Below are 133,010 nucleotides of genomic sequence, written 5' to 3' on the forward strand. Positions count from 1 at the left end.
ACAACCTTAGTTTGTGTAATCTCTCCTCGTAATTTAACCCTTGGAGTCCAGGTATCATTCTAGTAAATCTACGCTGCAGTCCCTCCAAGGCCAATATATCCTTCCCAAGGTACGGTGCCCATAACTGAACACAGTACTCCAGGTGTGTCTAACCAGGGCTTTGTACAGCTGTAGCATAACTTCTACCCCCTTGTATTCTAGTCCTCTAGATATAAAGGCCAGCATTCCATTAGCCTTTTTGATTATTTCCTGTACCTGTCCATGACATTTTATTGATCTATGTACATGGACCCCTAAATCTCTTTGGACCTCCACTGTTTCGAGCTTTTCATCATTTAGAAAGAATTCTGATCTATTCTTTTTAGGTCCAAAGTGGCCACAAGGATATAAAGAGACCACAAGGTTGTAATTCTTTAATGCAAAAGTGAAGATAAAGAAATATGCCAAAGCTGACAAATACATGCTTAACTATCAAGACTACATTGATCTCCAGAAATTTTCTAGATGTCCAGTGCTTTTTTTCCCCCAAAAAACATCAATATAACACAATTTACAATGTTTTGTGAAAAACACCATTTAATTGGCAGTTTTGCAGCTAGATTAAACCTTTTCCTTTGGGGACTGGCATCGGGTGACCCTTTAATGGAGGTTCAAGTCTGACTGTCATTATACACAATCAGGACTCTGCATTTTGTCTCTTGGTTCTGTCATTAAGTGGCTATCCATTTAAAGTTTCGACCAGATGCTGCTCAGTCTAACAGTGAATTCATTCACAAGTGCCTTGAGAGATGTGAAGACAGGGGCCTCGATATTAACCCCCTCAAGACAGGCGGAGTGGGGGGAGGGGTCAGTTAAAACATTTTAAACGGGAAACGCATCCAATGTGTACGCGCCCGTTGCCGTTTTTATGGCAGAGGGTACAGTGTCGTGCGAATGTCCCGCCCTCGAGAGTGTATTTAAATCAGACTCCCACAGTGCAATTGGGAGTGCTTTTTACAGCACTCCTTGTGGGCCAGGAGGAGCAGGAGTGCTCCCCCGGACCCCTCAAGGAAGCCTTTGGCCTCCCATCTGCCGATCGTGGCCTCTTTCTCCCTCCTGCCGCGATGGGCGACCTGCCCCACCAAGCCACGTTCTCTAGCTCCCTCCCTCCTTATTGCTGCTCTCTTCCTCCCCCCCCCCCCACCACCCCCCTCCAAGCCCCCAACACTCGCTCCCTCCCTATCGATTGCCGCAGACCATCCCTGAAGGTCCCCGGCTGCGGCCTCCTGCCGCTGGTTTTCCCGCCCGACGGATGGCCATCCTGTCAATTTGACCGGCTGTCGGGCAGGAAACGGAAGAGAAAAATTATAAAGAGATCCCGCCGTTAAGATCGGCAGGACTTCCGTGTCCCGGGTCTCCCCCACACTACGCGGTCCCCCGCACCCTCCCCGTCTCCCCGTAAATATCGAGCCCATGGTGTCCTTAAAAATAAGTGTAACCATCAGTAGAGTGAAATATCTAGAAAACAGACGATGATGGCTTACTTGGTAAAGGCGCTGTGTAACTGAGCCACATGGACCCCCCCCCCCCACAGGAAATGTTGGTTCAGTGCCTAGTCTAAGCTGAGTGTAGCGGTAGGGGTCCCACAACGACCCTCTGCTTCTGTTCCTGCTTCTGATCTCTATCCAGTCTCGAAGTTGGGCAGTGACTGAATTGGGCTCAGCTATCATACCCTGACACAGTCGAATAGCCCGTGGCACCAACTGCCTAGACTCACATAATGAAAAATTGCAGCTTGAGCAAAGTGCTGGAGAGTGACTGATGATGTAGACCGGTACCATCGAATAATTCAGTACCTTTAGGAAAGGGGAGGAGTATATTCAAGGAGGAAAGACTATGGGCTCAATTTTCGGACCTCCAAGCCGGTGGGTTCGTGGCGGGGGGGCTCCAAAAATCGGGGATTCCCGGGGTGGTCCGGAGCCCGGCTCCAACCCGCCCACTTCCGGGTTCCCCAGTGACGCGCTGACATGCACGCGCAGCCCCCGCATGCAATTAAAGCCAGCAGGATGCCACTTAAACTAATTAAGTAGATACTTCAGGTCGTTAGCAGACCTGATTAACATGATATTTTAGGAGGGGTGGGATTTTCAACGCAACTGGGACTGATTCCCGTACTGGGGGAAACACTCCCAGTTGAAATCGACGTGTTGCAGCCATCAGCCTGTGGCAGCTGCAAAGGTCCATTTGACAGGTCGGGGGGGAGACCCTCACTCATTGCAGGAGGCCACTCTGTCACTTTGGCCTCCACCACCCTCCTCCTAACAATAAAATTCACAAACTTGCACACTTACCCCGGTGTCCAGAGACATGTACCTACCTTGCGGACCCCCTCAGATGTACATCTTCCGGATGGGGGCCGCCGTAGCTGCAGTCATGACCTCCTCGGTGGATGAACAGCATCACCATCAGGGTACGGTAGCATAGTGGTTATGTTACTGGGCTAGTAATCCAGAGGCCTGGACTAAAATCCAGAGTCATGAGTTCAAATCCCGCCACGGTAGCTGGCGAATTTAAATTCAATTAATTAAATAAAAATCTGGAATTAAAATACGAGTATCAGTAATGATGGCCATGAAACTACCGGATTGTCGTAAAAACCCATCTGGTTCACTAATATCCTTTAGGGAAGGAAGCCTGCTGCCCTTACCCGGTCTTGCCTATATGTGACTCCAGACCCACAGCAATGTGGTTGATTCTTAATTGCCCTCTGAAATGGCCTAGCAAACCACACCACCACCTTCTCGAGGGCAATTAGGGATGGGCAATAAATGCCGGCCTTGCCAGCGACGCCCACATCCCGTGAACGAATAAAAAAAAAAACAGCCTTGCCGTCCACCTCTGACACGTGGAGCTCCACAACAGAGTGCTGTGATACATCCACCTGCACAGCTGGAGGGAGGGCAAAGGCAGAGAGAGATGCGTAGCAGAGGGCACCACCCTTGCTACAGGGTCTACAGACTGAGGCTCAGCTTCCTGGACCTCTCTGAGCAGCAGTGCACACGGAGGCTCAGAGTCACTCGACATGTAGTCGTGGACATCTGCAGCATCCTTCATGCCGAGCTGCTCCCAGCTGGCTCGAGCACCATCTTCTTACCTGTCGCTGTCAAAGTCACCACTGCCCTCAAAAACTTCTCCTTCGCATCCTTCCAGGGTACCACCAGGTACATCGCCAACGCCTCTCAGTCGTCTGCACAAAAGAGCCCTGCAAATACACCTACACCCACTCTGCAGTGACACAATGGGTGGCATCAGTTGTGGGTCTTCATAGTGTCATAGTGATCCTCAGGAAAGGGCATTATTGCACAAACCAGACAAGATTCACAAAGACGTGGCAGTAGTGATGACAATATAATATGTGATGTGAGTTGATCAGAAATCAAATATAAGTAAAAACCATGACAAACCCTTATGCATCCCCTTCATGCTCACGACACGTTTGCCTTACGCTTCCTACTGCTCATATGTGATGCATGCCCTGTGGCTGCAGCACAGGTAGTGGCAGGTTGAGTGAGGCTGACTGTGAAAGAGATGCATGAGAGGGTGAGTATGAGATAGAGCCATGAGATTGTATGAGGATTGGGTTGAGTGGTAGTGGCGGGATGAGTACTGGCGAGGTGAGTAAGTGCAGGTAAGATGAGGATGAGCTTTGAATGGGTGTGAGGAGTGATGTGACAGAGTCGTGTTGGCAGTGCAGAAGGAGATGTGGGGTGGGGGCGGTGATGTGGCAGACAGAGTGTAGGGGAATGAGTAAGTGTACTCACTTCGGCTGACCTCCATTGAAGCGCCTCCTGCACTCTATAGGTGCGCGATTTGTTGGTGGTGCAGGTGACCTCCTCTGCCACCTCGAGCCAGGCCTCCGTGGTAGCAGAGGCAGGCCACTTCCTCCCGTCCGCCAGGGAGAAGATCTCTGTCCTCCCCCTCCTCCTCACCCCATCTAATGATACCTGGAGTGAGGCATCATTAAACCTGGGAGCAGCCTTCCCCTGGGCTGCTCCATGCTGTAATTTTGCCTATTTGCTGCAGCGTCAGTCAGTGGAGGACTGCCCCTTTAAATAGGGCTCCTCCAGCTGACAGCCTATAATGCGGCTGCGCAGTCCACTCGCTGCGCAGCTTTCCAGCGCGAAACCCGGAAGCACAGGTAAGTACCTTCAATTAAGCTGCGATTGCTGCAAATTCACTGGGCACGTTACCCACGCGCCCAGTCGACCCCCCGCTGCCAACCGCCTCCCTCCTAATATTGGGCCCTGTAATAGAGTGTGTACATATCGGGAGCTTTACCGTGGTATCCATTCAACTAGTACGCGGTTGTACTAGTATCAAAGCCTTGCTCTTTAACAACCCTTTGCATTCAACATTGTTTAGTCAGGATTTGATCACCTTTTCTTACTGCTAACTGAAAGAGCCCATGCACTTTTCAGAAAGTACGACAGAAGTTCAATCCTTGAAGGGTTAATGGTTTTGAAAATGGGAGTGACATCATTTCAGGGAGAGAGACAGCCGTGTATTACTTTTTGTCACAATGGTATCACGCACAAGCAATGTGATGTTGTTTTCAGGACACAATGAGGTTTTCATTATGCAAGGAGGTTTTTCGATGTGAGTAACATTGTTTTGTTGTGTATCGACAAACAACAACAGCTTGCATTTATATAGTGCCTTTAACGTAGTAAAATGTCCCAAGGCGCTTCACAGGAGCGTTATCAAACAAAATTTGACACCGGGCCACATAAGGAGATATTAGGACAGGTGACCAAAAGCTTGTTCAAAGAGGTAGGTTTTAAGGAGCATCTTAAAGGAGGAGAGGTAGCGAGGTAGAGAGGTTTAGGGAGGGAATTCCAGAATTTAGGGCCTAGGCACAGCCACCAATGATGGAGCGATTAAAATCGGGGATGCGCAAAAGGCAAGAATTGGAGGAGCGCAGAGATCTCGGAGGGTTGCAGAGATCTCAAAGGTTACAGAGATAGGGAGGGGCGAGGCCATGGAGGCATTTGAAAACAAGAATGATAATTTTAAAATCGAGGCGTTTCCAGTCTGGAACCCAATGTAGGTCAGCAAGCACAGAGAACGCCACGCCAATTTCTTTACACTACTTCTTCAGGTGTGACATTAAACCATGGCCCTGTCTGCCTGTTCAGGTTGACATTAATGACCCTAAGCCAATATACAAAGAGGAGCAGGGAGCTCCCCTGGCCAACATTGGCCAGTTGTGGCTCAACCACAACTGTCAAAACAGATAAACTGGTTCTTCATTTTATTGCAGTCCGTGGGAATTTGCTGCGTGCAAAATGGCTTCCATGACTGCATTTCAATGTAATTTATTGTATGTGAAGCAGTTTTAAACATTTCTGAGAGATGTGACATGGCATTATATAAAAAAAGAAAGGATATATCTTTAAAAAGCATTTGGATTTTCACAAGCCAGTGAATCACTCAGAAAAACATATCAGTTAAACAGAAACAGAACAGTTTGAGAGATTGTTCCATATACTATAAATGATCCACAGTGGTATTAAATGATTGATTTCACGTTCTCAACAATCACCTTCCTTATAGAAAACAGAGATCATCACAGCTGTAAGCCTGCAGCACAAATGTATGCTTCCTCCATTAAACGTGTTTCCCAAAGGCCAGGCGCAATTCTCTTCTGTGATATTAGATTAGGCATATCTGTGCAGCGAAGAAGAAAAAGCTGCAAACCAAAAAATATCACTGGATGATAAACACCAAACCAAAGATTTTTTTTCTCAAATGGGTACGTTGTAAACATCCTGTCAGAGACTATGGGACCTCACACATGGTGGGACTTCAGCATGTTCAGTAATGAGAACATGATTAAAATTCTCTTCCAAAAGACTGAACTCTTTAATAATGTATGATTGTTTGTACCATGCAGATGCACGAAGGCATGGACTGAACGCATGCTGTCGCACAATTGTCAAACAAAGAATTGTGGAATTGTACAAAGCAGCACCACAACATCATGCGCCTTTTGCTAACCCTTAGCTAACTATCCCCTGACTTGTAAATAAATGATATAATTTATTGTTTAGTATCAGACTGATTGGCGATGATTGCATTAGCCATTTCTTCATTAAACCAGATGCTTTCTAAGATAGCGTGACTTAAAATAGCTCAAATCAGGTCTGCCTCATCCCAGGCACCCACTAATGTTTGGGAGGGCCTCCATTGTACTTTCTTTGTTGCCCTTTCCCTTCCCCCGGGATATTCAGCTTGGGAGGGCTTCCATTATATCCTTTCTTTCTTGCCCTGTCCAGATATTCTGGCTAGCCTTCTCAACAGAATGGTGGGCAACAGCCTAATCTGTTGCCAGAAAAACAGTATTGGTATCAATGGAATCAAAGGTAGTGACAGAAATGTGTTGTTTTGTGAAAATTGTGTATTTTAATACTCTTTCTTTTTTTTTAAAAAGTGAACTTTAGCGTATAAAACGTATAGCGGTTTCACATTTCTATCTCATTGTAGCTGAGGTATCGTAGGTTGGCTACATGTTTTCCAAATTGTGTTGTATTTCAAACATAATTACAGAACCACAGCACAGTGACAGCCTGACACAATCTACATGAGTTCCTCTCACTAAAATGCTCCAGCTATTTCATAACCAATCGCACTGACATGGGGGACAAAGGTGTCGCCTTTCCTTTTCAATGGCAATCAAACTTTAAAAGAACACAGACTGCCCCAAACCCCCCCTACCGCACCCCCATCAAACCCCCCTCCCTCTCTGTTTGCTGCCTCCCACACTGGCTTGCACAGGTTTTCCAAAATTGCATTTATAATTATACATTTATTATAGGCATTTGTCATAGTTCACTGTTTTGGGTGCTGAGCAATTACTTTGCAGGGTCATGCAATCTGGTGGCGGGGGGAGGGCTAATCATCGACTGATTCTTTAAAATTAGTCGATCGACTAGTCTTTTGGCTCTGTCAAGCGGAACATGGCTGTTTGTGTTCACACAGCATCTGAACATTGTGGAAGCTAGTCCCTAGTCAGATTCTGTGCATGGCAGGCATTAGTCAGTAGGTTTTCTGGCTTGCTGTATAATGCCAGATGTCACATAAATTCCAGGATTGCTTGTCATTTCTTAGATTTATAGACAAATGGTTGCAAAACCTTAACTAACAAAACAGTGGTTTCCCCTACACAGACTGTAGTAATGTTTTGGTTGGCCCCATTAAAACTATCGGACAAGAACATCAACAGTATAGAGCCTGTGTCTTCCAAATGTTGCTATGTTAAAGGAAGATTGTCACTGTGAAGAATCATGCTACTTGATGCCACACACAAGCAATAAAGTGGTGATTTCACAAAGCAATGATGCTGTTTGCTGCGAATTAAGTTCACTAAGTTCACGTTGGTGTCACAGCATTTTAAGCACTTTGGGATGTTTTACTACATTAAGGGCGCTATATAAATGCAGGTAGTTGTAGTAGGTAGATTGAGGTGTGGAAGACCATGTGATCCATCTTAACTCACTCATCCGTAAGGCATCCAACTATTCCTTAAACAATTCCAGGTTACCGAGGAGTCCATTCATGCGCTGATCTCGACCCATTAGCAACCTTGGAGATGGCTAAGACGTGATAGACAGAAATAAAGGGAAAGGAAACCAAAGGTGCAGACAGGAATTTGTGGAGAGGTGATGGAGCATCCCAGCACGCAATACGCTGTTTAAAGTTGAGGTAGTTTTGCAAAGAATGCACCATGGCACAACTCCATAGGTCAGTATTGCAGAATGCTGGAAAGAAGTGGAGGTGGAGGCAAGCTTGAGCCTGCAGCTGACTGGTACTGTCACTGGCTGTGCCAGCTCTATAGTACATCCTTACAGCAGGTGGCACAGCTCTGTATCTGGCTCTCTGCTGGCCTGGACCTTGTGTAAAACAATTCCCCTACAGTCATTGCCAGGAAGCTGGGACAATGCCCACGTATAAGGTTGGTGGCATCTTGGTGGGTTCAGCCTTTGTTGGTTGCTGATCACTCTGGCATGCACTTTCTTTCATGCAGTATCACTGAAACATGAAGTACTGGGATTGGGGTGCTTCTGAAGAACCATCCAGCACAGCGGTTAGTCAGATCCTCAAATGCATCTGTACCATTGGGCCTGCTATTATAACCTAACTTGGAGCCTACTCATGCACTAAACCTCTGGCCATAGATGAGAGTATGAAAGTGTCAGCACAGAACACCTCTGGGTCAGCCTCACCTGCTTGGTATCTTCTCGCTGGTCTTCCTCTTCCTCCTCCTAAAAGCCCACGTATCTGGGCACTCCCATTGAGAAATCTAATGGAGGGTCTAGTAGGGGGGGGGAAAGATGATCAATTACCCCAAAGGCTCGTGAAAGCCTAAGTGGCAGAATGAAAGAAAATAAGGAAAACCACTGCTGAAATGGTCACTGCTGAAATCATCATACTTTACTCTTTAAATAAACGGCCTGCAGCTGATTGTCTAGCGGCCCTGGATGACCATTATATATGGGCCTGATTTCAAAGTGACGCTGTACCAGGATAGAAGGTAGGGGAGGTGACACTCCCACGACAGTCGCCTGTCGCAAGCAGGAGCTTCCTGCGCCGGTCTCCAGGCCAAGCTGAAATGCACCAATATGCAAATGTGTCACATGTTCCACCGGTTACACCCTGTGAACTGGCACAGCTTCAAATGAGATAGTTTAAGATAATTGGCAAAAGAACCAGAGGGCAGTTGAGGAGACTTTTTTTTAAATCACAGCGAGTGAGTTGTTATGATATGAAATGCACTGCCTGGAGCAGATTCAATAGTAACCTTCCAAAGGGAATTGGATATATACTTGAAAAGGAAACATTTGCAGGGAAATGATGAAAGAGCAGGGGAGTGGGACTAATTGGATAGCTCTTTCCAAGAGCCGGCACAGGTACGATGGGCCGAATGGCCTCCTTCTGTGCTGTATGATTCTATGAGACAGGGTGCACAACTTCAGGCTCACGGGTTACACGTCCAACATCACAGTCTGGTAATTATTAAGTCCCATCATGTATCCTGTGTGTAATCCTTTTACACGTATGTGTTCCTTCCATAAAGACGAAAAATACTTGAAAAGGCAGAGTCACCAAATTGTGATATTTTCAGGCATGCTCAGATTCTCTCTAACCTTTGGAAATGAAGTGTTGTTGCATGCTTGATCATGTCCCATTAAAGTGATATGCACTGCATGTAGAATTTCTCAAAAATCAACTGTACATTATTACTCAACAAATTTGCAGTAACCACATCACAGTTGTTAATTCTCTAGTGTCATATATCAATGTCATTGAGTTCCACTAGCAGTCAGACAGGTCCAAAATATGAATAAAAACGCTCCACAAAATTACAATGACACATTCAGAATTTTAATTCCTCTATAGTGTAACAGCCATTTTTCAATCAACATTCGCATTTTGTGTATTTTCCTACCATTATGTTGTTTCCAATCTAATGAATCATTGAGCTCCAAGGCACATGCTTTTGCCATGTTACTGTGAACCCTTAGCTTCACCCTGTGCCAAAATAGTCACTGGTGTAACAGACCAGGCTGTGGCTGTGGCTCAGTTGGTTGCACTCACACCTCTGAGTCAGAAGGTTGTGGGTTCATAACCCCACTCCAGGGGCTTGAGTACATAATCTAAGCTCACACTTCAGTACAGTAGTGAGGGAGGTGCTGCACTATCTGTCAGAGGTGCTGTCCTTTCAGATGAGATGTTAAAACGAGGCCCTGTCTGCCCTCTCAGGTGGACATAAAAGATCCCACGACATGATTTCAAGGAAGAGCAGGGGAGTTCTCCCTGGTGTCCTGGCCAATATTTATCCTTCAACCAACATCACTGAAAAAACAGGTTATCTGGTCATTATCACATTGCTGTTTGTGGGATCTTGCTGTGTGCAAATTGGCTGCCACGCTTCCTACATTACAACAGTGACTACATTTCAAAAAAGTACTTCATTGGCTGCAAAGAGCTTTGGGACGTCCTGAGGTCATGAAAGGTTCCAAATAGATGCAAGTCTTTCTTTCTTTTACTGCACATGTCAATAGAAGCACAGCTAGTGATTCATTATTGGCTATATAATCGATATAAGGGAGTAGTGGGAGTCACTTCAAGGTTCAACATAAATTGGGAGATTGAGCCCCTCAATTAGATTGTGAACATTCCCAGACGAGGCACCTGAGATCTGAGGAGAGGCTGGAGAAACCAATAATATTTACCTTAGAGTAGAGGAGGCTTGGAGTGATCATATAGAAGTCTTTAAGATGCTAAAGTGTATAAACAAGATAGGTATCAATTGGGCCAAAAGTCCACAGATCATCTGGCACAGTCCCGCTGCCTCAAACAAGGTCAATGGCACAGGAGGGAGTGGGCACTTCGAACACCAGGAGTTCCTGCATCTCCAGCCTCTTCACTGGGCAGATTATTGGTGACACGTATGCTGGTTGAGGCCAGGCGTACCAGGAGACCAAATGACAGAAGTGGGGACCACATTGGAGTTTAGGACTGGATTGTGGCCTGAACCCCTGACAAACTTTTAAAGAAAATTTTGGTCCCTTTACAAAGGGGATCAAGGGGGCACTACTGTCTTCCTTCTGGGCAGAGGGGTTGGTACCTGCTGCTCCCGCCGCCCCTCCCACCTCACATCATGCTGACTATGCTGCATTATGGGGCCTCCTGCAATGGACAAGCACCCCCGATGTGCCCCTAGTCATTGATATGGAAAGGAGGGACCTTTCCTGACCCCTCATAATCCATCAGTGTCAGCGGTGGAGGTTTCTAGCAGGAAAGGAGAAGAGGGGCAGAGATGGTAAATGGGAGAAAATAGAAGAAATGCACTTCTAGTGAGATTGGGGTGGTTGTTATTTATTCTTCACTTGTACTTCACTGTGTTTTGGAGGAATTAGGTTCTCTCCTCTCTCTGACTGATATGAATGCAATCAAAAAACAAGTGAAGGTTGGTCTGTCATAACTGTTACAGCCATGCTAGGTTCTGAAATGATGCATTGCAAATAAACCACTGATACTAAGACCTCACGTGTGCAATAGTATAAATTACTGAGCTCTTGGACAAAGGTAGGCGAGAAGTGGCCAGAGAGCGTTTTCAAAATCTTAATGTCTTCGCAACGACAATGGAAGAGCATTTCTTTGGTGTTATTACAATGCTGTTAACATGTTTGAATCACTGTGCCGTTCTGATCCTTAGGGTGTTTATGTTATCACTAGAAAAGCTGGGAGTCAGTGGATAAAATGTTCAATGCGACGTGATAGCGAACTGTACAAACCTGGGAAGTTTCAGGCCCGAATCCTGATCTGTGCTGAGTTAGCTGCATTCAGCCAAGAGGGTGATGAAGGTGGGAATGCTATCATTGGCTTCTCTGTCTTGGGGCTAGGGAGCAGAGCGAACCTCTGTTTCCTTTGATTAATTCTTTTACCTTAGTGGTGTTTGCAAGCTATCTCACTCCATTTACTGTTAAGTTAACCAAGGTTCATTTCTAGTTGTTAAAGTGTTTCATTTGCCTGATTCCATCTAATGCTCCATCAGATGGTTTAATTTAACTACATTGTAAATCTACATTATTAAAGGCCATAAATCACAAGTCACCACATGGTGATAAAAGTACATAATCACCCCATGGTTACTGCCTGAATAGGCTAACCAGCCACGTAAAGGACTATCCCACGTAGACAGTGTAACCACATTGTTTTGAAACTTTGAGGATTATGTAATTTGGATTTTAAGACCAATTCATTGCTTGATGTAAAACCAGTAAGACCTCTTTTCTTCAACATAAGCAAAACAGATGTGTCTGTGCCTCACCCTGGCCCAAAACCGCATACAGCTTTCACATGTCTCAGTCTTTACCTTAATTATTCTGCTATGGCTTCAGATCTGTAAACTCAATTCAGGTGCAACATTTTTACAATGGCTGCAAACCACTTCCTCCATTATGATGGTAAAGGCAATACAAATTGTCTCTGTGCCCTAGGCTAAGGAGAGAAGGGGGGGGGGGACGGCGGGGGGGGGGGTGAGGGGGGGTTAGAGAAATCAAGCAAGGGTTCCTATGTCTGATTGTTATCCACCAACCCATGCTGGAAAGTGCATGTGTGTGAATGCCAGGTGGAAACCTCAATAGGGCTTTTCCACACCATTCACCTGAGGAAGAAGGAAGCCTCCGAAAGCTTGTGGAATTTAAAATAAATTTGTTGGACTATAACTTGGTGTACAATTGTCAACCCCAGTCCATCACCGGCATCTCCACATCAATAGGGCTTAGCTGTGATGCCCCCCTATGTAGAATAGCTTGCCAACAGTTCATATATGAGTAGCCGTCAATTGAGGACGATGCCGGAGAGCAGCCGGTGCCTCTTGCACCAAATCCAAATAGAATTCTGGAGAACAATGAAAATTGGGGGAAAAGGAAGTAATTATCCTGATCCATGAAACATTCGATGGTTCCGAACATTTATGTGGTTCTTCACAAGCAATGCAGACACACACATGTACTGGTGTGAGAAGCTGAGGAAATGTGAATGATATAAAGTCTAAGAAACACTTTTGAATGCAGAACCAATACTTCAATCTGTTGGGCCATCCTTAATTCTCCACTATTGAGCGCATACTTTTACGTTACTGCTGCTCAGTCAGACCTTCAAAATAATAACGAAAGTCTCCTATTCAGTGGAAAATGTGGACTTTTTCCTTTTGATTAAAAATGACTCCGTTTTCACCTCAGACTGTGCACAGTGGCTTGTGGCTGTAGCCTGTCCGACATGGGTAGCTTTAATCAAACGATGAAAGTTCAGGAGCGAATTCAAATGGGAGATTACTATTTAGAACTCAGCGTTAGTAACGTAAAACACCAAAAGAACGGGACACAGCTCCAGGCACACTCCTAATTTCAGGCACAGCCTGTCTGTCACTTGCCCAGATTGCAGCCAACCCACACCCTAACCCTTCCACACCTTCTTGCCCTCAAGTCCTCACGGTTGAAAGGAGCCTGGGTCCAAATGATGAATGAGCCCCTCCTGGCACCTCACTGACTTTCCCAAAGCCTACAGCGACCATACATTGGCCAAATTTAGTGCCCAACAAGCCCTCTGCCCTATCCAGCCCCTGTCAAGGAATGACCTCGGCCAAAAGTACAGAACGGTATCTATCTGATAGTAAAATGTTACCTGTAATACCCCATGTATTCTGTATTGACACATGACGTGAGAATGGAGGTAGACTTTGTACAACTCAATAAAATATGAATAAATGTGTAGATCATTTTTACAGATGTTACAAGATGGAGAATGTACACATACTGACAGCTGGAAAGCAGCTTCTATACTCAAAAGGATCATTGATCTCCTACTTAAAGAGAATTTGCTTTTAGCTGTTACAACATACCCTCTGAGTAGAACAGTATAATTTTTATTACAATAATAGCTTCAATAAGGAATAACTTCAAGGCACATATATAAAAAAACAATCAAGCCAAAACATTTAAAGTATGTAAAGCTTTAGCAAGATTGTTTTGATGTCTACTCCCACCGTGGTTACAAGATTTACTGGACTCATAATTGCCAACGATCCTCAAATGAAGAGAGCATGTTCCGCCTCAGATCTTCTTTTATTACATTTTCTTTTTATGGGCTTTTGCCTCCACACAGGTGGGGGCCAGATCCTGAAACAAATCTGGAATCACTTTTCCTTTTCCTCCTTATTTCCCTTCATTGTTGTTTTCAGTTATTTTTTTGCTCCCCCCTTTTTTAGGAGTCTGTGCCTGATGCATAGTTTACTGGTTGAACAGGCAGGCAGCCACCAACAGTGGTAAACACTGCAAATCTGAAATAAAAACGGAAAATACTGGAAACACACACCACACCCGTCAGCATCTATAAACAGCGACAACAACTTGTATTTTGTAGCGACTTTAAAGTAGCAAAATGTCCCAAGGTGCTGCGCAGGAGCATTATAAGACAAAATAGCTCTGGTTAGACCCCATCTGGAGTACTGCATTCAGTTCTGGGCACCGCACCACAGGAAGGATGTATTGGCCTCAGAACGGGCGCAGCGCAGATTCATCACAATGATACCGGGGCTAAAATGGTTAGAAAAGGTTACATAGACTAGGTTTGTGTTTTTTTTAATCGTTCATGGGAGGTGGGCGTCACTGGCAAGGCCAGCATTTATTGCCCATCCCTAATTGCCCTTGAGAAGGTGGTGGTGAGCCGCCTTCTTGAACCGCTGCAGTCCGTGTGGTGACGGTTCTCCCACAGTGCTGTTAGGAAGGGAGTTCCAGGATTTTGACCCAGCGACAATGAAGGAACGGCGATATATTTCCAAGTCGGGATGGTGTGTGACTTGGAGGGGAACGTGCAGGTGGTGTTGTTCCCATGCGCCTGCTGCCCTTGTCCTTCTAGGTGGTAGAGGTCGCGGGTTTGGGAGGTGCTGTCGAAGAAGCCTTGGCGAGTTGCTGCAGTGCATCCTGTGGATGGTACACACTGCAGCCACAGTGCGCCGGTGGTGAAGGGAGTGAATGTTTAGGGTGGTGGATGGGGTGCCCATCAAGCGGGCTGCTTTGTCCTGGATGGTGTCGAGTGTTTTGAATGTTGGAGCTGCACTCATCCAGACAAGTGGAAAGTATTCCATCACACTCCTGACTTGTGCCTTGTAGATGGTGGAAAGGCTTTGGGGAGTCAGGAGGTGAGTCACTTGCCGCAGAATACCCAGCCTCTGACCTGCTCTTCTAGCCACAATATTTATGTGGCTGGTCCAGTTAAGTTTCTGGTCAATGGTGACCCCAAGGGTGTTGATGGTGGGGGATTTGGCAATGGTAAAACCGTTGAATGTCATGGGGTGGTGGTTAGACTCTCTCTTGTTGGAGATGGTCATTGCCTGGTACTTGTTCCCTTGAATATCAAAGATTATGGGGTGATCTAATTGAGGTGTTTTAGATGATTAAAGGATTTGATAGGATAGATAGAGAAAAATTATTTTGTCTGATGACAGAGTTCAGAAAAGGGGGGCATTAGCTTAAAATTAGAGCTAGGCCATTCATCAGAAAGCACTTCTTCACACAAAGGGTAGTGGAAACCTAGAACTCTCTTCCCCCAAAAAGGTGCTGAGGCAGTGGGTCAATTGAAAATTTCAACACTGAGATTGATAGATTTTTGTTAGGCAAGGGTATTAAAGGTTACGGAGCCATGGCGGGTAGATGGAGTTAACACACAGATCAGCCATGATCTAATTGAATGGCGAAACAGGCTCGAGGGGCTGAATGGCCTACTCCTGTTCCTATGTTCCTAAAATTTGGACACTGAGCCAAAGAAGGCAATATTAGGACTGGTGACCAAAAGTTTGGTCAAAGAGATAGATTTTAAGGAGCATCTTAAAAAAGGAGAGGGAGGTTGAGCGGCGGAGAGGTTTAGGGAGGGAATTCCAGCGCTTAGGGCCTAGGCAGCTGAAGGCACAGCTGCCAATGGTGGGACAAAGGAAATTGGGGATGCACAGAGGCCAGAATTGAAGAAACGCAGAGATCTGGGAGGGTTGTAGGGCTAGAGGAGATTACAGAGATAGGAAGGGGCGAGGTCATGGAAGGATTTGAACACAAGGATAAGGATTTTAAATTCGAGGGGTTGCTGGGCCGAGAGCCAGTGTAGGTCGGCGAGCACAGATGTGAATGGGGCTTGGTGCGAAAAAAGGAAGGTCATCATTTCCAGTGTAGAACCTTCATCAAAGCCCTGCCGATGGTACTTTTTGTAACTAACCGCTAGGAGGTGACTCACCACTCAACTTAATTGTACTCCAACAGCTAACGCTAGCAAGCTTAGAGTATGGGGAATCACTCCCCGTCACAGAATAGTGATTTAGCCACACACAATGCCATTGACCTAGCCTGTTTGTGATCACTTTCTCATCAATACTCCTCATTCCAGTCGTTACTTGGGCTGTGACCTTACTTTAAAAATTAATTATCGCTTAGAATGTCAGTAGGTCCATGGCAATGACTGTCTCCCTGGACTAACTGATTTTGTATGTCTTTTAGCTGACATGCTATGATGCTGAATCAAACCCTACTATTACAGCAATAAAGCTACTCCAATGTCAGGAGTAGCATCATTACAGAGGAACATAGGAGCAGGAGTAGGCCATTCAGCCCTTCAAGCCTGTTCCGCCATTCAATTAGATCATGGATGATCTGTACCTTGACTCTATTTATCCACCTTAGCTCCACATCCCTTGATTACCTTGCCTAGCAAAAATATATATCTATCTCAGTCTTGAAAGCTCCGATGATCTTAGCATCTGCAGCCTTTTGGGGCAGAGAATTCTAGATTTCTAACACCCTTTGTGTGACAAAGTCCTTCCTGATTTCCCTCCTATATGGCCTAGCTCTAAATTTAAGATTATGTCCTCTCGTTCTTGATTCCCCCATCAGAGGAAATAATTTCTCTGTATCTACCTTATCAAATACTTTTCTCATTTTAAATTCCTCAATCAGATCACCCCTCAATCTTCTACACTCAATATTACTGTAATATTAAACCAGAGATACAAAAATAAACATCTAAAACACAATTTAAGCACTTTGATTCTGCTACTCTATTGTCTCTTTCTCTCTTTCCTATTTTTATCTTTAATCGTACATTTCACCACTTAATGTAACCTAGAATCATAGAATCATAGAAGTTTACAACATGGAAACAGGCCCTTCGGCCCAACATGTCCATGTCGCCCAGTTTATACCACTAAGCTAGTCCCAATTGCCTGCACTTGGCCCATATCCCTCTATACCCATCTTACCCATGTAACTGTCCAATTGCTTTTTAAAAGACAAAATTGTACCCGCCTCTACTACTGCCTCTGGCAGCTCGTTCCAGACACTCACCACCCTTTGAGTGAAAAAATTGCCCCTCTTGACCCTTTTGTATCTCTCCCCTCTCACCTTAAATCTATGTCCCCTCGTTATAGACTCCCCCACCTTTGGGAAAAGATTTTGACTATCTACCTTATCTATGCCCCTCATTATTTTATAGACTTCTATAAGATCACCCCTAAACCTCCTACTCTCCAGGGAAAAAAGTCTCAGTCTATCCAACCTCTCCCTATAAGTCAAACCATCAAGTCCCGGTAGCATCCTAGCAAATCTTTTCTGCACTCTTTCTAGTTTAATAATATCCTTTCTATAATAGGGTGACCAGAACTGTACACAGTATTCCAAGTGTGGCCTTACTAATGTCTTGTACAACTTCAACAAGACATCCCAACTCCTGTATTCAATGTTCTGACCAATGAAACCAAGCATGCTGAATGCCTTCTTCACCACCCTATCCACCTGTGACTCCACTTTCAAGGAGCTATGAACCTGTACTCCTAGATCTCTTTGTTCTATAACTCTCCCCAACGCCCTACCATTAACGGAGTAGGTCCTGGCCCGATTCGATCTACCAAAATGCATCACCTCACATTTATCTAAATTAAACTCCATCTGCCATTCATCGGCCCACTGGCCCAATTTATCAAGATCCCGTTGCAATCCTAGATAACCTTCTTCACTGTCCACAATGCCACCAATCTTGGTGTCATCTGCAAACTTACTAACCATGCCTCCTAAATTCTCATCCAAATCATTAATATAAATAACAAATAACAGCGGACCCAGCACCGATCCCTGAGGCACACCGCTGGTCACAGGCCTCCAGTTTGAAAAACCCTCTACACCCACCCTCTGTCTTCTGTCGTCAATCCAATTTTGTATCCAATTGGCTACCTCACCTTGGATCCCGTGAGATTTAACCTTATGTAACAACCTACCATGCGGTACCTTGTCAAAGGCTTTGCTAAAGTCCATGTAGACCACGTCTACTGCACAGCCCTCATCTATCTTCTTGGTTACCCCTTCAAAAAACTCAATCAAATTCGTGAGACATGATTTTCCCCTCACAAATGCTGACTGTTCCTAATCAGTCCCTGCCTCTCCAAATGCCTGTAGATCCTGTCTCTCAGAATACCCTCTAACAACTTACCCACCACAGATGTCAGGCTCACCGGTCTGTAGTTCCCAGGCTTTTCCCTGCTGCCCTTCTTAAACTAAGGCACAACATTTGCTACCCTCCAATCTTCAGGCACCTCACCTGTAGTTGTCGATGATTCAAATATCTCTGCTAGGGGACCCGCAATTTCCTCCCTAACCTCCCATAACGTCCTGGGATACATTTCATCAGGTCCCGGAGATTTATCTACCTTGATGCGCGTTAAGACTTCCAGCACCTCCCTCTCTGTAATATGTACACTCCTCAAGACATCACTATTTATTTCCCCAAGTTCCCTAACATCCATGCCTTTCTCAACCGTAAATACCGATGTGAAATGTTCATTTAGGATCTCACCCATCTCTTGTGGTTCCGCACATAGATGACCTTGTTGATCCTTAAGAGGCCCTACTCTCTCCCTAGTTACTCTTTTGCCCTTTATGTATTTGTAGCAGCTCCTTGGATTCACCAAAGCAATCTCATGTCCCCTTTTTTCCCATTCTGATTTCTCTCTTAACTCTACTCCGGCAATCTCTATACTCTTCAACGGATCCACTTGATTCCAAATCTAATCTATATTTTTTCATACCGTATTTCTCTTAAAAAAACTATCGTTAAAACTCTACTTACCTTGTTTCCTCTTTCTTTTGACGCTCACTGTTCATTTTGGAAGGTGAGAGCAACTTTTGTTGAAAAGAAAACAAGGAAGATAAATTTAATTTAAAAGTGAATGGAGGGAAAAGCGCAGGCCCACGAATTGTGTTCACGCCCGAGTTCCTGAAATCTGCTTCCAAAGTGTGAAACTTTGCCCCCGGGATCAGATGAGATGAAAATTTATCCCGGAATTTTCTATCGGCTAAAAACTGTTCTTTAAATTCTGAATGAAGATCAAAAGAGTGATGAGTGAGTGACTCCGTCAATCCTTAACATATTTTTACATGCTACATACTTGTTGGCAGTCCACAGAGGAATTTCATGCCTGGATGAGTAAGCTCAGCAATAGCACACTAAGGGTTAACGCTTTATTCTGATGTGGCCACATATTTCTTGTAGTCAGTGAGTCTCCAGAGTTAAATAAATACAGCATCAGGCATTGGAAATTATTCCTGCAGTTCCCAGATCATATATATATACCACATATATATATATATATATATATATATGTGGTATTTATTGTTACAGGTTGTGAAGAGACACATGTTCCAGTAGGTAGTCACCTTATGGTTATTGCAAACAGGAAATGGGTTACACATTTTTTTTACTGAAAAAAAACAACCCAAATGTTGCTTTAATTCCCCTACAATATTTTCCATCATACATAAAATCGTAAAATGTGCCATAAAACACTACAGAATTAGCCTGCTCATACCATAGCCGAGTTAACAAGCAGCTTCTCGTGGGCCCATTACTGAATTCACCCCAATCTGGTTCTACTGACCTTGTGCGGTATAGCCATGAACAAACAGTAGGTCCCATCCATGTACAACAGCAGTTTATTTTCAGGCATGATATTGCCCAACAAGGAAGGAGGCATTGCTGGACTTCGTTCTGGAGAATGAGGCGGGCCAAGTGGAGCAAGTGTCAGTGGGGGAACACTTAGGGAACAGCGATCACAGTATCATAAGGTTTAGAATAGCTATGGAAAAGGACATGGACCACTCTAAAGTAAAAATACTCAATTGGAGGAGGGCCAATTTCAGTGGGATGAGAACAGATCTGACCCAGGTAAATTGGAATCAAAGTTTGGCAGGCAAAACTGTAATTGAACAATGGGCAGCCTTTAAGGAGGAGATGGTTCAGGTACAGTGTAGGTACATTCCCATGAGGGAGAAAGGTAGGGCAATTAAAGCCAGAGCTCCCTGGATGACGAGATAGAGAGTAAGATGAAGCATAAGAAAGGGGCGTATGACCGATGTCAGGTTGATGACAGAAGTGAGAACCAGTTCAGAGGGGAAGTGAAAATGGAAACAAGAGGGGCAAAGAGAAAACATGAGAATAGACTGGTGGCAAACATAAAAGGGAATCCAAAAGTCTTCTATAGGCATGTAAAGAGTAAACAGGTAGTATGAGGAGGGGTAGGGCCGTTGAGAGACCAAAAAGGAGATCTACTCATGGAGGAAGAGGGCATGGCTGAGGTACCAAATGAATACTTTGCAACTGTCTTTACCAAGGAAGAAGATGCTGCCAGAGTCTCAGTAAAGGAAGATGTAGTTGACATACAAGATGGGCTAAAAATTGATAAAGAGGAGATACAAGAAAGGATAGCTGTACTTAAAGTAGATAAGTCAAAAAAGGGTGTAAGGATAAACCCAGCAACAACAGGCCAGTCAGTTTAACCTCAGTGGTGGGGAAACTTAGAAACGATAATCCAGGACAGAATTAACAGTCACTTGGACACGTGTGGATTGATTAGGGAAAGCCAGCAAGGATTTGTTAAAGGCAAATCATGTTTAACTAACCTGATAGAGTTTTTTGATGAGGTAACAGAAAGAGTTGATGAGGGCGATGCAGTTGATGTGGTGTATATGGACTTTGAAAAGGCGTTTGATAAAGTGCTGCATAATAGGCTTGTCATCAAGATTGAAGCCCATGGAATAAAGGGGGCAGTAGCAGCATGGATATAAAATTGGCTAAGTAACAGAAAGTAGAGAGTAGTGGTGAACAGTTGTTTTTCGGACTGGAGGGAGGCAGACAGTGGTGTTCCCCAGGGGTTGGTACTAGGACCACTGCTTTTTTTGATATATATTAATGACTTGGATTTGGGTGTACAGGGCACAATTTCCAAATTTGCAGATGACACAAAACTTGGAAGTGAGGAGGATAGTGATAGACTTCAAGAGGATATAGACAGGCTGGTGAAATGGACAGCCACGTGGCAGATGAAATTTAACGCAGAAAAATGCGAAGTGATACATTTCAGTGGGAAGAACGAGGAGAGGCAATATAAACTAGAGGGCACAACTCTAAAAGGGGTACAGGAACAGCAGAGATCTGGGGGCATCTGCACACAAATCATTGAAGGCGGCAGGGCAGGTTGAGAAAGCGGTTAAGAAAGCATAAAGGATCCTGAGATTTATAAATAGAGGCATAGAGTGCAAAAGTACGGAAGTCATGATGAACCTTTATAAAACACTGGTTTGACCACAGCTGGAGTATTGTGTCCAGTTCTGGCACCGCACTTTAGGAAGGATGTGAAGGCCTTAGAGAGGGTGCAGAAGAGATTTACTAAAATGATTCCATGGATGAGGGACTTTAGTTACGTGGAAAGACTGGAGAAGCTGGGGTTGTTCTCCTTGGAACAGAGAAGATTGAGAGGAGATTTGATAGAGGTATTTAAAACCATGAAGGATCTAGACAGAGTAGATAGAGAGAGATTGTTCCCATTGGCCGAAGGGTCAAGAACCAGAGGACATAGATTTAAGGTGATTGGCAAATGAACCAAAGGTGACATGAGGAAAAACTTTTTTACACAGCGAGTGGTTAGGATCTGGAATGCACTGCCCGAGGGAGTGATGGAGGCAGATTCAATCATGGCCTTCAAAAGGGAACTGGATAAGTAGTTGAAAGGGAAAAATTTGCAGGGCTATGGGGAAAGGATGAGGGAATGGGACTAGCTGGATTGCTCTTGCATAGAGCCGGCATGGACTTGACAGGTCGAATGGTCTCCTTCCGTGCTGTGACCTTTCTATGATTCTATTCTATGATTATAGTAGATGACATTAGAGAGATAAATGATTCAAATACTGGACAAATAAAATGTCACCATCTTAAGTTGGCACAGTAATTGGAATCCAAACTATCCGCTATGGTTCAAAACCCATTTCATTTAGGGTCACTTTACAACCACACTGTTGTTGCAGATATTTCTGTCATCAAGGATTTTGGGGCAAAATTTTAACTTCGATTGAGAAGGGAGCGGGGCGAGGGGGGTGGCGGGGGGAAGATTTTCAGGTGTGAAATCCAGAAGGTAAATTGGTGGGTTGCAATCACGACCTTACTGAGGCCAATAAATTTTACATCCGGGCTTCGCGCCCAGCAGCCGGCTTGAGTGACAGTCTGGCAGGCAGGAAGGCCTGTGGCAGCAGGCCACAGCCAGGGATTGGAGGGAGGGAGGGAGGTATCATGGGCCGGGGAGGAGATTGAAGGGCCAGAAAGGAGATGGGGGGCTAGGGGGGGAGAGCGGGGACCAGGCAGGAGATCAGGTGGCTGGGGAGGAGATCGGGGGGCCAGGGAGGAGATCGGGGGGGGTGGTGAGGGAGGAGTTAGGGGGGCCAGGGAGGGGATCGGGGGCCAGGAAGGAAATCCGGGGGCTAGGGAGGAGATTGGAGGGTGAGGGAGGAGATCGGGGGGCCGGGAAAGAGATTGGGGGCCGGGGAGGAGATCGGACGGACAGGAAGGAGATCAGGGGGTGAGGGAGGAGATTGGGGAACCAGGGAGGAGATCGGGGGGCTGGGGAGGACATCGGGGTGCAAGGGAGGAGATCAGGGAGGTGAGGGAGGAGATCGGGGGGCCAGGGAGGAGATTGGGGGCCCGGGGAGGAGATCGGGGGGGGCGGGAAGCAGATCGGGGGCTGGGAAAGAGATTGGGGGCCGGGGAGGAGATCGGATGGACAGGGAGGAGATCGGGGGGCCACGGAGGAGATCAGGGGCTGGGGAGGAGATCGAGGGACCCGGAAGAAAGTCGGGGGCCAGGGAGAAGATCGGGGGCTGGGGAGGAGATTAGGGGCTGGGAAGAAGGTCAGGGGGCCAGGGAGGAGATCGGGGGGCTGGGGAGGAGATTGGATGGGCCGGGACTTGGAGACCGGAGGTCACTGGAAATCGGGTGAAGAGTCGGAGGTAGGTGAGGGCCCACCATTGGCGGGGGTCGACGGGGGGGAGGGAAGCGGCCAATCGCAGGGTTCCTGTCAGCCAGGTGAGCTTGTTGGGCCTGGATGAAGCACTCCTGCTCCTCCGGGCCCACAAACGGTGCAATAAAGGTTCACCTCATGAATCCGACTCTCCTCGCCTGCTTTCATGAATGTGAATCGGAAACGATGGGAAACCCGAACAGGTAAATTTTAATTTACCAAAATGCAAAATATTAAGTCCCTCAAGTGTCTCAATGAGGTACTTTGCCCTTTTAAGTATTGGTCGGCTGGTTTTAAATGGGGGCGGGACTTCCTGGGTCTGTTGTGCACACACATAGAAATCTGCCTGGGTCATACCTAGAAGTGGAAGAGTTGGAGCCGGGAACCTCCCACCTGATCTTGGGGGTTAAAATGTACTCCCCACGGCTTGTATCCACCCACCCATATGGAAAGAGCTCCAGCTGTTATACCTGTAATATATTTTATATCTTGTTCCTTATTTTCTCTCCCTTTTAAGTTAATCCCTGTATCCAGACCAACCTTGCCAGTATAAAGATGAAATATCTAACCTATCCTGAGAGTATGTCCATCAATTCTGCTTTCAGGTCAGCCTGCCAAGAGTTCATCTGGAGTGACATGGAGAAGGAGCCAGATTTTTTTTCATTCTTCGTGGCCGAGACTGACATACTCACTCTGTAGGAGAGAGCCAGAGGGCAAAAGTCAGAGAAGACTGCATTATTCAGACTGGAATCTAACTTCACTTTCTCAGAATGCCCCAAAGTACTTGGCAACCAATGGATCATTTTGAAGTGTAGTAAGCATTGTTATGTAGGCAAACAGGGCAGACAAATTGTGCACAGCAAGGTCCTCGACACAGCAAATGAGAAAAATGAACAGTTAATCAGTTTTGGTGGTGTTGATTGAGAATTAAATGTTGGCCATGACACCTAGAGAACTAGATGCTCTTCTTCAATTACATCCTGAACAGGCAGACAGGGCCTTAACGTCTCATCTGAAAGATAGCACCTTCGACAATGCAGCACTCCCTCAGTACTGCACCTATCAGCCTAGATTATGTGCTCAAGTCCTGGGGCTTTAAACCATGACTTTCTGATTCAGAGATGGAATGAACAAACAGTGGGAAGTATTCAAAGGAGTCAAAACCAATACATACCCTTAAAAGGCAAAGGCTCCACTTGTGTAGTTAAGAACCCATAGTCGATAAATGAGGTAAGAAACAGTATCAAGCTAAAAGGAAAGGCTTACATAATTACAAGCAAAAGTGGAAATCCAGCAGGCTGGGAGAGCTATAAAAAGGAACAAAGGGATACAAAGAAAATAATAAAAGGTGCAAAAAGGGAATGTGAAAAAAACTTGCAAGGGATATCAAAGTTAACAGCAAACATTTTAATAGATATATTGCATCGAGTTATATCGAAACTACAATACAGAAACAGGCCATTCAGCCCAACTGGTCTATGCCGGTGTTTATGCTCCACACGAGCCTCCTCCCTCCCTACTTCATCTAACCCTATCAGCATATCCTTCTATTCTTTTTTCCCGCATGTGCTTATCTAATTTCCCCTTAAATAGATCTATGCTATTTGCCTCAACTACTCCTTGTGGTAGCAAATTCCACATTCTTACCACTCTTATTAAGAGAGTGGTAAAGGGGCAATGTGGGCCCATTAAAGACAGATGCAGGTGAGACTGTAATGGTCAATAAGGATTTGTTGAATGAATACTATGTATCTGAGATAAGGTTCCATATAAAAGATTATCAAAAATGAAAGTGCACAGCATTAGAGGTAACCTTGTGACATGGGTCGGTAATTGATTGGGAGGTAGGAGACAGAGAGTAGGAATAAATGGAATATCCTCTGATTGATGGGATGTGACAAGCAGTGCTCCCCAGGAATCTGTACTGGGGTTTCAGCTTTTCACCATATATATTAATGACTCGGATGATGGAATAGAAAGTTGTAAATCAAAGTTTGCAGATGACACTAAGTTTGGAGGCACGGTAAATTGTGTAGATGCGTGCAGGAAGTTACAAAGGGAAACAGACAGACTAAGTGAGTGGAAAGTATGAGGTCATCCACTTTGGATCTGAGAAGGACAAATTGGAATATTTTCTTCATGGTGAGAGACTAGAAGCTGTAGAGGACTGAAGAGATTTAGGTGTCCATGTGCACAAATCATTAAAAGCTAGTGCACAGGTACAAAAATGAATCAGAAAAGCAAAAATGTTGGCCTTTATCTCAAGGGGGCAGGAATATAAAAATGAGGAAGTGATGCTTCAGTTGTACAGACCCCATCTGGATACCCCATATCCTTTCCATCACCAAGACCGCCTTCTTCCACCTCCGTAACATCGCCCGTCTCCGCCCCGGCCTCAGCTCATCTGCTGCTAAAACCCTCATCCATGCCTTGTTACCTCCAGACTCGACTATTCCAATGCTCTCCTAGCTGGCCTCCCACCTTGCACCCTCAAACTTGAGCTCATCCAAAATTCTGCTGCCCATATTGTAACTCGCACCAAGTCCCGTTCACCCGTCACCCTTGTGCTCGCTGGTACATTGGCTCCTGATCCAGCAATGCCTCAATTTTAAAATTCTCATCCTCGTTTTCAAATCCCTCAATGGCCTCGCCCCTCCCTATCTCTGTAACCTCCTCCAGCCCTACAACCCTCCGAGATCTCTGTACTCCTCCAATTCTGGCCTCTTGCGCATCGCCAATTTTCTTCACTCCACCATTGGCAGCTGTGCCTTCAGCTGCTCAGGCCCTAAGCTCTGGAATTCCCTCCCTAAACCTCTCTGCTTCTCTAACTCTCTCTCCTCCTTTAAGACACTTCTTAAATCCTACCTCTTTGTCCAAGCTTTTGGTCACCTGTCCTAATTTCTCCTTAGGTGTCTCGGTACCAAATTTTGTTTGATAATCGCTCCTGTGAAGCACCTTGGGACTTTTTGCTACTTTAAATGCGCTATATAAATGCAAGTTGTTGTTGTTGTTGTTGTTGTTGTTCTGAATTCAGTTTTGGGCACTGCATCTCAGGAAGGATATATTGGCCAGATTCACCAGACTAAAAGGATTAAATTATGAGGACAGGTTGCATGAACTTGGTTTGTATTCCCTTGATTTTAAAAGATTGAGGGATGATCTAATCAAGGTGTTTAAATGATAAAAGGGATTTGATACAGAGAAACTATTTCCTCTGGTGAGGAATCCAAAACAAGGGGGCATAACCTTAAAATTAGAGCTAGGTCATTCAGGACTTACACCCAAAGCATTTTTTCGCACAAAGGGTAGTGGAAATCTGGAACCCTCTCCCCCAAAAGACTGTGGATGCAGGGTCAATTGGAATTTTCAAATCAACAGGATTTTTGTTAGGTAAGGATATCAAGGGATATGGAACAAGTTAGGTAAATGGAGCTGAGATACAGATCAGCCATGATCTAATAGAATGGCAGAAGAAACTTGGGGGCTTAATGGCCTACTCCTGTTCCTGTGTTCCTATTCTGCAACTACTCCATGTGATAGCGAGTTCCACATTCTCACTACGTTCATGTAAAGAAATTCCTCCTAAATTCTTTGTTTGATCTTTTAGTGCCTATCTTATATTTATTGCCCCTTGTTCTGGACTCAACCACAAGTGGAAACAATTTCTTTACATCCACCCTACTGACCCCGTTCATTTTAAAGACCTCAATTCGATCTCCTCTTAATCTCTTTACCAGAGAAACGAGCCCCAGCCTGCTCAATCTATCCTCGTAGTTGCATCTCTTCTATTCTGGTAACATTCTTATAAATCTTTTCTGCCCTTTCTTCAGTGCGTCAATATCCTTTTTGTATTATGGAGACCAGAATTGTGCACAGTATTCCAAATATAACCATGGTTCAATATAAATTTAATATTACTTCTCTGCCCAGCCTCTGACCTGCTCAAATAGCCATAGCATTTAAGTGGCTGGTTCAGTTGAGTTTCTGGTCAATGGCAAAGCCCAGGATGTTGGTGTGTAGAATTTGGCGATGGTGATGCCACTGAATGTCAAGGAGAGGTAGTTAGATTCTCTCTTGTTGGGGGTGGTCATTGCTTGTCCCTTGTGTAGTGTGAGTGCTACTAGTCATTTGCCATTGCCTGGATGTTGTCCAGGTCTTGCTGCATGCGGGCACGGACTGCTTCATTATCTGAGGAATTGTAAATGGAGCTGAACACTGTGCAACCATCACCAAACAGCCACACTTCTGATCTTATGATGGAGGGAAGATCATTGATGAAGCAGCTGAAGATAGTCAGGCCTGCAATGCTGCCCTGAGGGCATTAAAAAAGACACTGGATTATTACTTAAAGAAAAATGTATAAAGATATGGGAGAAAGCAGGAAAATTAAACTGTGTAAAATAAGCCAGTGGACTCGGATTATATATCATCTAATGTCAGTGCAGGCAAGAAAAATTGAAGGGCCTCCTTCTGTGTGAAAATTTCTAAGCTTTTATGGTTAACCTTGTGTTCACAATTGTTATACACACAGCCTTCAAGGGCAGGAAGCTGAACAGAAAGCAGGTTCTTCACACACAGCAAAATCTGAGTGTGAGTCATTCTTTCCCCTCTCCCTGACACTGTCCTCCTGGGTCTCCTGAAGGGCAGCATTGCCAAGGTACCTGAAAGCAGTGAACCTTGCCACTATCTATAACAGGAGGTGGTGCTTATAGTGTATGAGAGACCTAAAGAGCAGGAAATGATATATAGTCAAAGTATCAAAGAACTTCAGTCAACATTTAGCAATAGATGAGTGGGATGTTGCTTTAGGCTGCACAGTGCATAATGTATTTACACAATAACAATACAGACTTAGACAAAGACACCAGCTGTAGGTTTTCTCAGGGTTTGAATCAAAATTCTAGCCACTATCAGAATCAAAAGGTAATAGTCTCATATAAGAAACCTGAAAGTTAGAGGGACAATGCCTATGGACTCAGGGATTATACATTATCTAAAAATACAATGTATATAAAGGAAATCAGGAAATATAGAGCCAAACTGAAAATATAGTTTTAAGAAAACAGATCAAATTAAAAACAGCAAATTAAAAAAATGGGAGAGAAACACAAAAGACAGTGACCTATGGACCTCCAATCCTATTGGATCTAGCTGCAGAATCTCCACAGGAACCCGTTTGTCCTCTTTTGTATATGTCCATACTCCACAGAGTTCAGCAACACTAGCCATTTGCAGATTTCTTTCAATCTGTAGAAAATAGTGACTTATATTTATACAGATTTGATCAAATTTCTTCTCTCTCCAAAGCACCCCACTGTGTTGAGATCAATACTCATTGTACCACTGCCTACTTTATTTAACTTATTCTTTCCCCAGGGCCACGAAACTCTGGAATATTTTTGCCACATTCAGTTTTCCCGTCCTTCTACCATCTACAGAATTTTAAACCCCAAGGATCGCCTAACCACTGCTTCCTGATTTATCTTGACTTCTCTCTTTACCTTTTCAACCTTGCTTGCTTCTTGTACCACATGGGCCAATTTTATGGACTCGCACTCCCTGAGGGTGACGCTCACCAGGAAGGAACACACCTTTGTAAAATCGGCCCTTATGGATCTTAACCCTTCAGGTGGATGTCTGAATTTAAAATAAACATTTTCACCAGCAAGTTTAAGGGAAAAGTGGATAAATATTTAAAGCAGGTACAGGGCTATGGTGGGTAGCTAAGGCAGTGGGAGCAGTTTTCTTGATCTAACAAAGAGCTGGCACCAACATGATAAGCCAAATGGCCTCATTCTTTGCTGTAAACTTCAATGGTTCTACAACATACACACCAAGGCTTGGAATAATTGTGATTTCAGTGGAAAATACATCACATAAATGGGGTTTCCGTCGAACTTCGACCAAAGTTGCGGCAGCCCATCGGCAGAACCCCTGAGGAAATTGCTGACATTGTTCTCTGGACTGTGCAGAATTTTCAAGGACACATAATTTGCACATGTGCGGTATCATTTCGATTCCATTACAAAGACCCGTGCCCAAACATTGTGCTAATTTTTTCCCCCACTCTGTCATTCTTTTGATGATACTCACAATAATTTTAATCACGTGCTGAAGTGGCTGTGATGCATTACTTGTCAGCCCGAAGTGAATATTTTTGTCTCTTAGCTGTAGGCAATGGGGATAAAATCAAGGTAAATTTAAATTTGATCAGCATACAATGATTGGGAAGAGAGTTTTGAAAGGATGGGACAGAGTCGATTGTAGCAGACTGTTTCCAGTAGTTGAGGGTTGAAGGCCAACAAGCTATCGATACAAGATTAAACATAAGAGATTTAGAATAGGGAGCGAGAGAAACTTCTTTAAAGAGAGTTGTCAGGCTGGGCAGTTCACTTCCAGGGTTAATGATTGAGGCAGAAACTATAGGGGTGGTTTTAACCCCACCTGTCCTGCATAAATCAGGCGGGTGGGCTGTTAAAATCCCCAGGTTACTTACCTGCCCTGGCGCGGCCAAGAGCTGACCGTTCCCGATTTTAGCCTGCTCTACTGAGCAGGTTGCAAAGACAAGGAAAAATAAAAATAAATCAAGGGGAGGAACTAACTAGATACAACATAAGTAAAAATAAAATGGTGATGGAGAAGCTAATGAGTTTAAAGGTAAACAAATCCCCAGGACCCGATGGTTCCCACCCCAGGGTATTAAAAGAAGTAGGGGAGGAAATTGTAGATGCTCTAGTCACGATCTTCCAAAATTCTCTCAATTCAGGAATTGTCCCCTTGGATTGGAAAATTGCCAATGTCACTCCACTATTTAAGAAGGGTAAGAGAGGTAAACTAGGAAATTATAGGCCTATTAGTATAACGTCAGTTGTGGGGAAGTTACTAAAATCAGTTATTAGGGACTGGGTGACTGAGCTTTTGGACAAATATGAACTAATCAGAGAGGGGTAAGTCATGTTTAACGAACCTAGTTGAATTTTTTGAGGAGGCCACTAACATGGTAGATAAGGGAGTGTCAATGGATGTTATTTATATGGACTTCCAGAAGGCATTCGATAAGGTTCCACATAAGAGATTGTTAACAAAACTGAGAACTCATGGAATTGGAGGCAACGTATTGGGCTTGGATAGGGAATTGTTTAGGAGGTAGAAGACAGAGATTAGAGATAATGGGTATGTACTCAAATTGGCAGGATGTGATTTCTGTACTGGGGCCACCGCTTTTCACTATATTTACAAATGACTTGGATGAAGGAATAGAGAGCCTAAGTTTGCTGATATTGGGGACATTGATAGATTAAGTGAATGGTTAAAACAGTGGCAATGTGGGAAGTCATCCACTTTGAACCTAAGAAAGATAAATCAGAGTATTTTCTAAATGTGTGAGAAGCTAGGAACTGTGGACGAGCAGAGAGATTTAGGGGTCCAAGTACAGAAATCACTAAAAACTAGAGGATAAATGCAAAAAATAATTAAAACGACTAATGGAATGTTGGCCTTTTTCTCAAGAGGGCTGAAATACAAAGGGGTGAAAGTTATGTTACAGCTGCACAAAGCTCTGGTGAGACCCTGTCTGAAGTAGTGCATTCAGTTCTGGGCACTGCACCTCAGGAAGGATATATTGGTCTTGGAAGGGGTGCAGCGCAGAATCTCCAGAATGATACCGGGCCCAAACGAGTTAAATTATAAGGACAGATTGCATAGATTAGGCTTGTGTTCCCTTGAATATAGGAGATTAAGCGGTGATCTAATTGAGGTGTTTAAGGTGATTAAAGGATTTGTTAGGGTAGATAGAGAGAAATTATTTCCTCTGGTGAGGGAGTCCAGAACAAGGGGACATGACCTTAAAATTAGAGCTGGGCCGTTCAGGGATGATGTCAGGAAGCAATTCTTCACACAAAGGGTAGGAAAAGTCTGGAACTCTCTCCCCAAAAAGCTGTTGAGGCTGGGGGTCAATTAAAAATTTCAAAACTGAGATTGATAGATTTTTGTTAGGCAAGGAAGGGTATTAAGGGTTACGGAACCAAGGTGGGTAGATGGAGTTAAGATACAGATTGGCCATGATATAATTGAATGGCAAAGCAGGCTTGAAGGGCTGAATGGCCTATTCCTGTTCCTATGAGTATGGCTTTTTGAACGCTAAATTTAAATAGTAGTACGTAACCCCTCCCTCCCTCCCTCCCTACAGAACAGGTGACCCAGTATTCAAACTGAGCTATCAATTTGGCTCAGTTGGTACCTCTCTTGTCCCTCAGTCAAGAAGGTCGTGGGTTCATGGCCCACTCCAGGGGCATGATTTTTACTTGGAGTTGGGAAGAGAATGGGGACGAAGGTAATCGGACACGAAACCAGGAAGTAAAGTTGGCGGGTCGGAGTCTGCGATCGCAACCTTAATTGAAGAATAAAATTGAAGGCGGGTTTCAGCCTAATTGACAGGCTGGCTGACTGTCGGGTGGGAAGGCCGCAGATTGGATTGGAGAGGAGGGAGGGAGGGAGGGAGAGACTGTGGGCATTGGAGGACATCGGTGGGGGGGGATGTGGAGGGCATCGGTGGGGACGGGAGGTGATGTGTGGAGGACATCGGAGGGGGGTCATGGAGAAGATCGCGGGCTGCGAAGTGATCAGGCCAGGAGAACACTTGGGCATCGGAGGCAGGAAGGGCGATGGGACACCAGGGTGGGGGGGTCTTGGACATCGGGGGGGGATTCTCGGATTTCGGTGGGGGAGGAGTTTGGCTGATTGCAGGGGTCCAATCACGGCAGATAGGCTTGTTCATGCCCCAATCGGTTGGGGCATGAACATGAGCAACCTGCCACTACCTCTGCTGCAGCCACAGGGGATGCACCACATAGAAGTAGTCGGATGCGAAAGGCAAAGGTTTTGTGAGCACGAAGGGGATGCACAAGGGTGTTTGATGGTTGGTCAAGATTTTTATTTATATTTGCTTTTTATTAAACTCACATTAAATATTATTATTGTCATCATTACTGCCACGTCTTGGCCATTCTTGACTGGCTTCTGTAATAAGTCCCTTTCATGAAGTTCACCATGAACGCCCACACTTGATGCCACCCATTGGGTCACTCTACAGTGGGTGTTTGTGTAGTTGCAGGACTGTTTTGTGCAGGGGGGGATGGCTGGTGTGGCCTCTGCTCTGTCCAGGTGGTGAGGACTGGACTCTTCACACTGTCTGATGTTAGGAGAACTGTTCACTTATCAGTGACTCCCTGGTCTCACGAGCAGCCAGGTGAGCCACTGTTCTGCCCATGGATTCCTATTGCTCCTCCTCCTCCTCTTCCTGTGCCTCCTACTCATCCTCCGCCTCCTGCTCCTCCTCTGCCTCATCCTCCTCCCCCTACGCCTCCTCCTCAATGTGGGTAGCAGATGTGGATGGGGCCTCCTCACGCGGCTCCCCTCTCTGTTGTGCCGTGTTGTGCAGGGCACAACACATGACTATAATGCGTCCCACTCTGTCTGGCGTGTATTGAAGTGCTCCCCCAGAACAATCAAGGCACCTGACGCGCATCTTGAGCAGCCCTGTCGCATGCTCAATTGTAGACCTGGTAACAATGTGGCTGTCGTTATATCGATGCTGTTGCTCGGTGGTGGGGTTCCTCAGAGGTGTCATGAGTCACATGTGCAGGGGGTATCCCTTGTCCCCGAGGAGCCAGCCCTTGTGGGTGTTGGGTGCGTGGAAGAAGGCGGGATGTTAGACTCCCGGAGGATGAAGGAATCGTGGCAGCTGCCAGGGTATCTGGCGCACATGTGAAGGAATCTCTTGCGATAGTCACAAAGGAGCTGAGTGTTGATGGAGTGATAGCCCTTCCTGTTGGAGGTGCTCGTATTGCTATATGGGTGCAATTGATTTCACCCTGCACCCGTGGGAAGCCAGCCACAGCGTGGAATCCCACTGCTCTCTCTGTCTGGCTGAGGTCGTCCATGGGGAAGTTGACGTAGTGCGAGGCCCTGCGAAACAAGCCGTCGGTGACCTGCCTTATGCACTTGTGTGCAGACGACTGAGAGACCCCAGCGATGTCACCGGTGGCAGCCCGGAATGATCCGGAGGCAAAGAAGTTGAGGGCAGTGGTGACATTGACAGCGACAGGTAATGAGATGCTGCTCGGCCTAGCCGCGAGCAGCTCGGCATGATGGAGGCTGCAGATGTCTGCGACTACCTGGTGACTGACTCTGAGCCTCCGTATGCACTGCTCCTCAGAGAGGTCCAGGAAGCTGAGCCTCGATCTGTTACGGGGGTGTTGCCTCCTGCGACGTCGCTCCCTCTGTTGTTGCCCTCCCTGCTCTTGTGCAGGTGCCTGTGGTGCAGCACTGTGTTGTGGAGCTCCACGTGGCGGAGGTGGACACCGTGCCTGGTGAGGCTGATGATGTTACTCGCCCTCGGATGTAGTGGTGAATGCAGCCATGGCGCCCCCCATCCTGACGGTGTGAATTTGAGGGGGTCCGCAAAGTAGGTATATGTGTTTGCACAGCAGAGTTTTGGGTGGAAAGTAAGAATTTGGAGTGAAAACACAAAGGTCCTGCAGCCAAAACTTTGTCTGAAGTGACAGAGTGCCCTGCTGCAATAAATGAGGTTTTCTCCCCACCTGTGAAAGAGGCATCTGCATCTCCCACTGACTGTTGGCTGAAACACATCTGTTGCAACACGGAGTGTTTCCCACAGCACGGGAAACACACTGTGGATCCTTCAAAATTGCACCCCTGCCAAAATGTCTACTCAATGAGGTCTGTCCAGTACCTTAACTATCTGTCAAGGTATGTAAATTACCATCCCGCCGGCTTTAATTGCCGGTGGGAGCCCCGCATTCGGGAGGTGCGCGCGCACCTAAACGCTTCACTGTGTCACACATGTCACAGAGAAGGATTTGGTACACCGAACGCTTTGCCATCCGAAAATCGGCACCCCTGTCTTCTTGTTAAAACAGTTCAGATGGCTAAAGATCCCTTGGCATTATTTAAAGGAGAGCGGCGAGTTCTGACTGATATTCCTCCCTCAACAAATACCAACAGATTAACTGGTCACTCGTCACGTTGCTGGTTTTGTTACTTTGCTATGTGTGGCTGTAGAATCTCCCTACAATGCAACATGCATGCCAGAGAAATTAACTGCATGTGATATGGTTTGTGATGTTTCTGAGTGCTGTCATAAGGTGTCATATAAATCCATATCTCTTACATAGAGAACAATTCAATTTGTGTGCATTATTATTCATTTAAGAACTATATTAATAATCCATGCCAGGTAATACTGATAAAAAAAGTAGTTACATGACACAGAACAGTGTCATACATGTTTATCTTGTACACATGAAAAATGATTTTTTTTTTTTAAAATCTATTTAACAACACGAGCACCAATTTAAAAATAAATCAAACAGCTGTGCACTTGCTCTCACCATCACTGAGCACAGACAGTATCTATGGCGACTCCCTTGCCTTGACTGCCCCTCAGGATTCTTACAAACAAATTTGTGAACTAACATAGAAGATCACAGTTGACTACCCAAATAAAGTGTATGCAATTCATAATAAGCATCACTCAAATAAAACAAACAAACAAAATTCTTCTCTATTATAATGGCCCAGAAATTGCTTTAAAAAAGAACGGCAAGCTCAAAGAGCTCACCATTGTTAGTGGCGAAATCGAGGAACAAGTTCCGTGTTCAGACATGTGCAGTCAAATGTAGAAATCCGGAACTCGCTCCTCCTGGTTTGCCGGCAATGTGATAGCTTTGCTTTAAAGGAATATCGCCAACTGACCAGTGCCAACTTGCTCTTCTGCCCAGCTGGAAAGTAAGTAATATCGCCACAAAACAGATACACTTAAAAATACTAGGTCTAAGCTAAGTTTTAACAGCGCAGTAAGTCTTAATGACTGCCAAACAACTAAAAATGAACTTTTAAAAATCTGGAGTCTCATTACTCCTTATTTTAAGAGTTTTTGATCATTAAAACATTTTTTTTTAAATTAAAAAATGTTAAAACTTATTTTTTTTACTTTTTCCTTCTGCCTCTTTTATTTAATTTGATTATTTCTTACCCTCTCTTTTTTTCGCTGTCTATAACTGTTTTTACAAATGTTTTAGTGTCGTACCTTTCACTTCCTGGATTTTACCTTCCAGCTTGCAAAAACTGTTTGCAGCTTGTCAAGAATGCTGCAGTCTGATTGGTCGAGGGGAGAGAGTGATCCCATGGGCTAACGCTGGGCTCTTCTCCACTTCTTATTCGAGGACGTGCACGCAGTAAAGACCGCGGTAAGTTAGTGGGTTAGTATAAATCTATGGAATGGCGAGCACTGTTGGTTCGCCACTCCGAGCAATTTCTGGGCCATTATGACATTAATTTAATCTGTGGGTTAGTGCAGAGAAGGATTTGGTACAGATAACGTGAAGCATTCTTATGTATAACTTCCATCTTCATATGTCATATCAATAGAATATTATAGGGTAGAAATTAATTTTGGCATTAATAGCCAACAAATGCTTACCATACTCATATTTTAGTGAGGAGATTAACGTGTCCATTTTAAAGCAATGGACATAGAACTTTCATACAAGTGTCTGCTATTATTGGTATCAGTAATTTCTAAGGAGTACACGCAAACACACACACTTGCACTCTCAGAGTAATACTGTGACTGAAATCTAAGAAGGTTTTAACAAATCCTGCGATATTTTGCTAACTGCACATTATTTGGTTTGATAGCAACAGCCCTTTTTAGGATTCCAATTATCATGAAGAATTTAGAAACCAAAGAAAAATGTAAGAGGTTTTGTACTTGGGTGTTGTTAATCTCCTGGACAGAGCACATAGAGGAAACTCAGGAGGGGAAGACTGCACCTGATTTTCTACCCATTCCATTAAATGGACAGTAAATCAGGCTGACTGCATTATGGGAGGGAGACCCTCCACACCCAACTTTCCTCTGTACACTCCATCCAGGCAACTATTCACACTCAAATGCAAAAGAGGAAATTCCGCCCCATAGTTTTTTTTAAATGTCCTCTCCGTTTCAATTCCCCCTCCACCCCCCTTCCTTCCTGAAGGGACTGACTCACGTTGGGGTACTCTCCCATAGACACCTGCAACATTCCAGCACTTCACCCACTGGCAACACATTGAGTATCAGATGGCAAAATGACCATGGGCATTTAGTGGCCGAAAATGGTCCTGTCCTCACTCGATGTTCATTTTAAAACAGCGGTCAATGGGTAGTGATCAGGAGCAGGAACCCTGGTTGATTCTCTACCCACCCCCCTCCCTTACCTTGCCAAGGAGTGCAGAGATTAATTGTAGCACCCTTTCCACTGCCGCAGCTAAGAGCAACTAACTCAGCATAGAGTAAGGATCTTCCTGGTCAATATGGCTCGTTACTGTACCAGCTGAGTCATCACAGGAGGTTCAGAACCAATAGTTATTAATAGTTTTGCTCAACATCCACCTTAATTTATTGTTTTGGATTTTGTTATGCAAAGTTTACTTATATAACTAAGCAGAACAGAGTCACATCTAGTTTGGCAGGCCTTTCCTTATTCATGGGGGTTTAATGGTCACAGTAACGTTGATTTAAAAAAATAGTGTGGATTTGCCAGAGGATAGGGGTTACGGGGAACGGGCAGGAAATTGGACATGAATTTAAATTTGAGGTTAGGATCAGATCAGCCATGATCTTATTGAATGGCGGAGCAGGCTCGAGGGGCCGATTGGCCTACTCCTGCTCCTATTTCTTATGTTCTTATGATTGCTCAATCTATTCTTTGTTATCTCTTAGCTCTGGCCGGATTTAAGATAAACAGGTGCTTTTAGAGACTCCGCATCAACCCATTCTGATCTATCTGTGAATCATTGTGATTGTGCAAATTATAAAGTGTTGGCAAAAAAAGTGTACTTTACTGCTGAGGCCAATTGTATTATCCTTACAGCTGACCAGCTAATTCAGCAGATAACAGGGGAGGTCAAATTTAACCTGACTCACCGGGCGGGAAGCTCACGGGATCGGGCGGGACTTCAACGGAGAGTAAAATCGGGCGGATTGTAAAACTGGCATTGCACCCGACCCCGTCAGTTTCCCAACGGGCGGGTTAGGTTAAAATTGACCCCCACCACCACCAAGTCAAAGCTGGGACCTTCCTGCTCTATGTAGCTCAACATTATGCTCAGAGGTCCATTATCAACTAAAACTTGTGTCTTTATTCACTGTCGTGTACAGGTTTAATAATGAACCCCTAATTGTGATAAACCAAGTTTACTGTAGGCTTCATGGGATGTCCACCATATTCTGCCATTGCCTTTGAGGATGAATATGTTCAGGCCAATTGGTCAAATTTAGTCACATGTTAAATATTACAGAGTAGCGAAAAGACAGCAAAGTACTAAAACAGCACTGTATGTAAAAGCAGAAACAGCACAGTACGTAACAAAATATAACTAGAATCAGTTCACAGGGGATGAATATGCTCTTTTGCAAAAGGTTTTTCTCACTGTCTCTTTTCAGTGAAGGCAAAGAGCCAGAAGAGGCTCTAACATGGCTCAGTGCCTTTAGGGGAAGTGAAAGAAAAGTGAGAAGACAAAAATTAAAAAATAGAAAACTTACTGTTACAGATAGGGCAGTTTCTCAAAACGTGCTCACATGTTCTTGGCTAGACTGCAATTTCTATAAGCCGACTAAGTCCCTTATGAATCAAAACTTGTGTCTTTATTCAGTGCAGTGTATAGGTCAGCTCTTAAAGGGCCAGAGGCTTTCTTTTGTCAGAACATGTATAATATGTCAATAGAAAAGTACATAGTTTTCAAAATAACCAGAAAGCTGATTTTAAGAAATATATATATACAATACAAGAGTTCAGCAGAACAAAATCCTTAAGGAAAAAGGGCTCCTAGAATACAAACTTTCATTCTAGCTCAGACAGAAAAAATCTGACTCCCAGCTGCAGAATTCATTGCGTTTAGCAAGTCAATTTAAAATTTGCTTTTGAAGTGCCCAAATGGCAGCATTTTAATGATTGAAGTGGTACAAGATGAAAGGAGGTGTGCCACAGAGATCAGATTGGTAACAGACCCAGACTGTCCACACTCACCATTATACCACCAACTGTATCTACAGGCCCTGGCATATCTACTTGACAATGACCAAAGGCAATTTCCTTTGTAGGCACCTGGTCAACATTGAGGCAGTTGTACTGCTGTGGCATTAGCTGCAAAGGGACCAGGAGTCAACCTTCAACAATGAGATGGCATTGTCAGTGGTAGTTAAGGCACCTCCTCACTCAACTTTTCTGCCTCCATCTCCCCTCAGGCTAGCATTGGGCTTGCCCGCTTTCAATAACAAACAATAGCAACTTGCATTTATATAGCGCCTTTAATGTGGTAAACGTCCCAAGGCACTTCACAGGAATGTCATCAAACAAAATTTGATACCGAGGCACATAAGGAGATATTAGGACAGATGACCAAAAGCTTGGTCAAAGAGGTAGGTTTTAAGGAGAGTCTTAAAGGAGGAGAGAGAGGTAGAGAGGCGGAGAGGTTTAGGGAGGGAATTTCAGAGCTTAGGGCCTAGGCAGCTGAAGGCAAGGCTGCCAATGGTGAAACGTTGAAAATCGGGGATGAACAAGAGGCCAAAATTGGAGGAGCGCAGAGATCTTGGAGGGTTGGAGGAGGTCTGGAGGAGATTACAGAGATAGGGAGGGGTGAGGCCATGGAAGTGCAGCTGGGAGTCACCATACAGCTGCATAAAACAGGGAATTACGACCAGTTAGCCTAACATCAGTAGTGGGGAAAATGCTAGAGTCTATTATAAAAGATGTGATAACAGAACACTTGGAGGGCATTAATGGGATTGGACAAAGTTAGCATGGGTTTATGAAAGGGAAATCATGCTTAACAAATCTGCTGGAGTTTTTTGAGGGTGTAACTAGTAGAATAGATAGGGGAGAACCAGTGGATGTGGTGTATTTGGATTTTCAGAAGGCTTTTGATAAGGTCCCACACAAGAGGTTAGTGTGCAAAATTAAAGCACATGGGATTGGGGGGAATATATTGGCATGGATTGAGAATTGGTTGACAGACAGGAAACAGAGAGTAGGAATAAACGGGTCTTTTTCCGGGTGGCAGGCAGTGACTAATGGGGTACCACAGGGATCAGTGCTTGGGCCCCAGCTATTCACAATATATATCAATGATTTGGATGAGGGAACTGAATGTAACATTTCCAAGTTTGCAGATGACACAAAGCTGGGGTGGAACGTGAGCTGTCAGGAGGATGCAAAGAGGCTCCAATGTGATTGAGACAAGTTGGGTGAGTGGGCAAGAACATGGCAGATGCAGTATAACGTGGTTAAATGTGAGATTATCCACTTTGGTTGTAAAAACAGAAAGGCAGATTATTATCTGAATGGTGATAGAATGGGAAAAGGGGAGGTGCAACAAGACCTGGGTGTCCTTGTACACCAGTCGCTGAAAGCGAGCATTCAGGTGCAGCAAGCAGTTAGGAAGGTGAATGGTATGTTGGCCTTCATTGCAAGAGGATTTGAGTACAGGAGCAGGGATGTCTTTCTGCAGTTATACAGGGCCTTGGTGAGACCACATCTGGAGTATTGTGTGCAGTTTTGGTCTCCTTATTTGAGGAAGGATGTCCTTGCCATGGAGGGAGTGCAACGAAGGTTTACCAGACTGATTCCTGGGATGGCAGGACTGACGTATGAGGAGAGATTGGGTCGACTAAGCCTATATTCACTAGAGTTTAGAAGAATGAGAGGTGATCTCATCGAAACATATAAAATTCTAACAGGACTAGACAGACTAGATGCAGGGAGGATGTTCCCGATGGCTGGGGAATCCAGAACCAGGGGTCACAGTCTCAGGATACGGGGTATGCCATTTAGAACTGAGATGAGGAGAAATTTCTTCACTCAGAGGGTGGTGAACCTGTGGAATTCTCTACCACAGAAGGCAGTGGAGGCCAAGTCATTAGATGGATTCAAGAAGGAGCTAGATATATTTCTTAATGCTAAAGGGATCAAGGGATATGGGGATAAAGCGGGAACAGGGTACTGAGTTAGACGATCAGCCATAATCATTTTGAATGGCGGATCAGGCCCGAGGGGCCGAATGGCCTACTCTTGCTCCTATTTTCTATGTTTCTATGTTTCTATTTCTCAAAGCATATTGATGACATCAGCATAAGCGTGCAGGTGTGAGAAGTGAAACTCTGTATTTGAAATTTTAGGTTGCTTGTTTATTATGTAGTTTGTTGTGACTGGTTGGGACTGTTGATACGGTTGAATCTCTTTCATTCATGTGCATCGATGTTGATCTGAGAGAAAACACAAAAACAAGAGCAGCTGACAAAAGGTTAATGTAAAGGTTAAAATAAGGAAAATTTTGAAGGCCTGTACCATTGTTCAAGTAAGGAGGTGAGATCTGCATAAAACCAAGAGTAATTTAATAGCAATGCAGAAATGATGAAAAAGGAAAGCTACAAGTTAGTTCAATATTTTCTTAAATTATTGGTGTTTATTATAAAAACCCACCCTCTAGACCAATGGACCAGTCTGTTTTGCTTTTTATTTTAGGTATAGCCACGTTTTTTCATTGAGTCTGAAGTGCATTATAATTTGTATCAATTTTACTCACAGCATATTTTATCCTACTAAATAAGTAGGAAGAGTGCAATTCATTGTAAAACAGATTATTTTAAATCTGTGACTTTTGTTTTGCTAAGAAAATGCCTATTTCCAATGAATCCACCTCAGCTACATCACCAGCCTCCTATCTTACCTCAGCCTCTTCACCGGTGAAACCCCCTCCCCCACCCCCGCCATTGCCCACCCTCCATTTCCTCCAACTTGTCTAAATATCTGCCACATGTATCCTATCCTGCACTAAGTCTCACTTGTACATCCCCTCATCCTCGCTGATCTATTCTGGCTCCCAATTCTCCAAAGAGCTGGTAGGTTGTCTGACAGCTTTGCATGGGCCAACAGTAAATGTGTAGCAAATTGACAAGCAGAAGTTTGTAGCATTTTTTTAAAGAAAGAACAAACTTCCACTTACACAGCGCCTTCCACGGCCTCCACCAAAGTGTTTCACGCCAATTGTTGTAATGTAGGACAGACAAATAGCACACTGCAAGGTCCCACAAACAACAATGAGATAAATGGCCATATAATCTGTTTTAGTGATGTTTGATGATGGGTATATATTGACCAGAAAACCATGGCGAACTCCCCTGCTCTTCTTCAAAAAGTGCCATGGGATCTTTTACGTCCGCCTGAGAGGGTGGACGGGTTCTCGGTTTAACTTCTCATCCAACAGGCGGCACCTCCGACAGTGCAGCACTCCCTCAGCACTGCACTGGAGTGTCAGCTTAGATTATGTGCTCATATTTCTGGAGTGGGAATTGAATCCATGACCTTCTGACTCAGAGATGAGAGTGGGATGATTAAGCCAAAGCTAACACCTTAAATAAAGGCCCACCCTCTAGCCCAGTGGATCATCTGTTGTTCATTTTTTTCAGGTAAGGCCACTTTCTTTAAAGTGTACCATCTTCTTCCATATCCAACTTAAGTGCTGCAAAAACTGTACATAGCATTGCCTATGTTTGCAAACTCCTGCCAGTTAATCTCCCATGGCACGGCAAACCATAAAACAGAGGATATATTATTTGTCTTAGCTATCTCTCTCATAGAATCATAGAAGTTTACAACATGGAAACAGGCCCTTCGGCCCAACATGTCCATGTCACCCAGTTTATACCACTAAGCTAGTCCCAATTGCCTGCACTTGGCCCATATCCCTCTATACCCATCTTACCCATGTAACTGTCCAAATGCTTTTCAAAAGACAAAATTGTACCTGCCTCTACTACTGCCTCTGGCAGCTCGTTCCAGACACACACCACCTTTTGAGTGAAAAAATTGCCCCTCTGGACCCTTTTGTATCTCTCCGCTCTCACCTTAAATCTATGTCCCCTCGTTATAGACTCCCCTACCTTTGGGAAAAGATTTTGACTATCTACCTTATCTATGCCCCTCATTATTTTATAGACTTCTATAAGATCACCCCTCAACCTCCTACTCTCCAGGGAAAAAAGTCCCAGTCTATCTAACCTCTCCCTATAAGTCAAACCATCAAGTCCCGGCAGCATCCTAGTAAATCTTTTCTGCACTCTTTCTAGTTTAATAATATCCTTTCTATAACAGGGTGACCAGAACTGTACACAGTATTCCAAGTGTGGCCTTACTAATGTCTTGTACAACTTCAACAAGACATCCCAACTCCTGTATTCAATGTTCTGACCAATGAAACCAAGCAAGCTGAATGCCTTCTTCACCACCCTATCCACCTGTGACTCCACTTTCAAGGAGCTATGAACCTGTACTCCTAGATCTCTTTGTTCTATAACTCTCCCCAACGCCCTACCATTAACGGAGTAGGTCCTGACCCGATTCGATCTACCAAAATGCATCACCTCACATTTATCTAAATTAAACTCCATCTGCCATTCACCGGCCCACTGGCCCAATTTATCAAGATCCCGTTGCAATCCTAGATAACCTTCTTCACTGTCCACAATGCCACCAATCTTGGTGTCATCTGCAAACTTACTAACCATGCCTCCTAAATTCTCATCCAAATCATTAATATAAATAACAAATAACAGCGGACCCAGCACCGATCCCTGAGGCACACCGCTGGTCACAGGCCTCCAATTTGAAAAACAACCCTCTACACCCACCCTCTGTCTTCTGTCGTCAAGCCAATGTTGTATCCAATTGGCTACCTCACCTTGGATCCCGTGAGATTTAACCTTATGTAACAACCTACCCCATCCTCCCCCCCCCCCTTCCCCTGGCTCTGTATTTGCTTAAAAACTGTTAAATCTTCAACTACTTCCAGTTCTGACGAAAGGTCTTCGACCTGAAACGTTAACTTTGTTTCTTTCTCCACAGATGCTGCCTGACTAGCTGAGTATTTCCAGGATTTTCTGTTTTTATTTCAGATTTCCAGCATCCTCAGTATTTTGCTTCTGCCTTTGTTCTGTCCTGCTTTTCCCCCAAGATGTGTGTCCCTTTCGAATTAACCCAAATTCCCTCATGCCCCACCTTCTTCCAATCCCCCTCAATATCTCCTTACCTTCCACCTTATCCTTCTACCTGAGTCCACATTCCCACCATCACCGTCATCCCCAAGTCTTTTCCTCTAAGGATAAGACTCCCTGCTTCCTGCTTTCGTTTTCAAACTGCTGTGAGCTGATTTTTTTTTATTCGTTCATGGGATGTGGGCGTCGCTGGCAAGGCCGGCATTTATTGCCCATCCCTCATTGCCCTTGAGAAGGTGGTGGTGAGCCGCCTTCTTGAACCGCTGCAGTCCGTGTGGTGAAGGTTCTCCCACAGTGCTGTTAGGAAGGGAGTTCCAGGATTTTGACCCAGAAGTATTACATTAGAAGTGTTACATAGAGTTACATAGAATTTACAGCACAGAAACAGGCCATTTGGCCCAATTAATCTACGCCAGTGTTTATGCTCCACATGAGCCTCCTTCCATCCTATTAAACCTGCAAATAAGGCATTGAATGCAGACACAGAAGCAGGAGGCCTGGAATTGAAAATGAAAGTGCAGATAGACCATAAAAATTGAAGAGATAGAAACCAGTGACCTGAGACAGGGTTCCGACAGGCACAGAGGCAGAGATAACGCAATCCTGATGGTGTGAGGCAGCAATGCCCAGGACAGGAGGTGGCATATTTCTGGCCCAGAGGAAAAGGCAGTGGTCAAGAGAGGGAGAGAAAAAAGCAAGTTGAGGAGTGGTTGTGAGATGGTGCAATGTACTGCCCTAGAAGGCATCACATGGAATTTCCATGGGGGTTCTCCGGATCTCCTAGCATAATTTCAGCAATCTCTGGGCTCTCTGCCAAACTTATGGCAGGAGATCGGGAGAACTCTGTGGAAATTCTACTCCTGCTGATGCAAAGTCAATTGCAGGCGTCTGAAAGGAAGGAGGATACTCACTTGGGAAATAAAGACATTTAGGAATATGAAAAGCCAATAGCTAATCATAATGCACCTACAATAATTCTTCAATGAGTAAAGGCAGGGAATTGGGATTAAAAAGACAGAGCTGCCATACCTGACTAAAAATGCAGAGCAGGCTCGCTAGACAAAATGGCCCACTCCTGCTCCTACCAATACAAGCAAGGAATGGTCAGTAAACCAGGCATTTCTCACTGTCACAAAGCCACAAATGCTATGCATTCCACAGCTGCATTCATGAAAATGATGACATTTATACAAGCTAAGTAGCTTGTGAGCTGTTTGAGAAGCATTAAAGAATTATTGTAGGTGCATCGTGATTAGCAACGGTCTTCGACCTGAAACGTTAACTCTGTTTCTTTCTCCACAGATGTTGCCTGACTTGCTGAGCTTCTCCAGCATTTTCTGCTTTTATTTCATGATTAGCTATTGGTTTTTCATTACCACCAACAAAATTGCATTCTCAAGAATGAAACCCTCATGTTTTCAGTCTTATCAGTATGTTCTAAATTACAATGAAAGAAAGGTGCATTTTGTGCATTTTTGAAGAAAAGAGGAAAGTGTAGCCATTAATGATAAATTTGCAACACTGTGCATTACCCCAAACAAGATAGCCCAGCTCCAAATGATTGCTGGTATTGTAACCCTCAAAGGCCTATATATGGGTAAAGAAAAGAATGCTGCAGCCTTCGGGCAAAAACAGTCACGATTTTCCAGTGCTCCTTCCTTGAATTTGATGATGATAACTAAATGATGGGTTGTTGCTGCAATTAAAGGCCTGTGGTGAACACCTATCCTACACCTTTGTACTTGTTGGCTCCCTGACAAAGAATAGCTTCAAGCTGCAATGCGACTTCTCAGGTGTCTCAGCTTCTTGGTGAAAAGATTATCAAAATATAAATAAAATCCTTCCATTCATATCCCTCCTGCTCTGCTGGATATTTGGGGTGTGAGTGTATGATAAAACAGTCTAGATCGGGTGAGGTTGTTGTTAAAGCAATCTCTTCTGTGAGATACCTTATATCTCCTGTCCTTAATTCTATCCAGCTGTACATTAAGTAATGACAGAATCACAGCACATTTTACGAATGTCATTCCTGATTTGCATGCCATAAAAACATAGATGACTCACAGAATCTTTGACTGTCCTAAAATCTGCTTATGTGGCTCAGTGTCAAATTTTGTTTGATAATCACTTCTGTGAAGCGCTTTGGAATGTTTTACTATGTTAAAGGCGCTATATAAATGCAAATTGTTGTTGTTGTTGATTGATAAGTAGTAAAGGTTTCCGTATGTTTTCCAGCCTGTTATTGCCTGGAACTCTATTCCTTTTATTCAGAGTTGGCCATTACTTTGTTGAACCAGGATCATTGGAACATATATTCAACTATGAGCAATCAGATGTGTTTGCTTTTATGCCAATACCATTTCTCCAAGTTGGTTCCCACACTTTCAATCAGGGTGCCTGAATCATCTATCCTCATGACAGTCACTTCCAGATGCATCCTGGTGTCATGTTGCTATTCATTCGCAAAACAAACAAGACAAAGCTACTAATTGACTACAGTTGACAACAGGCTTTCAAAATCTAAGCTTGACTTCACCTGAGCCCTGCTTCATCTAAGCCCCTTTATCAGTGATCTTTCCTTGGTGTTGCCCTGCATTCATGGACTTTGGCCCTTCACCTAGGAATCTCAAAACAAAATGAGCTCTCACTCTCACTCTCTCTCAATGCACAAAGTTATGAAGTATTGCTCTATTTGGTAATATAATTCCTCCCTTTGCTCTTCGTTCTGCCCTTACCCTAATTAGGACTTCCTCCACAGCATCAGAGACATAAATTACTCTTTGCACTGGTCAGTGGTGGCCAGAGGCATTTTTTTCACATGAAATGACAGCATGAAACTTCAGCTTCTTCCTGGGTGGAAAATCCTACTCGGTAGCTTTGAAATGATGTCTCCACCTGGCCCCGCCCCCCCCACCCCCCCACCGGGCTAGGAAGAGAAAACTCAACCTGAACTCCAATAGAAAGAAAGAACCTGCATTTATATAAAGCCGTTCATGACCTCAGGATGTCCTAAAGTGCTTTACTGACAATGAAGTACTTTTTGAAGTGTAGTCACTGTTGGAATGTAGGAAATGCGACGGCCAATTTGCACACAGCAAGGTCCCACAAACAGCAATGTGATATATGTTGATATCATCTGCCTTAGTGATGTTGGTTGAGGGATAAATATTGGCCAGGACACTGGGGAGAACTCCCCTACTCTTCTTCGAAATGATGTCGTGGGATCTTTTACGTCCACCTGAGAGGACAGACAGGGATTCGCTTTAACACCATCCAGGACAAAGCAGCCCGCTTTATTGGCACCCCATCCACTACCTTAAACATTCACTCCCTTCACCACCGCGCACCATGGCTGAAGTGTGTACCATCTACAGGATGCACTGCAGCAACTCGCCAAGATTTCTTCGACAGCACCTCCTAAACCCGCGACTTCTACCACCTAGAAGGACACAGGGCAGCAGGCACATGGGAACAACACCACCTGCATGTTCCCCTTCAAGTCACACACCATCCTGACTTGAAAATATATCGCCATTCCTTCATCATCGCTGGGTCAAAATCTTGGAACTCCCTACCTAACAGCACTGTGGGAGAACCTTCACCACACGGACTGCAGTGGTTCAAGAAGGCGGCTCACCACCACCTTCTCAAGGGCAATTAGGGATGGACAATAAATGCCGGCCTTGCCAGCGACGCCCACATCCCATGAACGAATAAAAAAAAACATTTCACCTGAAAGACAGCGCCTCCAACAGTGCAGCGTTCCCTCAGTACAAAGTGTCAGCCTGGATTTTGTGCTCAAGTCCCTGGAGTAAGCATTATTGGCGTGCATCAATGAATGTCATAAGAAAGCATTCAATGAGAAAATACCATTTTGCCCATGAAACCGGATCCTCCCACTTTTTCATGGACTCTGCCCTACCTATTACTTCAGGGAAAGTTCTGCATAGATACTACCAGACACCCAAAGGTAATCAAGCAAAATTTCAATAAACCTTTCCCTCCTTGCCTCCCTCCCCCCTCCATATCTTTATTATTAGACCCTGGGCTGTTAATAACTATTGACAACATCTTCCATCTTCCCATCTCCATTGCACAGGAACTCTGTTGGTCCAGGTGAGGGCAGGACCAGGCATAGCTGTGAAGTCACCACCCCCTTCCTCGCAGGCAAAAGTCTGCCGACATCCGTAGTTCAGGCTCACATAGTGGTCCCTTGGCTGAGGTACCAGGGGCCTGCTGGAACCTGGGGAATTGCAGCCCAGTACGAGTCACAGGCTTTGCGAAAGGAGGGAAGAAAATTTAGAACGTGGACCTCACCACCACAGAGAATAGTTGAGGCGACTAGCATAGGGGCATTTAAGGGGAAGCTAGATAAACACATGAGGGAGAAAGGAATGGACGGATATGCTGATTGGGTTAGATGAAGAAGGGTGGGAGGAGGTTGGTGTGAAGCAAAAACACTGGCATGAATCAGTTGGGCCGAATGGCCTGTTTCTGTGCTGTACATTCAATGTTTGCAAATGTGATTTTTTTTCTTCAAAGTTTATCTTGAGTTTCTCTTAATATTAATTCTCCCCGAGTATAAGTGGAATATTTGTAAGTACTCCCTTGCTGTAATGCTCTATGCTGCACCATGATAGCTGATATAATATTGACTCCAAATGTAATGGAAACACTGTAAAAGAAAGCCCTTCATTTTAAATACTTCAAGTGAACGTTTAGGCTCAATGGAGAAGGAACGAACTATATTTTTAAAATGATATTTAACTATTCTTTTCTTTCCCCTCCCCCTCTAATTTTACATTGAGCATTACAGCAAGGGAGTACTTACAACTATTCCACTTCTACTCGAGGAGAATTATTATTGAGAGAAAATCAAGGTAAACTTTGAAGAAAAAATCATATTTGCAAAATCATCATCTCTCACCGTTACAATGTGGGCAGCAGCACTGGTGGCTCATTAACAGAGGATGACACCTAGTATGCAGATGATGAAAACTGTGTTGACCTAATAGTGTAGCAGTTGGGATGCTTGCCGTCCATATGTTATTATGGGCTCGGGTCCCAGAGCTTAGTTGCTGCTTGAAGCCACCAGTCGCTCTGCGACGATTTTTGTCAGCTGATAGGACTGACGCTGTTACCTTGGGAGAAAACGAGCACTCGATTGTCTGGCCCTGTTGTAGTAGCACAGCTATTGTGTGGAGCAGTATTGGGCACTGAAGCTGTGGGTGGCCCATTTGGTCCCCAACCCAGCTGGAGGAAGGTTGCGTGAAGTTAAGCAACCATGAAAGATGCTGGCGTGAGGAGGGAAGGTTGGGGGGAGGAGAAGGGGAGAAGGTCGGGAGGAAGATAAAAGATAGGAAATGGGAAAAAAATAATCAAATAAAGAAAATGGTGGGAGCAAACTGAAAAGTGCTTTCAGAGATGTCTGAGAGCAATTACATTGAAAATACTTCAGATCTCCCACAATTGTTAAGTGGGTTTTTATGGATCTAATGTTGCAAAAGAGTTAAACTAGTAAAATTGTGTATTAAGTGTCTGTGTCTTAAATTATCCATGTTTCTCAGTACACATTTTTCCCAGCTATGTTACTAAGAAGGGATGTACATTCTCAATGTTTTATTTCCCAAGTGGATTGTTGTGCTGACAAGTGCCTATAGTATAATCACACTTTTGTTGTGTCACAAAGCACCGAAAGAAATGTCCTGGACATGAGCAGCACCATTAAAAGTCACTTAAGCATTATGTGCTGTGATGTATGTCTACACAATGTAATTATCTGTGCGGTAGGCTGGGTTAATAGTCTCGGGGCCAGCCTGTGACTGGAGGCCTTCCTCGTGAACAATTCCCAGGGTCACGGCCTCTAAGTAACACTTGTTGACCACCAGAGGGAGAAACCGTTTGAGCTTTGCACACCAGGCCTTTCCAAGGAGGCTTGAATTTACCACAGCTGATTACCCTGGGAACGAGTTGACCTGCTTTGCTCCGATGGGTGTCCTCACGGCAGACTGCACACAGCAATCTGAAATTAGTTACACTAGCAGCAAGAAAGAGAGAGAGAGAGAGAGAAAGAAAGGGATTAGAACATCTACCCCTCGGCCCAATCAACTTTAGGCCTCAATCCTGCTAGCTTAAAACAAGCAGACAAGCTCTTGGGGAAGTGAAAATTACACTTCAGTGCACTGAGAGCACATCAAATGGGGATTAATTTCTACTCCCTGGTTCAATCCACTGGCAGGTCCATGCAACTTCACCACGAGGTGGGATTTGCTGCAATTATAAACCAGCTGTAATAATGCGGCTGAAGCCACTTGTTAAGCTGCCAACTGTGAACTTTGGCTGAGGTAATAAGTTTGGGGAAGGGGCCTGCATTAGCTAATGCTCCTAATGGCAACCATTCTTACTGTCTGAGAGAATGGGATCAGCAGCCTCTGCTGTGTATCACCGTGTTGAAATAATTACTGGCGGGAGGTGCTGTCCTTTTCCATATGGCTTATGAGCAGCTGAAAAAATATATATCCACTGACTCATGGAACAGGTCGGTAATTTTTTTAATTCTGAGAGGATGAAATCATGTAACAGGCTGTGTGCGTTAGAAGTGGGGAGATTACCCCGTCATATAGGAAATTCAGTGATGGGTCTAAAAGCAGGTTCGCAGCATATGAAAAGAGAAAAAGACAAGTTAACATTTCAGGTGCAAATCCTTTGTCTCTGACTTTTGCACAAATCCAGTTATTTGCCGCTGGACAAGTGCAAAAGAAAAACTTAGCCGCTAGTCGGGCTATTAATAGATATTTACACCTGCTTGCTCCAAAGGACAGTTTTAGTTGTTTGGGCAAAAGTTAGTGAATGCTGCATTAATATAACCTTACAACACACTTAAGCCTCGATTTTAACTCCCCGGGGGAGCCGTGCGAGCGAGGGCCAAGGTTAGGGGTTGCCAACTCTGGTTGGATATATCCCTGGAAGTTTCATCACGTGACCTCCCGCCTCCAAACACCCCGTCCAGTTAAACAGTCTTTTTTTTAAACCTTCTCCAATATTTTTATAACTAATAAGTGAAAATGAAAAATATTTTTTTTCCCGGTTGTTGCTTGCATCAGTGTCCTGGAGGTCAATCTGTAATTCCTGGAGACTCCAGGACAATCCGGGAGGGTTGGCGACCCGAGTCAAGGCAGACGGCAAACCGTCCGGCCCTCCGCAGCGCGAGGCCTAGGAGGGTTTTAACTCCTGGGCTTCATCTGCACAGATCCAGTCAGTCTCCCGCCCAAACCCAGCGGGAAGCGTTAGCTGGCCAGTGAGTGGGAGAAGGATTCCAGGAGGCAGGAAACCGCAGCTGAGGACCCGAAGGAACAAACCCCGACAGTCAGTTAAATGGTTCAGAGGTCACCGGAGGGGGAGGCCCAGCATTTTCTTGTGGGTCCTGCTTCTCTGGGACCACAAAGAAACAAAAGAGCTTAAAACAAAGGTCTCTTTCTGGCCCCGGATCCACTTGCCACCAGGTTTGTCTTCCCAGGGAATCCATGACTGCTGCCCTGACCAGTCCTCAGGTTAAAATTGTAGTTCGGCCACAAATTATGTCATCGGTGCCTGATCTGCACATTTAAAGAAGGACCCCGCTGCCTTTCAGCGGGTGTCCCGGCTCGCCTGCTCAAAAAGGTTAAAATTGTAACCCGTGGGAAGGCAGCAGGATTAGTGGGGTAAGTCGCTGCAGCTATTTTAACTGCCCACCCACTTGGTCTCCGCTGGGCGGGGGCAGGGTTAAAATCGGCCCTTTAGTATGTGCATTTGCACTAATGCAGAGAGTAGCTTTTCCCCCTAATTGTTTTGGAACTAGAGACTTAACATACCTGTGCTCACTAATGTTAACAAAACAATAAAAATACCAGGGCCTAAAAATTGGAACGATCCTGTGCTGGAACGGGTGGGCCTCGGGCCTACCAGATATTGGACACTTGTCGCTTTGGCGCATGTTTTACGCCTGCAAAGCGGCAGCAGTATCATCAGATTTCTAGGCCAAGAACTTGTCGGTATTTAGCACATCACTTGACATTTCCACCCCTCAGTAAAGCAGTAAAGAAAGAAGTTGCATTTTATAGAGCACCTTTCACGTTCTTAGACTATCTAAAAACACTTCACAACCAATGAAGTTCTAAAGTGTAGTCACTGTTGTAAGGTAGGGAGATGCAGCAGCCAAATTGTACACAGCAAGGTCTCACAATCAGTATAAATGACCAGATAATCTGTTTTTTTAGTGTTATTGGTTGAGGAATACGTGTTGGCCAGGTCACTGGGGAGGACTCCCCTGCTCTTCTTCAAATAGTGCCTTGGGACCTGAGAGGGCAGAAGGGGCTCAGTTTAACGACTCATGTGAAAGACGGCACCTCCAACAATGCAGCACTCCCTCAGTACTGTACTGAAGTAGCAGCCAAGATTATACACTCAAGTCTCTGGAGAGACTCAGCGTGAGAATACTACCACTAGCCAAGGCTGATACCTAAATATCTAGCTGACATCTTCAGCTAAAAAGAAAGGGCTGGAGAAAAGTGTAAAAATGGTTATATTAACTTATTAGAGAACTTGTTAAAGTTAATATAATTAGTAACTCGTGCAGCATTTCACAGCTATAGAGTCACATCAGAAAGTAAATATTTTATTCCCGGTCAGGGCTAGAGTTAGTGAGCCTAATGAAGGAGGTGGCTTTGAAGTATCACCACAGCCGTGGTAGAAATGAACAGTACAAAGAAATTTACTGTCTGAGAGCGTGGATACAGGTTATAACACCGTGTAGCAGCAGGAGATGGCAGTCCAGGAGTGAGGAGGACATATGTACCGCCATGCGCAGGTAGCTGACTGTGTTGTGGTAGATCCAGATAGCAGGTCTACCAGATTAAGCTCCTGTTTAAGGTGGAAGAGCAGTGCATGAGGAGCATTGGACCTGTCGGGCAGACTGTGACTAATGTGTGCCAACTGATCCATGATGATCTACAGGGACATCTCAACCAATGCACTGCAAGTGACTGTCAAGTTTACCACTGCCCTCAACTTTTTTACCAAGGTACCTTCATCCTGTATGACTCCATTGAGATACCTAACAGGAAAGACTGAACAGGCTGGGGCTTTTTTCTCTAGAAAAGAGAAGACTAAGGGGTGGCCTGATAGAGGTCTTTAAGATAATGAAAGGGTTTGATAGGGTAGACTTAGAGAAGATGTTTCCACTTGCGGGGGAGACCAGAACTAGGGGCCATAAATATAAAATAGTCGCTAATAAATCCAATGGGGAATTCAGGAGAAACCTCTTTACCCAAAGAGTAGTTGGAATGTGGAACTCACTACCACAAGGAATGGTTGAGGTGAAGAGCATTGATGCATTTAAGAGGAAGCTAGATAAACACATAAGGAAAAAAGGAATAGAAGGATATGCTGATAGGGTTAGATGAAGAAGGGTGGGAGGAGGCTCATGTGGAGCATAAACACCGGCATGAACCTGTTGGGCCAAATGGCCTGTTTCTGTGCTGTAAATTCTATGTAATTCTATATAATAACCAAAGGCCTGTATCACAATGCGCCCTGCTAATTGTATCTCAGGGAGAAATAGTAATGGGCCAGCTCTGCCTGCAAGGCGACAGGTATTTAAGGGTCTGATTGCTCAGATCTTCCAGCAGCTCTTCGAAGTACCTTCCTAGAGTGCGTTTTCTCTCCCATCATAGCATGTATAATATAATTTGCCATGACCTGTTATTTTTACTTGTTACTCTTTACTAACATTTTTCTGTAGCAGTAAAACATTTATCACATATTTATTTTACAACTGCTGTCCCACAGATGCTGCCTGACCTACATAAACATCCTGTGCTGTTACTTTAATTGATAACTTACCTTCCCACTCTTCTTTAACTCCTTCTACTTTTTCTGGACTTATTGCCAGCTCTTCCAAGTGGTAGAGGCAGCATTGACGCAGTCTGTCATCTATTGCCACTCTTCCTACCTTTTTGGGCTATGGTCGTGTCATTCCATTTAAAAAGCCTGGTCAGTAAAATGATTTTTCTCTGCTAGCTTCCAATTTTTTCTGCACAGCTGGATTACTCAAGTCTTTGACATTGTCCGTGATTAAGTAGCTTGCCATGAAAGTATCATTTATTACAGAAATTGCTCATTTCTCACTGATGCTAATATAATCCAGAGTCTCAGAAATGTTGAAAGCCACGTGTTCATGTAATTTCATTAATAGTTTGTTAATAGCAGGGAAAACCATGATTCTATTCCGGCTTTAGCAGAATAAAGAATGTTGGGCCTTGGATTCTGAAAGCCACCTGTTGCTGTTTTGCTTATTGCAATGACTCGTTCCAATCACTAAAGAAGACAGGAGCACATTTTCCGTCTTTAGTGCTCCTGACACACGACTTTGCTCGTTGGGAGCGCATATTGGGAATCTGAGCGCACATCTGCTTCGCAGATCTACAATTAATTTTAACGGAAGGAAAATCAAGGACTTATGAATGGTGTTCCCAGTACGGGAAGCTCTTGCGCCTGCAGTAGCCGGAATAGAATCATGGTTTTCCCTGCTATTAACAACCCCAGTAGCCGGAGCGTAAAGATCTTTAGTATTGGTGGCGCATGATTGAAATTATGGGGTGTGATATCAGTAACAGACAAAATATTCTGTATCCACTCTTTTAACAAAGCCATTCTCATGTTCATGTTAAATAGGCTAATGCCCTTTGTAATACAGCAGACAGAGGAATTATTTCAACCCTCGATGCTTCTACAGTTTAAATTTAAAATATAGTTGAATGATGGAGATGAGAAGCAGGATCAGGGGCCCCGATATTTACACCGAGTGAGGTTGTAGCAGCAGGGAAACCCGGAAGTACTGGTCTCACAGAGGTCCTGCCGAATTTAAACTTTTTATTCTGTTTCCTGGCCAGCAGCCAGCCAGATTGAGAAGAAGGCTGACTGTCAGGCGGGAAGACCTGCGGATCCTGGCCACAGCCAGGGAGTGGAGAGGAGGGAGGGAGAGATCGTGCGTCGGGGGGACATCGGGAGGGGGAGGTCGGAAAGGATCGTGGGCTGTGAGTAGATCGGGGAGGGGGTCCGAACGGGAGGTGGGGGAGGAAGGGGGGGGGGGGGTGTTCGATTGCGGGGAGTGCCCGATCGCGGTGGGGGGAAGGGTCCGGTCATGGGTGGGAGGGTCCGATCGCAGGTGAGTTCCAATCGCAGGGGCGCTCCGATTGCGAGGTTAGCTTGGGGGGCCGGAGTGAAGCGCTCCTGCTCCTCCTGGCCCACAAGCTATGCTGGAAAGGCACTTACCTGATGGATCTGGCCTTTTCTGCATCCCTTCAGCTGCCGGGTTTCCCAAGCCCTGTGAAACCCGACCTGCAGCCATTAAACCTGAAAGCCTGTAAAAGTCTGAGACCTCTGATAAAACCGAAAGTGAGAGGCGGGTTTAGGTCGGGTTTCCCATTTTTAAAATTTTGACTGCCTCCCACCCCTCTCCCGCCTGTCCTGGGGGGTTAAAATTGATCCCAGGATCTCCCTCAATTTTTGGGAACACCGACCCTTTTTAATCTCTACAGTTTGTTGATACAAAAGAAGATGAAGCAACCGTTGCACATCAGAAATACCAGTCACTGCCCTTCTGGGTCTACTTCTCAAACCAGCACCACAGCAACATTGTTAATGGTATTCAAAGACTGAGGCCTATGAATTCAGCCACACAGCGCCTGTTTTGTGGGCACTAACTGGCCTACTAAGCCCCAGTATGGCGGGCAGGAAGTGCGCACACATTTCTGAGAGCAAGTGCGCCATGCGTCATATTGAGAAAGGATGAAAAATCATCGTCCAAGGCCTAAGCCTAAAACAGGTTTTAGCCCCTTTGCATATGCAAAGCTCTATGGTATGGGATTGTTTCAGAAGAGGTCACATTCAGGTTTTGACTGAGAGACGTTAGGCTGCAGGCTAACTGCTCATTTGTTTTTACAAAGATACGGAAGTGAAGTTTCTAGTGCAACCCACCAAAGAAATGAAAAATAATTTTTTCTGCTTCTGATGTGGAACCTCACCTGCTGCTCTGCCAAGTTCTTCTACTGCTTCTGGACTTACTGCCAGGTGCACCTATTGGAAAATCGTACAGGTGCAGTTCATGATTTTCCATCCATTTTGGTTGTCAGGCAAGGTCCCGGGCCAAAGAAGCAGAAAATTTACCGTAGTAATCTGTGAGCTTGAGACTGAGGCTCCTGCTCTGCCAATGTCAGAACCTACAGGATTGTTAGTCGGGTGGCGAGAGTGGACATCATAAACGGTACAGTTAAAATAAGCACAACATCTATCAGCTTACATTTGTGTACCATCATTCTTGTAACCAACATCCTAAGACACTTTATGGGAAATCAGAGGACATCAAGCAGGAAGTGGACGAGAGGTTACAGGAAGTGACCGAAGGTGTGGTCAAAGAAGTAAATTTCCAGCAGGCTTTTGAAGATGGAGAGAAAGGGGGGTTAAGATTGAGGGGTTTAGGAAGAAAGTTTCAGAGTACAGGGACATAGGTTCTCCTTTCTCAATATGGCGGACGGCGCACGCCTGCTCCTCCTGGCCCACAAGACAACTAATAAACATTTTTTTTTAAACATTTCCCTTTCTGGGCCTTTTCTGGCCCCGGCTCCTCTTGTCATCAGGTTTCACTGGCGGTGAAGCCACAATGGTTTCCCCACGCAGGTCTCTGGTTAAAATTGCAGTCAGGCCCCGATGATGTCATCAGAGCCTGATCTGCATATTTAAAGAAGGACCCCACTGCCTTCTGGCGGGTGTCCCTCTCGCCTGCTCAGGAGAGCAGGTTAAAATCGCAATTCGTGGGAAGGCAGCGGGATCGGTGTGGGTGAGTCATACGGGCGGGCAGGGTTAAAATCGGCCCTATTAGTGCTGGCTAATAGAACTTTTCCTCTTTGTAGGTAGTGTTAGCATCAAGTCAGGCATAGGACTGTCAGATACAGAGTAAAGCTACCCTAACCCAGCAACATACCTCAGGCAGAGATTAAAATGAAACAGCAAAAGGAGGCTTATGACGAATGTAAGGTTAATAATACAGAAGAGAACCAGGCTCAATACAGAAAGTACAGAGGAGATCTAAAAAAGGGAATAAGAGGGGCAAAGAGAGAGTATGAGACTAGATTAATGGCTAACATAAAAGTGAACCCAAAAGTCTTTTATAAACATATCAATAGTAAAAGGGTAGTCAAAGGAAGGGTGGGACCGATTAGGGATAAAAAAGGAAATCTTCTTGTGGAGGCAGTGGGCATGGCTGAGATACCAAATGAATACTTCGCATCCATCTTCACTAGAACATAGGAACCAGGAGTAGGCCATTTAACCCCTCGCGCATTCCAGCATTCAATGAGATCATGGCTGATCTGTGACCTAACTCCATATACCCGCCTTAGCCCCATATCCCTTAATACCTTTGGTTAACAAAAATCTATCAATCTCAGATTTAAAATTAACAATGGAGCTAGAATCAATGGCCGTTTACGGAAGAGTTCCAAACTTTTACCACCCTCTGCGTGTAGAAGTGTTTCCTAACTTCACTCCTGTAGGACCTGGCTCTAATTTTCAGGCTGTGTCCCCTAGTTCTATACTCCCCAACCAGCGGAAATAGATTCTCTCTATCTACCCTATCAGTTCCCTGCAATATCTTGAAAACTTTGATCAAATCACCCCTTAAACTTCCAAATTCCAGGGACTACAACCCTAGTTTGTGTAATCTCTCCTCATAATTTAACCCTTGGAGTCCAGGTATCATTCTAGTAAATCTACGCTGCAGTCCCTCCAAGGCCAATATATCCTTCCCAAGGTGCAGTGCCCAGATCTGAACACAGTACTCCAGGTATGGTCTAACCAGGGTTTTGTATAGCTGCAGCATAACTTCTACCCCTTGTATTCTAGTCCTTGAGATGTTAAGGCCAGCATTCCATTAGCCTTTTTGATTATTTTCTGTACCTGTCCATGACATTTTAATGATCTATGTACATGGACCACTAAATCTCTTTGGATCTCCACTGTTTTCAGCTTTTCACCATTTAGAAAGTACTCTGATCTATCCTTTTTAGGTCCAAAGTGGATGACCTCACAGTTCCAGGATTTTGACCCGTCGCTGGGTCAAAATCCTGGAACTCCCTTCCTAACAGCAATGTGGGAGAACCTTCACCACACGGACTGCAGCGGTTCAAGAAAGCAGCTCACCACCACCTTCTCAAGGGCAACCAGGGATGGGCAATAAATGCTGGCCTCACCAGCGACGCCCACATCCCATGAATGAATTTTAAAAATCTTGTCTGCATTGAAATCCATTTGCCACAGTTTTGCCCATTCACTTAATCTATTAATATCTCGCTATAATTTTATGCTTCCATTTACACTGCTTACAAAGCTGCCTATCTTTGTGTCATCAATAAACTTGGATATGTGGCTCTCTATCACAAATACCTGTGGGACCCACTTGTCACATTCTGCCAATTTGAGTACCTGCCCATTATCTCTACTCTCTGTCTCCTGCCGCTCAGCCAATTTCCTAACTTGGTCAATAATTTGCCCTCAATTCCATGAGCTTCAAATTTAGCTAACAGTCTCTTTATGAGCAACTTTATAGAATGCCTTCTGGAAGTCCATATAAATAACATCCATAGACATTCCCCTGTCCACTACTTCAGTCACTTCTTCAAAAGAGAAGAGGATGCTGCCATTGTAGCAGTGAAGGAGGAGGTAGTAGTGATATTGGATAGGATAAAAATAGATAAAGAGGAGGTAATTAAAAGATTGGCAGCGCTCAAAGCAGAAAAGTCACCCGAACCAGATGGGATGCATCCTAGGATATTGAGGGAAGTAAGGGCGGAAATTGTGAAGGCTCTGGCCATAATCTTCCAATCCTCCTTAGATAAGGGGATGGTGCCAGAGGACTGGAGGATTGCAAATGTTACACCCCTGTTCGAAAAAGGAGAAAGGGATAAACCCGGCAATTACAGGCCAGATCAGCCTAACGTCGGTGGTGGGGAAACTTTTAGAGACATTAATTGATGTTTGGAAATGTATAGGCGAATAAATGAAAGTCAGCCTGGATTTGTTAAAGTAAAGTAGTGTTTGACTAACTTGATTGAATTCTTTGGTGAAGTAACAGAGAAGGTTGATGTGGGTAGTGTGGTTGATGTTGTGTATATGGACTTTAAAAAGGCATTTGATAAAGTTCCACATAGTAGACTTGATAGCAAAATTAAAGCCCATGGGATTAAAGGGACAGTGGCCAGCGTGGATACAAAATTAGCTGAGGGACAGAAAGCAGAGAGTAGTGGTGAACAGTTGTTTTTCAGACTGGAGGGAAGTATACAGTGGTGTTCCCCAGGGGTCAGGATTAGGACCACTGCTCTTTTTGATATATATTAATGACCTGGACTTGGATATGGAGGGTATAATTTCAAAGTTTTCAGATGACACAAAACTTGGAAATGTAGTAAACAATGTGGAGGATAGTAACAGACTTCAGGAGAACATAGACAGACTGGTGAAATGGGCAGACACATGGCAGATGAAATTTAATGCAGGGAAATGTGAAGTGATACATGTTGGTAGGAAGAATGAGGAGAGGTAATGTAAACTAAATAGTACAATTTTAAAGGGGGTGCAGGAACAGAGAGACCTGGGGGTGCACATACACAAATCTTTGAAGGTGGCAGGACAAGTTGAAAAGGCTGTTAAAAAAGCATGTGGGATCCTGGGCTTTATTAATAGAGGCATACAGTTATAAACGAAAAAAAGTTATGCTAAACCTTTCTAAAACACTAGTTAGGCCTCAGCTGGAGTATTGTGTTCAATTCTGGGCACCACACTTTAGGAAGGATGTCTAGGCCTTGGAGAGGGTGCAGAAGAGATTTATTAGAATGGTGCCAGGGATGAGGGACTTCAGTTATGTGGAGAGATTGGAGAAGCTGGGGTTGATCTCCTTAGAACAGATGTTAAGGGGAGATTTGATAGAGATGTTCAAAATCATGAACTGTTTTGACAGAGTAAATAAGGAGAAACTGGCAGAAGGGTCAGTAAGCAGGGGACACAGATTTAAGGTGATCAGCAAAAGAGCCAGAGGCAACATGAGGAAACATTTTTTTACCCAGCGAGTTGTTATGATCTGGAATGCACTGCCTGAACGGGTGGTGGAAACAGATTCAATGGTAACTTTCGAAAGGGAATTGGGTAAATGGGGAAAAAATTACAGTGCTATGGGGAAAGACCAGGGGAATGGGACTAATTGGATAGCTCTTTCAAAGAGCCGGCACAGGCATGATGGGCCGAATGGCCTCCTCCTGTGCTCTACCTTCTATGCTACAACCTCAGAATAGTACCCGTTACTGCCCCAGTGTGGCATTGGGCATCCTGTGGCACCTCTAAGTGAGATTGCCAATTAGTGCCAATTGCTGCAATAGGCCTTTGCCCTCTAGGAACTGGATTGAGACTGTCCTAACTCATTTTGCATGGAACCCCTGTGCCTGGGTTGGATTTAAACCCGGGTCCTAGAGGTTAAATGCCAATTGCCCCAGATAGTACTGTTCAAGAAAAATAGAAAATAAATAAAATAATGCTTGAATTTGTCGCTTTTTCATCATAAAAAAAACAGTTGCTAAATGACTACAGAAAAAGTTAGGCTTTCTGAGGCCTTCAGACTAGAGTTAGAGAAAAGCATGTAATTTATAACTGCAGCAACTACAATCCTATTGGTGAGAGTGTGATTAGACTCCAGATGATGGGCTCTGACTTGTAGATGAAACTTAAATTCAGGCTGCATTTGTCCCACAAATATTTAAATAATAACAACATTTGAATTAATTAGCTAGGCCTTGAATATTCAGTTAAGAATTAATTTCAGGGTTTCTTTGAAATGATAGAACTGTAAGATTTCAGCCTCTTCACAAGGGCAGTTATCGGTGCAGCAACAGGCCTATCTGTACCCTCATTACACGGCTATCACCTTGGCTGTCCTGTTCACCTAAAATTTGTCCAAGGCCAATAAGGCGTTGGACTCTTTTTCAGGCGTCCTTGGGGTGCAGGGCACAGACCCGCGAATTTGCTTATTTTTGACCAGTTTCTACCCCAGCACCTCCAGCAGTGCAGCATAACTTCAGTACTGCACTGAAATATCAGCCTAGATTATGTGCTCAGGTCTCTGGAGCGGGGCCTTCTGATGGAAGGCAAGAGAGCTACCACTGAGCCAAGGAGAGGAGATGAGATAAAATCAAGAAATTGTGATCAAATGGCACCAAGCCTTCAATCACAGAACAAGAAGAAATGAGAAAGACGTTCATTCTTTAAATAATCAAATGCTGATATAGATGAATATTCAAAAGGAATATTTTGCCCATTACTTCCCCGGGATTTCTTTAGATTAAGTCCCCACTTCCTACGGTAAGAAATGCCTCCCACAGATTACTCTTTGCAGAAATCTACATATACTGTATGCACAATACAGAGCCAGGCTGTCTGTATTGTATTGGTATTTTTATCCATTTATTCACAATTACCGCACACAAAAAAAACCCTCAGCTTTGTCACTTTCTAGGCACAGGAGAGTTGTGCAGTGTGTTCAGATAGGTTTCTGAATATGGAATAAAGAGACAGATTTATTTTTCTAAACTTTAGACAGCAAGCAGAATACTTATCTGCTCAGACAACTAGAAGTAATCTGAAACAATAAGAGTCGGATCCTTAAATAGCAATAGCGTTACTGATTTCTGGATGATTAACGGAGATGGGGTTCTGGTGATTTCTTCCCTCCCCCCATTCACGTGACTGAGGGATATGGATAAATAACAGCTGAGTGTTGACATGGACTTAAACCTGACCTATTTTATGGTTGACTGTTGCAACTATATTCCTACGCTCTTGCTTGTTTTTCCAAACTCTGTTGTTAAATTTGTACTTTGATTGGTTTAGTTATTTAAATAAATTGGCCATGAATGTAACAAAAGCTTATTTTACATTCTAAGCACTCCACTGCTATTCTTCTAGGAATAAGAGTAAACCATTCAGCCCTTCGAGCCTGTTCCGTCATTCAATCAGATCATGGCTGACCTCTACCTCCATTCCATTTAACCATCTTTGATCTATAGTCCTTGATACCCTTACCTAACAAAAATCTATCTAGAAAATTTCAACTGACCCAGCATCCACAGCCTTTTGGGGGAGAGAGTTCCAGATTTCCACTACATTTTCTGGGAAAAAGTGCTTCTGGATTCCACTCCTGAATGACCTAGCTCTGATTTTAAGATTGTGCCCCTTTGTTCTGGGTTTTCCCACCAGAGGAAATAGTTTCTCTTTATCTACACTATCGGATCCCTTTAACACCTCGATTACTGCGCTACTTGATAACTTGGATGACAATTTTATTTTCTCCCCTCTCTTGTAGACCCCCGTACCCTGCTGGGGTACAGCCCATCATTATCTCAGCCTATTGGCCGTTCCTTGTGTGTAAGAAGAGATAGTGAGCTTCAGTAGGCTATTTGACCATAGGTTGGCATCACAGCCAAACCCATTCCTGTTCTCACTCGACAATTACACTTGTGCATTTTACAACAGGGATCAAACTTGGGACCTTATCTATAGAATCATAGACGTTTACAGCACAGAAGGACATCATTCATCCCATTGTGTCTGTGCCAGCTGTTTGCTAGAGCAACCCAAAAACTAACCCTAATGTCCCATTGTCTCCCCATAGCCCTATATTCTGTAATATGGCTCAGCATCAGACAATGTGGACCTCTTATTTTTATTTTTTTTAAGAAAAGGTAATGGTTGTTGATTGTAAAATGTTAACTATTTAATTTAGTGATGGTAAGTGTTCAAAATTATATGGGGTTTTGATAGAGTAGATAAGGAGAAAGTGTTTCCACTGGCAGGAGGGTCGGTAACCAGAGGACACAGATTTAAGATAATAGGCAAAAAATCCAGGGGGGAGTTGAGGAGAATTTTTTTTATGCAGCAAGATGTTATGATCTAGAATGCACTGCCTGTAAGGGTGGTGGGAGCAGATTCAACAGTAACTTTCAAAAGGAATTGGATAGATGAGAAATTTACAGGGCTATGGGGAAAGAGCAGGGAAACGGGACGAATTGGATAGCTCTTTCAAAGAGCCGGCACGGGCACGATGGGCCGAATGGCCTCCTTCTGTGCTGTATGATTCTATGATAAAGTGGGTCTGTTGTAGACTAATTGATAGAGATTGATTGCCATGATTAGTCAACAACTCCACTATCATTGTATCCTGCGACTACCAGGATAGTAGAAGGGGAAGTAGCTGGACCTTGGAATAAAAACAGAAAATGCTGGAAATACTCAGCAGGTCAGGCAGCATCTGTGGAGAGAGAAACAGAGTTAATGTTTCAGGTCGATGACCTTTTATCAGAACTGGAAGAAGTAAAGATTTAACAGTTTTTAAGCAAATGCAGAGCCACCTATAGGGGCGGGGAGGGGTGAGGAGAGGGGAGGGGAGGGATGGAAAGAACAAAAGGGAAGGTCTGTGATCGGGTGGAGGGCAGGAGTGATTAAATGACAAAAGGGATAATGGTGCAAGACAAGGAGGGTGGTAATGGGACAGGTTAAGAAACAAAAGATGGGTCTAGAGGAGCTGTAAATGGCAACAGCAGAACCATTACCAGCATCTACTGTCTGAAAAAATGGGAGCAGTGATTATGATCTGAAGTTATTGAAATCAATGTTGAGTCCAGAAGGCTGTAAAGTGCCTAATCGAAAAGATGAGGTGTTGTTCCTCAAACTTAGATTGAGCTTCATTGGAGCACTGGTGGTTATGATCTGAAGAGACCAAATGCAGACTGGGCGATCGCTTTGCTGAACACCTTCGTTCAGTCCGCAAGCGTGACCCTGACCTGCCGATCGCTTACTATTTTAATTCTCCATCCTACTCCCACTCTGACCTCTCTGTCCACGGTGTCCTACACTGTTCCAATGAAGCTCAATGTAAGTTTGAGGAACAGCACCTCATCTTTCTATAAGGCACTTTACAACCTTCCAGACTCAACATTGATTTCAATAACTTCAGATCATAACCACTGCTCCTATTTTTTTTGGACAGCGGGTGCTGGTAATGGTTCTGATGTTGCCATGTACCGCTCCTCTAGACCCATCTCGTGTTTCTTAACCTGTCCCATTACCAACCCCCTTGCCTTGCACCATCATTCCTTTTGTCATTTAATCACTCGAACCCTTCACCCTATCACAGACCTTCCCTTTTGTTCTTTCCTCCCCTCCCCTCCTCGCTCATTCGCCACCCCCGCCCACCCCTCCCCCCACCCCCCCGCCCATTTGCCACCCCCCACCGCCCCACCCCCCACCGCCCCACCCCCCACCCCCCCGCCCCCCCGCCACAACCCCCGCCCCCCCCCGCACTTTGCCTGGCTCTCTACTTGCTAAAAACTGTTGGGCGGGACTTGCTCTGACCAGTGTGGCAAGGCCGTCCGCACATCCGGCGGACAAAGACTACGAAAATACTTACCTCGTGGTCTCCGACGTCCACTTGCTCCCTTTTGAATTTTTTTTTCAGTTCAGTGCTGTGATTTCGGCGCAGGTTCATTTGGAACCGATACAGACTGTGGGAATGGAAGCCACGCCCACAGAATCTATCAAGACGAGAAATCACGCCCACAAGCAGGCAAGTAGAAATTATCCATTTAAGGTAAACTTCTGTATGTTAGTTTATATTAAAATTTAACATACCTTATTATTAAAAAGCCAAGCAAATCATTTAATGTAACGAAACTTACAGAGTTAAAATAAAAAAAGAAATTTAAAAATTTTTTAATTTAAAACTTGATCAAAAAATATTAAAATAAGAGTAATTTGACATTCCACATTTGTTAAATTTAATTTTTTTGTTGTTTCGCAGTCATTAACAGTCACTGCGTTTTTAAAAAGTAGTGTAGGGCTGGTATTTTCCAGCATACCTTTTGGTGGGGTAAGTATCTTCTTTTTAGCTGGGCAGATGGGTAAGTTTACGAATGTTTAATGATTTTACTGATTGTAGCGTAGGTGGCCCTTTAATTCAGAACTGTCAAGCCACCAGCAAACCAATGGGAGCAAGTTTGCGATTTCTTGGCTTTAGTGCGAACTTGGGCATTCGTGAACTTGCTCCCTGTCTTTGCCGGCGGTTTGAGAGGACGCCATTGATGAACGCCATCCTCAAGTGAGTAATTTCTGGGCTGTTAAATCTTTACTTCCTTCAGTTCTAACAAAAGGTCGTCGACCGTCGACCTGTTTCTCTCTCCAAAGATGCTGTCTGACCAAGAACATAAGAAATAAGAGCACAAGTAGGACATACGGCCCCTTGAGCCTGCTCCACCATTCAATAAGATCATGGCTGATCTTCAACCTTATCTCCACTTTCCCACCTGATCCCCACATCCTTTGATTCCCCTAGAGTCCAAAAATCTATCTATCTCAGCCTTGAATATACTCAACAACTCAGCAACTACAGCCCTCTAGGGTGGAGATTTCCAAAGATTCACAACCCTCTGAGTGAAGAAATTCCTTCTCATCTCAGTCCTAAATGGCCGACCCCTTATCCTGAGACTATGCCCCTTAGTTCTAGACTCTCCAGCCAGGGGAAACAACCTCTCAGCATCTATCCTGTCAAACCCTCTCAGAATCTTGTATGTTTCAATGAGATCATCTCTCATTCTTCTAAACTCCAGAGAGTATAGGCCCATTCTACTCAACCTCTCCTCATAGGACAACCCTCTCATCCCAGGAATCAATCTAGTGAACCTTTGTTGCACCGCCTCTAAGGCAAGTATATCCTTCCTTAGATAAGGAGACCAAAACTGTACACAGTACTCCAGGTGTGGTCTTACCAAAGCCCTGTACAATTGTAGTAAGACTTCCTTACTCTTGTACTCCAACCCCCTTTCAATAAAGGCCAACATGCCATTTGCCTTCCTCATTGCTTGCTGTACCTGCATGCTAACTTTTTGTGTTTCTTGTAGGAGGACACCCAGATCTCTCTGAACACCAACATTTAATAGTTTCTCACCCTTTTAAAAAATATTCTGCTTTTCTATTCTTCCTACCAAAGTGAATAACCTCACATTTCTCCACATTATACTCCATCTGCCACTTTCTTGCCCGCTCACCTAACCTGTCTATATCCCTTTGCAGACTCTCTGTGTCCTCCTCACAGCTTACTTCCCCACCTAGCTTTGTATCATCAGCAAACTTGGATACATTATACTCAGTCCCTTCATCTAGATCATTAATATAGATTGTAAATAGCTGAGGCCCAAGCACTGATCCTTGTGGCGCCCCACTAGTTACAGCCTGCCAACCTGGAAATGACCGGTTTATCCCTACTCTCTGTTTTCTTTCTGTTAACCAATCCTCTATCCATGCTATTATATTACCTCCAATCCCATGAGCCCTTATCTTGCGTAACAACCTTTTATGTGGCACCTTATTGAATGCCTTTTGAAAATCCAAATATACTACATCCACTGGTTCCCCTTTATCTACCCTGCTAGTTATAACCTCAAAAAACTCTAATAGATTTGTCAAACATGATTTCCCTTTCATAAAACCATGTTGACTCTGCCTAATCATATTATGATTTTCTAAGTGCCCTGATACCACTTCCTTAAGAATGGATTCCAGCATTTTCCCAATGACTGATTTCAGGCTAATCGGCCTGAAGTTCCTTGTTTTCTTCCTCCCTCCTTTCTTGAATAGTGGGGTCACATTTGCTACCTTCCAATCCGTTGGGACTGTTCTAGATCCTAGGGAATTTTGGAACATCATATCCAATGCATCCACTATCTCTGCAGCCACCTCTTTTAGAACCCTGGGATGTAGGCCATCAGGTCCAGGGGATTTATCAGCTTTTAGTCCCATTAGTTTCTCCAGTACTTTTTCTCTACTGATACTATTTACTTTAAGTTCCTCACTCTCATTAGCCCCTTGGTTCCCCACTATTTCTGGTATGCTTTTTGTGTCTTCTACTGTGAAGATAGATACAAAATATTTGTTTAACATCCATGCCATTTCCTTATTACCCATTAAAATTTCTCCTGTCTCAGCCTCTAAGGGTTTACTTTCGCTACTCTCTTCCTTTTTACATACTCGTAGAAGCTCTTATAATCCATTTTTATATTTCTTGCTAGTTTACTTTCATATTCTATTTCTCCCTTTTTATCAATTTTTTGGTCATCCTTTGCTGGTTTCTGAAACTTTCCCAATCCTCAGGCTTACTACTCTCCTTCGCAATATTATAGGCCTCTTCTTTGAATCTAATACCATCCTTAACTTCTTTAGTTAGCCACGGGTGGATCACTTTTCCAGTGGAGTTTTTATTTCTCAATGGAATGTATATTCGTTGAGAATATTGAAATATTTCTTTAAATGTTTGCCATTGCTTATCTACTGTCACGCTTTTTAATCTAATTTCCCAATCTTAGTTAGCCAACTCGTCCCTCATACCTATGTCATTGGCTGAGTACTTCCAACACTTTTTGTTTTTTATTTCAGATTTCCAGCATCCGCAGTATTTTGCTTTTATTTTAGATGGATCGTGATCTTTTCTCATCCTAATATGTTGGTAAAATGATGTATTGCAGCGTGATTCCCCGCAGTAAACTCTAAGTTCCCACAATTATCACGCGTAGTACAATCTGCTGCCTGGCTACTGCGATTTTACATCAAAAAGTTCAAGAGGCTGTGTGATTGTGGATCTGAGTGATAAAAACATCACTTATCAGGATCCAAAGCTCATTTGCCACACCTTGTTTCATATTGTGGCACTGGGAACAGCAGAAGGTGATAATGAGCAACACAAAGGTAACAGACGCAGCTTCAGTTAAAACACGATAGGGGCTTCGTGAAGGTTTGTATTTTAAGTTTGCTTAATGATGTCAGGTTGGAAAGGATTCAATTACTGACCTGAACATTCTTGCAGTTAATCTTCTTGAGTAATGATGAATAGGTGTCATCTGAACAGTCAGTCCACTCCTGTACAACAAGGCCATTATATAATTAAATGTTATTCAATGAATCACGCTCTCATTGCTATTGCTGGTGACTGAGGATCACTCTAGGGCCATTATTAATTCAGAATTGGCCTCTGTAGACCCGGTGAATAAAATGTGGGTTTGAAGTCTCTGATGGATTCAACAGAATAAATAAATACTTTTTTTTTAATGTGACAGCTGAGTTTGTTCAAGCTGATCACTGCTCCTAACTGAAAAAGTATCACATGCTGAAGTAGTTCTGCTATTTCTTTTAGCATTTGACCCGTACAGTGTACAAGGCTGTGTGCAGCATGATGTGAAACTGTACCTTGTTCAGCACACATGGGGACTGAAAGAAGCACAAGCTTCTTCAATATATAGAGGCATTAATTAAATGTAAAACGTCACAGAAATATTCATCAGGGCCTGTAAATTGGGACAGTGGAAAGGTTACTTTTTGAAAGAAAGACTTGCATTTATTTAGCACCTTTCATGACCTCATGATGTCCCAAAGCACTTTACAGCCAATGGAGTACTTTCGAAGTGTAGCCACTGTTGTAATGTAGGAAACACGGCAACCAATTTGCGCATAGCAAGGTCCCACAAACAGCAATGTGATAATGACAAGATAATCTGTTATTGGTGTTGGTTGAGGGATAAATATTGGCCAGGACACCAGGGAGAACTCCCCTGCTCTTCTTCAAAATAGTACCATGGGATCTTTTACGTCCACCGGAGAGGCTAGACGAGGTCTCGGTTTAACATCTCTTCCAAAAGGTAGCACCTCCGACACTACAGAACTTCCTCAGTCCTGTACTGAAGCATCACCCTAGATTACGTGTTCAAGTCTCTGGAGTGAGACTTGAACCCACAGCCTTCTGACTCAGAGGCAAGAGTGCGACCACTGAGCCACAGCTGCACTTGACAAACAGGAATTTGATTCACCTGTTTTACTTTCCTTCACTCCTCACATTTGGTATTGCACTCTTACAGTTGGTCCAGCAGTTGACTGACTGAATACTGCTCCACATATAATCTGGCTCAGATCAGATCAGTTAACCCAAGTTGTCCACATGCATGTCGTTATGGCCCGTTCAACATCTCCAGCAGAGACAGAAGCCTGGGAGTGGATTTCCTGTCCACCCTCCCAGTGACGGAATGATACATAACCCAAGATAATACATTTTTTTTGTGTGTGTATTATCACATTAGACATTTATCTCATTGCTGTTTATGGGACCTTGCTGTTGCCAAATTGGTTGCTGCGTTTCATACGTTACAACAGTGACTACACTTCAAAAAGTACTTCATTGGCTGTAAAACTCTTTGGGATGTCCTGAGGTCATGAAAGGCGTTATATAAATGCAAGTCTTCTTCAAGGGGAACTAGAAGAGAGGAAAAATAAATTACAGTGGATGCATAGAACGAGGGTGTGATTATAGAGCAGAATCTAACTCCAACTTAAGGGGTAACAACTTCTCACTCAGTCTAGATCGAGGGGAAATAAAAGTATTAAAGGGTCAGCACTGGAGCAAGAGGCTAACCAGCTGGAGAACATTGACCTGAATAAAAGAATAAGCTGGATAGGCTGAATGCTCATTTCTAATTCTTCCTTATTTATGTCCATAATATCTGTGCTCTGTTCCCTTGAGATTGAGGTACAGTGCAGTTTATTTTGCTATAAGAGACACAATGCTTCTCTGTATCCGTGACTGGGCTCTAGTAAGTGCAAGGGAGCAACATGGGCGAATCGCTCTGTAGTATTTGGATAATATTTGCATTGAAAAAAATTCCTTAGAAACAGCTTTCTTTGTTGTAGTCATTTGGTCTAGGCTACCTCATTAAAGTGATTTGCTTTCCAAATAAGTACTGTGTGCATCAAAAATAGTCCAGTGCGCCCTGTAAACAGAGGTGTGATCTTAAACAATGAATGGAAATTCTTTCACATGTACCAACCTGCCCAAGGGCTCTCCAAGGTGTTTCCAGACATTTTTTTTGTCTCTGAATATGGTCACATTTTTAATGCACAAGGGCTCAGGTTGACCTTGCTCACTTGTTCTGTAGGAATACCGAGTGGTCTTGATTAAAACTTATTTTTAGCAAAGGCTTCAGACGACCTCTGCAGAACAACAAAGCAGCTCATCAACAGCCAGGGGCAAAGGTCCTCCACTTATTGGCTGAACAGCTCGCTTTCCTTCATTCAATGTCATCAGTCTGTCAGAAAGCAGGGGGTGAATTTTAACCCCGAAGAACGGGTGGGTTGGGGAAGGGCGGGCAATGAAAATTGTCAGTTTTGGGAGCAGGACCACATCCCAGCTCCGACCCGACGACTTCCGGGTTTGACCCAGACACGTCTGGGTGGGTGTATGCCCCCGGAAGTCCCGCCGGCTATGATATTTAAAGGGCCAATTGAGCCATTTAAACTACTTAAGGATGTTAAATTTTTGTGTATCGAGTTACACAAGCCATTTTAACTGCTTCTGAATGTGTCTCCCGTGGCCTCTGAAATACGCCATGGAAACGGAGGTGAGTTGCCATTTGGACCTTTAAACCAGTGATTGAGACGTGAAGAAAAGGTGAGTTATTGCAGCAGGGCAATCAGTTCTCTCAGACAAACCTTTGGCTGGGAGTTCTTTGTGTTTAGACTGAGATTTCTTTGTTCACACTCAGAATTCTTATGTTCAGACATATTAACCTACATTTTGGACCCCCTCAAACTGACACCATCAGGATGGGGGCTGCAATGGATTTATTCAGCAGTACATCCGAGGAGGAGGCACATCACCATCTGTGGCAGGCACGGCGTGCTGTTCTGGGAGTTGTGCTCATGAAGCATCCGCACCTGCCATCGACACTGAAGAAAATGAGGAAGAGGAGGAGGAGGAGGATGGGCGGAGCAGCAGCACACCTGGCTGCTCGTCATGCCAGGGAGTCACTCACATTTGATAGATTCTCATAAGGAGATCTGCAAGCTGAAGATAGTCAAGGATTCAGACCACCTGGAATGACCATGACCACCACCAACACCAGCCCCCTCTCCTCTGCTTGCACAAAACAGTCCCAACACCACACATACACCCATTGTAAACGCACCCAATGGGTGGCATCAAGTCTTGCCGGTCATGATGAGGCACATGCAAGGGCGCTTTCACAAAACGGACTCAAGAATGGACAAGATGTGGCAGTGGTGGTGACAAGTTTGACATTTAATGTGAATGGAACAAAAAACAAAGAGAAATGAAAAACATGACATTGTGTCAGACACCCTTGTGCATACAAAACCTTCGCCTTCCTCTTCCTACTACTTCTACGTGGTGCATCCCCTGTGGCTTCAGCAGAAGTAGTGGAAGATTGCTCAGGTCCCTGCCCTGACTGAGATGCTCTTGGCCTATGCTCTCTGGGTTTTGAAGCCTGTGAGGGCCCCGCCAAAGACTGCTCCACCTGCACCTGTGCAGGGGCAGACTCGGCCATCGGGAGAAGAGGCATCATTGCGGGTACTGGTTGAGGGGGGGCAACAGGTGAGACGTGGGAAAGCTTTGAGTGGAGTCCCCACTTCCATGTCTCCTTTCGCCATTATCCCTCTCCTGGGCCAAGCCCACATCACTCCTACCACTCTGCTGAACAACAGCTTGGAAGACATCAGAGACGCCTTGTAAGGCCATTGCTAATGTATCTGTCTGTCTGTTTAAGGTGGCAGAATGTTGGTCACTCTGAGTCCTCACGGCCATTGTCAGGGCCTGAATGGTCTCATTTGTGAGCCGTTCTTGAAGTTCAATGGAGGCTGCCATTCTCTCCAATGCAGATATTCCCACACTTACCTGCGCCACCATTCCACTAATGCTGGAGGTGGACTCCTCCATTCTCTCCGCTATTGTGGAGAATGAGCATAGCATGTCTTCCAGTACCTCACAAAGGTGCATCTTTACCTCGAAGATTCTCCTTTGCAAGAATTGCCCCCAGGGTTCAGCATCTGCGTCCAGCTGAGCAGAGCTTGAAGAGGGGTGTGCCCACCGACACGGACTCTCCATAGCAGCCCCTGCCACTAGTGTCTGCTCATGCTCACTTGTGAGTGGTGAATCATCAGGTGACAACCCAACTAACTCTCTAATAGGACCCGCCGATGTGTGACTATCTGCACTGGTGCATGGGCTCGCTATGATGTGATGGTGCACCCTCAGAGGCATGGAGCTCCTCTGAGGAATCACCCTCATCCATGTCATGGACCTCTTCAGCACTCCTTGAGGGTCCTGGAAATGAACGTACAGCAATATTAAGAATCATCGCAGAAGTGATGTTTACTATTGATGTACAATATACATAGTACAGCCTTGGTTATGAGGGTGCAACAGAAAAAAAGACTTACAATTACATAACACTTGCCAGCGACGCCCACATCCCATGAATGATTTTTTTTTTTAAATCACAGTCATGATTGATGAGTTGATTCCATGCAGCACCTCGCCACCCATGCAGGAGTCCATCATTGTTGAGAGCGATGATAAGGAATCCACTGGTGGTGGATCAACTGAACAGTTTCCACCCAAGTGTGGGAGTCCACAAGGGGCAGGAAGACCTTGTACAGATTGTCATGTGGACCTGACACGAGTATCTCGGATGTTAATTGGGGGACACATCAGTCACACGGGTAGGTGCCAACCTTCTGAACATCCCAAAATCCCAGAGCCTTGTGAAGGATGGCAGATGCAGCTGAAGCATGGACAGGCATAGAACGAGTGCCTAAGGGTCCAACATGGATGGTGGTGAGTGTGCTCATTTCGCGCCAGACATGTACCACCCTCCGTGTTGCATCAGGCTCCTCCGTAGGCATCCAAGGCACCTCTGAAGTATTTAAAACGCTCATTATAATATTTAAATAAGGATCCTTTGCTTGTTTTAGGATCCTTTTATGATATTGGGCTTCCACGTGATCAACTCCCCAGCCAATCATGGCTCTAACAGACAGCAAGGACCCTGCAGCAGCGCAATTTAAAGTGCTCGTCCACTTGGTATAGGTTAGTTGCTGGTTTGTCTTCTTCAGCTACTGGTTAACTTCAAAGCCTTTTGTTGGCTATATTCAGCATTCAGAGGCTTAATTCTGACTTCTGGTAACAACTTTTTGCTGGAACTGGACTGTTTGTGAATGCCTTGAAAACAGGCATAATTTCATCATACAGAGAGACCAGCCCTGACCATCGCCTGGGGGACCAGCCCTGACCACCGCCTGGGGGACCAGCCCTGACCACCGCCTGGGGGACCAGCCCTGACCACCGCCTGGGGGACCAGCCCTGACCACCGCCTGGGGGACCAGCCCTGACCACCGCCTGGGGGACCAGCCCTGACCACCGCCTGGGGGACCAGCCCTGACCACCGCCTGGGGGACCAGCCCTGACCACCGCCTGGGGGACCAGCCCTGACCACCGCCTGGGGGACCAGCCCTGACCACCGCCTGGGGGACCAGCCCTGACCACCACGTTGGCAGCAAGAAGTGCAGCAGGAGCATGAGGAAGAGCAGAACAAAGAGGAGGAAGAGCAGAAGCAGCATCGACCACTAGTGCCCCAGCTGCCAGAAGTCTTGGAGAGCAGCTCAACCAAAAGCACTTCACCCAAACCATCCCTCCCATCCCCAACAGATCAACAGTCCCGCAATCCTTATTACCACCGTCCTTACTACCACCATTCGATTGCCTCCTTCAGTCTAGGTTTATGGGTCTTGCCCTCACTTCACTACAAATATTAACACCAAAAAACACCATCTCTATTCCATTTGTGTATAATAGTTAACAGGGATAATTAAGGACATCCCTTGTGCAACCCCTTAGTTCCTGGTTTGTGTGCTGGTTTACCCATCCTTACCGACCTTAAACATTCACTCCCTTCATCACCGGCGCACAGTGGCTGCAGTGTGTACCATCCACAGGATGCACTGCAGCAACTCACCAAGGCTTCTTCGACAGCACCTCCCAAACCCGCAAGGGCAATTAGGGATAAGCATTAAATGCTGGCCTTGCCAGGAACGCCCACATCCCATGAATAAATAAATTAAAAAATTCTAGTGCTCTTACGAGGTGTATCCCCAGTAGCAACAGCTTGGGGAGGTGTAAGGCTGCTGAGATTCTAATGAGGACATTTCAAATGGCTGTGGTGGAGGAGCTCTGAGCCTTGAGGGCCTGGTTGCTGACTGTAGCCTCTCAGCGTGGGCCAGGACAGTCTGACTGAGCTGGTTGTGTGGCGGGGAAGCAGGCACACTCTCATCCTGAGAGAAGACAGCAGGTGCCAATCGCATGGAGCCAAGGCCACTCTCTTCTGGGAGTATGCTTAAGCACTCCAACAGCACTGCATGAAAGCAGAGTGCAGGAGTAATTTGTCACTCTGGAAGCCCCTGTCAACACAAGCACCCACCCCCCCCCCCACCCACCAGAGCCAAGATAGCAGCCCCCTGAGCTCTTATGGTAGCAGCGTGAGCTGCCATTGATGCTGTCAAGTGAGGCTCCAACATGTTCATGCCACTGACTACTCGTTCCTTGTTGGACAAAATGGACTCCATGCTCTGCGCAATGCTGGACTTATGCTTTGAGCCATTGTGCACAAGCTAACATTTCCTGCCGTCTGCCCACGAGCCTTCATCGGTCAACAGGGCCCTCGAAGTCAGCAGCTGAGTCGTCTGCAGGAAAGTTAGTATGTGATTTCGCTCTCCGGCAAGCTGCTACCTGTGGCATCCTATCCCCCTGACCGTGCACATCTGGTCACTAATTCACCACTTGAAAACTCCTCCTCTAACCTATTCTCTAAGGGTGTGAAGAAACCCTGCAAGACCTCTCCTCAGCCATGACTCTCCCCCGCCCGTGATGGCCAGCAGATCTCCAGAGGAGAGAGGATGTGCAGGCAGGCTCGGCCTACTCTGGTTGCTGCCTTTTGCCTCATGTTGTGCGCAACCTTCTCCTGCAAGAAAGAAGGGAGTGTGTTAGCGACAGTCTTGTGAGGTGTTTCGAGAATGTGCCTGTCATGATCGAATAGTTTGTATGTTGTGTGGAAGATGTGAGGTGGGAGGGTTGCAATAGTGCTGAGAGTAGAAAGTGCAGAGTGTGAGAAGGAGGTAGAGTAAAGTGTGGTGCAATGATTGTAGGAGACTAGGAGGGAAGAGGAGTCTTGTGGGTAGTGAGACTGGAGGTGGTGCAGTTGTGAGGAGAGAACAGTTGATGAAAGGTGAGAAGATTCTTAACTTGACAACTCTGGTGAGGTCATTGAACTTTTTCACGGCATTGCAGCCATGGCCTGGGAGCTAAGCTCCTGGCATTGACCTCCTCTACTACCTCTTCCCACTGGCGGCAGAGGTGTTGCCTGGAGGGCTTTCCAGCCCCCAAGAGGAACAATATCTCCCTCCTCCTGTCCACCCCCAGGAAAAAGCCCTCTAAAGCAGCAGCAGAGAACCTGGGTAACTGTTCTACAGGTCTTGTAGCCCTTTCTGTTTTCACAAGCAGTCTGCAGCCAGAGTTAAAGCACCTCCCCTTTAAGAGGTACTCGCTGCCTTTATGTGGAGTCAGTGAAGCCCGGTTTCAAACAGGCAATAAGCAGGCCAGGTAGCGCTGGCTGAATGCCTATCTCATCATAATGGGTTCACTGCACAGATTTCATGTTGTCCTTGCACCCATGTGAACAGGCATGTGCAATGCAAGCCCCTCCCCTACGCACCCCAACGCCTACGCACCCCTACCCCTACATGCCCCACCCCCTATGTGCCCATTTTCAGGTGGGATCGAATTTCTAGCCCATTGGTTTATCTCATACCTGTCTCCTCTTTTTACCCCATGCCACCTTTAACCCAGTACACTTGTAGATTAGAACTTCCAGTATGGTGGCTGTTCACCTTCCTGACTAGTACCGTATCTCTTTTTTCGGGTTGATTTGGCTCTCCTCTCTACTGGGTATCCTAGTTGCTACTAGTTGCAAAGTATATTTACACAGTGGAATCTTGATTTGCCTGCAAGAACTTTCAGTTCAGTTTTGTATAGGCCAGCTAAAATGCAATTAAATGTTTTTAATTGATTTGTTTTTCCAGATTTGGGGTTTTCTAATCCAGCAGGAGTTTTTTTATTCATTCATGGGATGTGAGCGTCGCTGGCGAGGCCAGCATTTATTGCCCATCCCGAATTGCCCTTGAGAAGGTGGTGGTGAGCCGCCTTCTTGAACCGCTGCAGTCCGTGTGGTGACGGTTCTCCCACAGTGCTGTTAGGAAAGGAGTTCCAGGATTTTGTCCCAGCGACGATGAAGGAACGGCAATATATTTCCAAGTCAGGATGGTGTGTGACTTGGAGGGGAACGTGCAGGTGGTGTTGTTCCCATGTGCCTGCTGCCCTTGTCCTTCTAGGTGGTAGAGGTCGCGGGTTTGGGAGGTGCTGTCGAAGCCGCCTTGGCGAGTTGCTGCAGTGCATCCTGTGGATGGTGTTCACTGCAGCCACTGTGCTCCGGAGGTGAAGGGAGTGAATGTTTAGGGTGGTGGATGGGGTGCCAATCAAGTGGGCTGCTTTGTCCTGGATGGTGTCAAGCTTCCTTGTTGCCTTGATATTGAGTACTGTCCCTGGTAGAAGTTACTTTCATGCAGCTCTCACCTTTATATCCAGGTCAGGAGACAAGAGAGACTTTTCATTTTTGTTTTCGAAGAACATCTCACTTTTAAAATAGAAAGATACAAGTCTTTCTGCACATGTTAGAAATGAGGTAATCTCAATAGACTAATCAGAAGGTAAAGGCAGTCTTTGTCAAACTAAATGTAGGGGGGACTTTCAATTATCCACATCATTGTGGTAGATAATGGCAGTTTCACTGTATACTCAAATATTCCATCAGTATCCATTTTCTATGTATGCATAATAGATCTGCCTGAAAGGGTGGAGGAAGCAGATTCAATGTAACTTTCAAAAGGGAATTGGAGATATATATATATATATATATATATATATATACTTGAAAATAAAAAAAACTGCAGGGCTGTGGGGAAAGAGCAGGGGCTAATTAGACAGCTCTTTCAAAGAGCCAGCACAGGCACAATGGGCCGAATGGCCTCCTTCTATGCTGTATGATTCTATGATCATGCACTACTATAACATGACACCCAGGGAGTTCAATGCATCACGTGTTGCCGGCAAGAAAATAAAATCATTCATTAGGAACAAACCAGCTGTATGAAAATAACCTGGCAGCCAGCATGGTTTCAGGAGGAGTAGGCCCTGCTTTGATCTACTTCTTTGACTTTCTTAAGGAAGTGATATGCCAAGTGAATATTAGAAAGCTCTATGATTTAGTATATCTAGATTTCCAGAAAGCCTTTGATAGAGTTGCACATGAAAGGCTGCTACGCAAGCTTAAGGCATGGGTATCCCAGGTAAAACTTGAGTTCCGTTGGTCACAGATGATATGACATTAGGGTGAGTAGTAGAGTCTGATAAGCCAAGAAGTTATAGGAAGGTCTAAATACTATTTGCAAAAGTACCAAAGTATTGCTAATGCAATTTAATACAGATAAGTACAAGGTCTTACACATTGGCAAAAAAATTGGGGATATGCTTATTTAATGAAAAGTGTCAAAACTGGTGGGAGAGAATGAAAGAGATCTGGAAATGAGAACAAATTCAACACTGACTGTATCCAGTTACTGCAAGGCAGCAATCAATAAGACAAACAACGCCTGAGCTACATTGTCAAATCAGTCGAGTAGAAGTCGAAGGCCAACATGCTGAAACTGAATGGTGCTTTTGAATAATGTGTTTAATTCTAGTCACCGAGGCACAAGATACACATCCTAACCCAGGAATCGGTGCAGAGACAGGCGAAGAGGCTGATTCCTAGTACCACAGGGCTTAGTTGTGAGAAAAGATTTTTTTTTTTAAATGGGGACCAAATTTCTACTGGGGGTTGCATCCGAGTATAAGTACCTGGATGTGCCTGCTCAGGATCTTTGGCGCTGACCCTGCTGAAGTTTGTGAGGTCAAGGGGAGGTCCCTTCATTTAAATGCCAGTGGTGGGCAGCTGTGCCATTAGGTGCACAGCTCAGGCATCCACCGAAGGGGGCGGTGCAATGTGGCGTAACATGCCAGTTCCGGCAGCGGAGAGGGCTACTGGGGTCACAAGAGAGACTGCGGAGTGCCCCCTTGCCCTTTTCTCACCCAGCATACAAGCTGCTTATGAATCACCCGGCAAAGGAGAAGCCAGGTATGTGAGAATTCCTGGTGCTGGGATTCTCTGCGCCTTGCAACACCACCCCACCACCACCGCCACCCCCCCCGACCCTCATCCTATACTGATGGCATTGGTTTACCCTCCGTAAACTTGAGCTCATCCATTATAGACCAGTCAGTCTCACCTCGGTGGTGGGCAAATTATTGGAATCGATTCTGAGGGACAGCATAAATAGTCATTTAGAAAGGACAGTCAGCATGGATTTGTTAAGGGAAGGTTGTGTCTGACTAACTTGATTGAATTTTTTGAGCAGGTAACAAGGAGGGTCGATGAGGGTCACGCATTTGATGTAGTCTACATGGATTTTAGCAAGGTTTTTGACAAGGTCCCACATGGCAGACTGGTCAAAAAAGTAAAAGCCCATGGGATCCAAGTGAAAGCAGCTAGTTGGATCCAAAATTGGCTCAGTGGCAGGAAGCAAAGGGTAATGGTTGACGGGTGTTTTTGCGACTGGAAGGCTATTTCCAGTGGGGTTCCGCAAGGCTCAGTGCTAGGTCCCTTGCTTTTTGTGGTATATATTAATGATTTGGACTTGAATGTGGGGGGCTTGATCAAGAAGTTTGCAGATGATGCAAAAATTGGCTGTGTGGTTGATAGTGAGGAGGAAAGCTGTAGACTGCAGGAAGATATCAATGGACTGGTCAGGTGAGCAGAAAAGTGGCAAATGGAATTCAATCTGGAGAAGTGTGAGGTAATGCATTTGGGAGGGCAAACAAGGCAAGGCAATACACAATAAATGGGAGGACACTGAGAGGTGTAGAGGAACAAAGGGACCTTGGAGTGCATGTCCACAGATCTCTGAAGGTAGCATAACAGGTAGATAAGGTGGTTAAAAAGGTACATGGGAGACTTTCCTTTATTAGCCAAGGCATAGAATATAAGAGCAGGGAGTGGATGCTGGAACTGTATAAAACATTGGTTAGGCCACAGCTTGAGTACTGTGTACAGTTCTGGTCACCACATTACAGGAAAGATGTGATTGCACTAGAGAGGGTACAGAGGAGATTTACAAGGATGTTGCCAGGGCTGGAGCATTTTAGCTATGAGAAAAGATTGGATAGGCTGGGGTTGTTTTCTTTGGAACAAAGGAGGCTGAGGGGAGATTTAATTGAGGTATATTAAATTATGAGGGGACCTATTTCCCTTAGCGGAGGGGTCAGTGACCAGGGAGCATAGATTTAAAGTAATTGGTAGAAGGATTAGAGGGGAGCTGAGGAGAATTTTTTTCACCCAGAGGATGGTGGGAGTCTGGAACTCACTGCCTGAAAGGGTGGTAGAAGCAGAAACCCTCAACTCATTTAAAAAGTACTTGGATGTGCATTTGAAGTGCCGTAACCTACAGGGCTATGGACCAAATGCTGGAAAGTGGGATTAAACTGGATAGCTCTTTTTCAGCCAGCATAGACACAATGGGCCGTATGGCCTCCTTTTGTGCCGTAACTTTCTATGATTCGATGAAAACCTACCTCTTTGACTCAGCTTTTGGTCACCTGACCTAATTTCTCCTTATGTGGTTCAGTGTCAAATTTTGTTTGATAATCACTCCTGTGAAGCTCCGTGGGACGTTTTACAATGTTAAAGATGCTATATAAATGCAATTTGTTTTTGTTGTTGTTGGGGCTGGCAGTGGCTCCACCCTTTACAAGGCCATCAGGAAATTCCGACTTAAGGTTGGAGTGTGCGGGAAGGGAAGCGGATTTTTGACCCCATGAACTCTTCGACCTTGGAAGAAGGTACGAGAATGAGAAAGAACCTTGTGGAGATTTATAGGATACTAAATGGAGTTCAAGTTAAACCATCATTGCAGGCCAGGGGGATATAGGTATAAATTGGTAAAAGGCAAGTTCAGGACTAATGTGACAAAGCAGTTCTTCACACAGAGCTTTATTACCGAGAATGGTCTTCTGGGTAGAAAGATTCTGGAATCATTCAAGAAGCAGTTTGTTGGTGTAATATATAATGTGATGGGGAATCATAGGTTTCTGTGAAAGAATGAGCTGGACAGGCCAAATGGCCTCCCCCAGCAGTGCTTACCTTTGTGATCATTTAGAAACATCTCAAAGTACTTTGCACATAATGAATTACTTTGGCTATTATTATGTGAGAATGGTTTGGCCATTATTATTCATGGAAGAAATATCCCACAGACAGCAATGAGGCGAATGGCCAGTTAATCTGTTCGTGGTTGAGGGAAGAATTCTTCTTCTTCCAGCTCAACCATAGTCGGGGCCTCAGCTTAATATTTCATCTGAAGGTTAGCACTTGTGAGGATGCTGCACTGGTGTGTCAGCCTAGACTATGTGCTTAAGTCCTGGTATGGGATTTCTTGACCCAGAGCCAGAGTGCTATCAACTGCACCAAACTTATGATTCAGACAAATGCTGTAAACACATGTTTACTGGGGATTCAAGAGCTCCTTTAGGTCCACAGCAGCTTTGGGTTGTTACACAATTATTCTTCGTGATTCAAAGTGTAGCAGCGAACTAAATAATAAGGTATGTTTATATAAATGACTTGTAAAAATGTGGGTGATTGTTTGGAAATGAGGGTCGTCTGGAAGGTCTCTAGTAAAGGTTATTCCTGTTAATAATCTGTATTCCTGATGGTCATTGATGAAAAAATACCTCAGGGAACCATATTTTGGTGTAATGATAGTACTTAACCAGCAGGTGGCATTTGTTTAGTAATGTTTCGAATGTAACCAGATTCAAGATTGTTACACTCTAGACATATAAAACTTACAATGAAAAGGTAACCCTGTATACTGCATATAATTGACTTTTGAGCATCGAGGCTTTTTGATTTCCTAACATTAGACTCGAACATCTCACCCTCTGCTGTAATAGCACTTTCTCAATTACAGCTTCGAAGAAGGCACGTTCCAGATGCAGCCAACCATTGATGCACAGAATGAACGAGACTTCAACAGCCGTGAGATGAATCAAACCAGATGAACAAAAAAAGAATCAAGCAGATCCTGATGGATGTGCACTGAAGCCTTTTAAAAAGCCCCAAGTCCGCAGGAGTTTATGGCTTGCAAATAACTCTACAGAGGCCTACAGAGCAGTCAGTTTTATTAGTGCCAGTATTATTGCTTGGTGGACAGAGCTAGTTGTGATTTTACATTAAACAGAAACATGGCCAGTTTAAGATATGTTCCCTCATAGATGAACTCCTGCACATCAAAGGAGCTACAGTCCAGAACTGAAATCCCTGAGGTTAGAATTGGCCTGCCTGCAGTAAGGTTAGCATCTGTTTAAAGCTTAGAGCAGATTAAAGCAGAATGATTAGTGGAGGAGTTAAACCCACTTTTGATATAATTATCATTGTCTGTTAACTAATCCCAAGAGTAATCCATTAAAGAATGGGCCCGACTAAAATAAACCAACCCCACTTTTTCTGTGTTCCTGGACATTTATGAACGAATATGTCTCCTCTGTACCAAAGATTCCCAACTACAAATGAACATATAGGACGGGATTCTTCTCATTGGGACAGAGTAGTGTTGGTGCAGGACTTCTGCCCCTGCCTTCGACTCCACCCCGAACCTGACCCCATCCCTAGCTTGGGGGGGGGGGGGGGGGGGGTAAGAGTCATTGACTATGCATGGGATATCCGCTGCCAAAAGGGACCCCACGAGTACACAACCACAAAATCCCGGGACCGCTGCTGCAGCACCAGAAGAGGGGGCTGGGCATTTAAAGGGGAAGCAGAGCCCTGAAAATCAACAAAACTGAAACTCTGTAAGCCTCAGTAGAGACCAAGACCTACCCAAAACAAGATCGGGCATCCATTCTATCTGATTTTCTATTCCATTGCCTGTTTTGTGCCTCTGCTGAAATTGAAATTCACCCTCCGTACATTCCCAACTCAACCCAGAAGTTCTCCAGTACTCTGTTCTCTCTCCCATTTTGTTCTTGCTCCATAATTAATGATCTTCACTTTCCCAGGACCTCAGATTTGTAGAATTCCTCATCTCCCATAGTCTTCCCTTTTTCCTTCAATCTTTAGGCTTTTAAAAGCTAGGCTTACATCACTTCATCACTATTTGCTTCCTTACTTCATTTCCTCTCCTTCATTTCTCAGTCTTGGTGGTCACAGAAGTGATGAAATTTTTTTTGTAATTTAACAAGCCTTTTATAAAAATGATAAACCAACAATGTTTATCTGAAAATGGTCGGGAGTCAAGCTTATATTTCTTAGTTGACAGCCCAGTAGAATTATACCATTCACCTTCAGTTTCATTAAAATAAACTATTCGGTTCTGGTTGACCTGTATTTGAGGCTTTATATGTTGGCATCTCTGGTAAAAATTAACATTATTTTTCCCTCTGGCACGATTGAGCTAATCTCATCAGAATTTGTCTGCTTTTTGTTGTGGTGCAGCTAGCAGTGCACGCAAGCAATGTCTGACATTATTCTGTCACATAATCAAACCAAAACAGATTTTTTTGATGTATCTGACCAGGGAGAAATTCCAGCTGTAAAGTAGCCCTTCAAGGGCCTGGCTGTTTCCACATTCCTGCACTCTGATATGATCAGTTTGTGAAAACGTTATTGTTGTATCTGACCTGACCAAGAACACAGGGAACTGGAGCATCACTCTGAGCTCACAGCAAAGCGCATTGTTTCCTGTGGCATTCATATTGATGGGTGTTATTTAAAGGTCAGGGGTCACATGTTTAAGAGACGTTACTGGTGTGAATGATTTATTCCACATCGCTTTACGACTAAACGGGGCAACTACTGTTTGCTGAAATTCTTATTTAAATGTAAGCACATGAATTGCTATAGGGACAAGGAGCCTCAAAGTGAACATAAAAATGCAGTAGGAGCTGGCTAGAGAGTTCAAATGTTGCCGTTTAAGAAATATTGGTTAGAGCAGGGTCAAACTAGGTAGGGGCAAGCATAGATTTTTTTTCCAGTCTCTTGAAATATTTCTGTTTTGAGTTGGTAAATATTGCCCCCTTTAGCCACCCATACCATGATTTTATCCAACCCAATTTGTGTCCACTCCACTCACTTCCTGCAGGCGTTCTTTTAATACAGGAACTGTTCTATCATGTCATGTACTTTTTTTTATTTGTTCTCAGGATGTGAGCAATTCTTTACCCCAGAGGGCTGTGGATGCTGAGTCATTGAATATATTCAAGGCTGAGATGGATAGATTTTTGGACTCTAAGGGAATCAAGGGATATAAGATTCGGGCGGGAAAGTGGAGTTGAGGTCAAAGATCAGCCATGATCTGATTGAATGGAGGAGCAGGCTCGAGGGGTCGTATGGCCTGCTCCTGCTCCTATTTCTTATGTTCTTATGTTCTAATGCTGGAAAGGTTATTATCCATCCCTTCTGGCCATGACAAATTAATTGCTTTTGCCATTAGACTACTTCAGAGGGCATAAAGAATCAACCACATGGTATGGGACTGAATTCACAGGTGGGACAGACATAAGGGTAGCAGGTTCACTAATGTCTCCAGTTGGGTTTTTACAGCATATCTGGCAAATTTCATGGCCAGCAAATGACCAGATTTATTGATTTAATTTCACAATTTGCCATTGTGGTATTTGAACTCATGACCTGTGATTTCATAGAATCATAGAATCATAGAAGTTTACAACATGGAAACAGGCCCTTCAGCCCAACATGTCCATGTCGCCCAGTTTATACCACTAAGCTAGTCCCAATTGCCTGCACTTGGCCCATATCCCTCTATACCCATCTTACCCATGTAACTGTCCAAATGCTTTTTAAAAGACAAAATTGTACCCGCCTCTACTACTGCCTCTGGCAGCTCGTTCCAGACACTCACCACCCTTTGAGTGAAAAAAATTGCCCCTCTGGACCCTTTTGTATCTCTCCCCTCTCACCTTAAATCTATGTCCCCTCGTTATAGACTCCCCTACCTTTGGGAAAAGATTTTGACTATCGACCTTATCTATGCCCCTCATTATTTTATAGACTTCGATAAGATCACCCTTCAACCTCCTACTCTCCAGGGAAAAAAGTCCCAGTCTATCTAACCTCTCCCTATAAGTCAAACCATCAAGTCCCGGTAGAATCCTAGTAAATCTTTTCTGCACTCTTTCTAGTTTAATAATATCCTTTCTATAATAGGGTGACCAGAACTGTACACAGTATTCCAAGTGTGGCCTTACTAATGTCTTGTACAACTTCAACAAGACATCCCAACCCCTGTGTTCAATGTTCTGACCAATGAAACCAAGCATGCCGAATGCCTTCTTCACCACCCTATCCACCTGTGACTCCACTTTCAAGGAGCTATGAACCTGTACTCCTAGATCTCTTTGTTCTATAACTCTCCCCAATGCCCTACAATTAACGGAGTAGGTCCTGGTCCGATTCGATCTACCAAAATGCATCACCTCACATTTATCTAAATTAAACTCCATCTGCCATTCATCGGCCCACTGGCCCAATTTATCAAGATCTCGTTGCAATCCTAGATAACCTTCTTCACTGTCCACAATGCCACCAATCTTGGTGTCATCTGCAAACTTACTAACCATTCCTCCTAAATTCTCATCCAAATCATTAATATAAATAACAAATAACCGCGGACCCAGCACCGATCCCTGAGGCACACCGCTGGTCACAGGCCTCCAGTCTGAAAAACAACCATCTACAACCACCCTCTGTTTTCTGTCGTCAAGCCAATTTTGTATCCAATTGGCTACCTCACCTTGGATCCCGTGAGATTTAACCTTATGTAACAACCTACCATGCGGTACCTTGTCAAAGGCTTTGCTAAAGTCCATTTGCTAGTTCATTAGCACAGTCACTAAACTACCTTACCCTATCCGTTGCTAGGATTAACTCAGTCATCAGAGAGGTGGCCTCCCTATTCACATAGGTTTTAAGACTGTAGATGGATTAAATGGAACTACCTGTTTATACCATAGGTCATATCCAGAGGAGTATTTTTTAATGGGAGGGATTAATTCTTTCTCTTCTTGCATGAACACCCATGTGCACACATCAGAAACTACACCATTTATAGTGTGCATGCCCATGTCCACCCGAACACTGGCACTTTGATATCCACCAGCACCAGTGGAACAGGCAGAAGGGGCCTCGGCTTGTCAGAGGTGCTACCATTAGATGAGATGTTAAGCTGAGGGTGCGACTGCCTGTTCTGGTGTCTCAGATAGGCTTAAAGATCACATGGCACTATTCATGGAAGAATTGGATGGGGGGGTAATTTTGACTCTGGGCAATTGTGTAAAACGGGTGATAGTGAGTCGGCAGCCCGTTTTACATCTTTCCTGATTGAAGTCAATGGGAATAAAAATCAGGAGGAAGTAAAACGGGCTTCCGAATCACTACCGCCCGTCTTACACAATCACACAAAGTCAAGATCTGGTCTACTGGCTGACATCCCTCCTGCAACTAACACCACCAAAAGCGCAGTAACCACCCATTCATGCATTGGCTGCTGCGACTGTCTATGTAACATATGTCAGTGCGCTTCAAAGTAATTCATTTAGGTAAAGTACAGCAACAAATGCAAATCTTTCTTTACAGAGAGCGCCTGTGAGCAATTCAGCTGCTCAGCCCTCTGGCTCTCATGGAAGTGCTTTGGTGACATGGGCAGAGTGCCACCTCATTCACTTTCTGAATTTACCACCGACTTCAGCTGCAAAGCAACAACAACAATAATAACTTGCATTTATGTAGCACCTTTAATGTAGTAAGATGTCCCAAGATGCTTCACAGGAGTGTTATCAGACAAAGTCTGACATCGAGCCACATAAGGAGATATTAGGACAGGTGACCAAAGCTTGGTCAAAGAGATAGGTTTTAAGGAGGAGAGAGAGGGTTGGAGTGGTAGAGAGGTTTAGAGAGGAGGAGTGCAGTGATCTCGGAGGGTTGCAAGGCTGGAGGAGATTACAGAGATGGGGAGGGACGAGGCCACTGAGGGATTTGAACACCAGGATGAGAATTTTAAAATCGAGGCGATGCTGGACCAGGACCCAATGTAGGTCAGTGAGCTCAGGGTCACTATAACTGCACTATTACACTACCAAACAAAGGTCAGATTTAAGCCAGTTTTGGGTCAGAGTCGACCTCTGTCTGACACTGCGCTGGTATATAATAGATTACTGCCTTGTTATGGTAATGCAACACCATAAACAGATTACTGCTTTAACATGACACACAGCCAGGTCCCTCTGCATTCAAGTACCTAGTTGCCATAAAAGAGCAGAAAACTTTACACGTCCTGCTCTTTTCAATTCAACAGGGTGTTTCATTTTTTTTTGCATACAGTTTTGAAGTTTTTTTTTGAAATCACTTTAGCTGTGACCTATTTTTTCTGTGATGGGAACTGGCTACCCAGACTGCTGCCAGGTTGCTACTCCCACAAAAGAGAACTGGAGCGTGAGTGAATAATTAACACAAGGTCCGATGCCATTTTTATGCCTTCTTTTGTTCCTGTGGCTTTCATTGGGGAACAGCTGGATGTGTTCCTCAGGCCTTTTCTGAATTTTCCCTTTATTTCCTCTTCCTTACTCTAGAAGGGCTCATGCCTTCATGTTACCCGATTCAGATTAAAGCTGCTCGAACGTGTTGTTGCCTCTTAGATTCATACCCATCTCTCCCCCAACTCCCCATTTGAATCCTTCCAGTAAGGTTTCCAATTCCTCCCACAGCACTGAAACGGCCCTAACAAAAGTCACGAAAGCCATTCTCTGTGACTATGACCATGGCAAACTATCCCTCCTCACCCTCTCATTCACTCTGCAGTCATCCACGCCATCCTCTCCAACACCTCTCCTCCATTGCCCAGATGAGTGGGACTGCCCTCTCTTGGTTCCACTCTTACCTATCCAATCCTAGCCTCAGCATCTACACCAATGGCATCACATGCCAGCCCTACACTGTTACCTCAGGAGTCCCCCTAGAACCTACCATTGGCTGCCTACTGTTCCTAACCTACATGCTGCCCCTTGGCGACATCATCTGCAGACATGGCGGTCAACGTCCACATGTACACTGATGACACCGAGCGCTACCCCTCCACCACCTCTCTCAACCCCTCCACCACCTCCATGCTTGTCCGACATCCAATCTTGGATGAGACCCAATTTTCTCCAGTTAAATTGGGAAGACTGAAGCCATCATGTTTGGCCCTCATCACAAACTCAGCACCCTCACCACTGACTCCACCCCTCTCTCCGGCCACTGCTTCAGGCTGAACCAGACTGTTTGAAACTTTGGCATCCCATTTGACCCTGAGCTGAGCTGTCATCCCCTTTTCCTCTCCACCTCAAGACTGCCTATTTCTACCTCCGCTGCTACCACAGCCCATCTGCTACTGAAACCCTCATCCATGTCATTGTTACCTGGACAGATTCCCATCCTCTACCCAATCTAAACTTCCGCTCATCCAAGGCCCTAGTGTCCATATCCTATTCCGCATCAAGGTCCATTGACCCATCACCTATGTCCTTACTGACTGATATTGACTCCTGGTCCCCCAATACCTCAAATTTAACATTTGCATTCTTATGTTTAAATCCTTTCATGGCCTCACTCCTCCATATCTCTGCAACCTTCTCTAGCTACAACCCATCCCAAATTCTCTGTTCCTCCGACTCTGGCCTCTTGTGCATCCTCCTTGCCCGCCCTACCATTGGCTGCTGTGCCTTCAGTCGCCCAGGCCTCACGCCTTTGAACTCCGTCCCTATACCTCCTCTCTGCGCCTCCCTCCCAGCGCCTCCCTCCCAGCGCCTCCCTCCCAGCGCCTCCCTCCCAGCGCCTCCCTCCCAGCGCCTCCCTCCCTGCGCCTCCCTCCCTGCGCCTCCCTCCCTGCGCCTCCCTCCCTGCGCCTCCCTCCCTGCGCCTCCCTCCCTGCGCCTCCCTCCCTGCGCCTCCCTCCCTGCGCCTCCCTCCCTGCGCCTCCCTCCCTGCGCCTCCCTCCCTGCGCCTCCCTCCCTGCGCCTCCCTCCCTGCGCCTCCCTCCCTGCGCCTCCCTCCCTGCGCCTCCCTCCCTGCGCCTCCCTCCCTGCGCCTCCCTCCCTGCGCCTCCCTCCCTATGCCTCCCTCTCCAATTCCCTCCATACACCTCCCTCCCTATATCTCCATCTCCACCTTCATAAACCTCCTTCAAACTTGTTGATCAAGCATTTTGTCACTCCTTCTAATATCTCCTTCTTTGGCTCAGGATCCATCTTTTCTTTAGGCCCCTGTGAAGTACTGTGGGACATTTTTCTACATTAAAATTTAAAACATTTTTCTACCATATAAATGTAAGTTGCTGTTGTTGCGGCTTTATAATGGGTTTAGTAGGGTCCTGGGGTCTCCCAAAGCCATTGACAATCCAAAAGTAAACTAGCCAGATTCACTAAGGCCAGCAAATTTACTTTGGGGGTTGCTGCCAGCTGCGTACTCAGGAGCTGACTGCCCTAGTGACCCACTAAACCTAATATAAATCCTCTCGTTGCTCAGTTAGGAAATGCACCACTCATACAAGGTGCTTTTATACCATATGACTGCATTCATTGGAGGGATGCCTAGTCTGTCTTCAACAGCTGCACTCCTTGGTGTAAACAAGCCTGGTTTCCTTACCCAGACGACATAGTGAACCCATAAAAATGTAGGTCAACAATTCTCCCCATCAGGAGAAGGATGCTAGTTTTAGCACATTAAACGCAAGGAGCTATTCCCACAAATGTTCTCTCTGTGGAACTATATGAAAGTGGAGCCCAGCGTGGGTAAAGATGCTGGCTCCCTAGTCTAAAGATAAAAATGGGGAGGGCGGAGCGCTGTCATTACTCTCCGGAAACAAGATGAAGCAAGTGTAAAAACTCCTACAAACCAGGAAGATCCCAGGTTCGGTCCCTCATCTCTGCAGATTTAGATGATCTCAGCTGGGGCAGTAGAGAGCTGCTACTATTAACCTCAGCATCCCTGGGCTAGGGAAGAAGTAAAACATAAACTAAAATTCCCAAATTACCCAATGACCTACATTGGAAAGTGCGGATGTGTGAACGTCAGCTCAGGCTTGGCTATGATGCCTCTAACAGTCGCATAAGGTGCTGAAGCTCACCGCCTAGGCTCACACATGAAGAACAGCCTCTTGAAGGCAGTACCAGAGGGCTGTCAGCCCCTGTGGAATGATATATCCAGCACGAGTCAGTATGTCCAGTGGTGAAATCACAATGTACAGATGTACAGATGAGGGATGCCCATCGGCCCATCTAATCTATCCTTCCATGGGCAGCTAAGCCTGGATTTCCATGGTGTCACAATTCCCGCTGGAAGTGCGGCTGGGAGAGACTTCCACCAGCCCAATGTGATGAACATCGGCCCCACCATAATTTCTGAAATCAGCCTCATTTGAGAACCAGACATTGGAAATATCCCCCAAGATATGTAGTAAACAGTGAGGAGGATAGAAACAGACTTCAGCGGGACATAGATGGACTGGTGAAATGGGCAGACACATGGGAGATGAAATTTAACCCTGAGAAGTGTGAAGTGATTCATTTTGGTAGGCAGAATGAGGAGAGGCAATATAAATTAAATGGTACAATTTTAAAGGGGGTGCAGGAACAGAGAGACCTTTGAAGGTGGCAGGACAAGTTGAGAAGGTTATTGAAAAGGCAAACGGGATCCTTGGCTTTGTAAATAGAAGCATAGAGTACAAAAGTGAGGAAATACACAATAAATGGGAGGATACTGACAATAATGTAGAGGAGCAGAGAGACCTTGGAGTGCATGTCCACAGATCCCTGAAGGTAGCAGGACAGGTAGACAAGGTGGTTAAGGAGGCATATGGAATACTTTTTTTATTAGCCGAGGCATAGAATATAAGAGCAGGGAGTTGATGCTAGAACTGTATAAAACATTAGTTAGGCCACAGCTTGTGTACTGCGTCCAAATTTGATCACTACATTACAGGAAAGATGTGATTGCACTAGAGTGGGTACAGAGGAGATTTACGAGGATGTTGCCAGGACTGGAGAATTTTAGCTATGAGGAAAGATTGGATAGGCTGAGGATGTTTTCTTTGGAACAGAGGAGGCTGAGGGGTGATTTAATTGAGGTGTGTAAAATTATGAGGGGCCTAGATAGAGTGGACAGGAAGGACCTATTTCCCTTAGCAGAGAGGTCAATAACCAGGGGCATAGATTTAAAGTAATTGGTAGAAGGATTAGAGGGGAGCTGAGCAAAATTTTTTTCACCCAGAGGGTGATGGGAGTCTGGAACTCACTGCCTGAAAGGGTGGTAGAGGCAGAAACCCTCATCGCATTTAAAAGGTATTTGGATGTGCAGCTGAAGTGCCATAACCTACAAGGCTACAAACCAAGTGCTGGAAAATGAGATTAGGCTGGGTAGCTCTAATTCAACTGGCACAAACACAATGGGCTGAATGGCCTCCTTCTGTGCCGTAGATTTTCTATGTTTCTATGTAAGTTATGCTAAACCTTTCTAAAACACTGTTTAGGACCCAACTGGATTATTGTGGCCAATTCTGGGCATCACACTTTAGGAAGGATGTCAAGGCCTTAGAGAGGGTGCAGAAGAGATTTACTAGAATGGTACCAGGGATGAAAGACTTCAGTTATGTGGAGAGACAAGAGAAACTGGGGCTGCTCTCCTTGCAGCAGAGAAGGTTAAGGGGAGATTTGATAGAGGTGTTCAAAATCATGAAGGTCTTTGACAGAGTGAAAAAGGAGAAACTGTTTTCAGTGGCAGAAGGGTCGGTAACCAGAGGACATAGATTTAAGGTAATTGGCAAAAGAACCAATGACGACATGAGGAAAAAAGATTTTATGCAGCGTGTTGCTTTGATCTGGAATGCACTGCCTTAAAGGGTGGTGGAAACAGATTCAATAATAACTTTCAAAAGGGAATTGGATAAATACTTGAAGTGAAAACATTTGCAGGGGAGTGGGACTAATTGGATAGCTCTTTCAAAGAGCCTGCACAGGCACGAGGGGCCAAATGACCTCCTTCTGTGTTGTATCATTCTACGATTCTATGATTCTAAGACAATGCCTAGCAATCCTGGATGGCAGTTTTGTACTGACATGATTAATACTCAGGATAATTGAGGCAGAAACGTTGGGAAATGGGGCATATAAAGTCACCACACCATTACATCATTCACATGCACACACACAAAAATGGTCAGCCGCTTCCATCATTCATCAAAAATGACGACAGAACATCCAATGCCTGCAAAAATGGGCAAGATCTGGCACAACAGATTACCACCCTATTTCTCACTCCCGCCTGAAAATCAGGAATACGACATGGAAAATCCAGGCTTTACTGTCCCACCATCACAGCATCTAAGTGCCTTGTGAATGGTTCCAGAGTTCTTGCCTCCACTACCCTTCAAGATTATTTATCACTGTGTTAAAAAAAATACACCTCCTGACATCTGTCCTGAACTTGCCTTTTACCAGCCTGTTCCCTTGTGCTACAGTCGTAATTTAACTTGAAATAGTGCCGCAGAGCAATCTTTTCTAGCCCGCTTCGTGTCACATACGGCTCTGTAAAATCCTTCCCCAGCACCACCGTGAGTGAAAGCCTCCCGAAGGACTGACAAAAATTCATCACAAGTGTGGCAGTTTGGTTTGAAGGACAGACAAGCGAAGGGACACAATCCTAGCAACCATCTGGTTGGGACGTCAGTGCTGTAACTGCTAGGTTAACTGGACCACCAGGACACGCTGTAACAGTTAAAAGTGCCGGCTGTGGGAGATCCAAGCGCAAAGAAGTCGGCTCCGGTTTCAAACAGACTCCTTTTACACACAAATCTTTGCAATAGAAACGTAAGTTCGTTAAAGCTATTATCAAACAAAGGTCACTTCTGTAGAAATGAAACACAACAAAATGTTGGGTAACAAAGTGATGAAATCGCTGTAGCAAGTGAACCATGCCTTCAGACAGCAGAGATTTCATATTCTATTACGGCTGCCAACATCACAGGAAAAGGCCATCTGCCTCAATGTATTTTGAAAATGTCAATGTACAGATTCATCTGTGACTGACATCAGCTCTGACCAGTGAACCGTTTTCAACACATTATGCGGCACACTAAACAGCAACGATTTTAATAATGCGAATCATTAGAATTTCCTTTCGTTTTTATCTTGAGAGGGGGAGGGAACAAATCTTTTTTTTTGGCAGCCTGGTTACAATAAGGCCCGAGAGAACATATGCCCAGCCTAGGCAGGTCAGTCATGCGTCAGAAGAACAAAATGCACATCTTTTCACTATGTCCCTCTGTATCAAAACCACATGTTTTAACCAACAGTGTTGTTTAGTCACATGACTCCATCTGTGGGCTGAAGACAGTGTGTGTATCTGTTTTACCCATCATTTCAGAACACTGTTTACTCCCAGTGACACTCAAACCAGTGCAGCATATATTTTAGCAATGAATATCATTAACTCCTTTGTAGTCCCACAAACTGAACCAGTTGGATGCAGCCTTTAACATAAGAACATAAGAAATGAGAGCAGGAGTAGGCCAAATGGCCCCTCGAGCCTGCTCCGCCATTCAATAAGATCATGGCTGATCTTCAACATCAACTCCCCTTTCCCACCCGAACCCCATATTCTTTGATTCCCTTGGAGTCCAAAAATCTATCGATCTCAGTCTTGAATATACTCTGAGCATCCACAGCACGTTTTGAGTGAAGAAATTCCTCCTCATCTCAGTCTAAGAGCCTTAACACTGAGACTATGTCCGCTAGTTCAAGACTCACAAGCCAGGGGAAACATCATTTCAGCATCTGTCAAGCCCTCTTAGAATCTTATATGTTTCAATTAGATCACCTTTCATTCTTCTGAACTCCAGATAGTATAGACCCACTCTACTCAATCCTTCCTCATAGGAAACCCTCTCATCTCAGGAATCAATCTAGTGAACCTTTGTTGCACCGCCTCTAAGGCAAGTATATCCTTCCTTAGGTAAGGAGACCAAAACTGTACACAGTACTCCAAGTATGATCTCACCAAAGCCCTGTACAATTGCAGCAAGACTTCCTTACTCTTGTACTCCAAACGCCTTGCAATAAAGGCCAACATTCCATTTGCCTTCCTAATTGCTTGCTTTACCTGCATGTTAACTTTCTGAGTTTCACGTACAAGGACACCCAAATCCCTCTGAACACCGACATTTAATAGTTTCTCACCATTTAAAAAATATTCAGTTTTTCTATTTTTCCTACCAAAGTGAATAACCTCATATTTCCCCACATTATATTCCATCTGCCACCTTCTTGCCCACTCACCTAACCTGTCGATATCCCTTTACAGACTCTTTGCGTCCTCCTCACAGCTTACTTTCCCACCTAGCTTTGTATCATCAGCAAACTTGGATACATCACACTCGGTCCCTTCACGTACATCATTAAAATAGATTGTAAATAGCTGAGGCCCAAGCACCAATCCCTGCGGCACCCCACTAGTTATAACCTGCCAAACGGTAAATGACCCATTTATTCCTACTCTGTTTTCTGTCCGTTAATCAATCCTCAATCCATGATAATATATTACCCCAATCCTATGAGCACTTACATTGTGTAACAACCTTTTGTGTGGAACCTTATCGAATGCCTTTTGAAAATCCAAATATATTACATCCACTGGTTCCCCCTTATCTACCCTGCTAGTTACGCCCTTTTTGTCAAACACGATTTCCTTTTCATAAAACCGTGTTGTCTCGGCCTAATCAAATTATGATTTTCTAAGTGCCCTGTTACCACATCCTTAATAATAGATTCCAGCATTTTCCCTACTACTGATGTCAGGCTAACTGGCCTGTAGTTCCCTGTTTTCTCTCTCCCTCCTTTCTTGAATAGCAGCGTTACATTTGTTACCTTCCAATCCACAGAGTCCGTTCTAGAATCTAGGGAATTCTGGAAGATCACAACCAATGCATCCACTATCTCTGCAGCCACTTCTTTTGGAACCCTAGGATGTAGGCCATCAGGTCCAGGGGATTTGTCAGCTTTTAGTTCCATTAATTTTTCTAAACCTTTTTCTTTACTAATCTTAGTTACTTTAAGTTCCTCCCTCTCATTATATTCTTGGTTCCCCACTATTTCCGATATGTTTTTTGTGTCTTCTACTGTGAAGACAGATAGAAAATATTTGTTTTACGTCTCTGCCATTTCCTTATTCCCCATTATAATTTCTCCTGTCTCTGCCTCCAAGGGACCCATGTTTACTTTCACTAATCTCTTCCTTTTTACATACTTGTCGAAGCTCTTACAATCTGTTTTTATATTTCTTGCTAGTTTACTCTCATATTCAATTTTCTCCCTCTTTATCAATTTCTTGGTTATCCTTTGCTGATTTCTAAAGCCCTCCCAATCCTCAGGCTTACCACTCTTTTTGGCAACGTTGTAAACCTCTTTTTTTAATCTAATACCATCTTTAACTTCTCTAGTTAGTCACCGTTGGATCACTTTTCCTGTGGAGTTTTATTCCTCAAGGGTATGTATATTCATTGAGAATTATGAGTTATTTCTTTAAATATTCGCCATTGCTTATCTACCGTCATATCTTTTAATCTACTTTCCCAATCTACCTTAGCCAAATCGCCCCTCATATCTACATAATTTGCTTTGTTTAAATTTAAGATGCTGATTTTGGACTTAACTACATCACTCTCAAACGCAATATGAAATTCTATCATATTATGATCACTCTTCCCCAGGGGATCCTTTATCATAAGATTACTAATTAATCCTGTCTCATTACACAATATTAGATCTAAAATAGCCTGTTCTCTAGTTGGTTCCTCAACATATTCTAGAAAACTGTCTCGGATTAATTCCATGAACTCGTCCGCCAAATTACTTTTGCCAATTTGGTTTACCCAGTCTATATGAAAATTAAAGTCCCCCATGATTATTACATTACCCTTGTTACATGCTCCTCTAATTTCCTGATTTATAGTCTGTATAACACTATAATGATTGTTAGGGCACCTGTAAACTACTCCCACCAGTGTTTTCGACCCCTTGTTATTTCTTGGCTCCACCCATACTGATTCTACATCTGATTTTCTGAGTTAATATCCTTTCTCACTACTGTCTTTATCTCATCCTTTATTATCAGGGCCTTTGTCTCTCATCCATACAGGTAGCAAGTCCCTTGTACCTATTGGACAAGGTCAAAGGCTGAGGCTTCTCCATCACTGCATCCTGGGTCCTCATACCTGCCTGACTCGCAGTCACATCCTCCTGTCCTTGGCCACTAACCAAATCTAAACTACTATCTAACCTAAGGGGTGTGACTGCTTCTTGGATCAAAGTGTCAAGGTAACTCTCCCCTCCCTGATGCATCGCAATGTCTGCAGCTCGGACTCCAGCTCAACAACTCTGAGCCCAAGTTCCTTTGGCCTTGTATCTGTCACAGTGTATACCTGGCGTACACGATAGAACATGAAGAAAAGACATACTTGCTCTCGAGGCAGTACAAAGAAGGTTCACTCGGTTAATCCCGGGGATGAGGGGGTGGACATATGAGGAGAGGTTGAGTAGATTGGGACTCTACTCATTGGAGTTCAGAAGAATGAGAGGCGATCTTATTGAAACATATAAGATTGTGAAGGGGCTTGATCGGGTGGATGCAGTAAGGATGTTCCCAAGGATGGGTGAAACTAGAACTAGGGGGCATAATCTTAGAATAAGGGGCTGCTCTTTCAAAACTGAGATGAGGAGAAACTTCTTCACTCAGAGGGTGGTGGGTCTGTGGAATTTGCTGCCCCAGGAAGCTGTGGAAAACAGAAATAGACAGTTTCCTAGAAGTAAAGGGAATTAGGGGTTATGGGGAGCGGGCAGGAAATTGGACATGAATTTAGATTTGAGGTTAGGATCAGATCAGCCATGATCTTATTGAATGGCGGAGCAGGCTCGAGGGGCCGATTGGCCTACTCCTGCTCCTATTTCTTATGTTCTTATATTCTTATGAATGACCAAGTGATGGCCAACTACCCTTTGGGTTGTTGGTTTCACAGTCAGAGGTGGTGTATTTTCAGCTACCCGCTCTTTTCAAGTTGTGTATTTCACTTTTACCGTATGTGAACTATGACGGTAATAGGTTTTTAAATACATTGGGCCAGAAATTGCTCACCTGTGGACGCCGCTCCGTAATGCCATCCTCTCGAACTGCCGGAGAATCCATTGTGCAAGTTCGCAAATGCACACATACGCAGTAAAACCCCGGAATCGCGAACTTGCTCCGATTGGTTCTCCGGCGGTTTGACAGTTACGAATTAAAAGGCCACCTACACTACAAGCAAACAAAATCAGGAAACATTCGTAAACTTACCCATCTGCCTAGCTGGAACGAAGATACATACACCATCAAAAGGTACACTGGAAAATATCAGCCCTACACTACTTTTTGAAAGTGCAGTGACTGTTAATGACTGCGAAACAACAAAAAAATGAAATTTTAAAAATGTGGAATGTCAAATTACTCTTATTTGAATATTTTTTGGTTATAAAAAAATTTTAAAGATTAAAAATTGTATTTTTTTTTATCTTTTAACTTCTGAGAGTTTCATTACATTAATGATATGGTATGTTAATTTTTTTTACACTAACATAGAACATTTTACTTTAAATGAATGAGTTTCGCTTGCCTGCTTGTGGCCTTGGGGGCTTCCATTCTCACAGGGTCTATCCGTCCGAAGGAAGCTGTGCTGATATAATAGCGCTGAACTGAGAGAAACTTTAAAATGGAGCAAATGGACGTTGGATGCCACAAGGTAAGTACTTTCGTAGTCTTTGTCCGCAGGATGTTCCAGGTTACAGAGTTTGCCAAGACTGCGATTGTCTAATTGAGAGGTAGTTAGATCCAAGTAATCCAATGAAATTTTGAAGTTTATTAAGGGAATGGACAAAATTGGTTCAACCAAAGGCAAGTAGAGCATTTCCTACCCCTGAGGATGTGAATTTTTGAAACCGTTATTGTCCCCAACAATGCCTGGACATTAAATCAAAAGCTCAATTAGCACGATCGATATTATTAATTACAGTTCCATTCAAAGGAATGATATCACTACACATATGAAATGATTGTTTATCCTTTTTGGGGAGAAGGAGAGCTTTTTTTCTGCCCATGGGGGTTGTCTTTAGCTGCCCAACAGTTTTATTTTTGCGAATCTGTTGCTTCACATTGTTGACACTGGGAATTGAAACATTTTCTCACTTGAGGCACCCATTATCAACATCAAGCTCTCTCGGGGCAGACAGCGCACAGCCAGCTGTAGGGTGAGGCTCCCTCAATTCTGCCTCATCTTGAGCACCCAATATCAGGTAAAGCACAGCGACATGCTACTCTGTCTCAGTAATGTGGCTTAACTCCAACCTTAGTACACCAATGCTGACTACACCAACATTAATTTTTCTACTTGCCACACTGTGGATTTGCTAACGTGCTGAATTGTTGGGAGTTTGATGATGTGGATCAATATTCATTCGGAACTGGGTGGAGATCGCCCAAATTCACTTCTTTAAGTATTTTGTGCAACCTTCAGTCTGAGCTGAATCTACTTGCCAGGCCCTTGGGGATAAAGGGCAATTTTCTAATTCTTTGCACCACCCAGTCCCCATGGAATTAGAAGTATCCTTTTCAATAGGAATGGCCTTTCCCTCGCAGCTATTAGAAAACACTCCACCTCGAACGGATAATTCATTGAGCATTCGGGAGCCAAAAAAACCACGTTAAATTCAGAGTGTGTAAATCTTGACATTTAGAACCAGAATTTGAAACTCTATTAGCAATTCAATCGCAGCAAGCTCCGATTGGGCATGGTTTAGCATCAAATCGAACGTCACAGATCTCTTTCAAGCTGGACCCTTTCAACCAGTAGATTGAAGAAACTTTCATCCCATCAGTCTGGGTTGGATTTGAAGCCAGGTCCCAGTGAAAGGAGACTCTGCTCACCCACTGTACCACTTAGTCCACTGCCACACAGTAACTGCCTAGAATGCAACAAAATAGTCAACCACTCTTGTCATCGTATAGGAAAAGTGGGACACACTTACCAGTTTAAGGACTGATTTAAAGAGGGTTGTTCATTAGACTGGTTTGAATATTACACATGGTTAAAATTACACAACTCCATAACACCCTAAACTCAGCATCACTTTCAGTCTATGATGCTCCATGTATTATATGAGTAATAGAAATATGAGTTGTCCACCACCTATGTGTCTGCCAGTTGTATTTCTCTTTGGCAACTTCGAGCTTTGCTTGACATTTATTATCTTGTCTTTTGTTTTCTCTCCAGTTTTCTCACCTCAACTCCTCTCCTGAAAGTGTTGACTTCCATAATGCGCTGTGGTTTCCCCAGATGCCAATACCTAACCCAGGGGCTTTGCAGCTACTCTTGCAGCCCCTGCCGGTGGCAGCTAATCCAGACTAGGGAATCGAACCTATAATGTTCATGGTGCTGAGACCCCTGATCTTCCTGTCCTTGAGGCCCCACATGCGCCTGCTCCCAGGGCATTAGGGTTATGAAATAGCAGCAGAGACCCGTACTGCCAGATCTGTCCCATTTGCCAATGACGCACATTATCTGGGGCAAAACGGATGAAGGCAGCAAAACCTCCGTCTGAGACAGGCAAGTACGTTTAAATCATATACAAGATCAATGTAATAATATCTCCCATTTCGTTTTCCAGGCAACACACTCCATCTGGCTTCAAAATAGGGCAGCCTTGGCTCAGTGGTATTATTCTCACCTCTGAGTCAGAAGGCAGCTCTTTCCAACAAGACTCACTGGACAGTAATCAGAGGCAGGAACCTTGGCTGATGTCCTGGCCAATATTTATCCCTCAGCCAACGTCACTAAAAACAGATGATCTAGTCTTTATCACATTGCTGTTTGTGGGACCTTGCTGTGTGCAAATTGGCTGTCTCGTTTCCTATATTACAACAGCGACTACACTTTAAAAGTAGTTCATTGGCTGTAAAGCACTTTGGGACGTCCTGAAGTCGTGAAAGGCACTATAGAGAGGCAAGTTCTTTCTTTCTTTTACATTCTGTATAGGAGGAGCAGAATTGATGGGTTAAATGGCCATATCTCATTCCTTGTTTTCTTATGAACAAGACAGGTCTGGAAGTAAGATACTTAAATGAACACTTGTTCCGTTCTGCATTCCAGGCTAAACTTGACTAGAAACAGCATTATGCTGGAGACAACCATTGAGCACTTTCACTTTATTCGGAGAATGCCTGCACACCCAACAGGGATGATTAGGTCCCTAACCTTTACAAGAGAAAACAAATGATTTACAACAGGATTTCAGAATTACAAACTTGTTCACATGTCTGAATTGGTAACACAGAGTGTTTATGTACTGCTTTAATAACCATATTGCAATCAGAACGAATACCTATTAAAAAGATTTTTGGGGAAAAAACCCTGCAAATTAAGACATCATTTATTTTCAATCTGTTTCTGTGTTTCTCACTGTGAGAAGTTAGCCTAAATCTGTTCATTTCAGTGAGGTGTCTCACTAATTTTTCCTCTCATAAAATCTTATCACTGGCAATGGTCTGACTATGGATTAACATGTGTTCCTCCAATACACAGTACAAAGCAATTTCATGCAGACACCTGCATTAGTTAGACTTCAGGCCGTGTGGTTAATGTATTCTCTGATAACCCCCTGATGTTTGCAGCTTCTAAAAATACCACATGATTACAATTTTCCATTTTCTACACAGTTAATGGGCACCTTGTTATGTAGATGTTGACTTCTATTACACCTCGTCTCTTCACAAAAAAAATGATTTTGTGGGTTATGGAGACAAAACAAGGTTTATATTTTTTTTTACCCACTTTCACTCTGAGGGCTTATGGGATAGTTACAACAACTGCTTTTCTGGGGCTCAATCTTTTTTTTAAATGCTGCAGTTTGAACTTCTATGGTCCAATTGTTAGGTCTTTGCTTTTTAACTGCTGGGGGGGCGGGGACAGGGGTGGAGAGCGGGTCGAATTTCCTCACAGCTATAAAGTTCCTAAAATTCTTTTGTAGGGCCTGTTTTGTAAGTGATCCCCAGTACTCCAGGCAGGTACCAGCAATACTAGATAGGCAACAGGAGACCTCTGTGAAACAACTGGCCCATGTCCTCAAAAGTTTCTCAGTATCACAACAAAAAATGATCATTGCTTCCCTAACTGCTCCCTTTCTCCAGTACTGGGTTCACCCTCTTTAATGACACCCTCCTCACTGCCCCTGCCATTGTCCACACCGTTCCTAAAGAGAAACTTTGAGAAATTTGTCAGCTTGTTTATCGGCTCTTCTTTTTCCACCTGTCCATTTGATTAAATTTTGCACTGATTCTCACCTCTTCCATGTGTTGCTTTGATTAGTGGTGAGGAGTGTGTTGTATATAAATAATGGTTGCCTAACACTTAATAATGATGTGGAGATGCCGGTGATGGACTGGGGTTGACAATTGTAAACAATTTTACAACACCAAGTTACAGTCCAACAATTTTATTTGAAAATTACAAGCTTTCGGAGGCTTCCTCCTTCCTCAGGCGAATGTCAAGAGATCTCTTGACATTCACCTGAGGAAGGAGGAAGCCTCCGAAAGCTTGTGATTTTCAAATAAAATTGTTGGACTATAACTTGGTGTTGTAAAATTGTTTACAATTAACACTTAATAAGACATCGGTCAAGAACGTGCTTATCAGGTGACAAGGGATCTAGATAGATTGAGAAGCTGGGCTTAGAAACGGCAAATTAAATTCAATGTCAACAAAAGCAAAGTGATGAGACTAAGTTAAGAAGTATAAACACTGGAACTATAAACTAAATGATAGTCTAGAAGATACAGAACAGGATAAGGATTTGAGGGGACTGATGGACAGATCATTGAAACTGTTTGCCACAGTACTGAAATGGCCCTAATCAAAGTCACAAATTACATCCTCTGTGACTATGACCATGGTACATTATCCCTCCTCATCCTTCTCGATCTCTCTGCAACCTTTGACACAGTTAACTACAACTATCCTCCTCCAACATCTCTGCATCATTGTCCAGCTCAGTGGGACTCTACTCACTTAGTTCCATTCTTATCTATCCAATCGTAGCCAGAGCAACTCCAGCAATGGCTCCCCCTCCCATGCTCCTCCCCCCTCCCCCCACCCCCCCCCCCCCCCCCACACCAACTGGAGTCACCCAACAATCTATCCTGGGCCCCTCCTCTTCCTTATCTACATGCTGCCGTTTGGCAATACCATCCAAAGACATACCTCTCCAACACCACTCTAGACCCCTTCACTGCCTCTGTGTTGTCAGATTGCTTGTCCGACACCCATTCCTGGATGAGCCGCAATTCCCTCCACCTAAACATTGGGAAGAACAAAGCCACCATCTTCGGCCCTCGACACAAACAATTTCACCCCAACTTCTAATGGGCAGGGGCCTCCAGCACAATGCTAGCATTAAATTAGCATCCTCAGTCAGAGAGTCCAAAGGATGGTTGGTGGTAGAAATGGGAAAATATCACGTTGTTGAAGTAGAGAGTGCTGTGAGATTGGGACAGAAGTACATTGTTGGGGAAGGGTAGATGGAGGGTTACTTTGCAAGCAGTGGCATTACAGCTGAGCTGGCAGTGCTTGACACTGACAATGGGTGCCTGAAATGAAAAGTGTTTTTTGCCAAATCTTCCCATTAATAAGCCCAAAATAATAAAAATGCAGTTTTATTGGTTTAAAGTTCATCACATTGTTGACACAGTCACAAACTGCTCCTTTGTGCTATGTAGTTTGAAAAGGCTTTGTCATCGTGCAGGGCTCTTCAGTAGGTTTCTAATTGTGGGTATATGCATTGCCGGTGAAATCAGCACATCCACTATGTGCCCCATTAAGTTCAAGAAATTTAAAATAAGTTGCAAAGCTGTAAATATTTGACAAATGTTTGAACTGCTCCCTAATAGCCCTTATGGCAGAAAGATTTTTGTGTAGGAATTAAGTCTCCCATAAAAACCCTCAATTTTTTTGCACTGTACCTTTAAGTGGTACTGGAGTCCATCTGCCATGTGTATGATTCCAGTAGGTTGACTGGATTATGGTGGAGAGCTGTGTCGTCAGGAGAAGGGCATTTATTTTAGCTGTGTAAAGAGACACAGTGACAAACTGTGGCTGCAGTGTGGGCCTGTCAAGTGACAGCTAATAAACATCTTAAGATATGTCAAAATCATTATTATACTGAAGCAACTGTGTGCAATGGGTGCAAATGCCCTTCCTACTGTCAGCAGCCCCAGCTCATGCTGCAGAACTGAGCATCACCCTTGAACCCTGGGTGAAACTATTCTGATGTTCCATATCGATATATACAATATTGATGTTGTTTTGACAAGTTCAGTCAAACTTGTTTACATGTAGGCTAATATTAATTGACAAAACGATTTTCCAATAAGGGTTAACCAGTACATCTGATTCTTTCATAATAGCAATCTCATTTGCTTGTGTGAAGCATCAGATTTACTACAGCTAACTACTAATTGGATATCCTTCTTCTTCACCAGGCAGATTATCAATCTGGTTACTTCAGAAATGATGGCTGAAATGGCTTGGCAATTTCTTTTTCTCCAAATAGTTTCATAAATCCTTGCAAAATGCCTTTCTGGTCAACCGCTGGAAAATATCACCCTGCTGTGTACCAGATGGCTAATCAAAGTTAGGTTCACTTTTGAGGAACAAGGGTTGACATCATTATACAGCAATGCAAGCACCATTCCTGGAACAGCCATTGCAAAAAAGAACCCGTCATAATGACTACTGGAAAAAATGGCTACACAGTCAATAAACCCTAAAGCACTATGGGGTAGAATATCTGTGGGGTTTCCTGATCTTCCGTCGTAACTTCAGCTGAAGATTATCAAAAACCCTGCAGAGACGGCAGTTTCCGCCAAAATTATGGCAGGAGATCCGAAGAACCTCCAAGAAATTCCAGGCATATTTGTTTTACCCCAATTTTTTCCTTTCATCTGCTGAGATACTTTGGGTTATAAAATTGTATGAAATTCTTTTACAATCATAGGATCATTACAGCGCAGGAGGAGGCCATTTGGCCCATCAAGCCGGTGCTGGTTCTTTGTAAGAGCAATCCAGTTAGTCCCATTCCCCTGCCTTTTCCCCTTAGTCCTGCAAATTTTTTCTCTTCAAATATTTATCCAATTCCTTTTTGAAAGCCATGACTGAATCTGCTTCCACCACGCTTTCAGGAAGCGCATTCCAGATCATAACTACTCGCTGCGTAAAAAAGTTTGTCCTTACGTCGCCTTTGGTTCTTTTGACAATCACCTTAAACCTGTGTCCTCTGGGCACAGTTTCTCTTTATTTACTTTATCTAAACTCTTCATGATTTTAAACAGTTCTATCAAATCTCCTCTCAATTTTCTCTGCTCTAACGAGAACAACCCCAGCTTCTCCAGTCTATCCACATAACTGAAGTCCTTCATCCCTGGAATCATTCTAGTAAATCTTTTTTGCACCCTCTCTAAGGCCTTCACATCCTTCCTAAAGCACGGTGCCCAGAATTGGACACAATACTCCAGTTGTGGCCGAACCAATGTTTTATAAAGGTTCATCATGACTTCCTTGCTTTTGTACTCTATGCCTCTATTTATAAAGCCCAGGTCCCCATATGCTTTTTTAACGGCTTTCTCAACCTGTCCTGCCACCTTCAAAAATTTGTGCACATATACCCCCAGGTCTCTCTGATCCTGCACCCCCTTTAAAATTGTACCATTTAGTTTATATTGCCTCTCCTCATTCTTCCTGCCGAAATGTATTACTTCGCACTTCTCTGCATTAAATTTCATCTGCCACGTGACCGCCCATTTCACCAGCCTGCCTGTGTCCTCTGGAAGTCTGTTACTATCCTCCTCACTGTTTACCACACTTTCAAGTTTTGTGTCATCTCTAAATTTTGAAATTGTGCCCTGTACACCCAAGTCCAGGTCATTAATATACATCAAAAAAAAAATCAGTGGCCTAGTACCGACCCCTCGGGAATACCACTGTACACCTCTATCTTGTCCAAAAAACAACCGTTCACCACTACTTTGATTCCTGTCACTTAGCCAATTTCGTATCCACGCTGCTACTGCCCCTTTTATTCCACGGGCTTCAATTTTGCAGACAAGCCTATTCTGCGGCACTTTATCAAACACCTTTTGAAAGTCCATATACACCACATCTACCGCATTGCCCTCATCAACCCTTTCTATTACCTCATCAAAAAACTCAGTCAAGTTAGTTAAACATGATTTGCCTTGAACAAATCCACGCTGGCTTTCCTTAATTAATCCACACTTGTCCGAGTGACTATTAATTTTGTCCTGGATTATCGTTTCTAAAAGCTTCCCCACCACCGAGGTTAAACTGATTGGCCTGCAGTTGCCGGGCCTATTGCCTTTTATGCAACAAAGGTAGTAACCCATTTAAAATAATCAGATAAGCCTCCCATCCTCCGCACATGTACGCACACACGCGCATACACACGCATACACACACACACACACACACAAACACATATCATAAAGTAGGAATCACCAGATAGCAGTAACAAGGAGCAACTCTGTCTCATTTTGCCTTCCCCAGCACAGAATCCCTAAGGTTAATTATATAGCACTTTCTAGCACCCTGGCTGAGATCAGTTAAATGAGCAAAGACTGGGGATTGAACCTTCCTGGACTGCATGGCTCCGTTCCACATTGGGTTGTCTTTTTAATGAGCTGAGCCATAATGGAATATTTAGTATGTAGCTTTCAAAACGTGGTACCATCGCGATAGAAATTTCAGGTGATACATCAAAGCTTGTTGACGACAAGTAGCTTAAATACCGCTAGTAAGTGTCAAATATCCTCTAGGTACAATTGGAATGTTTGTTAAAGGCAAGTGTGTTTGTCTGAAGACAACGAGAGATGGTTTCCTTGTGTATGGATGGTGAGCGCTGGGCTGCTGTCTGCTTTGTTGATCTGTTGACATGGGCAAGCAATCATTTCATTCATAAGGCAGCATTACACTTTTGGGGTTTGATCCCAAATTCCGAAATAAAACTTGAGAACCAAAATGTCATCTTCAAATCAAACAAAATCATAAAATGAAGACTGTCTCCTCCCTCCCATAAATGAGTCATTTTATCATTTTTTTTGGTCTTGATTTCCCAATTAAACACTGCAGCTAAGTCATAGAATCATAGAAGTTACAACATGGAAACAGGCCCTTCGGCCCAACATGTCCATGTCGCCCAGTTTATACCACTAAGCTAGTCCCAGTTGCCTGCACTTGGCCCATATCCCTCTATACCCATCTTACCCATGTAACTGTCCAAATGCTTTTTAAAAGACAAAATTGTACCAGCCTCTACTACTGCCTCTGGCAGCTCGTTCCAGACACTCACCACCCTTTGAGTGAAAAAATTGCCCCTCTGGACCCTTTTGTATCTCTCCCCTCTCACCTTAAATCTGTGCCCCCTCGTTATAGACTCCCCTACCTTTGGGAAAAGATTTTGACTATCGACCTTATCTATGCCACTCATTATTTTATAGACTTCGATAAGATCACCCCTTAACCTCCTACTCTCCAGGGAAAAAAGTCCCAGTCTGTCTAACCTCTCCCTGTAAGTCAAACCATCAAGTCCCGGTAGCATCCTAGTAAATCTTTTCTGCACTCTTTCTAGTTTAATAATATCCTTTCCATAATAGGGTGACCAGAACTGTACACAGTATTCCAAGTGTGGCCTCACCAATGCCCTGTACAACTTCAACAAGACATCCCAACTCCTGCATTCAATGTTCTGACCAATGAAACAAAGCATGCTGAATGCCTTCTTCACCACCCTATCCACCTGTGACTCCACTTTCAAGGAGCTATGAATCTGTACTCCCAGATCTCTTTGTTCTATAACTCTCCCCAACGCCCTACCATTAACGGAGTAGGTCCTGGCACGATTCGATCTCCCAAAATGCATCACCTCACATTTATCTAAATTAAACTCCATCTGCCATTCATCGGCCCACTGGCCCAATTTATCAAGATCCCGTTGCAACCCTAGATAACCTTCTTCACTGTCCACAATGCCACCAATCTTGGTGTCATCTGCAAACTTACTAACCATGCCTCCTAAATTCTCATCCAAATCATTAATATAAATAACAAATAACAGCGGACCCAGCACCGATCCCTGAGGCACACCGCTGGACACAGGCATCCAGTTTGAAAAACAACCCTCTACAACCACCCTCTGTCTTCTGTCGTCAAGCCAATTTTGTATCCAATTGGCTACCTCACCTTGGATCCCATGAGATTTAACCTTATGTAACAACCTACCATGCGGTACCTTGTCAAATGCTTTGCTGAAGTCCATGTAGACCACGTCTACTGCACAGCCCTCATCTATCTTCTTGGTTACCCCTTCAAAAAACTCAATCAAATTCGTGAGACATGACTTTCCTCTCACAAAACCATGCTGACTGTTCCTAATTAGTCCCTGCCTCTCCAAATGCCTGTAGATCCTGTCCCTCAGAATACCCTCTAACAACTTACCCACTACAGATGTCAGGCTCACTGGTCTGTAGTTCCCAGGCTTTTCCCTGCCGCCCTTCTTAAACAAAGGCACAACATTTGCTACCCTCCAATCTTCAGGCACCTCACCTGTAGCGGTGGATGATTCAAATATCTCTGCTAGGGGACCCGCAATTTCCTCCCTAACCTCCCATAACGTCCTGGGATACATTTCATCAGGTCCCGGAGATTTATCTACCTTGATGCGCGTTAAGACTTCCAGCACCTCCCTCTCTGTAATATGTACACTCCTCAAGACATCACTATTTATTTCCCCAAGTTCCCTAACATCCATGCCTTTCTCAACCGTAAATACCGATGTGAAATATTCATTCAGGATCTCACCCATCTCTTGTGGTTCCGCACATAGATGACCTTGTTGATCCTTAAGAGGCCCTACTCTCTCCCTAGTTACCCTTTTGCCCTTTATGTATTTGTAGAAGCTCTTTGGATTCACCTTTGCCTGATCTGCCAAAGCAATCTCATATCCCCTTTTTGCCCTCCTGATTTCTCTCTTAACTCTACTCCGGCAATCACTATACTCTTCAAGGGATCCACTTGATCCCAGCTGCCTATGCATGTCATATGCCTCCTTCTTCTTTTTGACTAGTGCCTCAATCTCCCGAGTCATCCAAGGTTCCCTACTTCTACCAGCCTTGCCCTTCACTTTATAAGGAATGTGCTTACCCTGAACCCTGGTTAACACACTTTTGAAAGCCTCCCACTTACCAGACGTCCCTTTGCCTGCCAACAGACTCTCCCAATCAACTTCTGAAAGTTCCTGTCTAATACCATCAAAATTGGCCTTTCCCCAATTTAGAATTTTAACTTTTGGGCCAGGCCTATCCTTCTCCATAGCTATCTTAAAACTAATGGAATTATGATCACTGGTCCCAAAGTGATCCCTCACTAACACTTCTGTCACCTGCCCTTCCTTATTTCCCAAGAGGAGGTCAAGTTTTGCCCCCTCTCTCGTCGGGCCATCCATATACTGAATGAGAAATTCCTCCTGAATACACTCAACAAATTTCTCTCCATCCAAGCCCCTAATGCTATGGCTGTCCCAGTCAATGTTGGGAAAGTTAAAGTCCCCTACTATTACCACCCTATTTTTCTTGCAGCTGTCTGTAATCTCCTTATTGTTTCTTAAAAAACCTGTTGCGGGGGAAGGGTAGAAGTCAGTGGGTTATAATCACACTGAATGGTACTAGTGACAAGCTCAAATGAAATTCTTCTGTATACTGATAAAACAGAAGGTCTTAACCCTTTGTTACCAGACCGTATGTTAGGACAGTATATAATGAAGGCCTAACTCTTACACTGTTATGGAGTGTACCTACCTTGAAAGACAATTATTTGTTTGACTGTTTGTGGCTGGCAGCACAAACTTAACTGTTTATCAAATATTCAGTTCCATCCTTAGCCACTTGTGCAAAGCATACGATTGTGAAAATAGCACCGACTATAATCAAATAGGCTTTTGCTTCCCCTGGTAATAGTACAAGGAAGCTTCTAACTGTTTTCTTGGAACTACTATTTCTTCACTTGGCATCCAGTGAAAATGACATTATTAGCTTTCAATATACAGATGCCAATTTCACAGGATGAGATAGAGCAGCATCACACTGCGAATCTCACCTCAATAAAAATGTATTTATGGCAGCCCGGGAGCTACAACTCTACACCGCTGGAATTTTAACCACAGAATCCCAAGTCGGAGTCCCAGTTTCCACTTACATTCGCACTTTAAGCTCCTCTGGGGCCAGGTTACTGGTCTTTGCCAGATTGCTTGGGGAGGGAGATATCTAACGGCTCATAAGATGCACCTAGGGTAAGTACGTGACCCCATCAGTTGGACGCCTCTTTTATTAGAAATGACTGAAGTAAATTGTAACATGAGGCATGAAATAAGCACGTTATTAAACAGATGGGCCCTTTCTTTCATTGCTATGTGACCTCCAAATGATAAACACAGACTGCAACCTATGGAGTTATTACTCCTCAGTAATGCAGCGAGAAAATGTCAGCCACACTCACTGAATAATAAGAAGCCATTAAGGTAACATATGATTTCATTCCTCCTCATCTCCCATTTTCACTGAAGACAGTGGGGGTCATTTTCAACTTACCCCTAGGGTGTAAAACTGGGGTCGCGGGTCAGACACCCATTCTAGAAACAGCCCGGTTTTCTTTTCCATTGAAATATCGGGTGGGGAACATCGGCCGGTTTCTGTGACAGAGACCGACCAACAACACCGATTTTAGACTCCGACGGTAAGCTGAAAACGACGTTAACAGTGGCATGTTGGGGCGCGGTTCCACGGGCACCGGCAGTCCTCCAGTACCAGAGACAGGTGGCCATTCTTCGAGTCTGACACAGTCAGTGCCAACAGGCTATTTGCCCACCGTGACATGACAGCTGAGCCTAATTCTCTTTTCCCCTGACATTCGTACTCAACCAATCTCCAGCAGCAATCCCAGGAGAGTTTGGCGGATTCCCCCACATGCCCCTCCTCCCCCCACCTCTAGCTCAAGAGTGCTGAAGCCAATCGTAGTGTCCCCCCTGTGGTTGCCTCAGCTGAGGTAAGCTAACTCAGGGTTCAAACCTGGAACTTTCATGGTCGGCAATAGCACGGTAACAGGTAGAACATTTATTCACAGAACCTCAGGCCACTTTAATTTATTCTGAAGTGTAGTTAGCACCTGCTCTCTGAAGTATTTTTAGGATTATTTTAATTGAATGAATTGGATGAGATTTAAGATAGACTCCCTTACGCCACCTTTTCCCATTTAGAGAGGAGCCGAGCCGAGCGGAGGGAGCGTCCGATAAAAGGCGGGATTTCAGAGCGCTGAGAGGAGCCGAGCCGAGCGGAGGGAGCGTCCGATAAAAGGCGGGATTTCAGAGCGCTGAGAACAGCTGAGAGGAGCCGAGCCGAGCGGAGGGAGCGTCCGATAAAAGGCGGGATTTCAGAGCGCTGAGAGGAGCCGAGCCGAGCGGAGGGAGCGTCCGATAAAAGGCGGGATTTCAGAGCGCTGAGAACAGCTGAGAGGAGCCGAGCCGAGCGGAGGGAGCGTCCGATAAAAGGCGGGATTTCAGAGCGCTGAGAACAGCTGAGAGGAGCCGAGCCGAGCTGCGACCGAGTTCGAAGTGACGTCAGGAATCAGATCGGGACGCGACACAGGGGAGGCACCTGATTGGTGAGTAGGTTCAGGTGAGTATTTCTCCTTATCTACAGTAACTGAAGTAAAAGGAAAGGGAAGGTCTGCAGGTCTTATAGGAAGTAGCGTTAATTTTTTAGTGAATCAAGGTCCCTAGTGTAGTTAACATTCTCTAAATTGAGAACAATTTAAAGGAGTAAACTCCTTAAAGGGAGTGGTAAGTAGTTTTTCTTTCCTTTTTTTTTCTCTTGACATTGTAGTTGTTCTTAAGCTAATTTAATGGGTTAAGTCATGGCAGGAGATCCCAGGGCCGTGTCATGTTCCTCTTGTGGGATGTGGGAATTCAGGGCTCCTTCCTGTATCCCTGATTCCTTCACCTGCGGGAAGTGTGTCCAGCTGCAGCTATTGTTTGACCGCTTGACGGCTCTGGAGCTGCGGATGGACTCACTTTGGAGCATCCGCGATGCTGAGAAAGTCGTGGATAGCACGTTCAGTGAGTTGGTCACACCGCAGATAAAAATTACTGAGGGAGATAGTGAATGGGTGACCAACAGACAGAGGAAGAGTAGGAAGGCAGTGCAGGGGTCCCCTGCGGTCATCTCCCTCCAAAACAGGTATACCGTTTTGGATACTGTTGGCGGAGATGGCTCACCAGGGGAAGGTGGCAGTGGCCAGGTTCATGGCACCGTGGCTGGCTCTGCTGCACAGGAGGGCAGGAAAAAGAGTGGCAGAGCTATAGTGATAGGGGACTCGATTGTAAGGGGAATAGACAGGCGTTTCTGCGGACGCAACCGAGACTCCAGGATGGTATGTTGCCTCCCTGGTGCAAGGGTCAAGGATGTCTCGGAGCGGCTGCAGGACATTCTGGAGGGGGAGGGTGAACAGCCAGTTGTCGTGGTGCATATAGGCACCAACGATATAGGTAAAAAACAGGATGAGGTCCTACAAGCTGAATTTAGGGAGTTAGGAGTTAAACTAAAGAGTAGGACCTCAAAGGTAGTAATCTCAGGATTGCTACCAGTGCCACGGGCTAGTCAGAGTAGGAATGACAGGATAGCTAAGATGAATACGTGGCTTGAGAGATGGTGCAAGAGGGAGGGATTCAAATTCCTGGGCCATTGGAACCGGTTCTGGGGGAGGTGGGACCAGTACAAATTGGACGGTCTGCATCTGGGCAGGACTGGAACCAATGTCCTAGGGGGAGTGTTTGCTAGTGCTGTTGGGGAGGGTTTAAACTAATGTGGCAGGGGGATGGGAACCGATGCAGGAAGTCAGTGGGAAATAAAGTGGTGACAGAAACAAAAGGCAGTAAGGGAGAGTGTACAGAACATGACCGGACAGATGGTCTGAGAAAGCAGGGCAAAGACCAAGGGAAGACTAGATTAAACTGCATTTATTTCAATGCAAGAAGTCTGATGGGCAAGGCAGATGAACTCAGGGCATGGATGGGTACATGGGACTGGGATGTTATAGCTATTACTGAAACATGGCTAAGGGAGGGGCAGGACTGGCAGCTCAATGTTCCAGGGTACAGATGCTATAGGAAAGATAGAGCAGGAGGTAAGAGAGGAGGGGGAGTTGCGTTCTTGATTAGGGAGAACATCACGGCAGTAGTGAGAGGGGATATATCCGAGGGTTCGCCCACTGAGTCCATATGGGTAGAACTGAAAAATAAGAAGGGAGAGATCACTTTGATAGGATTGTACTACAGACCCCCAAATAGTCAACGGGAAATTGAGGAGCAAATATGTAAGGAGATTACAGACAGCTGCAAGAAAAATAGGGTGGTAATAGTAGGGGACTTTAACTTTCCCAACATTGACTGGGACAGCCATAGCATTAGGGGCTTGGATGGAGAGAAATTTGTTGAGTGTATTCAGGAGGAATTTCTCATTCAGTATGTGGATGGCCCGACGAGAGAGGGGGCAAAACTTGACCTCCTCTTGGGAAATAAGGAAGGGCAGGTGACAGAAGTGTTAGTGAGGGATCACTTTGGGACCAGTGATCATAATTCCATTAGTTTTAAGATAGCTATGGAGAAGGATAGGTCTGGCCCAAAAGTTAAAATTCTAAATTGGGGAAAGGCCAATTTTGATGGTATTAGACAGGAACTTTCAGAAGTTGATTGGGAGAGTCTGTTGGCAGGCAAAGGGACGTCTGGTAAGTGGGAGGCTTTCAAAAGTGTGTTAACCAGGGTTCAGTGTAAGCACATTCCTTATAAAGTGAAGGGCAAGGCTGGTAGAAGTAGGGAACCTTGGATGACTCGGGAGATTGAGGCACTAGTCAAAAATAAGAAGGAGGCATATGACATGCATAGGCAGCTGGGATCAAGTGGATCCCTTGAAGAGTATAGAGATTGCCGGAGTAGAGTTAAGAGAGAAATCAGGAGGGCAAAAAGGGGATATGAGATTGCTTTGGCAGATCAGGCAAAGGTGAATCCAAAGAGCTTCTACAAATACATAAAGGGCAAAAGGGTAACAAGGGAGAGAGTAGGGCCTCTTAAGGATCAACAAGGTCATCTATGTGCGGAACCACAAGAGATGGGTGAGATCCTGAATGAATATTTCACATCGGTATTTACGGTTGAGAAAGGCATGGATGTTAGGGAACTTGGGGAAATAAATAGTGATGTCTTGAGGAGTGTACATATTACAGAGAGGGAGGTGCTGGAAGTCTTAACGCGCATCAAGGTAGATAAATCTCCGGGACCTGATGAAATGTATCCCAGGACGTTATGGGAGGTTAGGGAGGAAATTGCGGGTCCCCTAGCAGAGATATTTGAATCATCCACCGCTACAGGTGAGGTGCCTGAAGATTGGAGGGTAGCAAATGTTGTGCCTTTGTTTAAGAAGGGCGGCAGGGAAAAGCCTGGGAACTACAGACCAGTGAGCCTGACATCTGTAGTGGGTAAGTTGTTAGAGGGTATTCTGAGGGACAGAATCTACAGGCATTTGGAGAGGCAGGGACTAATTAGGAACAGTCAGCATGGTTTTGTGAGAGGAAAATCATGTCTCACGAATTTGATTGAGTTTTTTGAAGGGGTAACCAAGAAGATAGATGAGGGCTGTGCAGTAGACGTGGTCTACATGGACTTCAGCAAAGCATTTGACAAGGTACCGCATGGTAGGTTGTTACATAAGGTTAAATCTCATGGGATCCAAGGTGAGGTTGCCAATTGGATACAAAATTGGCTTGACGACAGAAGACAGAGGGTGGTTGTCGAGGGTTGTTTTTCAAACTGGATGCCTGTGTCCAGCGGTGTGCCTCAGGGATCGGTGCTGGGTCCGCTGTTATTTGTTATTTATATTAATGATTTGGATGAGAATTTAGGAGGCATGGTTAGTAAGTTTGCAGATGACACCAAGATTGGTGGCATTGTGGACAGTGAAGAAGGTTATCTAGGATTGCAACGGGATCTTGATAAATTGGGCCAGTGGGCCGATGAATGGCAGATGGAGTTTAATTTAGATAAATGTGAGGTGATGCATTTTGGTAGATCGAATCGGGCCAGGACCTACTCCGTTAATGGTAGGGCGTTGGGGAGAGTTATAGAACAAAGAGATCTAGGAGTACAGATTCATAGCTCCTTGAAAGTGGAGTCACAGGTGGATAGGGTGGTGAAGAAGGCATTCAGCATGCTTGGTTTCATTGGTCAGAACATTGAATGCAGGAGTTGGGATGTCTTGTTGAAGTTGTACAGGGCATTGGTGAGGCCACACTTGGAGTACTGTGTACAGTTCTGGTCACCCTATTATAGAAAGGATATTATTAAACTAGAAAGAGTGCAGAAAAGATTTACTAGGATGCTACCGGGACTTGATGGTTTGACTTACAGGGAGAGGTTAGACAGACTGGGACTTTATTCCCTGGAGAGTAGGAGGTTAAGGGGTGATCTTATAGAAGTCTATAAAATAATGAGGGGCATAGATAAGGTCGATAGTCAAAATCTTTTCCCAAAGGTAGGGGAGTCTATAACGAGGGGGCACAGATTTAAGGTGAGAGGGGAGAGATACAAAAGGATCCAGAGGGGCAATTTTTTCACTCAAAGGGTGGTGAGTGTCTGGAACGAGCTGCCAGAGGCAGTAGTAGAGGCGGGTACAATTTTGTCTTTTAAAAAGCATTTGGACAGTTACATGGGGAAGATGGGTATCGAGGGATATGGGCCAAGTGCAGGCAATTGGGACTAGCTTAGTGGTATAAACTGGGCGACATGGACATGTTGGGCCGAAGGGCCTGTTTCCATGTTGTAACTTCTATGATTCTATGATTCTATGATTCTATAACACAGGAACATGGAACATAGGAACAGGAGTAGGCCATTCAGCCACTTGAGCCCGTTCCGCCATTCGATTAGAGCATGCTAATCTGTATATTAACTCCATCTACCTGCCTTGGTTCCATAACCCTTAATACTCTTGCCTAAAATAAAAATCTACCAATCTCAGTTTTGAAATTTTGAATTGACCCCAACTTCAACAGCTTTTTGGGGGAGAGAGTTCCAGATTTCCACTACCCTTTGTGTGAAGAAGTGCTTCCTGACATCACCCCTGAATAGCCTAGCTCTAATTTTAAGGTTATGCCCCCTTGTTCTGGTCTCCCACACCAGAGGAAATCGTTTCTCTCTATCAACCCTATCAAATCCTTGAATCATTTTAAACACCTCAATTTGATCACCCCTTAATGGTCTATATTCAAGGGAATACAAGCCTAGCTCTGTGCTATCTCCAGGTGAGATACAAGGAGAGATTCAGCAAAAAAAACATGTCATGCAGCCTGGGAAACTGTGCCCGATTGCGGGTAGGCAGGAAGATGTGTTTCCCTCATGTGTTGGCAATGCCAGCATAGGTCAGGAAGTAGGAGTGCGATCTCACTTTGCATAAAATGTATAAAATTGCAGCTCCTTTACATGTATGTGGTCCAGATTGTTAGAATCGGATCTCATCACCAATTCCTGAATTTCACTGATATTAATAACCCTACCAGTTCCTGGTTCCCCTGCTGCCCCTTGAGAAACTCCTTGCACAATAAACCACAGTAACACCACTTGTGAAATATGCCCTGCCATCATTGCAATGTTAAAAAGAAAGTACCAGTCAATCACTGTGCCGGTGCTCACTGCAAGCTAAAGACATTGTAAAAATATCATTGATGTTTTTTTGTGTAGGAGTAGTCTAAAATTATAGATTGGAGGATGAGTAATACCTGTGAGCTACGAACTGCATTTCAAGTTGTACTTTGTACATGCCTTCATTCTTTAAGGATTTGGCCTTTTACATGCATTTCTGTCTAAAGGAAATGAAGAAACACTAGGAGTCATCAAATGTGAAGCTCCGTTACTAACTCACAGAATCTTGCAATGATCTACATCATGACCTGTTAGTACTGAATGGGCATCACCACTCCTATAAAGCAATTGGGCAACCTTTCCCGTGGCTTATAAAACACACAAACTGCTTTGCATAAGTGACAATGCTCATTTACTGTCACATCATTTGTGACAAAAAAACAGCTTTGTATCGACACTAGATTGTAAAGCTTGGTTCTGCATTTCTACTAAACGGCAGCAGTTCCCCTGTAGAGGGTATTTGGTGAAATGCCTTACAATCTGTTTTCTTGTACAGCGTAAATAATCCAATAGCCGGGGCCTCGGGCCACACTTTATATCCCCGGGGCCTCGGGCCACACTTTATATCCCCGGGGCCTCGGGCCACACTTTATATCCCCGGGGCCTCGGGCCACACTTTATATCCCCGGGGCCTCGGGCCACACTTTATATCCCCGGGGCCTCGGGCCACACTTTATATCCCCGGGGCCTCGGGCCACACTTTATATCCCCGGGGCCTCGGGCCACACTTTATATCCCCGGGGCCTCGGGCCACACTTTATATCCCCGGGGCCTCGGGCCACACTTTATATCCCCGGGGCCTCGGGCCACACTTTATATCCCCGGGGCCTCGGGCCACACTTTATATCCCCGGGGCCTCGGGCCACACTTTATGTCCCCGGGGCCTCGGGCCACACTTTATATCCCCGGGGCCTCGGGCCACACTTTATGTCCCCGGGGCCTCGGGCCACACTTTATATCCCCGGGGCCTCGGGCCACACTTTATGTCCCCGGGGCCTCGGGCCACACTTTATGTCCCCGGGGCCTCGGGCCACACTTTATATCCCCGGGGCCTCGGGCCGCGCTTTACGTCCCCGGGGCCTCGGGCCGCACTTTATATCCCCGGGGCCTCGGTCCGCGCTTTACGTCCCCGGGGCCTGGGTCCGCGCTTTACATCCCTGGGCCCTGGGCCACTGTGCTTTATACCCCCGCCGCTCTTGGTCACTGGTCCTGCTCTTGCTGTGCTCATAATGACATAGATGAAGGGACCGACTATATTGTATCCAAGTTTGCTGACGATACAAAGCTAGGTGGGAAAGTAAGCTGGGAGGAGGACACAAAGAGTCTGCAAAGGGATATAGACAGGTTAAGTGAGTGGGCAAGAAGGTGACAGATGGAATATAATGTGGGGAAATGTGAGGTTATTCACTTTAGTATGAAGAATAGAAAAACAGAATATTTTTAAATGGTGAGAAACTATTAAATGTTGGTGTTGAGAGGGATTTGGGTGTCCTTGTACACGAAACACAGAAAGTTAACATGCAGGTACAGCAAGCAATTAGGAAGGCAAATGGCATGTTGGGCTTTATTGCAAGGGGGTTGGAGTACAAGAGTAAGGAAGTCTTGCTACAATTGTACAGGGCTTTGGTGAGACCACACCTGGAGTACTGTGTATAGTTTTGGTCTCTTTACCTAAGGAATGATATACTTGCCTTAGAGGTGGTGCAACGAAGGTTCATTAGATTGATTCCTGGGATGAGAGGGTTGTCCTATGATACAAAAATTGGTAGGGTGGTAAATAGCGAGGAGGATAGCCTCAGTCTGCAGGACGATATAGATGGGTTGGTCAGATGGGCGGAACAGTGGCAAATGGAATTTAACCCGGAAAAGTGCGAGGTGATGCACTTTGGAGGGACTAACAAGGCAAGGGAATACACAATGAATGGGAAGACCCTAGGCAAGACAGAGGGTCAGAGGGATCTTGGTGTGCAAGTTCACAGATCCCTGCAGGCGGCGGAACAGGTAGATAAGGTGGTAAAGAAGGCATATGGGATACTTGCCTTTATTAGCCGAGGCATAGAATATAAGAGCAAGGAGGTTATGATGGAGCTGTATAAAACACTGGTTAGGCCACAGCTGGAGTACTGTGTGCAGTTCTGGTCGCCACACTACAGGAAGGATGTGATCGCTTTGGAGAGGGTGCAGAGGAGATTCACCAGGATGTTACCAGGGCTGGAGCGCTTCAGCTATGAAGAAAGACTGGGAAGATTGGGTTTGTTTTCCTTGGAGCAGAGGAGGCTGAGGGGGGACATGATTGAGGTGTACAAAATTATGAGGGGCACAGATAGGATGGATACTAAGGAGCTTTTTCCCTTCGTTGAGGGTTCTATAACAAGGGGACATAGATTCAAGGTAAAAGGCGGGAGGTTTAGAGGGGATTTGAGAAAGAACTTTTTCACCCAGAGGGTGGTTGGAGTCTGGAACTCACTGTCTGAAAGGGTTGTGGAGGCAGGAACACTCACAACATTCAAGAAGCATTTGGATGAGCACTTGAAATGCCATAGCATACAAGGCTACGGACCAAATGCTGGAATATGGGATTAGAGTAGACAGGGCTGATGGCCGGCGCGGACACGATGGGCCGAAGGGCCTCTATCCGTGCTGTATAACTCTATGACTCTATGACTCTAAGAATAAGAGGTGATCTCATTGAAACATACAAGATTCTGAGGGGGCTTGACAGAGTAGATGCTGAGAGGCTGTTTCCCCTGGCTGGAGAGTCTAGATCTAGGGGGCATAGTCTCAGGATAAGGGGTCGGCCATTTAGGACTGAGATGAGGAGAAATTTCTTCACTCAGAGGGTTGTGAATCTTTGGAATTCTCTATGCCAAAGGGCTATGAATGCTCAGTCATTGGACATGAATTTAGATTTGAGGTTAGGATCAGATCAGCCATGATCTTATTGAATGGCGGAGCAGGCTCGAGGGGCCAATTGGCCTACTCCTGCTCCTATTTCTTATGTTCTTATATTCAAGGCTGAGATCGATGGATTTTTGGACTCTAAGGGAATCAAGGGATATGGGGATCGGGAGGGAAAGTGGAGTTGAGGTCGAAGATCAGCCATGATCTTGTTGAATGGCGAACAGGCTCAAGGGACCGTATGGCCTACTCCTGCTCCTTTTTCTTATGTTCTTATGTTAACTCCACAAGAATTACCTCTATCTGGTATTGCAATATTACACAAGTTTCATTTATCTTACTGTTTTGCAGCATTAGCCTCAGCAAGCAGCACGATCTAGGCCTCTTAAAAGACAAATGAAGTGGGAAGGGGCTCATACGAGTCCATATCCAGTACACAGGATGTACAGGCCAAGCGTCACATTCTTGGACTTATCTGAGCTGTGCATCAGGAGGCTGTGCTTCTCCAGGCAAGCTGTCGCAGACCTCTCCAGCCTTCTGCATCAGGACCTGCTACCTGCTGGACCAAGGGGCCAGGCTTTGCCAGTGGCTGTCAATGTTACCACAGCCCTTTGCCTTTGGCTCATGCCATTCTGCTAGAGGGGACATCTCCCACATCTCCCGGTCTGCAGTAGATGGCTGCATTAAACAAGTCACCAATGCCCTGCTCGCCAGGGCTGACCAGTTCATCATCTTCCCCATTGACCTTAATAGTCAACAGGAGAAAACTCGGGGGCTTGCAGCAGATAGATGGCTTCCCTCATGTCCAGGGCATCATTGACTGCACGCACGTTGCCATAAGGGCACCAGAATATCAGCCAGCAGCCTTTGTGAATAGAAAGGACTATCACTCAATTAATGTCCAGCCAGTCTCTGATCACAGAAACAGGATCATACAAGTTTATGCAAGGTGCCCAAGCAGCTGTGACAATGCTTTCACAACAAAGAAACTAATTTTGGAGCTCCCTCTACATGGATGTCAGGAATTAGCCTGTTCCTATGTGGGATGCCTCTTAATAAAGTCTTAATAAACTACAATTGTTTAGTCGCCTGGCGATTCTGTGACAATGTGTATATCCTGACAAATAATGACTAACATCATAGACTAACCTCTAACACATGGAAGCTGTATGCCTGGGAGAAAAAAATCTACCAAACACTCCCTTCACTCCAATTAAACATGGGGAAGACCAAAGTCATCAACTTTGGAACCCGCCACAAAGTCTGCTCCCTCGCTACCGATTCAATCTCCCTCATTGGCCACTGCCTCAGGCTGAACCAGACTATTCGCAGCTTCGGCATCCTATTTGACCCAGAGCTGAGCTTCCGACCCCATATCCTCTCTATCACCAAGATCGCCTGTCCCCATCCCTACCTCAGCTCATCTGCTGCTGAAACCCTCATCCATGCTTTTGTTACCTCCAGTCTCGACTATTCTAATGCGCTCCTGGACCACCTCCCACCCTCCATAAACTCGAGCTCATCCAAAACTCTGCTGCCCGTATCCTAACACCAAGTCCCGCTCTTCCATTACCCCTGTGCTCGGCGACTCATATTGGCTCCCGGTCCACCAATGCCTCGATTTTAAAATTCTCATCCTCGTGTTTAAATCCCTCCATCGCCTCGCCTCTCCCTATCTCTGTAACCTTCTCCAGCCCTATCACCCTCCAACTCTGGCCTCTCACGCGTCCCCCACTCCCTTCGCCCCACCATTGGCAGCTGTTCTTTCCTTCAGCCATGTAGGCCCTCAGCTCTGGAATTCCCTCCCTAAACCTCTCCACCTCTCCCTCCTCCTTTAAGACGCTCCTTAAAACTTGCCTTTTTGATCAAGCTTTTAGTCACCTGTCCTGATATCCTCCTTTGGCTCAGTATCAACGTTTGTCTGATTACGCTCCTGTGAAGCTCTTTGGGACGTTTTACTACACTAAAGGAGCTGTATAAATGCAAGTTGTTGTTGTTCACGCTTTCAGAATTAGGAAATAATTATATCCTGTTTGTTACTGTGCGGTAGATGAAACCCTGGGCAAATCTTAACCAGGCCCAACTGACCTGAATATTTTATAACATAAGAAATGACACATCAGCAGAGCAAACCAAGAACGACTATGAATATGGTACTGAATCTAACTTTTATGTTGAGCTTACTTGTTCATTGCAGAGCTATGAATAACGGCTCAGTGAGAGTAACTGATATCCTGCAGTAGGTTATTAGGTATCAGTTTCTGATATTTTTAACGTATATTTTGCACGCCAAACCAAGATAAAAACATTTTTTTTCTTACCACAATGCGTGCCTCCCACCTTAAGATAAAAGTACTTTGACTGCACTAGCCCATTCCACAGCTGCCAAAAACATATCTTTCTGCTCTAGATCACAAACCTTTACTTTATAACATTCTATTAAATACTTGTGGGAGAAACCATGCTGAGTGATCAAAATTAACGAGTTTTGGGTTGCTAGGTTATTTTCACAATTTTCTGTCAATGCCAATAACTCACCAGATATAAAAGAGGTCCTTAACTCCTGGAGTGTTTCACGCTCACATTCTTATAAAAAAAAAGAAAAAGAATTATAGACAACTTTATAATCTAATAATTTGTTTCAACTCAATATTCAAAGTACATTTTTTTAAATGTCACTGATGTCAGAAGAACTAAGTTGAAGAATTGCTGAGTTCAAATCGACACATATCGTATCCCGTCCACCCACAAAATCCCCCCACCACCCACACACCCCCATCCCACAGCCCACCCCCCTACGCTCCCCCCCACACCCCACCTCCCCACACACGCCCTCCTCCCCCCCATCCCCACACCATCCTCCCCTCCACATCCCCACACACTCCTCCCAGCCACATATACCCCTGCACACCACAATCCCCCACACACGCCCACTCCCCTCCACACGCACACACACACACACACACACGTCCCCCTCCTCCCCCCGCACACAAACACCCCATTCCTCCCACACACGTCCTACCCCCACAGCGCCTTCTCTCCACACACAAGCCCCCTCCCCCCAACACACGTCCCCCTCAATCTCCCCCAACACACACACACACGCACCCCCTCCCCCCCCCTCATCGCCCCCCCACCCCCCCCCACACACACCTCCGCCACACACTCCCCCCTCCCCCACACTCCCCCCTCCCCCACACTCCCCCCTCCCCCGCCCACACACACCCCCCTCCCCCCGCCCACACACACCCCCCTCCCCCCGCCCACACACACCCCCCTCCCCCCGCCCACACACACCCCCCTCCCCCCGCCCACACACACCCCCCTCCCCCCGCCCACACACACCCCCCTCCCCCCGCCCACACACACACCCCCTCCCTCCGCCCACACACACACCCCCCACAACACACACACCCCCCTCCCCCCCACCCAAACAGTTGAAGTGATCTGACTGTGTTGATGACTGTATTTCTGGTGATGTTAATTCAGCTCCATCATGTTTTCCGTGCCCAGTAACTCCTCCAGGCCACTTCCCCTCCCCGTAACGCCACCACCATCATCTGAACTGAAACAGTCCACACAAAAAAAAAATCCACATAAACAAAGAGGAGGTTGTTAATCGTGTTCTTTTTTTTATCTTCTTGATTCTTGAAAAAAAGTTCTGATGCTCAAAAATAAATTTGTTTTTCAAAAAAACCTTAAAATATGATCAAGAGGCCTTAAATAAGGCTGAGAGAAGCTTAACTAATAATCTGTAATAACCCACCACGACTCAACATCATATATTACCTGGTACTTAAATACTGCTGGGGAGGTCAGATATTTCTTCACTCTCCTGCATGACAATTTCAGTTGCCTTGATTTACTGCACTGACCTATATTCAGAAGCCTTGTATGTGCAACAATAGCTCACAAAGCAATGGATAGCACTGAGCACTCTTACCAATTTAGATCAAAAGAGAAAGTGGCCGAGAAGCTCATCTTGCACTCACAATGGCTGGCCGGCAGGTTGGGTCTGAAGGGGCCTTGATGGGGCCGGTAGCAGTTTTTTTTCTGTGGGCCCAGGTATCGCCCTCCTGCTTTTCCTGGCCCCACAATTATAAAAATTAATAATTCCTTTGGTTGTTTTAATGAGCGGCCTCCAGGTGTCCTTTAAAGGCCCGCTGGTTAGGCCACTCAATACTTGGTATAACTGGACACAAGCTTCACCCATTTGTACCTCAATTGTGTAATCGGGGTCCCAGAACCGGCGTTGGACCCTGATTTGGATATTTAAGCAGCCTTACACCTGTTTCAGGCAGCCGGGATGTTCGCCAATTTACAGGCCCGCCTGAATGGGGTTGTATTCTCTAGAGTTTCGAAGGTTAAGGGGTGATCTGATCGAAGTTTATAAGATATTAAGGCGAACAGATAGGGTGGATAGAGAGAAACTATTTCCGCTGGTTGGGGATTCTAGGAGTAGGGGGGCACAGTCTAAAAATTAGAGCCAGACCTTTCAGGAGCGAGATTAGAAAACATTTCTACACACAAAGGGTGGTAGAAGTTTGGAACTCTCTTCCGCAAACGGCAATTGATACTAGCTCAATTGCTAAATTTAAATCTGAGATAGATAGCTTTTTGGCAACCAAAGGTAATAAGGGATATGGGCCAGAGGCAGGTATATGGAGTTAGATCATAGATCAGCCATGATCTTATCAAATGGCGGAGCAGGCACGAGGGGCTGAATGGCCTACTCCTGTTCCTATGTTCCTAATATCACATCAGGCAGGTCTTGGGCATCAAAGGGGTGGTTGAGGTGTCCATCCGGAATGTGAACGGCTGGACACCCGTTTTTCACGTGCTGAACGGGTGGACATGAGTTGAGTTTACCTTACACTGATGCTGTTCACAGTAGAATTGCTAATATTGTGTTTTGGTAACCGATTTGCCAATTCATTTTTAGATCCTTATTTCAGTAATCGCTATTCCAACAGTCTAATTTATTTGAAACGGACCAGTTCTCCTGTTACCCTGCAGGGCTGCTACTTCAACGTGGCTGGGCAAAACAGATTACAGTCATGCACTGCCAACTCACTTGGAACCTGACCCAGGCTTCCAGGTAAGAAGTGGGACGGTGACAACCTGCAAACTATAAAACAAATAATAGAAATACAAACGGGAGTTATGGGGAAACATTTTATTCTCAGCTAAGAAAAATAAATATTCTCCCCAAACCAAGAGCAATTGGTTCAAACACCACAATAGAAATACATTGAATGATCGATAGGTGAGTTGCAAATGGGTATTTAGTCAAGAGCTGATTTTCGATCATTTTGTATAAGTCCAAAAGGAACAAGAGACCCCTACATGCTCAATATACCTCCTAACAAACCATTATTTTTGATAGCTTGTTTATTAGAAAAAACTTTGCTTAAATCTTCAAACATACATATATTGGGTTAATATATGAAAGCAAGCATGGATTTGTTAAAGGAAAGTTGTGTTTGACTAACTTGATTGAATTCTTTGACGAAGTAATGGAGAGGGTAAGGGTAGTGTGGTTGATGTTGTGTATATGGACTTTCAAAAGGCATTTGATAAAGTACTACATAATAGACTTGTTAGCAAAATTGAAACCCAATTGGATTAAAGGGACAGCGGTAACAGAGAAGAGTGGTGAACGGTTGTTTCTCAGACTGGAGGGAAGTGTGCAGTGGTGTCCCCCAGGGGTCGGTGTTGGGACCACTGCTCTTTTTGATATATATTAATGACCTGGACTTGGTTGTACAGGGCATAATTTCAACATTTGCAGATGACACAAAACTCGGAAATGTAGTAAACAATGAGGAGGATAGTAAGACTTCAGAAGGACATAGGCAGGCTGGTGAACATAAGAACATAAGAAATAGGAGCAGGAGCAGGCCATACGGCCCCTCGAGCCTGCTCCGCCATTCAATCAGATCATGACTGATCTTCGACCTCAACTCCACTTTCCCGCCCGATCCCCATATCCCTTGATTCCCCTAGAGTCCAAAAATCTATCTATCTCAGCCTTGAATATATTCAATGACTCAGCATCCACAGCCCTCTGGGATAGAGAATTCTAAAGATTCATAACCCTCAGTGAAGAACTTCCTCCTCATCGCAGTCTTAGAAACATAAAAAAAATTTCGGCACAGAAGGAGGCCATTCAGCCCATCGTGCCTGTGCCGGTCGAAAAAGAGCTACCCAGCCTAATCCCGCTTTCCAGACTTGGTCTGTAGCCTTGTAGGTTATGGCACTTCAAGTGCATATCCAAGTACTTTTTAAATGGAGTTGAGGGTTTCTGCCTCTACCACCCTTTCAGGTAATGAGTTCCAGACCCCTACCACCCTCAGTGAAATTTTTTTTCTACAGCTCCCCTCTAATGCTTCTACCAATTACTTTAAATCTATGCTTCCTGGTTATTGACCTCTCTTAAGTCTTAAGTGGCCTGCCCCTTATCCTACGTCTATGCCCTCTAGTTCCAGACTCTCGGGAAATAATCTCCTAGCATCTACCCTGTCAAGCCCCCTCAGAATCTTATATGTTTCAATGAGATCACCTCTCATTCTTCTAAATTCCAGAGTGTATAGGTCCATTCTACTCAACCTCTCCTCATAGGACAACCCTCTCATCCCAGGAATTGGGGAGACACATAGCTGATAAAATTTAACGCAGAGAAGTGTGAAGTGATTCATTTTGGTAGGAAGAATGAGGAGAGGCAATATAAATTAAATGGTATAATTTTAAAGGGGGTGCAAGAGGAGAGAGACCTAGGGGTGTATGTACACAAGTCTTTGAAAGTGGCAGGACAAGTTGAGAAGGCATACAGGATCCTTGGCTTTATAAATTGAAGCATAGAGTACAAAAGCAAGGAAGTTATGCTAAACCTTTATAAAACATTGGTTAAGCCCGAGCTGGAGTATTTTGGCCAATTCTGGGTACCACACTTTAGGGAGGATGTCAAGATCTTGGAGAGAGTGCAGAGGAGATTTACTTGAACGGTACCAAGAATGAAGGACTTCAATTATGTGGAGAGACTGGAGAAGCTGGGGTTGTTCTCCTTACAGCAGAGAAGGTTAAAGGGAGATTTGATAGAAGTGTTCAAAATCATGAATGGTTTTTATAAGAGTAAATAAGGAGAAACTGTTTCCAGTGGCAGAAGGGTCGGTAACCAGATGACATAGATTTAAGGTAATTGGCAAACGAACCAGAGGGAACATGAGGAAAACATTTTTTACGCAGCAAGTTGTTATGATCTGGAATGCAATGCTTGAAAGGATGGTGGAAGCAGATTCAATAATAAAGTTCAAAAGGGAATTAAGTGGAAAAATTTGCAAGGCTATGGGGAAAGAGCAGGGGAATGGGACTAATTGAATAGCTCTTTCAAAGAGCCGGCACAGGCACTATGAGCCAACTGACCACCTTCTGTGCTGTATCATTCTACGATTCTATACTACAACAACTTGCATTTATATGGCACCTTTCATGTTGTAAAACATCCCAAGGCGCTTCACAGGAGCGTTATCAAACAAAATTTGACACCGGGCCAGATAAGGAGATATATTAGTACAGGTGACCAAAAGCTTGGTCAAAGAGGTAAGTTTTAAGGAGCGACTTAAAGGAGGAGGGAGGGGTAGAGAGGCGGAGAGGTTCATAGAATCGTAGAAAATTACAGCACCGAAGGAGGCCATTCGGCCTGGCGTGCCTGTACTGGCCGATAAAGAGCTATCCAGCCTAATCCCACTTTCCAGCTGTTGGTCCGTAGCCTTGTAGGTTACGGCGCCTCAAGTGCATATCCAAGTATTTTTTAAATACGATGAGGGTTTCTGCCTCTACCACCCTTTCAGGCAATGAGTTCCAACACCATCTCGGTGAAAAGATTTCTCAACTCCCCTCCAATCTTTCTACCAATTACTGTAAATCTATGCCCCCTGGTTATTTACCTCTCTGTTAAGGGAAATAGGTCCTTTCCATCCGCTGTCTAGGCCCCTCATAATTTTATATACCTCAATTAAATCTCCCCTCAACCTGTTATGTTCCAAAGAAAACAACCCCAGCCCATCCAATCTTTCCTCAGAGCTAAAATTCTCCTCTGTACCCTCTCTAGCGCAATCATATCTTTCCTATAATGTGGTGACCAGAACTGCATGCAGTAGTCTTCACTAGTGTTTTATACAGTTCTAGCATAAGGTTGAAGGCGGGAATTCCAGAGCTTAGGGCTTAGGCAGCTGAAAGCATGGCCACCAACCGTGGAGCGATTAAAATCGGGGATGCATAAGATGCAAGAATTGGAGGAGCGCAGGGATCTTGGAGGGTTGAAGGGCTGGAGGAGGTTACAGAGGAGGAGATTACAGGTTACAGAGATAGGGAGGGGATGGAGGGATTTGAAAACAAGGATGAGAATTTTAAAATCGAAGCTTTTTCAGACCGGGAGCCAATGTAGATCAGTGAGCACAGGGGTGATGGGCGAACAGGACTTGGTGCGAGTTAGGATACGGGCAGCAGAGTTTTGGATGAGCTCAAGTTTATGGATGATGGAAGATGGGAGGCCAGCCAGGAGAGCATTGGAATAGTCAAGTCTAGAGGTAACAAAAGCATGTTGTATTACTAAGGAGACTGGTAACAAAACCAGTTGAAATTGAATCTAAAAGATTTGCACATCCCGTGAAATACTGCACACGAGAGGTGCAAGATAAGAAAACGTCCAGCATATTCTGGTACAACATACTAATTATACACAGGATGCTAGCTAGGCGATTAGAAAGCAGTAAAAGATCAAGGGCCTCAAATGGTACAATGAGCCCTGAATGCAAATGTACCAATAGCATCTACACCTTGAAATGTCACAACTTCAAAGTCCAGAAATCAAAACTCCCCCAATAGTTCATAGATCAGTTCACTACACAATGTGATAATTAGCCATATAGATTGCAGATTCGGTCCCCGATCTGTGTTAGTCGATCTCAGCTGGGCCATTATTTGGTCTCAACATCCTCAGGGGTTAGGGAAGATTCACATATTTGGCAGTGCATTGAGTGAGAACAGGATCGGGCTTGGCTGCTATGCTCTCCACTCAAATAGCCCAACACTCGCTGAGTGTCACATGTGGCCATTTGGCAAAGTACTGGAACCAATAACATACTCAGAAGTGTATTTCCAGTCAGCAATACATTTGAGGTGCAAATGATATTGCAAAAACCACAAGCCTTGTTTTTACTGCAACATATTTTACAGTTCCCTTGCAGAATACCTAGGGGAGCTTTCATTTTACATTAATAATAGGGAAATATATTTATCTGCTAAATCAACAGTAACTTTGTAAATGTTTTACAAGAACTTAGCTTTCCAAAAATATGGGAAACTACAGTAGCCCACATACTCCACAAATCAAGATTCAGAAGGTGTGTGGAAATCCAGCATTTCATTAAATCTACATTGGACAATATTAAGATACAACTACCTGGTCTACATTATGTGCTCAAGTCTCTGGTGTGGGGCTTCTGACTCAGAGGGGAGAGTGCTACCAACTGAGCCAAGGCTACCACCCCGACTGCAGGACAGGAAATGTGGGTAAAAATTGGTACATGACTAGCTCAGGTCTGATGCCAGGAAATGCTTCTTCACACAAAGAAATATCAACAGCTGGAATGCTCTGCTAGGTAAGTAGAAGCAAAGTCTTTCAAGAGACAGATGCTGTGATGGGGAGGGGGAAGAGGAAAGTTGTTGATTTCTATGGAAGGATGCCAAATGGTCTCTCATATCTGTGCTTATTTTTGTAACTTGACAAAGTTTGACCTAATTGTATTATTGGATCAACCACGTCAAACTGACATCTCTCTCAGGGCACTTTTCGCACCTAATGACTTGTCTTATTAGCAGCCTACCTCATACCCCAGAGGGCTATGGACGCTCATTCGTTGAGTACATTCAAGACTGAGGTAGATAGATTTTTGGACTCTAAGGGAAATGGGGATAGGGCAGGAAAGTGGAGTTGAGGTAGAAGATCAGCCATGATCTTATTGAATGGTGGAGCAGGCTTGAGGGGCCTTATGGCCTACTGCTGCTCCTGTTTCTTATGTTTTTATCCCAAAAGAGCAGCATCACTGCAGATGAAGGAGAAGTATAACCTCATAAAGCTTTGCTTACTGCAAGTTTTTTTAAAAACCTTTTTGCTCACTTAAATATGGCCTCCTTATCCACTTGTGTTCCATGCAATGACCTCAAGCAAAGGTGTTCTAAGCAAATGTGGCTACTGGCACTGTCACAGCATATCTGGGAAAGAATTACATAAACATATTAAATATTTCATGTCTGTACGTCTGATATTGTAAAGTAATACTCTACAAACATTGATATTTCAAATGGATCTATTGGCAGCTCAAGCCATGGTGCATAATTTAGTTGTACTGATATGGATTTTACGAAGCAACTTAATATACAGTTCATACTTTTTCATCCTGCATTTAAACGTTTGTGCATTAACTCAGTGTTAAGGGAACGGAGCACATTTTGACCTTTTGCTTCTCCCGTGTTTTCCGCCAACACAGCATATTTCAGACTGTTCCTCCAAGAGCACAGAAATGCTATTCCAAAATGGGTGTGCACTGATATCTATTTTCCATTGCTCATATTTAAATATAGGCACAGTTTGCCTAGAATTGCTCCAGTTAACCAATTTCAACTGCAGACTAATTTAAAGTATATGTGCAATGTCACCAAGATAGTAAGTTTTTATTCACCAGTCAGCTAATCATGGATCACCTTCCAGTTCCCTAACACTAAATCCAGCGGACATACGAGATCAGAAATTTTGAATGTCTAGTTCAGTTCAAGCCACGTAGTAGTGGCAGAATGATTCAAGACCACAAAAGTTTATTAAATGTATTCCCTGACTTTAGTTGCATGTCGTCCGTAAGTCTGCTCTGTATGGAATTCTGGAACACTGGGGAATAAAGCCAGAGAATAGATAATTTACTTCTACCTTTTTAAGTGTAAAGAAAATGATGCAACAAAGCAACACAACCTGAAATATGTGATTACCATCCGCACTGCTCTGGATGGACACATTCCATAATAGCTGACTTCCTGAATGCACATTTAATTTTGTGGTGCCTTATTTGTGATGTGAATTATGCTACTTGTGCCTTCGTCATGTACTATAACATTGCAATTCTGCTGCCAACCCAGAACAGAATTAATTTATGTTACGATTTAAGTTACATTGAGTTTACAAAGAGTTAACTCCTAGAGAGAGACACGCTATCTGCAATGTTTTTTTAGGTCAAGTTAGTTGGAATACCAGACCAACCAGCTGTTGAGGGTGTATATTCCCAGTTTTAAGACAACGGCAGCCATTGAAAACATCCCAGAACCAAACACACATTTAATACTGGAATAGGTTTTATTTGAATATGTCCAGCCAGTTTGGGGGGGCGGGCTTAGCCAAACAGACAACGTAGTTGCCTTAGTTCTTACAGCAAAGGGGGAGGGCTTTCATTCAAGATTGTAGTATTAATTAGTGGCTCAGCAAGCCAATCCTTGAGTCAATCTGAGAGTTTTAAATTGAGAGAGGGACATGAAGGTTTCACTTTTTAAGACTAGCACCAGTTATTACAGGGACTGTTAATTTGAGAATGGCTTTAGCCCATAATAGAGGCAGGGTCACATTTTATTACTTTCATGATGCACGGAGCGATAGCAAAATCATTGAATCTCACTACGAAAACAGTATTCTATTCATTCATTCATATATTCCATGCAAGATAAACCAGTTTGTTCGTTCATAATTGGCCTTTTCACTAGATTATGGCATCACCTGCAAGATCATAGTATCTCCAGTACGGACTAGAAGACAAGTTATAGTCCCTAGGTCACGTCATCATTTAACTACATATTGGCTAGTACAGCTACTCTCTAGAAGTTAGGGAATGCAAGAATTGCTTATGGGAGTGACTGGTGATGCTGAACCAGTGAGAATATCTAGTGCATATCTGAAATTTGTGACAAGGACAAAGTGCAAAATTAATAGGTCTCAAAAATGAAAACAGGAAATAGAATTTTTTTCCCCTGCCTCAGAAAATTAGTTACTTAACAGATTCAGCAAAGTCATTCGAGCTTTGTCAATTAACTTCTTTAGCGAGGTGGATAATTATAAATAATGGGTTACAAGAAATAATAGTGTTGGCCAAATATTCTCTAATATGATTCCTGAGCTAACCGGACCATCAAAAATTGGGTTGAGTCCACAACATGGCCAATTAGGTATGGCCTATTGGACAAAGAGGGCTGATGGGTCAAGTGGTCTTTTAATTTCATGCTTAAATATTTTGAAAGCTAACACTAAGGAAATTGGTTTCACACAGTTGAAGCAAATCACGACTGAGTTAAAAAGGTAGATGGGATTGGGGAGAGGAGAGATTACTTTCAGCAAAAACAATTCCCCCCCCCCCCTCTTATCTATATAATAAATCTATCTACTTGGTATTGTACCTTATATTTATTCCCACTTCCTTCCATGGGGATTTGGAATTTTAGAGTTGAGTCAGCATGGATTGACAAAGAGTCTGCAAAGGGATATAGATAGGTTAAGTGAGTGGGCAAAAATTTGCCAGATGGAGTATAATGTGGGAAAATGTGAACTTGTCCACTTTGGCAGGAGGAACAGAAAAACAGTATATTATTTGAATGGAGAGAGATTACAGAACTCTGAGGTACAGAGGAATCTGCATGTCCTAGTACACGAATCACAAAGTTAGTATGCAGGTACAGCAAGGGATTAGGAAGGCAAATGGAATGTTGTCATTTATTGCAAGGGGAATGGAATATAAAAGTAGAGATGTTTTGCTACAGTTGTACAGGGCATTGGTGAGACCACATCTAGAATACTGTGTGCAGTTTTGGTCTCCTTATTGAAGGACATAATTGCTTTGGAGGCAGTTCAGAGAAGGTTCACTCGACTGATTCCTGGGATGAGGGGGTTATCTTATGAGGAAAGGTTGGACAAGTTGGGCCTGTATACACTGGAGTTTAGAAGAATGAGAGGTAATCTTATTGAAACATAAGATCCTGAGGGGACTAGAAGGGGTAGATGCTGAAAGGGTGTTTCCCCTTGTGGGAGAGACTAGAACTGGGGGCCACAGTTTAAAAATAAGGGGTCTCCCATTTAAGACGGAGATGAGGAGAATTTTTTCTCTGAGGGTCGTGAGTCTGTGGCATTCCCTTCCCCAGAGAGCAGTGGAGGCAGGGTCATTGAATATTTTTAAGGCTGAGTTAGATAGATTCCTGATTAACAAGGGAGGCAAAGGTTATAGTAAGTAGACAGGAAAGTAGGGTTGAGGTCACAATCAGATCAGCCATGATCTTCTCACATGGCAGAGCAGGCTTGAGGGGCCGAATGGCCTATTCCTGCTCTTAATTCGTATGTTATGGGAAGGTCAAGTCTGACTAAGTTGATTGAATTTTGAGGCGGTAACAAGGAGGGTAAGGCATTTGATGTGGTCGACATGGATTTTAGCAAAGCTTTTGACAAGGTCCCACATGGCAGACTGGTCAAAAAAAAAGCAAAAGCCGAGGGAAAGTGGCAAGTTGGATCCAAAATTGGTTCAGTGGCAGGAAGCAAAGGGTAATTGTCAACTGACGTTTTTGTGACTGGAAGGCTGTTTCTAGTGGGGTTCCACAGGGCTCAGTACTAGGTCCCTTGCTTTTTGTGGTATATATTAATGATTTGGACTTAATGTAGGGGGCAGGATTAAGAGGTCAGCAGGTGATACAAAAATTTGCCGTGTGGTTGAGTGAAGAGAAAAGCTGTAGACTGCAGGAAGACATCAATGGACTGGTCAGGTGGGCAGAAAAGTGGCAAATGGAATTCAATCCAGAGAAGTGAGGTAATGTATTTGGGGAGGGCTAGCAAGGCAAGGGAATACTGAGAGGTGTAGCGGAAGTGAGGGACCTTAAGAGTGCATGTCCACAGATCCCTGAAGGTAGTAGGACAGTAGATAAAGTGGTTAAGGAGGCATACGCGATACTTTCCTTTACTAGCTGAGGCACAGAATAAAAGAGCAGGGAGGTTATGCTAGAACTGTATAACAGACTAATTAGGCCACAGCTTGTGTACTGAGTACACAAAGGGTGGTAGAAGTTTGGAACTCTCTTCCGCAAACAGCAATTGATACTAGCTCAATTGCTAAATTTAAATCTGAGATAGATAGCTTTTTGGCAACCAAAGGTATTAAGGGATATGGGCCAAAGGCAGGTATATACAGCTAGATCACAGATCAGCCATGATCTTACCAAATGGCGGAGCAGGCACGAGGGGCTGAATGGCCTACTCCTGTTCCTATGAGTACAGTTCTGGTCACCACATTACAGGAAACTTGTGATTTTCACTAGAGGGTACAGAGGAGATTTACGAGGATGTTGCCAGGGCTGGAGAATTTTAGCTATGAGGAAAGATTGGATAGGCTGGGGTTGTTTTCTTTGGAACAAAGGCGGCTGAGGGGAGATTTAATTGAGGGGTAAAAAATTGAGGGGCCGAGATAGGATCGGGAGAACCTAGTTCCCTTAGCAGAGGGGTCAGTGACCAGGGGGCACAGATTTAAAGTAATTGGTAGAAGGATTAGAGGGTAGATGAGGAGAATTCTTTTCACCCAGAGGGTGATGGAGGTCTGGAACTCTCAGCCCGAAAGGATGACAGAGGCAGAAACCCTCAACTCATTTAAAAAGTACTTGGATGTGCATCTGAAGTGCCGTAACCTACAAGGCTACGGACCACATGCTGGAAAGTGGGATTAAGCTGGAAAGCTCTTTTTCGGCCAACACAGACACAATAGGCTAAATGGCCTCTTTCTGTACCATAAATTTCTATGTTTCTATGATTCTGTACACTGCAATGACTAAATGAACACACTGTACAGCAGCATAGTGGCTACAAAACTGGTTTAGACACCCAGTAATCATGAAGTCAAGTTGTGACAGCGAATTGAATAAATCTGGTTATCTGTGCCACTATCCTTAATGATCGTGTAACATAAATGGTCAAGACAAGGGATGGGTTATAAATTACATTGGTCAGCATCACTCATATCAAGAATAAAATGTAAAAGAAGTTGTGGGATTTATCCGGTATCTCCAGAAAACAGTGCTTGGGATTGGATGCGAACTCAAAAAGGTACCTCAGCAAGGAACTTTTAATACAGCTGTAAATTAATACTCAGTTCAACAATATGTCCTAAAAGACAAGATTGTGACTGATAATATACGTATAGGGAAATACTTCCTCATACTATCCCCTCCTTTAATGATTGAATGTACTTTAGTAGGGTTACAATTTATTTAAGAAAAAACTAGCACTTACAAAGTGCCTTTCATGACCTCAGGACATCCCAAAGCATTTCACAACCAGTGAAGTACTTTTTAAGTGTTGTAATGTAGGGGATGTGCCAGCCCAATTGCACACAGCAAGATTCCACCAGCAGCAATGAAATAATTGACCAAATAATTTGTTTTGGTGGTGTTGGTTGATGGATAAATATTGGCCAGGAGAACTCCCTGCACTTCTTCGAATAGTGCCATAGTATCTTTTTCTCATCCACCTGAGGGGGCAGACGGAGCCTCGGTTTAACATCTTATCTGAAAGATGGCTCCTCCGATAATGCATCACTCCCTCAGTAATGCACTGAAGTGTCAATCTAGATTATGTGCTCAAATCTCTGGAGTGGGGCTTAAACCTATGATCATCTGATTCAGAAGCGAGTGCACTAACATTTACACCAGCAATCTCAGACTCCAAAACAGTGCCCAGGATATAATCAAAAATGTTTTAAAAATCCACCTCCCACAAAGGAGATAATTCTTAATTTGATCCCATTAAAAAAAGGACTCCTGAAAGCAATGTTAGTACTCGGATGTCCAAGGTACTGGAGAAC

General features: G+C 44.5%; 3 long non-coding RNA genes across 7 annotated transcripts; 1 reads left to right on the top strand and 2 right to left on the bottom strand.

The window, feature by feature from the left end:
- Positions 1-13,490: 13,490 nt before the first annotated feature.
- Positions 13,491-23,610, bottom strand: LOC137324142 (uncharacterized). Its single transcript, XR_010963536.1, has 3 exons — positions 23,491-23,610; positions 18,706-18,952; positions 13,491-13,885 (listed from the first exon to the last, which is right to left on the bottom strand). It is a non-coding gene; the product is annotated as an uncharacterized lncRNA (long non-coding RNA).
- An 11,049-nt stretch (positions 23,611-34,659) lies between these two features.
- On the top strand, positions 34,660-98,038 carry LOC137324321 (uncharacterized). Of its 3 annotated transcripts, none has more exons than XR_010963593.1 (3): positions 34,660-34,729; positions 35,059-35,190; positions 97,993-98,038. It is a non-coding gene; the product is annotated as an uncharacterized lncRNA (long non-coding RNA). The 3 variants fall into 3 exon arrangements; XR_010963588.1 differs by lacking the exon at positions 97,993-98,038 and adding an exon at positions 80,169-81,435; XR_010963598.1 differs by lacking the exon at positions 97,993-98,038 and adding an exon at positions 78,933-79,004.
- Positions 40,163-120,624, bottom strand: LOC137324203 (uncharacterized). Of its 3 annotated transcripts, none has more exons than XR_010963559.1 (4): positions 120,537-120,624; positions 119,623-119,670; positions 67,005-67,073; positions 40,212-40,247 (listed from the first exon to the last, which is right to left on the bottom strand). It is a non-coding gene; the product is annotated as an uncharacterized lncRNA (long non-coding RNA). The 3 variants fall into 3 exon arrangements; XR_010963576.1 differs by lacking the exon at positions 40,212-40,247 and adding an exon at positions 62,351-62,418; XR_010963586.1 differs by lacking the exon at positions 67,005-67,073 and having other exon boundaries at positions 40,163-40,247.
- Positions 120,625-133,010: the final 12,386 nt, after the last annotated feature.

This window comes from Heptranchias perlo, chromosome 1 (assembly GCF_035084215.1).
Source record: "Heptranchias perlo isolate sHepPer1 chromosome 1, sHepPer1.hap1, whole genome shotgun sequence".
Lineage (NCBI taxonomy): Eukaryota > Metazoa > Chordata > Chondrichthyes > Hexanchiformes > Hexanchidae > Heptranchias > Heptranchias perlo.